A 132,915-nucleotide genomic window follows, 5' to 3' on the forward strand; every position below is an offset into this window, starting at 1 on the left:
CCCCTCCTTTTCCCTTATACCTCCCGGAGACATAAGAGGAAACTGGCAGAATTTTGTATGGAGGGGCAGGGAATACAGCAGGAGGGGGGGGGGGGACTGTGTAAGGAAGGAGCCGCCAGCTGTTTTGTTGGGGGTGGGAGCAGATGGACTGGGGGGTTCAAGTAGGAGATAATGTGGAGAAGAGAGCAGGAAGGGGTGCTGGGTCAAATGGACTGGGGTGGAGGATAGGAAACATACAGGCGAATATCTCTATAGACTGTAATTTTCTACCACTTATAGAACGGCCATGGAAACCGGTAGCGGATCTAAAATAAAATAAAAATAAAGCAGAGGAAGAGGTTAACCTGTTGCCAAACTGAATTAAAAAAACATTAAAAAAAAAATCCAACTAACCGTTTTTCATTAACCCTTTCCAGCTGCGATGAGAAGGTTTATATGACTTGCACACTGCACGGACATTAAAATGGTTTAAAGGTACTGTCTTTATTTCAATGCACAGACGCTAATATTGGGTCCATCTCTGCCCGTGCACAGAACACGGCAAGGTTTTCAGCATTTTTCAACCCCCCCCCCAAATTTAAAAAAAATAAAAAAAAATCAAATTGATTGCCAGTGCGGCCTTGGAACAAGGAAAGGGGGGATGAGCAGGTCTTGGCTTGCTGTGTGAAGAAGGAGTATACCCAGAATGGAAAGCATGCACACACTGAGTGCTTCCTCTTCGCTGGGCTGCCAGTAAGTGCGCTCCTCGCATTAACCCTTACAGCAGTGGACTGTCCTCCTCCCAACACTGCACCAATAATTTAATTTCTGATCCCGCTTCTCCTAATACTGGCTCGTCCAGCAACATGGCAGTGTGCGCGCATGCAGGGAGGGGCGGGGGGGGGGGATAATTGCTGCCCAAACTGCCACCAGGTTAAGCCGAGGGATAGGGATAGAGATCAACGAGGAATTATACACCCCTCACCATCTAATTACCCTCCCCCACACAGGCTTCTACAGTTACAGCAGCGGATTAGGTGTACGGCCTACACATCAGGTAATGTGTGAGCAGGTGGGATCAAAGACGCTGTAAGCACTGCACTTGTAAGCAGGTGTGTGTATAAACATACAGTGTCATTTATATTCTGTATAAATCCATACACACATAATTAATTCGCAAGGTTTCCTATTTTTTTTTTACATTTCTGCTTATAAGCTAGCACTCATTACATACAGTGTTAGTCTGAAGCCCAACCAAAGACAAAATAACGGCCTAGCTGGAGGTGGATGTAAAAGGCCAGGCCCCAATAGCCAGTCACACATGCGCAGTGCACTGCAAGTGGGAAAACTGATGCAAATTTAAAGTGAATTGAACATTTTCCATAAAATTAGGTTTCTGTTTTCATTTCGACCATTTTAAACCGAAATTGGAAATTCAATCTGAATTCACTTTAAAATACAAAACAATTCACACTTAAGTGACTGACATCTGGCGTCCTAAGCAGGATTGCAGATCTGGAGAAAGAAAGTTTTACCAGTGAACATAAATACAAAAAAAACAAGTCCTGCGCTCAGACTCCCATCACTCCTGGGCAGCAGCAATGACCATAGTACACATCAGCCCCAATACATACAGTAAAAACCAAAGAAAAAAAAAAGTTACCGGCACTCTTCCCAAATCCCTATGTATATTTAAACAAATGGAGGTTATTTCGTTTCTCCAAGGGCCATTAAGAGTGGGCTAAAGTCTCTCATGGAGTAATGAGAATTTGAGGGCAGGACTTGTTTTTTTGTATTTGTATTCACTTTTGTATCACACAGCTATGTTACAATGCTGCCGCCCATCCCATGTGTTCCTTATTAGGGGTTAAAGGGACACTCTAGGCACCCAGACCACTTCTGCTCATTGGAGTGGTCTGGGTGCCAACTCCCACTACTCTTAACCCTGCAACTGTAATTATTGCAGTTTTCTATAAACTGCAATAATTCCATTGCAGGGTTAACTCCACCTCTAGTGGCTGTCTACTAGACAGCCACTAGAGGTCACTTCCTGGGTTCTAGCACAGGAAACCTGTGCTAGAGCGTCGCTGGACGTCCTCACGCTGTGTGAGGACCTCCAGCGTCGCTCAAAACCCCATAGGAAAGCATTGAAATGATTTTTCAATGCTTTCCTATGGGGAGACGTAATGCGCATGCGCGGCATTTCCACGCATGCGCATTAGGTCTCCTCGGCCGGCGGGCGAGATCAGTCTCGCCCACCGGCCGACGCAATCACTGGGAGGAGCGTCGCGGAGGCAGCGGCGAGGGACGCTGTCCCAGGTAAGTGACTGAAGGGGATTGGGGGGTGGGAGGGAGAGGGACCCTCCAGTGCCAGAAAAACGGATCGTTTTTCTGGCACTGGAGTTTCCCTTTAATAAGCATGTAGGGGTGTATATAAAAAAATAAATAAAATAAAATTCCCCTTTCTGTCTCATTACCGATATCTTTGCTAGAAGCTCAGGGAAGCAAGGTGAAAGGTTAGTGTAGGACCCACCTGAGAGATTTGCCTTGACGTTGCAGGTGGGCTAAAGTCTCTCATTTCCATTGTAGAAACTTAACTTCCATTTGCTTAAATATGCATAGAGATTTGGGAAGAGCGCAGGTAAACTTTTCCTTTGGTTTTTACCAGTGAACACCTGTAGCAATTTTTATTGTATTTATATACGTTAACGCATTTACGTATAGTGTGTACGTTTATACTTTGTAACAGTAGACACTACTTTGTTTTATGGTAAAATGTAACTTGACAAAAGACAGAGCTAGTGTTTTGTCAGCTCGCGAGCAACGGCCATGGAGGGTCCCGCAAGGACTACTTTGTCTCAGTATCTTTCTTACGCTTGACACCGGGCGAAGCTACTTTTTGTCAAGCTTGTCATTCCCCACCCCCCAGCCATAACTGGTGGAAAGAAAGCTTGGTCTATGGAGGATCCAATGGTGTCGCAGGATCCTCCATAGACCTTATTGCTGTACTAGCTCGCATGTGTGAGAGTACAGCACTGGCGTTGGCTCCCGGTAGCTTAAGTGCCAGGTGCTGAAGACAATGTGGTGGATCAAGATGGCGGAGCCCACGAGGGACAAGTTTTGATGAAGTTAGTACTGGTAAAAACAAGTTTTAAATATCATACATTATATTTTCTGATTTATTTTGCAGGGGCTGATGGAGTGAGTGAAAACTGTGATACTAAATTTGTGTAATGTGATGGCCTTTTTGTCCCAAAAAAAATTCCCCTATGCTCACAACACCCATAGTATTCTTTGTCTGCATCTGGAGTCTGTTAAGGGTTTGGATATTTCGTGATATTAACCGGATTGTAATCATGTGATCAAACAGACACAGGCTGACTAGATTCGTCAATGGTATGGGAGTATGGCCTACAGAGGTCATACGGCACATCAAAACACGCAAAGAAAAAAAAATGGAGACATTACATATCAGTGGTACATATTACTACATAGAAGCCACGACGCAAAGTAATATAAAGCACAAAGATGTCTGTTCCAATGGTCACACACCAATGGATCAAAAAATGGGGTGTGGGTATGATCCAAAATTAGGGCTCCAAAGAACATGGATTTAAGACAACCCCCCCCCCCTCCTCCCTCCCACCCCTGTGTAGCTTTTAGTGCCATATGTTTCACTGTTTAGGAAAGATAAGAAAAACAAAACATACATAAAAAAAAATAATCCCATTTCCCATTTTACTAATAGGCTCCCTAGTGATAATATATATCGTTTCGTCTGAAGAAAAACTATGAAGCTGGGATTATTATGAAAGCCGGCCCCCTCCCCATTTTCTTTGGTTCCTACCCCGAAGCCACAGGGTAAGAAAAATGTTAAATTCGTAGTTCAGAGCAGTCACTATATTAAGATGTGGACTCAGGGTAGGTTTGTGAATCTTACGGATCATACTGCTTATGGTATCGTTACAGACTGTGAACATCTGTCTTTTAAAAAAAAATGTTAAGGATTGTTATACCGCTTGAGTAGCAGTGTGCTTCTTTTTGTATTCGTTAAGAATGTAACATATGCTATCGCACACACGCACACGTTACCTGCCCTGTATACAACAGGGTAAAGGTATAGACTAAATCCAGATGATAATTATCTCTGGCTTTCTTTACTCTCAGCTTTCTGGAAAATTACAGACCTGGCGTGTTCCCTCCCACAGCCCCAGGAATCCACAGAGATCTCTTTAGTCCCTTAGATTCTCTCCCCAGCCTACCTCCCCCTCCAGCTTCCCCACAGCTCCCCACCCAGCAACCTTTATCCCCCAGTCACCCAATGCGCAGGGCAACGATCCTCATAAACCTTCTGTGTGCAAAGCACCTGCCATGAGACGATTCACTGGAAATTAAGACACAACAAGGATAGTGGCCCTAACTCATTAAAACAGAGCTAAATTCAGATACCTTAAAGTCTCAACATTTAGCAAGTCCACGCCAAGACTCTCCTTCATAAACACGAAGGGTAAGCTGAAACTGTAGCACAAACACATGCAAAATAAGAGTATTCGCATTGTGTAACATATTATTTATTGAAATTAAAGAATTTTGGAATAACAAAGTTTTGAGAGAGACCTCCCCAACATGTAAAACGAGTGATATAGACTTGAAAATGGGTCGATGTACCAAAAGCTTATTGTTACTAAATTCTGTTATAACGATAAAAAAAAAATAAAAAAAAGTAATTACAAAATAAAATCGCGTGATACCCTTAGACATAATCTGCATCACTGGACAATCCGTAAAACAGACAGACCCAGCATTATAAAAAAAAGACGCTATACACCAGCTTACAGAAAAATAAAATAACTTCACGGTGGGACCTTACGAGAAATTATAATTTATTATATTCGGAGACTACAATGCTATATGAAGGGGAAAGTAAGGGATTTAATTAAAAGTGGGCTAAATGATCCAAAAGAATTTAATATTAAGTGAAGAAGGTTTTGTTTTAACCTAGAAAGGGAGACGAAGCGGTAGGTATCAGATTGCTGCAATCAAATGGTTAACATAATCAAAAAGAGGATATCACTATATCCAATAGAGATTATGTTCACACACAGCATAGTATCATTTATCCCATCCCCCAGCCATGGCTAGATTGGCATGGCACCACATTACATTTTCCTAAGGCTGGCTAAGCACCATGGGAAATGGAGTCCACTTATAACTTCACAGGCAAGATTAGTCATCGCTTACCTCAATAGCGCTCCTTACCCACCCCAACTGCCTTATTTTTCCTACTCCCCGTTTTATTACCTTCCCATCTACCCTTCATATTATTCCTATCCCCCACCCCAGATAATTAACCTGTACGTGTTATCTTTTCAAGTTCCCCCTTCTCATTCCATTATTTTTTCTCATACTCCCCCCAGCCCAGTGACAGATTTAATTAAAGCTGTCAATTTCTATGTGGAACGGTGCTTAATATGGAAGAACCCTAGTGTCTCTACCGCAGAGCAGCGCTTTAGAATATAACATTAGATTGCAAGTTCTTTTGAGCAGGTCCATCATCATGTACACAAAAAAATATTTTCTCCTCGGAATGTGTATAAAATACCAACAGACAACTGGAAATCCCATTGTTGCTTTAATAAGAATTTGTGAATCATTTGGTATTTTATGTTATGAAAATACATCAAATACATTTTACTAAAACAAAATAATCAATGGATTTGCACATTTTCTTAAATCAACAAAGGGAACACTGGTTGTCTGTGGGTATTCTGTATTATATGTGGGTAAGTCCGGGTATACACTGAATTAAGAGATTTCTATAGTGTTTTTAACTCTTTACATACCACCTGGGTCTATTCACAAATAAACAAATTTGTTAAAGAAGTCCATTTCGTACAGCTCACTAAATCTCAAAAAATTAATCCCCGTTTCACTGTTGATCATATTTAAAATGCGTCGAGCTAAACGGGACACAGCTATATTCACGTGGATTTCAATGGGAGTGGAAAGATTTGTTTAAAAAAAAACAAAAAAACTATTTAAAATAAAAACAGGGGAGGTTACTTATAGACCCCCTTAAGTTTAAAACCGAGACGAGTCCTTACACCTGTTTAAACTACAACTCCCATGATGCTTTCTCACTAAACAAATATTTGTACTGCTCTGCTCAATCTGCAAACGATAGGCCAGGAGTGCTCCAAAAGGTAGATCCCCAGATGTTGTAGAATTGCAACTCCCATGATGCTTTGCATGCGTTTAGAATGCCTTTAAAATGACAAAGCATCATGGAAGCTGTAGTTTTTAAAACATCCGTGGATCTACCTTTTTGGGCACCCCTGCGCTAGGCCATAACTGCGGACCTGAAATAATATTTATTTGACGTTTGTGAAATCAGATTTCAGACCTTTATAGTTTAGTTAATAAACCCTTTGGTTTCCCTAGCTGTAAATGTCGGCCAGGAACGCGGATGTCGAAATGTAGCTGCCTTTTACTGTGTTAAAAGGGCAGGCCCACACCCATATGAGTTTTTGCTACCTCCCTTTGGGAATTTTACAAATCCTGATAATACAGAGATGATATGCCAGGCTTGAATGGAAAATCTCATTTATGGAGCCCAGGCCAATGATGTGGTCACTAAACATGATCTCTGCATTCCTTGTGGACTATATTTTTATAGTTAACGTCTAGGCCAACACTAAACCTTGCACACACACCAGATACAATGACAGAGCCAAGAGAAAATCTTTCCCGAGGATGTATTCATGCCTACCAAACACAGTCTCCTCCCTTGGGGTGATAAAGAAGCCCTAGTCTACTCCAAGCCTTGAAGGAACTTCACAACTGGCCTTGGCTGTCAAACGACCTACAGGACAGCATGGACTATTACCGTGAAAGTGTGTACAGCTCACCCATTCTACTATGCCCAGTGTGTGGTCACCTACGCATCCATGGGAGAAAAATAAGCAGATAAACTCCATGTCCATTCTTCATAAAAAAAAGAAAAGGGATGAACTTTTGGGATTAGTACATAATTAACAAAGGCGAAGGCTTTTAAACAGGACTTCAGGGGGAGTATCGTAAAGCTGTCGTAGATGATGTAGCTAGTCTGTGGCACGGGACTTTGCCCACACAAAGGTCTTCAAGAGACTTTTCTCAGTTGGAGCAGTACTGGAAACCTGTCTGTCTCTTCCTCTGAATTTGTTGTGGTGGTGAAGAGTTCACAGAGTCTATTCTGAGCTATCTTTATGTGGAGTTAGAGGGGAACTGACACTTCCCAGTATTTTAATACTATGTAGACGTATCTGCTAGATTTAAAAAAAAGTGTTTGGGAGGTGTGAAAAACCAAAATTAAATGTAGATAACACAACTTTGTCCTGCAACTGGTCATCTCTACCTTAAAGGGACACTTTAGTCACCAGAACAACTACAGCTTAATGTAGTTGTTCTGGTGAGTATAGTCAGTCCCTGCAGGCATTTTCATGTAAACACTTTATTATTTACATTACTGCCTAGGTACACCTCCAGTGGCAGTCACTCAGACGCCCACTAGAGGTGCTTCCTGGGTCACATTCAGCATCTCCAAGCTCTGCATCGAGGCACTGAACTTTCCCCACTGAGATGTATTAATTCAATGCATCTCTCTGAGGAGATGCTGATTGGTGCAGAGTGGCGGTTTGCCGCGCATGTGCATTACCCTCCCAATGTTTTCTTATGGGACAGCATTGGACTGGCTGAGATTGTCAATTCTGATGATCTCAGCCAGGGGAGGCGAAATGGGGGTGGGGCCAGTGCCGGCGCTGGAATAAAGGCGAGTTTATAGCCAATTTAAAGGGGGCAATGGGGGCTGGTAACAAAAATGATGTTTTTAACACTATAGGGTCAGCAATATGTTTGTATTCCTGACCCTATAGTGTTCCTTTAACTCTCTGTTGATCACTTTTAAAAGCCGTGTCATTTGCAATTGGCAGTCAGGGTAAAGAGAAAAGGAGAAATTAAACAATGTTTCTATTAATTCTCCTCATGTGCAATGTGTGTTCTGGCTGGGGCTGGAGTGAACTGGATTGTACTGTAACTTGGTAATTTTTTTTAATGCAATCTTTTAAAGAACACGGAGCAACTCAAGCAGAGATTTATTCATTACAGGTGATTTTTAATGTTTTATTAAATAGTGCAATAATATCCAGAGAAGGGACTATTCCCCTTTAACTCTGAGGAGCTATATGTCCCAGGACATACTTGAAAATGAGAGAAATCTCAATGTATCTTTCCTGGTAAAATATTTTATAAATAAATATATCCACCAATGTTAGTTGTACTGGTGAAAGTATACGTGTCCTAACAGTGGCCTACTGAAATTAGCAGGTAAAGGGTTACTCCAAGAACCATGACCACTTCATTAGCCACCTCGGAACGAGACTTTGGGGTTGGTTAATGTCAATTCTGTGCATATTCGAAACATAGAGGTATTCACTTTGGTGTCCGGAAATTAGCACCGCCTACTTCTCATGGAAAGAAGAATCATTGGATGCCAGGCTGTGCCTTGTGTTGAATGAAACAAACGTAAAAATGTCCAATTAAGAACAATTTAGTAGTGAAATGGAATACATAGGCAAAGAGGGCACTGGCATCACTAGCAATCAGAAGAAAAATAAATAAAAAAAGAAGTTGGAACAATTAACAACTAGCTTTTAGTTTTAAGACTAAACTGTGCTCTCACTTTTAAAGCAGGGGAAGGCAACCTTCGACACTTCAGATGTTGTGGACTACATCCCCCATAATGCTCTTACACGCATAATGCTGGCAAAGCATCATGGGAGGTGGTAGTCCAAAACATCTGAAGAGCCGAAGGTTGCCTATGCCTGTTCTAAAGTTTTAGTACCTTTATAAAAAGAAAAAATCCTAAGAGACGATTTCTAATGGTTCCCTAAAGTTGCTGCGATTTCTTTTTCGCTCTAAGATATCCATGGTATTTATACATCATTACGGATGCTGCTCTAGCATATCCTCCTATAGAGGACCACCACTAGCCTACATTAGTTAGAAGACCCTAACTTTAATGAAGTCACTTCTCTGGAAATTGCACCTCTGTATAAAACTTTGAAGAACTCCTATAACTTGTGTTAGCGGGTTTTTTTTCCCCATATGATAAATATCGTGAATAAGTGAAGAGAATATTATAAATCCTGGGATGTTAGTTTCTCTTTAACGCAGGTAGTCTATGGAATATAATACATATATTCATGTTATTTTTTTAAACCAATGTGGAATGTAAGTAACATTATGACAAGGCTGTGCAATGCAAGATTAGGTCTCTCAACTTCTTACCCACTTGAGATCCTGACACACATAGTATGGCCTTGATTAAATATATTTGGGTACGCTTTTCAATGGATTTAATATTTTTGGAAAAACTTTTAATGTTATTTCATATTTTGAAAAATATGATATCTAAATATTTAGATTATTTTTCAATATATTTTTATATATGTTTTATTTGAAAAAAATTTTTTTTGTTTTTTTTAACCCCTTAAGGACACATGACATGTGTGACATGTCAGGATTCCCTTTTATTCCAGAAGTTTGGTCCTTAAGGGGTTAAAGGATCACTATAGGGTCAGGAACACAAACATGTATTCCTGACCCTATAGTGTTAAAACCACCATCTAGCCCCCCTGGGCCCCTCATGCCTTCATAAATATATCAAAATCTTGCTGTATTCAAGCCTGAAGCTGTGAGTCTGCATGCTGTTTGCCTCAGAAAAACAAGCACTCTGGTGACATCATCAGAAGTGGTAGTCGGATCCAATCACAATGCTTCCCCATAGGATTGGCTGAGACTGACAAAGAGGCAGATCAGGGCAGACCCAGCATGATTCAAACACAGCCCTGGCCAATCAGCATCCCCTCATAGAGATGAATTGAATCAATGAATCTCTATGAGGAAAGTTCAGTGTCTGCATGCAGAGGGAGGAGATACTGAATGTTTGGATGCATTTTAGGCAGCTGTGACCCAGGAAGGATCTCTAACAGCCATCTGAGGAGTGGCCAGTGAAGTTATCACTAGGCTGTAACGTAAACACTGCATTTTCTCAGAAAATACAGTGTTTACGGCAAAAAGCCTGAAGGTAATGATTCAATAAGCTGTAGTTGTTCTGGTGACTATAGTGTCCCTTTAAAGTTTATGCAAAAATATGAATTCATCAAGAATATTAAATTGAGACCATTTTTTCGCACAGATCAAGGGTGAAACTCTTATGGTCAGATCAAATAGCCTATATCTGGGGCAGATAATGGGGTACGCACACTGTGAAAGGGAACAGATAAGGGGGGCATTAGCTTTAAGGGAGGAGATTAAGAGACACTTGTAAAAGTAACAGTGAATAAAAGAGTGTTAACAGCGAGGAAGGAGATAAAGAGATACGCTGTTAGGGTAATATTTAAGGGTGCATTATATAAAGGGGTACATCTGGAGGGTAAAATTAGTGTACAATCTGACTGTAAGGGAAAAGATACACTGACTAACAGGGAGGAGATAAAGGGGTACACACTGACTGAAAGGGAAAATATAAAGGGGTACACCAGGAGAGTAAAATTAAGAGGTACAATGATTAAAAGGGGGGAGATAAAGGGGTATGCAGATTGAAAGGGAAGAGATATAGGGGTACAGTGACTCAAAGGGACGAGTTTAAGTGTCTCTGACTAGGAGGAGGGAGATCAAATGGTTCACTGGGAGGTTAATATTAAAGGGTTCACTGACTGAAATGGAGGAGGTAAAGGGGCACTGATTATAAGGGGGAGATAAAGGGGTACACTGGCTGGGTAAAATTAGTAACATTGAATAAAAGGGAGGAGATACAGGGGTACACTGGGAGGGTAAAATTAAGGGGTACATTGTAATAAGTGTGGAAGATACGGGGCACTGGTAATGAGGGAGGAGATAAAGAAGTATACTGACTGAAAGGAAGGAGATGTAGGGGTACACTGGGAGAGTAAAATTAAGGGGTACATTGAGGTAGGAGATACTGGGGTGCCCTGTGAAAGAATGGATATTGGGGTTCACTGGCTGTTAAGGGGGATTCTGTGCTGGACAGACTGTAGAATGGTTATGGGAGCCCTGGCAGTGATGAAGGCCAGCTGGGGGTAAAGGGATATTGGGGTTCACTGACTATGATGGACAATGGTTATGGGAGCTCTGGCAGTGATGTGTGCCAGCTGGGGGTGAAGGAATGGTGGGGTTCACTGGCTGTGAAGGGGGATCCTTTGATGGACAGACTGTACAATGGTTATGGCAGTCCTGGCAGGGATGGAGCCCAACTGGCTGTGAAAGGGGAACCTGTGCTGGACAGACCGAGATGCACAGACTGTAGAATGGTTATGGGAGCCCTGGCAGGAATAGAGGCCAGCTGGGGGTGAAGAGATATTGGGGTTCACTGACTGTGAAAGGGGACCTGTGCTGGAAAGACTGTAGAATGGTTACTGTAGCCCTGGCAGTGATGGAGGCCAGCTGGGGGTGAAGAGATATTGGGGTTTACTGGCTGTGATGGACAATGGTTATGGGAACCCTGGTAGTGATGGAGGCCAGCTGGGGGTAAAGGGATGTTGGGGTTCACTGGCTGTGAAGGGGGATCCTTTGATGGACAGACTGTACAATGGTTATGGGAGTCCTGGCAGGGATGGAGCCCAACTGGCTGTGAAAGGGGAACCTGTGCTGGACAGACCGAGATGCACAGACTGTAGAATGGTTATGGGAGCCCTGGCAGGAATGGAGGCCAGCTGGGGGTGAAGAGATATTGGAGTTCACTGACTGTGAAAGGGGACCTGTGCTGGAAAGACTGTAGAATGGTTACTGTAACCCTGGCAGTGATGGAGGCCAGCTGGGGGTGAAGAGATATTGGGGTTTACTGGCTGTGATGGACAATGGTTATGGGAGCCCTGGCAGTGATGAAGGCCAGCTGGGGGTGAAGGGATGTTGGGGTTCACTGACTATGATGGGGGATCCTCTGACTTACAGACTGTAGAATGGTTATGGGAGCCCTGGCAGTGATGAAGGCCAGCTGGGGGTGAAGGGATGTTGGGGTTCACTGACTATGATGGACAATGGTTATGGGAGCCCTGGCAGTGATGGAGGCCAGCTGGGGGGTGAAGGGATGTTGGGGTTCACTGGCTGTGAAGGGGGATCCTTTGATGGACAGACTGTAGAATGGTTATGGGAGCCCTGGCAGGGATGGAGGCCAGCTGGGGGTGAAGGGATATTGCGGTTCACTGGCTGTTAAGGGGGATCCTGTAATGGACAGACTGTAGCATGGTTATGGGAGCCCTAGCAGTGATGGGGGCCAGCTGTGGGTGAAGTGATATTGGGGTTCACTGACTGTGATGGACAATGGTTATGGGAGCCCTGGCAGGGATGGAGGCCAGCTGGGGGTGAAGGGATATTGCGGTTCACTGGCTGTTAAGGGGGATCCTGTAATGGACAGACTGTAGCATGGTTATGGGAGCCCTAGCAGTGATGGGGGCCAGCTGTGGGTGAAGAGATATTGGGGTTCACTGACTGATGGACCATGGTTATGGGAGCCCTAGCAGTGATGGGGGCCAGCTGTGGGTGAAGAGATATTGGGGTTCACTGACTGATGGACCATGGTTATGGGAGCCCTAGCAGTGATGCACAATGGTTATGGGAGCCCTAGCAGTGATGCACAATGGTTATGGGAGCCCTAGCAGTGATGAAGCCCAGCTGGGGGTGAAGTGATATTGGGGTTCACTTGATCTGAAAGGGGATCATGTGATGTACAGACGGTAGAATCGTTATGGGAGACCTAGCAGTGATGCACAACGGTAATGGGAGCCACGGCAGGGATGGAGCCCAGCTGGGGGTGAAGAGATATTGGGGTTCACTGATGTACAGACTGTAGAATGGTTATGGGAGCCCTGGGAGGGATGGAGGCCAGCTGGGGGTGAAGAGATATTGGGGTTCACTGACTGATGGACCATGGTTATGGGAGCCCTAGCAGTTATGGACAATGGTTATGGGAGCTCTGGCAGGGATGGAGGCCAGCTGGGGGTGAAGAGATATTGGGGTTCACTGACTGATGGACCATAGTTATGGGAGCCCTAGCAGGGATGGACAATGGTTATGGGAGCTCTGGCAGTGATGGAGGCCAGCTGGGGGTGAAGAGATATTGGGGTTCACTGACTGATGGACCATGGTTATGGGAGCCCTAGCAGGCATGGACAATGGTTATGGGAGCCCTGGCAGGGATGGACCATGGTTATGGGAGCTCTGGCAGGGATGGCCATGGTTATGGAAGCTCTGGCAGGGATGGCCATGGTTATGGAAGCTCTGGCAGGGATGGCCATGGTTATGGGAGTTCTGGCAGGGATGGCCATGGTTATGGGAGCTCTGGCAGGGATGGGTTATGGAAGCTCTGGCAGGGATGGACCATGGTTATGGGAGCTCTGGCAGGGATGGACCATGGTTATGGGAGCTCTGGGAGTGATGGACCATGGTTATGGGAGCTCTGGGAGTGATGGACCATGGTTATGGGAGCTCTGGGAGTGATGGACCATGTTTATGGGAGCTCTGGCAGGGATGGACCATGGTTATGGGAGCTCTGGGAGTGATGGACCATGGTTATGGGAGCTCTGGGAGTGATGGACCATGTTTATGGGAGCTCTGGCAGGGATGGACCATGGTTATGGGAGCTCTGGCAGGGATGGACCATGGTTATGGGAGCTCTGGCAAGGATGGACCATGGTTATGGGAGCTCTGGCAGGGATGGACCATGGTTATGGGAGCTCTGGGAGGGATGGACCATGGTTATGGGAGCTCTGGGAGGGATGGACCATGGTTATGGGAGCTCTGGGAGTGATGGACCATGGTTATGGGAGCTCTGGCAGGGATGGACCATGGTTATGGGAGCCCTGGCAGGGATGGACCATGGTTGTGGGAGCTCTGACATGGATGGGGGTGGAGTGATGGACACAGCAGTAGTTGCCTCCCTGGGGGTAAAATATTAGATGATACTGACCCTGAATGGCATCCCAGTCACGTGTCCCTGAGCCTCCCACGTGGTTCTGCTCCCATTACAGCCATTGCCCCGCCTTCTCAGTGTCAAGCACGTGGGCGGGACTATCAGGATACTTGGAACCTATAGATCCCGAGAATATGGGCGGGGCTGTGGGGCACCCCGCCTTCTTTGCGCGTGCCCGCCTACTAACACCTGATCCATCCCCAGGAAGGTTGGAACGTGGGGCTGCGGCATTTCTCTCCACCAATAGGAGTGCTCGGTGGGCGGGCCTTCGCTCTGTCTGAGACTCCAGACGCCCCGCCCCGTGCCTGGCTCCGCCCCCCGCGCCGTCTGACAGGATCGGGAGCGCGCATCCCAGACAGACACGGACTGACCGGAGTCCGGACACAGGTACTGACCGCACCGGGCGCCGAACTAGGCGAGTCCGGAGCCACCGGGGCCACCGCCACCACCGAGGGCCGACTCATACATGGCATGCGGGGACGGTGGCCTCGGCTGAGCTGTGAGGGAGAGTCTGCCTGGAGTGAGGGTTTGTGGGCTCTATGGGGATATTATACTGAGTGTATAGGCTGTGTGTTATACTGTGTGTGTGTTATACTGTGTGTGTGTTATACTGTGTGTGTGTTATACTGTGTGTGTGTTATACTGTGTGTGTGTGTTATACTGTGTGTGTGTTATACTGTGTGTGTGTTATACTGTGTGTGTGTGTGTGTTATACTCTGTGTATAGGGTGTGTGTGTGTTGCTGTGTGTGTATGTTATACTGTGTGTATAGGCTGTGTGTGTATGTTATACTGTGTGTATAGGCTGTGTGTGTGTATGTTATACTGTGTGTATAGGCTGTGTGTGTGTATGTTATACTGTGTGTGTATAGGCTGTGTGTGTGTATGTTATACTGTGTGTGTATAGGCTGTGTGTGTGTATGTTATACTGTGTGTGTATAGGCTGTGTGTGTGTATGTTATACTGTGTGTGTATAGGCTGTGTGTGTGTATGTTATACTGTGTGTATAGGCTGTGTGTGTATGTTATACTGTGTGTATAGGCTGTGTGTGTATGTTATACTGTGTGTATAGGCTGTGTGTGTATGTTATACTGTGTGTATAGGCTGTGTGTGTATGTTATACTGTGTGTATAGGCTGTGTGTGTATGTTATACTGTGTGTATAGGCTGTGTGTATGTTATACTGTGTGTATAGGCTGTGTGTGTATGTTATACTGTGTGTATAGGCTGTGTGTGTATGTTATACTGTGTGTATAGGCTGTGTGTGTGTATGTTATACTGTGTGTATAGGCTGTGTGTGTGTATGTTATACTGTGTGTATAGGCTGTGTGTGTGTATGTTATACTGTGTGTATAGGCTGTGTGTGTGTGTGTGTTATACTGTGTGTATGTTATACTGTGTGTGTGTGTGTGTATGTTATACTGTGTGTATAGGCTGTGTGTGTGTGTGTATGTTATACTGTGTGTGTGTGTGTATGTTATACTGTGTGTATAGGCTGTGTGTGTGTGTATAGGCTGTGTGTGTGTATGTTATACTGTGTTTGTATAGGCTGTGTATTATATTGTGTTATACTGTGTGTGTATTATAGTGTGTGTGTTATACTGTGTGTATAGGCTGTGTGTTATACTGTGTGTATAGGGTGTGTGTGTTATGCTGTGTGTATAGGCTGTGTGTATAGGCTGGCTGTGTGTTATACTGTGTGTATAGGCTGTGTATTATACTGTGTGTGTGTGTGTGTGATACTGTGTGTATTATGCTGTGTGTGTGATACTGTGTATAATAAACTGTGGGTATATATTATGTGGGTATATACTGTGTGTGTGTGTGTATAGGCTGTGTATTATACTGTGTGTGTGTGTGTGTGTTTTACTTTGTGTATAGGCTGTGTATTATACTGTGTGTGTATTATACTGTGGGTATATACTGTGTGTGTGTATTATGTGGGTATATAGTGTGTAGGCTGTGTATTATACTGTGTGTATTATCTGGTTATAGACTGTGTGTGTGTGTGTGATATCTGAGGGCTCTGTGTGTATTATACTGTGTGTGTGATACTGTGGATAATAAACTGTGTATATATTGTGTGTGTGTATTATGTGGGTATATACTGTGTGTATTATGTGGGTATATACTGTGTGTGTGTGTGTGTGTATTATGTGGTTATAGACACTGTTATACTGTGTGTATTATACTGTGTGTTTGGATATCTGAGGACTGTGTGTATTATATTGTGTGTTTGTGATATCTGAGGGCTGTGTGTGTACTGTTTATAGACTGTGTACTGTGTGTGTATTGTGTGTATTTTGTATAGACTGTGTGTGTGAGATATTTGAGAGTTGTGTGTACTGTTTATAGACCATGTATTGTGTGTGTGTGACATCCGAAGGCTGCGTATTGTGTGTATATATTGTATGTATAGACACTGTGTATGCATAATGTGTATGAGATAGCTGAGGGCAGTGTGTATGTTGTGTATACACTGTGTATTGTGTAACATCTGAGGGCTGTGTATTGAGTGTGTGTGTGTAGATACTGAGTGTATTGTATTGTGTGTGTAGATACTGAGTGTATTTTGTGTGTGTGTGTGTGTCTAGATACTTAGTTTGTTTTGTGTTTGTATACATTTGTATATGTAGTGCGTGTGTAAAACCTGAGGGATGTGTATATGTAGTGTGTGTGTGATATCTGTGGGTTGTGTAAAAGATATCTGAGGGCTGTATATATGTATGTAGTTAATGAATAATGCTTATTGCAGTATTTACACTTATTTTTTTATGTATTCGCACGCTTCGTAAATATTTTACTGTGAGATCAGAGAGTTGTGTAAGTGAGTTTTGAGGGCTGTGTATGTGTGAGTGAGATCTGGGGGTTGTGTATATTAAATATGACCTTTGATATTTTTTTATGTTTAATATAAAATGTATAATAAAAACGTTTTATAATTTGCGCTGTTCATAAATAATGCCGTATTGGTTAAATGGTTCATTTAGTTTATAGTGTTTAGTGTTGGTAAAGAATATAATCTAAATGAAGGTATCTTGGTAGTGTGGTTTGTAATCAGATGTGAGCGCGAGTTCATTCTAATTATACGTAATAACATTTGTATAGTTTATATGGACTTAATTTCTAAAGGTTTGCTTTTACACCATACATAGTAATTTGGGTTGATTTAACGTTTATTTTAGTGCAATAAGTATTTGTGATCTGTGTTTTTATATTTCTGATGTTTCTCTATAAACTCTGCTTTTAGGTCTGTATGTGCAAGAGAGTGAGACATCTGGCTAAATGAGGCCTGTGTGTTTGAGATCTAATGGCTGTGGATTTAATATCTGAGCATTGTATGTGTGATCCAGGCCTGTGTGTGAGACCCCTGGGGTTGTGTGTCAGAGCCCTGTATGTTGAAGGTGAATTGGATCTCAGTTTGGGGTGAAGGTTGAGGTGGTGGTTTTCAGTATATTTGTTTTTGGGGGTGAGGTAAATGTGGTTTCCATCCTGTGTGTGTGTGTGTGTGTGTGTGTGTATATAAATTGATTTAAGTTTGTTTTTGGGATTGTACATTTTGAAAGAACAATAAGAGGGGAAAAAAGTGTTATGTGAACATGTTTGTCAGTCTCTGTTGTGTGTTTCTTTTTGTCGTTTTTAGTTTTAAGCGTGATTGTAGTTCTATAGCAGCTGGGGATTTATCTTTCTTTTATCTACTTTACAATGTGGTTGTGAAAATTAATGGATATCTCCCCCACCCCAATACGTATTAAATGAGAGTATGGGGGGGGGAGAAAACTAACAATGTTCGCAACCACATTGTAAAGATAGATCCCCACCTGCAATAGAACTACAAGTACAGTCATGCCTTTTCTGCCTTCAAGCTGGCAAAGAATGATGAGATTTGTAGATATCGGAAAGCCAGGGGTATCCTATTGGTTACTTCTTGTTCTAAATATAAGCAATAAAGGTATAATATGTGTTAGTTTACAAGAGTATATAAAGGCACTCTCTCTGAGCACCATACCCACTACAGGAGTACCCAGGCACTGCCAGTAATCTGTTTATTGAACAGATTGACTCTTGCCGGTAATCTTTTCCAGGCTGAGTTCATGCTTGTGCATTAATATACCAACTCATACCAGGTTTAAGCACTATTTATTCACTGCTAACCGTCAGCCAATAAATACTGTTTAAAACTGGTTTGAGAGAGTATATTAACGCGGAAGTGTGAGCCTTCGCTTTATCAGTCTGGTTGGGCCGCAGGCGTCCAATATTCAAGGTAAGATTCATACCGTTTCAAAACCGTTTGACCGGTGCACTGTAGTGGTTATGGTGCCTATCATGTCTTTTTAAATGACTATATCCATCACCTGTGGGGTTGTCATATTTTCAGTTTGTTGTACCCATTTCTTGAGCTCACTTTTTGGCAACCTCACTTGGTAATGCATGCTTCACTGCCAAAGTCTTGTGGAATATCACATCATGCGAAAGGGATCTCACTTCATGCACCTTCCGGTGTAAGATCTTTCATTCAGCATTTTCAAAAAAACTTCGATAGTCATAGTACAGTTTTTTATTTTTTTATTTTTATTGGATATGTAGTTCCATTTTCATGTGATTTTATTGATAAGATAAAAAAAAAAAAAGAAAGAAATTTTGCACGTTAATAGCCTCTTTGGGTTGCTTCCAAGCTTTCGTTTACTTAATCAGTAGCTTCATTTGTTTGTTTTTTTTCCTTTCATGAATGAAGTTACCTTCTGCTGTTGAGAGAAAGGCAAAAAACAACAAATATTTATTTATTTTTTTCTCAAATAAATATAATTTGTAATAATTCCTCAAGTGAGTTATATTATACATATATGATATGTTAGGGCTTCAAAACAAATATAACGAATGTGCTATTATTTGTAGGAACAAGCTTTTTTTTTTTTTTTTTTTTTGAGGTGTTAATGTCAAAATCACACTTCTTTTGAGGAATGTATTAATATATGTACCATAGTGCTATATTTGTAGAAATGTTTGTACCAATGTTGGGTTCTGTTCCTTTAAATGTTGTATGGGTGATTTTCTTTCCCGAAAGAGTTATTGCAAATCGATTGTCTTCAATTAACTATTTTAGGATGTGGGGTATGTAGGTTTGGAGGAGATGTGTATATGTCTCACACTAGCTGGAATGGTATTCTGCAAGATCATTTAACCCTTCCAGTGCTATGGGTGTGCCCAAAGCATGCCATACATTGGGCACACAGAGGGTTACAGTCACTGCTACCACTCCGAATGCATTTTGTATTACTGTCCTTTAATTAAAGGGGCAGCATGGTAATCTGAGCGAGACAGGAACTGGCTGTGGGTATTTAAGTTTGGGGGATGGGGTGACTGACTGTTCAGGGAGGAGATAGGTAGGAGCTTATTTTTCTATCTAGGTTTTGTTCTGCTAAAGGTAGTGTGTGGAGCAGGTTGGATGGCGTCGATTGGGTAAGGGAGGGGCGAAGCTGGGTTAGCCTGTGTTTTTTATTTTGAAGTTTTTGAGGGAGGGGCTGCAAGGGATTAATCTTTGTCAGGTGGATTGGGTAAAGGATATTTGAAGCAATGTCTGTCTGTTTAGGTATCATGGAGAATGTTTGAGGTGAGGCAATAAGTGTGTTTATTATCAGGTGAGTTTGTAGGAGGGGACAAGGAATTTGATTAGGTTGTTGAGATATTGTGGGTAAGCTTCATTGATCACCTGGAGGAGATTGCAAGATATGGCAAGGAGATTTCTGTCTGTTAGGCCAGGTGTGGCAAAATGGCAGATTCACCCATCTCAGAACTACAACACCCATGATGCTTTGCCAGGGGTGTATGTATAGAGCAGCATAGGGTCTTCCATTTAAATCAGGAGGGTACATTTTTTTAAAGGGGAACGGGTTGATCTGCGTCTATGATGTCACAAGGAGACTGAGTTAGGAACTCTGAGGAATCACCCCTGTTACCCTTGTATTTTAGATTAACTCTACAATTGGAGAGCTGTATATTGCAATTAATTAACTGAACTGAGACTTTAGAACGGAAATTGTAGACTTTAGGCCAAACTATAAAAAAAAATATTCTACATGGGTATTTTCTAAATTTGTAGTTACTTTATCAGTTCTCTATGAACTCCTGCTTTGGTGATTAAACACATTGTGTACATGCAATTATAGTGTGTGGTGAAAACCTAGTACAAGAATCAGGGCAGGGCCTTTCAACTCTTCTGATCTCTCACCATCATTATCTGCCCAGTACCCCATTCACATGCCCTTTTTATTTCCAAATCTCCCCACCCCCTTCCTGTCCTCCTTCTCTACCCATTAATTAGTTTTTCCATCTGCCTCACCCAACTTGTTTCCCCCATACCTATCTTCCTTTCCTCCCCCCACTCCTCAGTAACCTCCTGAAGGGAGTTATTTGGCAGGGAGTTTATGCTGAGTCAATAGACCTTTAATTGGGTGGGTGTGAGGTATATTGGTTAATTCCAGAAGCCCAGCTACACCAGGCGGGGAGTCGTACTCTGGTCCTCTCTGTGGTTCTATATTTCATGAGGTACTACATGGAAAAACCTTGGCACGATGTACTAATGATAATAATGGCATTCGACTTAGAATAGGGAAAGCCATTTGTTGTGTGCAACACTATACTGATGATGATCAGCAGGTAGCCGTATAATAATATTTATATTAATTTATAATATTGGGCTCAGTAGTTGCATGGCAGAATCGACCAAGGATGGGCTATAACTGTGTAGGTTAGCGAGGGAGGTGTGGAATATCTAGACATCTTTCATTCCTTGATTCAAGTGGACTTCCTGTGGAGTGATCACTGCATTTTAGCAAATTGTACATCTGAGGCCTGGATGTGACAACCAGAGGCAGTTGGTATCAGTGTGTCTTTCAAGCAGGCTCAGCTACCATTTAATGAGCAGCTGTTACTATCTATAGAGCTTTTATATATATTTATACACATAAATGGACAAACAAACTGTACATTATGTGATCCGTGCCATCTATGTATTGTGTAAACCAGGGGCCTGACATTGTGTTTTGTGTCTTTCTTGTAGTCTTTGTGACTGATGCCATAAAAGGTCACCAAGGGTAGCGGCCTGCGTTGCTGTTGACTTGCCGAATCAGCCAGCACAGGGGAAGCCTGAAGCCCAGCTCGTTTGATGATTGGCAGCCTGTCTGTGTATCTTTACTGATCTTGTAATCAGAGGTCAGTGGTAAAGCTCTGAGAACGGCGGCCAGAAGGAAAGCATAATATAATGGAGTTTGTGTGGTCAATGCACTGTCTGGTGCTTGTTGGGGATTTTGTATTATCATTGTTTAGACCAGTGCCTTAAAAGTTGGCCTGTGTGTTCTTTAATCTTTCTGGTGATTTGGTGTACTGTTCGCATTGTCGCTGTTTCCACTACCCCATTCCATAACAACCTTAGCCCTTTTATAGCTACACCCTTTTCAAGGTTCGTTAATCCACTTGTTACCACTTCCTCAAATTGCGTGGTATTGTTCCAACATTCTCCCGCATTCCGTGTCTTTGTTGGGACTTAAAGGATTCTCCTGTAATGGGACTGTATAACCTCTGCTATGGAATTGGTTTTGTCCTGGAATTTCTTTGTGCTTGGCTCTGTACAGATCTATATTTGCATTATGGTTGACTTCATAAATTAGCTGGATTGTACAGTCTCTGCTTTTATTACAGCGGAATCTGGGCCACTTGCTCGGTAGGGACTATATCTAGGGCACCTTACCTTCTAATGCTTTGTGTCTCTCTGATACCGGTGACATTTTATATATTTTTTAAAGGGGGGGTGGGGGGTGGAGTGTCTGGATTCCCTTATGGGAAAGCCAAAGAAACCACTCAAATCTCTATGTTGGGTGTTATTGTGGAAAAAAAAATATTTTTATTGAGATGTACAGTCTGCTGGGGTCAACTGTATTGGAGGCGATCAGATCAGGACTTTCCAATATTAAGAGATTTTTTTTATTTTTTTTATTATGTACTGATTATTTGGGAAACTGTTACAGTCTCTATTTTTCACTCTCTTTCTAATTTGCTTTCAAAAGTAATTCTGCAGTGCTATACTTTTAGATTGATAGTTGTTTTAGTATTGTATAAAGCAGGGCTCCCAAGTTCCTCTCGCCATTGGCGAGTGAAAATTCCGCCATAGCAAGTATACATTCAGCACTGGTAAGTCTGTGGCAAGTAAATCCTAAGCCCTCTGCCCCCCATCCTCCAAAAAAAAAAAGTTATGAAAATCTTCCAAATGAAAGTAAAGTGTTGACTTCTGACAAAGTTTGGCTTCTGGGAAGTATAGTACTAGTATAGTATAAATACGATTATAGTAGTATAAAACGATATAACTACTTCTTTAACCCCTTAAGGACCAAACTTCTGGAATAAAAGGGAATCATGACATGTTATACATGTCATGTGTCCTTAAGGGGTTAAATAATCACAATTTTTAACACTCGTAGACAATGTTTCATTTTTCCAATCCCATTTTGGTACACACACTGTTTTTGTTGTAGTCTATAAAAAAAGAAGGAAGACTGCGCTGACCAAACTATTAGTTATTAAATGTTAGAAGTTACTTTGGCAGTTTTTACTGTTTTGAAGGGGGGAAATGACAGTCATTGTGTATCACACACTGATCGGGAAATCCTATTTGCAACATACATTTCAGCCAATACTGAAGCTAGTTACTACAGTGACTATAGCAAAATATATTTAGGGCCTCATTTATTGAGGTAACCCAAATTCTTGGTCAAAGCTGCACATTTAGAAGTGTTGCTATAGTGATTGTTTCCTATTGCCTAAAAATTTATCCAGATTTAACTTGATACAGAATTAGCAAAAATAAATTGGAGCCTCTGGGCCTGGTGGCATAGCAAATAAGCAGGTATCAGCTTTTCAAATTGAAGAAAAAGTTTATGCACATGCACAAAATTGTTTAGTGGCACATCAAAATATCTAGGAGTAGGTTTTCAAAGCATTTTTGTCCTTTTATTGTTCCCTTTGAGGCTAACTTGACCTGGCACTGAATTCCTCTGTCTATAAATATGTATAAAAAGTTCAATTTCTGCTTTATTTTATGACCCACATCCGAAAAGATACCATTATCATTTGTTAGCTTTATCTCATCTGGTAGAAAATCCATCATCTCCTTAAGTTTCTTCTCTTTTCTTTGATTTTATACTTGCATAAGTGCTATACTTGTTTATCGCTCTCTCCTTTTGGTACGTTGTTTTATTTTATTTCACATCTATAATCAATATTATTTTCAATGTCTACTGCAGCAAGGTAGGACACAAATATTGCACCCATGTGTGTACTCGTTGTAAAACAAATTTGTTACTTTCAGTATAAAAAATACCGTACTTTAATATTGACCGACTCGTGGATTATACTTCCAATTAGTCCGAATACTTTTCACAGTGCTGTAGAATGTTATATGAATAGAATGTTGGGCAGGCACATCAAAGCTGCTCTCACTTAGTTCTAAAATGCTTTTATGGGGTTTCACAGGTAGTTGTGTGTTTTTTTTGTTTTTTTTTTTAATTATATTTGAAGATGTTGGCGTACATTAATCAGTATTCACATATACCAGGGCTGGAAATTTTGACATGGGATGTGGTTTATTATTTTACGAACTTTAATATTAATCAGGCCTTAACCCCACTCCTGTGTGCGTCTCACCGCCTTGCAGGAAATCCATGTTTGCGGTTTATGTAGCATAGGACCCTGCGCCTCCGCTGCAGAGGTACTTTTACAAATGCTTAACCCCCCACGCCTCCTAAAATAAGATCATACAGAGGAAGCGGGCATTTTTTTTTTTTTTTTTGCCAACTTCCAGATCCAACATCCTCTTTACAGTTTGCATCGAGGTATTACGGTGCTAGCAGCAAAGAGTAAATTCACTGTGTTCCCCAATTTTGCCATTTGCTTGTTGCTGTTGAAATGCAAAAGTGGAACCTAACTATTAAATACACCATGATGGCTGGATAATCCTATCAGAATTATGAAAGCTGATGGAAATATTAAGAATCCAATCGTTTTGTTGTAGCCGGCACAGTTTTGCCTATTGCTAGTAGTTAATCACTTTTTACAGACGCACTTAAAGCACCAGAACTACTATAGTTTATTGTGTATATCGGTGTTATGAGTCTGGTTTTATATGTAGTATTTTCGTATGTCAAAAAAATTACCCCCAAAAAAACAGTGCTCTCATTGGCACGCGTAGCCCACCTCGTATTTAGCCGCATTGATAATATAATAATTACACTCATTATCAAATTTGAATTTGCTATATCTGACAATGATAGATTGATGAGTACTGGGTTAGCCAAGAGCTTTTGTCTCAATTGCACCCTTTTTACATAGATACGGTCTTCTATATAACCTTCATTGTCTTTACGGTAACGCTCTAAGCCACATAACCATATTTTGGGTGTTTCTTTAAACCAGGACAATTCACAGTAGCCATTTAGGTGAAATATTACTATTGGTGACCAATATTTCTTTATTATTTTGGTTTAGTGCTATCAGACAATTCAATCATTTTTTTATATTTTTTAAGCCCTACTGTAGTAAATGGAATGCTTTTATTTTTAGACTTTATCATGTTTTGACCAAAATGCAGTACCGGCCTTAACGCCATGCCCTAAACTATGTCTGAAGTGAGTGCTTTATCTTTGCAGATCTTTTGTGACCAAGCCAACTTTATTGCCCCATGATGGTCTGAGCATGCTTTTGCGCACTTTATACAGCCTTTCTCTGAAAAGGCCAAACAAACGCACCCTCATGCCTTCCTTCCAAAGTGCAGTACAATATGCAAGCACGGCACTTCAAAGTTAAATTAATTTGCATGGTATGCTCTGGCAGTGCCAGGACAGCTATGCATGTCTCCAAGTGGAATAAACTTGGCGTTTTCCACCCACTGCCTTGCTTAGATTTTAGAACCAACTCTGATAATCTCAACATTAAGAAGTGAACTATTTTTGTGCACTAAGTGATCCACTAATCAAGTAAATGTACCAACAAACACTTGAAATCACTTCTGTAGCCTGCAGCTAGTTGGGGTAATTCCTAAAAAGGATCGGGTTAAAAGAGATTGGGGGAGGAATCCTAACCTGTCTCCCAGCCAGTTTCTAAGCATTGTAGGAGAGCTGTTATAGGAAGGGGTGTGAAGCAGTATTTAGAGTGGGAGACAGACTTTCAGTTAGGGTCATTAATGTTGCTATGGAAGTGATTGGGTGTCTATTTTTGGACGAGGCTTATCTGGTTTGAGAAATTCTGCACTTTAGCTCCATTCTCTCATCTTATGAGGGTGTAACTTTGTCTAAAATTAGTGAAAATCTGTCTTTAAATCAGGGACGAGACAACCTCCTCAGCTCTATGTACAGCTTGACAGGAATCACAGCAAGAAACCACAGGGCCTTATTTACTAAACTGGCGTTCTTCATTACTGGCTTCAGTTATTGGGAGTTGACCAAGAAAATGCTAATGGTAAGCCAAGACCACTAAACTGGGGGGAAAAAAAGCTGGGTAGGAGAATTTCACAAGCCTCGTTGCAATTTTAGGACATTCTTGCAACTATATTTTGTCCTAAAATGTTCAAGTAGAATCTTCTCAATTCCCTGTTTTGTAATTAAACCACAGTACCAGAATTTGCCCAAAAATGAGAAATCCACGATGTGCCAGGAAAGCATACTCGTTTTCCTGGCACTAGAGTGCCCTGAGGGTGCCCCCACCCTCAGGGACCCCCTCCCGCCCGGCTCTGGAAAGGGGAAAAGGGGTAAAACGTACCTTTTTCCAGCGCTGGGCGGGGAGCTCTCCTCCTCCTCTCCGCCTCCTCTCTGCCCTGTCGGCTGAATGCGCACGCGCGGCAAGAGCTGCGCGCGCATTCAGCCGGTCGCATAGGAAAGCATTTACAATGCTTTCCTATGGACGCTTGCGTGCTCTCACTGTGATTTTCACAGTGAGAATCACGCAAGCGCCTCTAGCGGCTGTCAGTGAGACAGCCACTAGAGGATTAGGGGGAAGGCTTAACCAATTTATAAACATAGCAGTTTCTCTGAAACTGCTATGTTTATAAAAAAATGGGTTAACCTTAGCTGGACCTGGCACCCAGACCACTTCATTAAGCTGAAGTGGTCTGGGTGCCTAGAGTGGTCCTTTAAGAAGCATTCCCTTCTTTCACAGGGCCAGTTTGCACAAATATAATTTGAGAGAGGCTAGTTTTATCTCTCCATTGTCACGTTCTATTACAACACCGTGTCCTGCTGTGAAATTGGTGAATTAACTGCTGGTGGGGATGTTCTGTTACGGTCTATCTGATAATGATCCAAAGGTCTGTGGTTTTAGACCCCAGAGCACAATATCCTCTTTTACCTCCAATGTTGACACTTGTAACAAAAATGTCCACACATACAGTTATTTATTTATTTATTTATTTATTTTTTACTAAAGTGGAGAATTCACAAGGGGGATGCAAACATTAGGGCAAAAATAGTCAAAATGTAGCAATTCTCAAACATCAGTAACTTTTCAGCTAGTCTATTCTTGCCTAAATTTGTATTTCACTTGTCCGTTATTCACATTTCCCAGTTTAATCAATAAACCATGTGGGTTACAATTCTGTGTAATAGGATGGCGCTAAATATAACTGAATTTCAAATAATTTTCTGTGCTGTTATTTAGGGCTCTATTTTGCAAATAGATTACACATGCGGGGGGGGGGGGGGTACCATCACCACTACCGCTTGCTGCTAGGAATTCCCTGACACCTCCCCATCAAGAAATCTATTTTTTTAAATCAGGGGAGTGGTTTCAGGGCTGATGCCATTCAGCACCCCAGTCTCTAGTTACAGCTCGGCTTTGTTAGCTTACATTTTGCCTTTTGTGTTTAAGTTTGCTACAATTTGAAGTTTAGTGAATACATCTCTTTGAATTGATATATCTGGTTTATGAGTATATCAGATTTATGTTAAGGTCACTCTTGTACACGGCCTATTGTGAGTGCATTGCTGTTTAAACATGGTTAGATCAAGACCCATGTCTCTCCCATTTCCTTTCATTGCAGGTCATAAATGGAATTTGTACATTTTCTTCATCTCTTGAATTCTTTAAAACATACATTTTTCATCATTTTTTAGGGGCTTTTGAGACCTTCCTCCAGGTGATTGACATCATGTCAGTGTTCTGCCTGAATCCCAATTATTGCCTCAACTTCTAAAGAACAACCTAAACCTTTCACTTGGTAAGTGATCATTATGTTTTGTTAGATTAAACATATCCCTGCTGTGTTTTTTATTTTTTGATGTAAATCTATTTTATCTTTACGTTTCACCGGTATGCAGAAAACCAGTTGAAAAACACAATAAATATCAGAATTTATGAATAAATGTAAGACAGGAAGATGGGGAGAACAATGGGCTCTAAAGTATTTTAGATTAGTCAGTTATACCTTAATTGAATTGGCAACTGATTCATTTTTGCCACTATTACCCCTTTTGTGGTACTCATTTGACTGCCCTTAGAAGTATACAGCTGGGGGCCCTGGCCAGATCAGACTTGTGACTTGAGACATATTCTGTAATATTGATATTATCTTGTATAAATACATTCCCAGGATTTCAAAACGTCTCCTGCCAAAATGTTCCCCTTTCTTTGCAGTGTTGACGAGAATAAAACTGAGCGGCATGTTGTCTCGCTACCCTCCAGCTGTAGACTTGCTAACCCCGCTGCATTGTGGAGCTTTGTGAGGCCTTTGCTCTGACTGAACAGCAGAAGAGCACAGGCCTATAATATGCCTTCTGTTGACATGCTAGTACATAGTGCATGTGGGGTCATAGGGGTGGGTACAGGGCTAGGGGGCAGGTTTAGAAGAATGGGTGGAATACATCTGAAGAACTCTCAAGTAAAACCGTACTCTTACCACAAAAATAACAGGGTTTATTTACTAACCAGGCAGTTTTTATTTATCATAAAATTTGGAGTTACCTTCTTAGTCCTCTACAAGTAAGCCTCAGAGTATTTGCCTGACTCTAGATTGAGGAAAATGATTGACTCAATGAATTTCTATACACCCAGCCCGTCTCCCGCATCCTGTCACTTATCTGCAACAGAGGCCTAGCGTTCCAGCACAGATAACAGGGAATGCTGGGTCCGGACTGGCGTATGTAGGATGTCTAGTATATTTTGTATATCAGCACATCTAAACATTTGCTAGCCATCCAGCTTCCATAATGTCTAGATTCAATTATCTGAATATTAAAACAGAGCTGTTCTGGCCATTATACAGCGAGGCGAGGCTGTGTATTGGGCCATCCTTATCTCGGGAGAAATATGGCTTCTCTTGCTCAAGAAGACCAAAGAATGAAGTGCAGATGTTATGGGATCTGGGTATGTTGTCAAACTGTTCTTGAGCAGCTTGGAAAGTTACTCTGGGAGGGTGCCAGGGCACTCCTCTGCGTTCTGTAATGGTTGTGGTACTTGGAGTGTTCCTTTAATTGTTGTGAGTTTTAAAGGATCACTATAGGGTCAGGAACACAAACATGTATTCCTGACCTTATAGTGTTAAAGCCACCATCTAGCCCCCCTGGGCCCCTCATGCCTCCATAAATATAGCAACATCTTACTGTATTCAAGCCTGAGGCTTAAGCTCTGCATGCTGTTTGTCTCAGAAAAACAAGCTGTCTGCTGACATCATCAGAAGATGTGGCCTGATCCAATCACAATGCTTCCCCATAGGATTGGCTGAGACTGACAAGGAGTCAGATCAGGGGCAGTGCCAGCAAGATTCAAACACAGCCCTGACCAATCAGCATCTCCTCATAGAGATACATTGAATCAATGAATCTCTGAGGAAAGTTCAGTATCTGCATGCAGAGGGAGGAAACACTGAATGTTTGGATGCATTTTAGGCAGCCATGGATCTCTAACAGCCATCTGAGGCATGGCCAGTGAAGTTATCACTAGGCTGTAATGTAAACACTGCATTTTCTCAGAAAAGATAGTGTTTACAGCACAGAGCCTGAAGGTAATGATTCTACTCACCAGAACAAATTCAATAAGCTGTAGTTGTTCTGGTGACTATAGTGTCCAAATTGTCAAATCTATGCTAAAATACTAAGCTGTGACAAAATATAGCATTTTCTCTCTCTTTTTTTTTTAATTCAAAAGTTCCATGTACAATGCAGTGTCACAGTTTGTAAATATTGTGATTGATCACTTGGGAAAACACCTTATTTATGGGAATGTTGGCCATCCAGCAAACTCCCAATCCTTTTTACTATTTTGTTTACTTTATGATGTAATTTGGGTGCTTTTTACAAACCCGATTTCTGCCTCCTGCGTGGTTTGTATGTGGTCTTTTCTGTGTACGATATGCCACGTCTACATTAATTATATCTTTGTCTCATGTTCACACTGTCTGTAAAACATTTTTCCACGACTGTCTCACATGCCTGCTTGTGGCTTCCTACACTGATAACGTCACATATTTGTAGGCAGCTCCCATAAGGTGTGAAAGCCACACAACATCTGTGTGTCCTGTGTGTCTCTCCGCTTTGGACAAGGTGATCTCTGAGTGGGCTGTCCCCTCCTTCTCTTCTACTTATCTTTATTTTCTATGTTATGTAAAACCTATATTAGCAAATTAAGGCATGGCTTTTAAAAGAAGCACATACACATAAATGAAAGAACAGAACATCCATTGCAGGGAATTCTATAGCTTCTAATACCAGGTTTGTCCTTTTCCCTAGATGGTGTCCTAAACCCACAGAATTCTCTAGTTCAGTCATGGTCTAGAAACAAACGAGAATGGTTAATGCCCTGCTTCATACTGTATACAGATTTTAGCACTGGTGCCTCCTCTGGTGACAGAGATAGATACATGTTATTTAGTAAACCAGGGGCTGCCAAGATTTTAAAGGGACAGGATAGCAGAGCTGGACATATGTTCTATCTCGACTATTTTCTTGCTCAGGTCGTTTTTGCCTAAAATTTGCAGTTCCTTTGTTGATATTTCACTTTTCTCGGTTTAGTTGATAAGTGTGCCGTGTGCGTGGACCAAAGATGGGACAGAGGTTTTGCTGGATATCTCTATCAGTCCTGCATAAAGCGTAGCAGAGCATGTGTCCAGGATGGCTTTGTATATTGGCCATTACAGGAGGAAGTTCTTCTAGTAAAACCTTGCTGTAAGCACAACCTGTTCACTAAATGCTGACTTCGATTGAGTTGATGACCGATTTGCCACATATAGTCTAAAAGATCTATATTGTAAAAGAATGTAAAATCAAATAGGATGGATCATTTATTATTTTTTCTTTTTTTCAAAATGGTCTTTGTTTTAAAAGTCCATTATCTCCACAATACAGTTTCTTTTTTTGGTTTATTGATTAAGCCAGAGACACTCTTTTTTTTTTTTTTTTTTTTTTTTTTTTTAATTTTTTAATTTTTTCTTTGTTTTAGCCCCGTCTCTACCCCTGTAGTTTTTAACCTTATTTAAAATGAATCCAACTTATCTAGATGGCATTAGCATTGGTGACCTATCCATCAGTAGGAACACAAGCACAGTGACTCATTCTTCAGTTTTTATAGAACAAAATAAATTCAGCAAATCCTTCGTTAGACTTCCCAGTGTTGCACAGATCACACTGGCACTTGAAGCTATAGGATCATATTCATTGTGGGCCTGTTCCTGACAAATCTAATAGTATGCCTGTTGTAGCCCAATGGCCCCTAGAATAATGCTACAGTGATCACTACGTAGCCTGTGATCACTTCGTTCGTGTTTTCAGTGGTTTTTCTCTTGTCTTTTTTCGCACCTTTAATTGTGGTCAACAGACAGATTAACTTTTTCCTGATGCTTCCCAGCAGGAGTCCTGTTACGTTTGCCCATTCAGGGTCTAACAGGTCATACAGTTATGGTGGGAGTGCTGGAATACCTGCTTGGGGGAGTTGTTGGTCTGCTTTGTAGTTTGGGTTTATTGGTGTCTAGCAATTCAGCACTTTCTGACGGCTTCAATTAAAGAGGAACGGTCACATAGGAAATAAATCCCATGATGCCGTGCCCTTGAAATCTAAATGTGCGTGCAAAGCATTATGGAGAGTTGATGTATGCAGTCAAAACTGTTAATCTTGCGCTCAGAGATAAGGGAATTTTATAATCTTTTTTTTTTTTTTTTTTTTTTTTTCATACCTATGACTGGTAAATGTAACGAGCCGTCACCAAGATAACAGTTCCTCTTTCGGGGTGTTTGGTTGTGGCTTACTTAGCAGAATTGGAGGTACATAATGTCTGAGGGTATTTTGTCGTCATTGAACAGATTCCGTTAGGACCCCAGGGGATTCCGCTAGGACCCCAGGGGATGCAAAATGTATGACCAATGTTTACCATTCTCTAATATGGAGATCATCTTCTGTTCCAACTGAGATTAAAAGTTGTTTTGGGTAGTTTTTGTTTGTTTTTTTCTGTAAAAAAAAACAACTACTTTTTAATTTAAGGATCTGTATAAAATATGGTGCCATTTAAATAGCTAAATATTTACCATACAACAGGGTTGTCCAATCTTCATGTTCAGCCACCTTAAAGACTACAATCCTAATAAGACTCTGCAAGTTGTTTGCTCTTTTTAATGTGCTGGGATACTGCTAATCTCTCTTACCCCCCCTCCTGTCTCTCCCCCCCCTCCTGTCTTCCCCCCCCCCCTGTCTTTCCCCCCCCCCCTCCTGTCTTTCCCCCCCCCTCCTGTCTCTCCCCCCCCCCTCCTGTCTCTCCCCCCCCTCCTGTCTCTCCCCCCCCCCTCCTGTCTCTCCCCCCCCCTCCTGTCTCTCCCCCCCCCCCTCCTGTCTCTCCCCCCCCCTCCTGTCTCTCCCCCCCCCTCCTGTCTCTCCCCCCCCTCCTGTCTCTCCCCCTCCCCTCCTGTCTCTCCCCCCCCCCTCCGGTCTCTTTCCCCCCCTCCGGTCTCTTTCCCCCCCTCCGGTCTCTTTCCCCCCCTCCGGTCTCTTTCCCCCCCCCCCTCCGGTCTCTTTCCCCCCCCCCCTCCGGTCTCTTTCCCCACCCTCCGGTCTCTTTCCCCACCCTCCGGTCTCTTTCCCCACCCTCCGGTCTCTTTCCCCACCCTCCGGTCTCTTTCCCCACCCTCCGGTCTCTTTCCCCACCCTCCGGTCTCTTTTCCCCACCCTCCGGTCTCTTTTCCCCACCCTCCGGTCTCTTTTCCCCACCCTCCGGTCTCTTTTCCCCACCCTCCGGTCTCTTTTCCCCACCCTCCGGTCTCTTTTCCCCACCCTCCGGTCTCTTTTCCCCCCCTCCGGTCTCTTTTCCCCCCCTCCGGTCTCTTCCCCCCCCCTCCGGTCTCTTCCCCCCCCCCTCCGGTCTCTTTCCTCCCCCTCTTTCTTTCCCTCTTTCTTTCCCTCTTTCTTTCCCTCTTTCTTTCCCTCTTTCTTTCCCTCTTTCTTTCTTTCCCTCTTTCTTTCTTTCCCTCTTTCTTTCTTTCCCTCTTTCTTTCTTTCCCTCTTTCTTTCTTTCCCTCTTTCTTTCTTTCCCCTCTCTTTCTTTCCCCTCTCTTTCTTTCCCCTCTCTTTCTTTCCCCTCTCTTTCTTTCCCCTCTCTTTCTTTCCCCTCTCTTTCTTTCCCCTCTCTTTCTTTCCCCTCTCTTTCTTTCCCCTCTCTTTCTTTCCCCTCTCTTTCTTTCCCCTCTCTTTCTTTCCCCTCTCTTTCTTTCCCCTCTCTTTCTTTCCCCTCTCTTTCTTTCCCCTCTCTTTCTTTCCCCTCTTTCTTTCTCCCCTCTTTCTTTCCCCTCTCTTTCTTTCCCCTCTCTTTCTTTCCCCTCTCTTTCTTTCCCCTCTCTTTCTTTCCCCTCTCTTTCTTTCCCCTCTCTTTCTTTCCCCTCTCTTTCTTTCCCCTCTCTTTCTTTCCCCTCTCTTTCTTTCCCCTCTCTTTCTTTCCCCTCTCTTTCTTTCCCCTCTCTTTCTTTCCCCTCTCTTTCTTTCCCCTCTCTTTCTTTCCCCTCTCTTTCTTTCCCCTCTCTTTCTTTCCCCTCTCTTTCTTTCCCCTCTCTTTCTTTCCCCTCTCTTTCTTTCCCCTCTCTTTCTTTCCCCTCTCTTTCTTTCCCCTCTCTTTCTTTCCCCTCTCTTTCTTTCCCCTCTCTTTCTTTCCCCTCTCTTTCTTTCCCCTCTCTTTCTTTCCCCTCTCTTTCTTTCCCCTCTCTTTCTTTCCCCTCTCTTTCTTTCCCCTCTCTTTCTTTCCCCTCTCTTTCTTTCCCCTCTCTTTCTTTCCCCTCTCTTTCTTTCCCCTCTCTTTCTTTCCCCTCTCTTTCTTTCCCCTCTCTTTCTTTCCCCTCTCTTTCTTTCCCCTCTCTTTCTTTCCCCTCTCTTTCTTTCCCCTCTCTTTCTTTCCCCTCTCTTTCTTTCCCCTCTCTTTCTTTCCCCTCTCTTTCTTTCCCCTCTCTTTCTTTCCCCTCTCTTTCTTTCCCCTCTCTTTCTTTCCCCTCTCTTTCTTTCCCCTCTCTTTCTTTCCCCTCTCTTTCTTTCCCCTCTCTTTCTTTCCCCTCTCTTTCTTTCCCCTCTCTTTTCTTTCCCCTCTCTTTCCCTCTTTCTTTCCCCTCTCTTTCTTTCCCCTCTCTTTCTTTCCCCTCTCTTTCTTTCCCCTCTCTTTCTTTCCCCTCTCTTTCTTTCCCCTCTCTTTCTTTCCCCTCTCTTTCTTTCCCCTCTCTTTCTTTCCCCTCTCTTTCTTTCCCCTCTCTTTCTTTCCCCTCTCTTTCTTTCCCCTCTCTTTCTTTCCCCTCTCTTTCTTTCCCCTCTCTTTCTTTCCCCTCTCTTTCTTTCCCCTCTCTTTCTTTCCCCTCTCTTTCTTTCCCCTCTCTTTCTTTCCCCTCTCTTTCCCTCTTTCTTTCCCCTCTCTTTCTTTCCCTCTTTCTTTCCCCCCTCTTTCTTTCCCCCCTCTTTCTTTCCCCCCTCTTTCTTTCCCCTCTCTTTCTTTCCCCTCTCTTTCTTTCCCCTCTCTTTCTTTCCCCTCTCTTTCTTTCCCCTCTCTTTCTTTCCCCTCTCTTTCTTTCCCCTCTCTTTCTTTCCCCTCTCTTTCTTTCCCCTCTCTTTCTTTCCCCTCTCTTTCTTTCCCCTCTCTTTCTTTCCCCTCTCTTTCTTTCCCCTCTCTTTCTTTCCCCTCTCTTTCTTTCCCCTCTCTTTCTTTCCCCTCTCTTTCTTTCCCCTCTCTTTCTTTCCCCTCTCTTTTCTTTCCCTCTTTCTTTCCCCTCTCTTTTCTTTCCCTCTTTCTTTCCCCTCTCTTTTCTTTCCCTCTTTCTTTCCCCTCTCTTTTCTTTCCCTCTTTCTTTCCCCTCTCTTTTCTTTCCCCTCTCTTTCCCTCTTTCTTTCCCCTCTCTTTCCCTCTTTCTTTCCCCTCTCTTTCCCTCTTTCTTTCCCCTCTCTTTCCCTCTTTCTTTCCCCTCTCTTTCCCTCTTTCTTTCCCCTCTCTTTCCCTCTTTCTTTCCCCTCTCTTTCCCTCTTTCTTCCCCCTCTCTTTCCCTCTTTCTTCCCCCTCTCTTTCCCTCTTTCTTCCCCCTCTCTTTCCCTCTTTCTTCCCCCTCTCTTTCCCTCTTTCTTCCCCCTCTCTTTCCCTCTTTCTTCCCCCTCTCTTTCCCCCTCTCTTTCCCCCTCTCTTTCCCTCTTTCTTCCCCCTCTCTTTCTTTCCCTCTTTCTTCCCCCTCTCTTTCTTTCCCTCTTTCTTCCCCCTCTTTCCCTCTCGCTTTCTTCCCCCTCTTTCCCTCTCGCTTTCTTCCCCCTCTTTCCCTCTCGCTTTCTCTCTCGCTTTCTTCCCTCTCGCTTTCTCTCTCGCTTTCTTCCCCCTCGCTTTCTCTCTCGCTTTCTTCCCCCTCGCTTTCTCTCTTTCCCCTCTTTTTTTTTCTTCCTTTCTTCTTTGCATGCTGTCTTTCTCCCCTACCACTTCACTCTCCAATTCCCCCTCCTTTTTCTTCTGTTGCACTGTTTTTCTCCCTCCTTTTTTTTTCTCTTCGTTTCTTCTCCTCTATCCTCTTACTCTAATTTTCTTCTCTTGCCCCTTTCTCCTTCTATTCCCTCTCCTTCCTTCATCTTATCCCTCTGTTTTTTTCCTCCTTTTTCTTGCACTCTCTACTCTCTCTCTCTATTCTCCACTTCCCCCTCTCCTTCTATTGCTCTCTCAGGAATTGCCATTAATCTCCTGGGATTTTTTTTTAAACCACCCATACTAAGCACCATTAGGGTGTGGGAAGGAGGGGCATAGGTGGGGGTAGTTTCCCCCTTTGATGCTGTGCTTTGAGGAATGCAGTTCAGAAGTGGGTTCCTGACTCTAAAATATTGTTTGATGTTCAAAAGAAAGGATATCTGAGTAAGAAGGGTCAGTATTCCTCCTTCAACCAAAACCAAAACAAAGCAGGGGTCCTCAAATATATAAAAATAAAAGCAAGGAGGTTAAGGGTTCTAACACACAAATCCCTTGCAGTGAGTTCCTTGGTTTCAGAGTAGTTTTATTTAGAACTAAGAACATAGTTGGGGGATAGATTTGTGCTCTCTGTAACTTAGACATTTGCAGTGCAGGTGTGCAGACAGAATGTATTTTTAGGGGCACTATTTTTTTTTGTTGAAATTATGGAATAACGTAAAATGAGACGTTGGTTTCCCCACACCGGGATTTCCTTTTATTAACATTTGTTTCTTTATTTTTTGGGCCATTATTAAAAAAACCAAAAAAAAAAAAAAAACTTGGAGGTATGATGTTAGACTTTGCCAAAAGGAACCTAGAACCTGCTGCTAAATTCTACCCCAAACACTTTACTGTCTGCTTGTTTTGTATGGTTATTGTTGAAATTAATTCCATTGCTTTTGGTCTACCTCTCTCCTTGCAGCATTTTGTGAGGACGACAAACCAAAGACATCCACAAATGAATAACCGCAAAGAAGACATGGAAATCCCGTCCCACTACCGACACCTCCTGCAGGAATTAAACGAGCAGAGGCAGCACGGGATCCTATGTGACGTGTGCATCGTGGTGGAGGGTAAAATATTCAAGGCGCACAAAAATGTCCTCCTTGGCAGCAGCCGGTACTTCAAGACCCTCTACTGCCAGGTACAGAAATCGTCCGACCAAACCACCGTCACGCAGCTGGACATAGTCACGGCCCAAGGCTTCAAGGCAATCATCGACTTTATGTATTCTGCCCATCTTGCACTGACCAGTAAGAATGTCATTGAGGTAATGTCTGCGGCCAGCTACCTTCAAATGACCGACATCGTCCAGGCCTGCCACAGCTTTATCAAGGCTGCTCTGGAAATCAGCATTAAGTCTGAGACTTCAGACGAACTTGCAGACTATGAAATGGGAGCCCCGTCCAGCAGTGCTGAGGCTCTCCTCTCTGCTGTGGTGGCTGGGCGCAGCATCTCTCCTTGGCTTGCCAGGAGGACGAGTCCTGCCAATTCTTCAGGTGACTCTGCCATTGCCAGTTGTCATGAGGGGGGTAGTAGTTATGGCAAAGAGGACACAGAGCAGAAGGGGGACAGCCAAGATGAAGTGTCCTCAATTTGGGCGGGCGATGTGTGCTATGGATCAATGCGCATCAAAGAGGAGCAGGACTCCCCATCTCATTACATGGGAGGCGCCAAGGGTGACCCCGGCTCTTCGTATGCAGAGCAGGGTGAGGCCTGGTCGCACTCAGGGAGAAGGAAGAACAGAAAGAACAAAGAGACTGTTAGGCATATCACTCAACAGATGGTGGAAAGCTGCAGGACAGGCTCACCGGAACCAGCCTATATATCAAGTACGCAGTGGCAGTACAGCACCCAGGACAACTCCGGTAAGTCATTTTACAGTCTATTATCTCCTCCTCTATATCTTCTAGAATGCTTATAGTTGCTTCTGCAGGGTGTGAGCACATAAAGGGTATATTGATGTGTTTTATTGCTGCTCCCATCCATATACAGCTAGGTGTGGTGTCTGTGTGTGCTGTACCAGTCTTTATAAACCATGTGCCTGTGCCAGTGTCTGTTCCATATCAAACCGGATATGCTGGTGTAGGATATTCTGATCCAGATTGCTTGAAGCTCGGTGTGGTGCCTGTCTTGGTGCTGCCCTGGTCTGTATAAAGCTAGGTGTGGTGCCTGTCATGGTGCTGCCTGGTTTGTATAATGCTAGGTGTGGTGCCTGTCTTGGTGATGCCTGGTTTGTATAACGCTAGGTGTGGTGCCTGTCTTGGTGATGCCTGGTTTGTATAATGCTAGGTGTGGTGCCTGTCTTGGTGATGCCTGGTTTGTATAACGCTAGGTGTGGTGCCTGTCTTGGTGATGCCTGGTTTGTATAATGCTAGGTGTGGTGCCTGTCTTGGTATTGCCTTGGTCTGTATAAAGCGGAGTCTGTCACCTGTTCTTACCGTCTCTCCATTTCCCCATAGTGTGCGTTGGGTCATAATGACCTTGCTGATCACTGGCCTGACTGTTTCCATGGAGATTCAGAAGCTTCTCCTGGATTGTTCAGCCATTAAGAGTAATATGGGCAGAGCTAGTTAGGAAACATCTTCCCCAGGATCTCGTTAAGATAAAGCATTAAAATCCTTGGATTATGCCGTTATCCAGGGCTGCGCAGGGTTTAGTGGGTGTGCAGGATGCCTGGAGTTGGTCGTCTGAGGTCACTACACAGATCCATCTAAATACTCCCCCCTTCTGCTAATTATCTTCCAACTTACTGGAGAGTAAACCAGCCCTGTGTCCTGAGCCTGATCTGTCCCCAATTACCGTTCCTGTCTCCCCAGCTTGCTAATCTCCCACCTGCCAGCAATTCTCGCTGCTGTGCAGTGGGTGCTAGAAACACTAATATTTTATAGTGGGTGTAAACAGATGAACCTTTAAATCCTCAAACTGGTTATTTTACAGCAAAGAAATACATTCTCAAACTGTTGATATAATCTCTCCCATGATGCTTTGCCAGCCCAAGGCACAGGTTTACATTAAATTCATTCTGTCCTCCTGCCTCACTCCATGGTAGATTATCATGTGATATTTAGATTTGATAAGTGTCATTTCCTGACTTCAAACATCACTTCCCAAGTGCTTATTTCACAGCTGAACTTGTTAAAGAGGAACTAACTTGCTTTATATGAAAATGTGTGTGTGTGTGTGTGTGTGTGTACGTACAATAGGATACGTAATGGTGAACTGTGTATAATGGGGAAAATGTCGCTGAAGAAGTTATAAATATTTAATGTTTCCATAACACCGCAATGGTATTATTTAGTGTTGGTTTAGGGTTAGTAGGAAGGCTTATACCAGCACTTGGCTATACATGTCCAAGTGTTGCAGTAATTAAAATGACAGCGGTACAGCTCAGGAGTGCAACTTCCACTAAAACCCGAGATTGCATTATTACCCTTTCACTGCAAGGTATAACTGACCTCACTATCCACGCAGTCCAGTATTCTAAAACATGATCTGCCTATTGACCCCTATTCTAAAGGGAATACATAAAGGGTCTGTAAACATTGCTTGCAGAGGGGCCACATGTATAGAGATTTACGCAACACCCCACATTCGAAAACCTGCTCGGAGTAAACTGACACGGTACAGGCCAAGAGCCCACCTAGTGGCACTGAACCGTGCAAGGAAACTGTGCAAAGTGGGTGAGGATACATGTCACAGCACACACAGCTACAATAAAACAAATTCTGAAACATAATCTGCAAATGTGGTATACGTACCACAAAGGATGCTACATTGGTGAAACCCACTAAAGTGACATTTTAGGATTACTAAACGACCTTCTGATAATGTGCTATCAGAATAAAGCTCATACAGAGTCTTTAATGCAAATCAGCTTTTCCTGTGATCCTCTTGTACAACCGTTGTCATTGCACTTTCTTTGCAAACTTTATATAATCGATTTCACCAATGGAGACCCTGGTGGGGTTAAAGAGGCATTGAACAGTTGTGCTGAACAGTCTATGGTATGCACAAATGCATTGGTTTGTAGGTTTGCAGGAGTTAACCTTTCGAGTGCCAGAGGCAATTCAAGGATTTAAATCCAATTATTATTTTAATGGGAGGATGATATCCTTGGAGATAACACCAGCACTGCCTGTGGGCCACTGAGATTTTTTTTTTTTTATAGAGAAGAGGAAGGAAACAGAAATATAGATCATGTTTGATATTGTCTACTCTGTAGAAAGACTAGATGTTACTGGCATTGGATGGGCCCACGAAAAGGCAGCAGATGAATAGGGTGCACTACTTCTATGATTAGAGTCGTCTATCTGTGTTTCTTAATGTCTATACCTATAATGAGAAAATAAACTTGCCTTAAAGGAACAATATAGTGTTGGGAAAACAAACCTATATTTTTAACGCTGTCCTGTTGCCTATCTAGATGTCACACCCCCAAGTGTGAGACTACGAAAGGTATTATTTACCTCTAAGCCCTCGCCACGCTGCTCTCCTCCACCTCTTTGGTGGAGCTTATTAGTGCTGAGGATCTTAGCCAATCCAATGCTGCCACAAGCATTGGGAGGATGGTGCGTGGCAAAACGCTGCGCCAATCAAATGCTGCTCTAGGAAACGGCATTAGAACTGGAACAGAAGTTTTTTAAATTAATATAACATAGTTTTAGTTATGGAAGAGGAAGAATTTCTTGTGTATGTCAAGAAGTCTAGCACCCGAGGCATGATAAACCTGAAATGTAAACATTGCCGTTCTGAAAGAGGTTTGGCACTACACCCGGACCACGTCATATTGTCCCATATTTATTGAATACATTATATCTTACAAAGGCACATGATGTATTCAATATAGAGATTTTAAGATGTACTCCCCTCCTGCGTTGCCATCTTCAGAGCTTTGTGCGTGTTTCTCTCTGTCCGTCGTCCGCTCTTCCTCCTTTTTGCTCTGATTTACCAAGCTTGGGGACGTCTGACATGCTGACATCTCATACTGATACTGACATGCTGACATCTCAATGCAGAAGGACCGCCTGTGGGAAGGTCTTTTCTGCTCTCCCTTGTCAATCAAATCGTCGGCATAGAATCTGTGCCAAAGATTTGTGACTGAGAAAGACCTTCTTCTGTATAGTTGAAATTTCATTATTATTATTATTGCCATTTATATAGCGCCAACAGATTCCGTAGCGCTTATTTCATGCTCTTTCGAAAGATCATAGGTAGTTTGTGGCACGACCGTACCTTTTTAAGGCCATGTTAGAAGAATTCTTCAACGCCGCTATAGGAAAGCTTGAATATTCCATTTTACAGTTTGCAGTTATGGGGTTTATTCACATAACCCCACACCACAGAGTGACCTTGCTTTACAGTTTGAAGGTTGGCCAACACTAGATGCAACTAACATCCTTAAGATTCGTGTCTGCGTGAGAGATGTCACCGGCCAGAGGTCACATGGATGGTTCGATGGGGAGCCTGCATGGGATGTGCACATGAATTGGCTAGTGACACAGCATGGGATGTGCCCTTGAATTGGCTATTGACACGGCTTGTTTAAAAGAGGTAGAGAAAGTGCTTACACAAAGAATAGTATTAAAACATCTACCAGAGCAGTTACATTTTGTACTGGGACCCTCCTATTCCTAGCTAGAACACACAGTATACAGCAGTAGCAGCAACAGAGGTGATCTGTCAATACCTCTCAGGATTATGGTGGTAGGGGCTGTACCTACTTTATAACTCTCAGGATTATGGTGTCAGGATCTGTACCTACTATATAACTCACAGGATCAGGCTGCTAGGGCTCGCCTGTAAATCCCTACAGTAGAAGACTACCCACCTGTATATAACTCCCAGGAATGTTGGGGTCTTTGCCCATCTCAGTATAATATTTCTCCATGCTATGTATACAGACAGCATGATGTGCTATAGACTCTCTATGTATATTTAAGCTAGTTTGAGCAGGGTCCTCCTCAACCTATTGTTACTATAACATGTTGTAATTGTTTAATTTATTGTTAAATTTCCCCCTTTTTATATTGCAAAATGCTGCGGAATAAATTGGCGCTTTATAAATACCAATAATAATAATATTGGATACAGACAGGGTGTAATGTGCAGATACTGCGTGATATGCTGCAGCTGTTGCCATGCAATATGTACAGACATGACTCGATGTTCTGCAGGCTGTCTCCATGCCATGTGTGCAGACAGTACGGGATGTCACAGACTGTATCCATGCTATGTATACAGATAGTGTGCCATGCTGCAGGCTGTCCTCATGCTGTGTGTACGGACCATGCAATCTGCTGCAGACTGTGTGTATAGGACAGTGTGATGTGCTGCAGACTTTCTCCATTCTGTGTAAATAGGCATGGTGCGATGTGCTGCAGACTTTCCATACCTTATGCACAGAAAGCATGCTGCAAACATTGTCTGTTATGTATACAGACAGCGTGATGTGCTGCAGGTATCTATGCTCTGTACACTGATGGTGCTAAGTGCTGTGTGTCTCCAAGCTATAAGTACATAGAATGCGATGTGCTGCAGACATCTCCCCATAGAAGGTTTGGGTTTAATGCTCAGTGTTGTGTTTTCCCCACCCTGCATTCCTATTTCCCCAGGCAGCTTGCTGCCCTCCTCCCTTTCTCCTCCACCCCCTCTTCTCTTTCCCTATGGTAACAGCAGTGTCTGAGCTTTTTTTTTTTAACCCTTCAATCCTCTGGGATCCGTTACACACCTGAAAGACCTCAAATCCCACTGTTTCATTCCCTTCCTGCAAAACACAGGATTAGATTGCCAGCTCTGGAGCCAAATTATAACCTTTACATCTGTCTGCACCATTCAGGTTTATTCTAGTTAAAGTGACCGTTGGTCTTTTTGGTTCCTGAGAGGGTATTTTCTAAACCCCTAATATAAACAACCTCCACAACCAATAAACTATTCACCTTGCCCCTCTTAAGCATGGCTTTGAGGAGCAGTTTCTGTAATCTGGGTCTGTTAAAACTTTGAACTCTGATCCATTTTTAGTCTTGCATAAAGGAGCACCCTGTGCAGCTGGTGGTTATCCTAAATCTGTCCAGTGCAGAGTCCTCAATAATCTTACCATGGACAGCTGTCGGGCTGTTCCAAATATTGATTCTCACAGGGAACTGATCAGTCAAATCCATGCAGTAAGCAGACGGCTTGGGCTTGATGTATTGATAAACCTGGCAGCGTGACGTGGGCAAGAGTATACACACTAAACACCATGCCCACTGTATTATGGAATTCTAACATATTCTTAGTTATGTGTCTAACTCCTCTGGGTGAGTAACCCTTTCTAAACTCACTTAGCATGGAAACGGTTAAAGAGGCAACACTTGGTTACTGACAATGTGTCAGAACCAGACACACAAGTGAACGTCAGGGACATTTTTGTCTTTTTTTTTTCCTAGGTAAAAGTCTAGTCTGTGGGCCATTCTATGGGGTAACGCACGGGTATAAGTGCGGGTTTATCTATATCTTATCAGGACTGTCTTAAATTACAAAGATCACCGTATTATATATTATCCATTAAAGATTTACATCCCCGATGTGATTTAATAAATCTCTCTTTGCATTGTTGTTTCAAAGTGCCTTAAACCTTTTGAGAGGTTGTGTTCGAACTAGTTAAATGGTCCCGGGCCTCCCCTGCATTTATCCTGTGGCCACCTTTATGTTAATCAGAAGTTTGTACAGGAGATCAATCACAATTTTTATATAGAGAGAAAATAGTACCCAAAGATACAAGTAAGTGTATAGAGCGGTTTACTCACTAAATGATGACTTGGATTACATAAAAATACTAAATTGCAAAGTTTAGACCAAATTAGCTGATTTTCTAAATATTCTGCAACTCTACTGTAGTCACAGCCTGGCTGTTTTATTTCAGTAGTTAGTTCTCCTGAATAAGCGTTAAACGAACAGATCCTGAAGTTCCTTACTGCTATAGTAAAAAATTTACTTAGAAATCACTTTTGTCCTTTTACCTGTTATAAGTTTGTTTTGTAAGTGGGCTTGTCTGAAAGGCTTACAGTCTAATGACTATTAGCTGCAGGTTTTTGAACAGTGACACATAACCATCTTTATCACTATGTCTCGTTTGAATAGAATCTATTCAGGGCAGGTTAGCGATGTATCGTATATCATAACACTAAATTATACGATGTGTTTCTTGGTGAATTCAGCACAGGTTCTATTACGGTTTCCTGGTTTAATTAGCAGTGACACAAGGTTGTGGTTGGTAAAGTTTGAATATGTGGTCTTTTTTTTAATGGCTTTCCCTGTGCTGACAAGAAAGCCCCAATCTGCCCACTTATTTGCAGTATTACCCTGTCTGTGAATATCGACCCCCCCACCCAACCTTCCCCCTTCAGCTTGGTAATTGGCTACAGATAATATCCTTCCTCCCGGCAGTCTCCCAGGTCACAGAATGAGGAGGATTGTGGGTATAAGAGGAAGTCATGGGATCTGCGGCTTGTAATTAGGAGTTAGAACAATCCTATTTGTGAATAATTACCCTAGCTTTCACGCTCAATGCTATGCTTAAAATGAAGCCCTGATACCCCCAGCAGGGAGCACATGTGACTCCATTCCTGCCTGGTCAATATAGCCCATATCTACTATATTTTACAGCCCTTAATATAGCCTCCTTCCTCCTTCACCATCAAAGTAATAATTAATTAAGGTGTGTGTGTGTGTGTGTGTGTATATAAAATATTATATTATACTAATATAGTATATTGCAGGATCTGTCACCAGGATGTACATTGTACTGGGTAGCCTGACATTAATGGGTGTTGCACTCCCAGGCAGTGGCACCTGTCTTTAATATTTTCTCCTCTTGTTGCTCATAGGTCATCTCTTTCCCCTGCTTTTAAATATGTCAGTAAAGAAACCTGGAGAGAATTAATGGGACTCCCATCAATCTAGGGAAGTCAAGCATGCCCCCAATTCTGCGCGACGAAAGAAGTCTGTGTGGTGCTGCATTAAAAGGACACTACAGAGCCCTAAACCACTTTAGCTTGTTTATTGAAGTGCTTTATTTGTGAAGTTTTTTTAATAACAAAAAGTACAGATTTCAATGGCAATTGCCACTTTTCTAAATTAACCTTGTTACACCCCCCTGGCTGTCAATCAGACAACTAGTCCTGTTATTTCCTTGTTTGGTCAGTTCAGTGGAGCTAAACCCAAGAGGCAGCAATTGCCCAGAGCACCTGCCTTGCAAAGACTTCTCATCGAGCTGCATCGGAAGGTTGGGATTGGACAGTCACAGAAAGTCTGGGCGGGGCTAGATGGGGAGGTATTATAAAGGCTGCAGACAAGATTTTAGATGTACCCCCAATTAAAAAATGCATGATGTTTTTTGGGGGGGTATAGCTACTAAGCAATTTTGCAGGGGACTGTTCCTTTAATGGCAGGGGACCACCTCTGGTATTCCACCTATTGTGGGACATCATTCAGTACTATTATTACATGAATTTAATTAGTATTAAATGTAATGCTAATAGACCTTCTGACCTGCAGTCCTTGGGTTTATTAATGCCTTCATAACCCCTTAATGCGTATATAACTCAGATTACTAGCCCATTGCCAGTTAATGTAGGCCCACCCGCCTGTGTCCCAGTGTTTATGCTGCCTTCATACAAAGATGTCACACTGAACAGCATGGGGCTTACTCTATGACACACAGTGGGTTAAATCCTAAGTATCTGCCACTGTCTCCTGTGGCCCTGGGCTTCTGGAAGGGCCGTTGCTTAGCTACAGCCTGTGATGTCACCCTATCTGGAGGGATAGGGGATGTGGAACTAGTCCCCTCTGACCTGGCCTGCCCCTCCCTGGGATAATACCGTCTGTGTGGGTGTGTTAGCTCAGGTGTCTGTCCCAATTACAGCTGGGAAGCAGGGAGAGGATTTAGGGAGGAGGGTTCGGATTTCTATTCCTGTTTTCTTGTTCTGTGGTTTTCCCTTTTTTTTTTTTTTTCTGTACACAGCACCCTGTTATGCAAACCGTCTCGTCCTTCGCAGATTTATACGAGGTTGTAGGGTTTCTTTGCTAAACGGTGGATTATGGTGAATTAAAAGCAAAATTACAAATATGTAGGCCAAATGGTGGATTTGGAAAATAATTCTCTAATTTGGCAATAGTCACAGTTTGGCTAATCTAACCAGAATTTGCAAACCCACTTTCAGCTCACCACATTTCACTGTTTAGTGAATAAACCCTTTATGTTTACCCTCTAGATAGATGTATCAAGACATGTCTAATAGTAACAGATGGGTATTGCTGGAAGAGCCTAAATTGTTTTTTTTCGCTGCCCCTTTCCCTGGAGCGCAGTGGGTTTAATATGACTCATTACTGTCCCTCACTATCAGGGGGGTGGGTGGCAGGTCATAATCTGGTGACTGTCGGATCCTCCTCCCTGGGTCTTATTATTCCTCATGGTAAGGGTTATTTGGTGACCCAAGAACGATAAATAGCCACCACTAGCACAAATGTCCTCCGACTCGTCCATCTCCCACAATAAACAGCATTTGTACTGTTTATTCACACACTCTCATTCTATATCATTGATCAAAATAAGCAGTAATCACCCGCCAAATACTATTTTAAAAATAAAGTCAGATTACCCAGATCTCTCTGCAGAAAAAAAAACTTACAAACTAGATGATTGCCCAGAATGCTTTGTAAGGAACAGTCCTATTGCAGAGGAGAATCATGCTAGCAGATTATGTGAAATGCTTTGCAACAATCAGTTCTGTCGCAAAGGTCATACCCAATAGCAGATTACCCTGAAATCCATCGGCCATTTAGGCCATCACCCATTTGTAGCTAACTTTTTAATTTTTTTTTTGGTGTGTCAAGCCAAAACATTTTAGTGCAGCCCACAAGAACAAGAAGTGTAATGAGGTTTAATATATTATTAAACATTTCTATAGGTTAAGAGTACATCAAGAAAACTACAGTAACATGGTGTTTATTAACATTTATACAGAGGCATCATTTTAGTTCAGGTAGAATCCTCAAATCAAGTGTTTCTTGTAAACCATTATCAACATAGTAACCTCTACATAGCAACTTTTATGATTTTCCTTTTTTTGTTTTATTCTCCCCTATACAAATGTGCTCCACCTGAGTAGGTTGGCAGTGCATCATGGGAGTTTGTTGAACAGCAGCATGTTGGGTACATTAGGTATACTACACGTACAATTCCCAGGTTCTGCTTTCAAGCCATGTTAGTAAAGTCGCTTAATCCACTAATTGGCTTTATTTATTTATTTATTTTTTTATTCTTGGTTAGTGTTACGCCCTGAGTCGTCCTTCCCTCCCCCTTTCCCCCTTCCTATTATTGCTTCACCTCCTTTTGTTCCTGCTCTCGATTGTTCTTCCAGAAAATAGCTTTGAGGCACTCCAGAGGTTATGTTACCTAAATATATACACATATAAACTTAACAAGATCTGGGGCCTCAGAGGGAACCTTCCTCTTTGTGATTATAGTTGTCCTAATTATATTGTCTGACTGGTTAGAATCCTAGAATTCCCATTACAGATCTGAGCCCCATACGACTTGTTAACCCCCTCATCATTTAGAACAAACCATTCTATTGTAATGCCCTGAGGGAAGATCAACTCATTACAGGACTCCTGTAGCTAAGGAAAAAAGTCAATTGCAATTATCTATATAGTGCCAACGTATTCTGCAACGTTGTACTGTAAGTAAACAAGACAAACCTGTTTGAAATACTGGAAGAAAGTCAAAGGAATTATCTACAAGACAGTTTTTTTTTTTTGTTTTTTTTTTAATTGACAATAGGAAGTTGCTTTAAATAAACCTACCTTCTGCCCTTCATATTATTTTTTTTTCATGTATTCTTATCTGCTTCAAAGTAATTGGTTGTGAACTGTTTTGTTTATGGGTGCCTGAAAATGACATACTCACTCCAGTAAAGTGATAGTAGTGTCTGGGATCAGTCACTTTTTTTTTTTTTTTTTGGCAGCAGTCTCCAAACGCTCCTGTGGTAGTATGGCCAACTCACACATAACGTCAGGAGGTCACCATTTCACCTCTCTCAGATTCATCTATACTCCACTTTGTGCGGCCTGTCTGTAAAACCAAAGGTTCCCTGAGTCTTGTTCTTCATGTGATCACTATGAGCTGGATTTAATTTGTGTCTCTGAAACCAACAATGCACTTTTTAATTATTTTTTTTACATTTTGTTTGCTGAGGGCCCTTTAGTGTATACATAAAGAGGCAGAAGTAGGGATTCAGCACATCACACGGAGCACCCTATTGCACATTCTCACTATTATAATATGTTGGGGCTGTGACATCATGTGTGGGCCACAGGGATGGGGCCCAAAATGTTATATATTGCCGCTCATTATATGGCACAAACAATGGGATGAGGAGTGAAGGCCATGTGTCTTTCCTGGTGATAGGCATTCTATGGCCCCTCTGGTTACATGGGGGGGCCTGGGTAACTCCAACAGTCATTTTAATATTAAGTACGGTATGTCTCTCACTGCTGTGCGTTGTCTCACTCTCTGCTGGAGCTCTGAAATGGTTAGTTTAGTCAGTGCTTGACAGGTTACACATGTATCCAAGGGGGTTTGGCCTCATTAAATATGGCTTTAGTGGCTCTCAAAGCATAGAGCATAATCATGCACATCATTTTTTAGTTTTGCGTTCTGGAACTGCTCTCTTTTGCTTGCACTGGGATTTCAAAGTACTGACTACTTTGTCTCACATACACGTCAGATGATAACCGAACATATCGGAACTTTTCTCACAAAGTACGTTATACGCATGCACAAGAACATCTGTGGAGGATCCTGTGGTGCTGCTTGATTTTCCATGCAAGAGGACGATATATAATAAAACTGTAATTGGCTTGAGGCCATACCCTATATATGTTTATTATTGTCAGGATGTTAAGTATATATGTGAGGACAGTGTTTGCTCTTATAGCATTTACTAAAATAAATAAATTTCCCAGTTATTTCATCATCATCGTCTTTCCTCCTTATGATCACATTTTTTCCAGTCTAGCTACATTTATTTAATACATAATGGCTGAGATCCATTTCTAGACTCGGCCCAAGATCCAAATAAATTGCCTCCATGCATGGTGTTTCTTGATTCTTTAAATGGGTCTGTTCTATAATTCATCATGATGTGTTTCTCTCTCTGGACCTAGTGTTATCTACTGGCTCATACCAACATGTACATATTTTCCGTAGCACACGCTATCTTTAGAACTATTCCATGCGTAACACCATTTGTACATGTTTTAGTATACTAACTCTACCTGGGTTGTTTCATGAGACTTTTTGAGCCTCTGAATTCCTCTGAGTGTATCTCTGTTTACATACCCGTATTGTGGCATTCCATAAAGAAGTTTGGGAATCTGCCTCCCCAGCTCTACAAATCTCTGTTCCACTTAACACTTTCTTTCCTTGTCCTCAGGTGATGATGTAACGGTGATCGAGCCAGGCAGTTCTGACAGTCGGGAGGAGCGGGTAGACCTGTATTCACAAGGCGAGGAGTCTTTACAGGGTGGTGAGGCCACTTACATGACTCATACTCTTGGGCTGGAGAAAGATGATACCCACCAGCAAATCACCAGTGTAACCAACCTGCGGAGTGCCCTGCTGAGTAAGAACAGCTTACTCTCCTTAAAAGCCGATGTCCTTGGAGAGGAAAGTTCTCTTCTGTTTGAATACCTGCCCAAAGGTACCCACTCACTCTCTCGTAAGTTCTTCTCTTCTTCCTCTGTCTTTTCCATAACCCACTATGATGAAAACTGCATATCCCTCATGTTTATTATGAAAATTTCTTCCATGCTCCACAACCTTTTTAAAAGACAAACTGTCCACTGACAGAATCCAGATCCTGTAATGGCCTAACCGCACACTTCCAGGATCTGGAACCTGAGTCAGTCTAACCCTGCACTGCCAGGATCTGGAACCCGAGTCAGTCTAACCCTGCACTGCCAGGATCTGGAACCCGAGTCAGTCTAGCCCTGCACTGCCAGGATCTGGAACTTGAGTCAGTCTAACCCTGCACTGCCAGGATCTGGAACCCGAGTCAGTCTAGCCCTGCACTGCCAGGATCTGGAACTTGAGTCAGTCTAGCCCTGCACTGCCAGGATCTGGAACTTGAGTCAGTCTAACCCTGCACTGCCAGGATCTGGAACCAGAGTCAGTCTAACCCTGCACTGCCAGGATCTGGAACCAGAGTCAGTCTAACCCTGCACTGCCAGGATCTGGAACCAGAGTCAGTCTAACCCTGCACTGCCAGTCCAGTAAGGTGACTTAGAAAAGGATTCCTATGCTTGTCCAGCATTTATAAATTAAATGTGTAAATCTAGCTGTGTATTTCAATTCTAGCCGTGTGTCGAGGGAATGGCTAAAGTGTGGAGTCACCATGGATATAATCAGGTTTACTGCTTTTATGTAAATATTAACGGACAATCATTTTTTGTGAAATGCAAGTGTAATAATTATTAGATCTACATTCACTCCGTAACACAGAGCAAATTAAATGTATTATTATTATGTACAACTTGTTTTACTCATAACAATGTAGTATTATTATTATTATTGCCATTTATATAGCGCCAACAGATTCTGTAGTGCTTGTATCATGTACTTTCTATTCATTTATCATTATTATTATTTGAACATACACACTGTATAGCTACTTCAAGCAAATAAATATTTACTAATATAATGTGTTTAAAAAATAGTTGAAGGCATCTCCATGCACTGTCTGGGGCATTTATTCTGCCCTGCTTTTTGTCTGTCTACATTCTTGGAAGAAGAGAAAAAATATTTTTTTTTTCACCCATTTCTTTTGCCTCCTGATCGGGGGTGTGGGACTTTAAGTGTAACTAGGGGGGGGGACTCCTCAGGCATTCCCCACCCATTTCTTCAAACTACATGTGGTGGGATAAAGAGAAATACAAATGTCAAAATCGGGTTATATTTTCAAGTTACTGTAGATATTTTGTTTTCTTTTCTTCAAGGTTAGGGGTTATATTGGTGCTAGCCTGACAAGGCATGTAAGCAAATGAGAGAATTTAGGCTGTAAACTCTTTTGTGACACTCTTAGAACGCTTTAGTGAGTTTAGAGTATGTTCAGCTACTTAGTCCTTATATAACATAGCCCCGTCTCCCCACTATAATACATGGCCCCCTCTCTCCCTTCTCCCCACTATAATACATGGCCCTCTCTCCCTCTCTCTCCCTTCTCCCCACTATAATACATGGCCCACTCTTTCCCTCTCTCTCTCCCTTCTCCCCACTATAATACATGGCCCACTCTCCCTTCTCCCCACTATAATACTTGGCCCACTCTCTCCCTTCTCCCCGCTATAATACATGGCCCTCTCTCCCTCTCTCTCCCTTCTCGCCACTATAATACATGGCCCACTCTCCCTTCTCCCCACTATAATACATGGCCCACTCTCTCTCCCCCTTTTCCCCACTATAATACTTGGCCCACTCTCTCCCTTCTCCCCGCTATAATACATGGCCCTCTCTCACTCTCTCTCCCTTCTCCCCACTATAATACATGGCCCACTCTTTCCCTCTCTCTCTCTCCCTTCTCCCCACTATAATACATGGCCCACTCTCCCTTCTCCCCACTATAATACATGGCCCACTCTCTCTCTCCCTTTTCCCCGCTATAATACTTGGCCCACTCTCTCCCTTCTCCCTGCTATAATACATGGCCCACTCTCTCTCCTGTATAATGTGTGCCTCTTTCACCTATATTACACAGTCTGCTCTCACTCCCCCCATACATGTGTGGTCTGCTCTCACTCTCCTGTATAAATGTGTGGCCTGTCTCTCCCAGTGAGGGTGTTTCTCTGGCTACTAGAGTACAGGCTGTGTAGCAGATGTCTTATTACCTTCTAATGCCTAATAACGCCTGTCTTGGCAGTGGGGCGAAGGGAGGGTGCGGGGCAGGCCGAGTAATTTGTGCAAATGAGAGGTGACTTGGCAAATCACTGAAGGGTTCCTAGGGAGTGGGTATAAAGGAGTCTGCATTCTGCTGTACTCAGCAGGACTACTGTATTACACAGAACAGCAGGCCACACCTTAATCCTGTACCCCCCCTCCTCTGCACCGAACACATTAGCAACTCACTGTCATTTAAGATATACTGACAGGTTTGGACTGTGTCCCCTAAACAGTGCTCTTGTGGAATTTATTTTTAATATTTCATCTTTGAAATATAACAAATCTTGACAGACATGGGTCCAAGTCACTGAATATGGGTCTAAGACCCAAGTTTCTCCCCATTTCTGCCACTCGTAAAGTCTTACTACATTTAGGAATTGGGTTGTGTCTGCCTATTATTGTTTTTCTTAATTGCTGCCGCATGCATTGATTGTGTTTCTCTCTTCCTTCCAGTGAACGAGTTCACCGTAATCCGGAAGAAATTTAAGTGCCCGTATTGCAGTTTCTCTGCCATGCACCAATGCATCTTAAAGCGACACATGAGATCCCACACTGGAGAGAGGCCATACCCCTGCGAGATCTGTGGCAAGAAGTTCACACGTAGAGAGCACATGAAAAGGCACACACTGGTAAGGAGTGCGACTTAACCCTTCGCTTCCACTCCCCACAATTATGCAAACACAGTGTGTGACGGACAGGACTGAAGCACAACAATGATTCTGTTACTGGTCTGTCATCACATCAGGCCTGTGTTGTACCTTGTTTGGCACGAGGTGCAAGGGACCATAACTATTTCCCCCTATTGCTTTATGTACAAAGCATAATTCTAGAGGTAGAGCAGACTCTGCAGGATTACATTGTGTCACAGTAAATGGTTGATGGTTTACCCCCTGCAGTGCAGGCACATCCTCTGTACACAGTTAGGGAGACAGAGTGGGGTCTGGTAATTGGATTCAATGTTTCCCCCCCTCTGTCTGGAATTACCTGATGTCGTCTGTTAATTAGCGTTTGATATTTTTAATAACATTACCTGTTGTCTGGTGTACCTGTAATTGAATTACTGGTTTTTAATGTACCCTGTTATAACTGATTTAATTTCCCCCTGTGCGTCTCATGTCCCTGATTGGTCACTGTTGTTTGTGTTATTTGGAGAACTGCTATATATTCTGTCTGTGAACCATAAGGAATTTTGTGTCTCTTAAAGCATTCAGATGTATTTCTGTTTGTCGTCCACTATAGAGCAGTTACTCATAGAGAATTTTCAGTGGACTCGATAGATATAATATCCTATACGAACCGGAGCTATCAGTGCAGTATATCCTGCATTGGCAGTGGATACACAACTCAAAGCACCCAGTCTTAGTGCTTAGTATAGCGGTTAGCTGTACAGGTTAGCGAAAGTAACCCACATACAATAACATGCCTGAACTGCTACACCTTCTACAGCAGAGACGCCAGGGCTGTATCGTCATACATTGTGTCTGGGCAGCCTGGCAGTCCTTTTAAAGGGACACTGTCTGTCACACTTGCTGGGCAGTTTAATGCATTATTACAAGTAGTCTTACAGCCCCTGCAGACCTGGAGTTCAGGATGACCCTAGATAAGACCAAATAATTTTTTTAGCAAAACAAATCTGGCTCAACCTTTGTCTATGTAAGAGGGCTCTCAAACCCTGCAGCATTACTGAGAGCAGTTTCTATGGCAGGGCATTTATTCTTGGTTGTAGATTGACTTACAGTAGGCTACTGTTCAAATAAAGAGCAATTTTGGAGGAAAATTCTAAAATCGGCAGTCAGCAGAACATTCAAATGGTTTCCATGGTGACTGCTCCAAAATAGCTCTTTTTGTCTCTATTCATTACAGGAATCACGTAGGCTTGGAATGTCAGTGCCCACTAAGCATTGTGTATTTACATAGGTAGGGACTCTACAAAACCTACCCCACATACACATTAAAACACATGGAACACTCACCTCTTATTGTGGGCCCTGATCCTAGTTTTGTTACTCTGGGCTGGAGGTATTAATTGGTAAGCACTGTGCGTATACTGTGGCATGAGTATTTCTGGTTTCACTCATTGATTCTATTAGAAGACACTTATGTTACCACATATACAGTACACTCTCAACTTTATTCCTTTGAAATGAATGGAAACTATATTGGGGTAAATTTAACGGGACACTGTAGGTACTATAACCTTGTGATCTCGCTGTTCTGGTTACAGTACCTGAAGTCCACTGGCACGGTCTCTCCATGCAACTCTTTTTTTAGGCGTTTAACACTGGATTAGAGTCCCCAATGGAGGAGATCACACACTTCCTGCTGGCCATACCAATCCATACCAGCAATCAGCGCTGTGAGAAGCAGTTTACAGTGCCTATAGTGTTCCTTTAAGATGGCCACATGTTGTACACAAAGCATGTGTATGGTACGTGAGTGGAGTGTTGCTTGAAATGTGCGGGAAAAGATGGGATTTATTTATTTTCCCCTGCACAATAGTCCAGGATTGTCTTTATTTTGCTTTTACTTCTTGGGCTAGGGTGTACGTCTGAAGAAGGGGTGTTGATTGCTTTATGGCAGAGCAGTACAAGTGCAGTCCTCCATGAGATCTTGTCAGTGAGGTAAAGGCCCGGCGGGTTTATTTAGAAGAATGGGATGAGGGCTATAAATGGATTAGTTTACAACTCAAATGTAAGCTATGGTTTACATAAAAATGATCTCGCTGCGCTTGCGGTGGAGGGTAGCCCACCTTTGTAAATGTACATGGATGTTGTGTATCACAAGGTTTTAGTTTGGCATGCAAAGGGTTAGTCTCCCAGTGGATCAGATAATTTCCGCCAGCTGACCCAGAATCTGACAATTCAAGCGCATCCCAGAACATGAAATAGGTCAGAAATGGGAGACATGATCGCATGCGGTGATCGAGACCAGCACTCCACGCTCGATATATACCCTGTCCTACTAAGGGGGATCATTCTCTGGACATCGTTCAACCTACAGCGGATGTTATTTAGCCGGCCATAGCAAGCGGTGGAGATGGATATAGTATTAACCCTTATGTTTTAATGTTTGGTTAGAATACATTGATCAGATCTCTGGTACATGGACAAATGAAAACACTGTGGTTCATCCAGTGTGTGGGGCAGCATGCTGCCTGCTGACCGGGTATGTTTTGCTGGTTGTCACAATGCAGTGTATATCAGGGGCTGGGTGTTACTTGCTGGCAGGGTTTGGGATAGAATGTTACCTGTTGACAGTGTGCAAAAGTGCTCCGTGCAGTCAGTGGGAAGGATAAGCATGCCCCCTGCTGGGAGCCTGTGGGCATGAACATAAAGGAATGGTTTAACCCACTGCATAAGGTTTAAAAAAAAAAAAAAAAAACTGTACACTTCGGAAGACTAATGCTTGCCTCTGCAGCATTGAAGGGGTTAAGGAGTGACTGACAGCAAAAGCCCCTTCTAAAGTGCTACCTGGAAGTGTAAACCAGATTTCATTGTTTGCTTTGCTATGCCTGAATTGCTATGGTCAGAGACCCCATCATGTCTCTAGTTACTGTGCAAAGAAAGGCGGGGTGGGCAGGATATCTATTCAGAGCAGGTGTTGGCAAACAAAGAATAGATAAATTGCCCCACTAAGCTTTTGAGTGGCAGATGTGGACAAATTGCTCTGAACACACTGTCACTCAGAGGGTTAATTCTGGTTCGTACCTCCTTGTAGGTGTACATTGGGACATTGGACACTCTGTGGGACAAGTGTGGGGCACTTTCATAGTGTGGAAATTGGGGCAGGGTATGATTGCTGGAGAGCCGGGTGTCACAATGCAGGGTATATTGAGGGCACGGTATGAATGCAGGAGAGCTGGGTGTCTCAGTGCAGGGTATATTGAGGGCACAGTATGAATACTGGAGAGCTGGTGTCACAGTGCAGGGTATATTGAGGGCAGGATATGAATGGCTGGTGTCACCATGCAGGGTATATTGAGGGTAGCATATGAGTGCTGAAGAGCTGATGTCACAGTGCAGGGTATATTGAGGGCACGGTACAAATTCTGGAGAGCTGGGTGTCACAGTGCAGGGTATATTGAGGGCAGGGTATGAGTGCTGGAGAGCTGGGTGTCACAGTGCAGAGTATATCAGGGGCAGGGTATGAGTGCTGGAGAGCTGGGTGTCACAGTGCAGGATATATTGAGGGCACGGTATGAGTGCTGGAGAGCTGGGTGTCACAGTGCAGAGTATATCAGGGGCAGGGTATGAGTGCTGGAGAGCTGGGTGTCACAGTGCAGGGTATATTGAGGGCATGGTATGAGTGCTGGAGAGCTGGGTGTCACAGTGCAGGGTATATTGAGGGCATGGTATGAGTGCTGGAGAGCTGGGTGTCACAGTGCAGGGTATATTGAGGGCATGGTATGAGTGCTGGAGAGCTGGGTGTCACAGTGCAGAGTATATCAGGGGCAGGGTATGAGTGCTGGAGAGCTGGGTGTCACAGTTCAGGATATATTGAGGGCATGGTATGAGTGCTGGAGAGCTGGGTGTAACAGTGCAGGGTATATTGAGGGCATGGTATGAGTGCTGGAGAGCTTGGTGTCACAGTGCAGGGTATATTAAGGGCATGGTATGAGTGCTCGAGAGCTGGGTGTCACAGTGCAGGGTATATTGAGGGCAGGATATGAGTGCTGGAGAGCTGTGTGTCCCAGTGCAGGGTATATTGAGGGCATGGTATGAGTGCTGGAGAGCTGGGTGTCACAGTGCAGAGTATATCAGGGGCAGTGTATGAGTGCTGGAGAGCTGGGTGTCACAGTGCAGGATATATTGAGGGCACGGTATGAGTGCTGGAGAGCTGGGTGTCACAGTGCAGAGTATATCAGGGGCAGGGTATGAGTGCTGGAGAGCTGGGTGTCACAGTGCAGGGTATATTGAGGGCATGGTATGAGTGCTGGAGAGCTGGGTGTCACAGTGCAGGGTATATTAAAGGCATGGTATGAGTGCTGGAGAGCTGGGTGTCACAGTGCAGGGTATATTGAGGGCATGGTATGAGTGCTGGAGAGCTGGGTGTCACAGTGCAGAGTATATCAGGGGCAGGGTATGAGTGCTGGAGAGCTGGGTGTCACAGTTCAGGATATATTGAGGGCATGGTATGAGTGCTGGAGAGCTGGGTGTCACAGTGCAGGGTATATTGAGGGCATGGTATGAGTGCTGGAGAGCTTGGTGTCACAGTGCAGGGTATATTAAGGGCATGGTATGAGTGCTCGAGAGCTGGGTGTCACAGTGCAGGGTATATTAAGGGCATGGTATGAGTGCTTGAGAGCTGGGTGTCACAGTGCAGGGTATATTAAGGGCATGGTATGAGTGCTGGAGAGCTGGGTGTCACAGTGAAGAGTATATCAGGGGCAGGGTATGAGTGCTGGATAGCTGGGTGTCACAGTGCAGAGTATATCAGGGGCAGGGTATGAGTGCTGGAGAGCTGGGTGTCACAGTTCAGGATATATTGAGGGCACGGTATGAGTGCTGGAGAGCTGTGTGTCACAGTGCAGGGTATATTGAGGGCATGGTATGAGTGCTGGAGAGCTGTGTGTCACAGTGCAGGGTATATTGAGGGCATGGTATGAGTGCTGGAGAGCTGGGTGTCACAGTGCAGAGTATATCAGGGGCAGGGTATGAGTGCTGGAGAGCTGGGTGTCACAGTGCAGAGTATATCAGGGGCAGGGTATGAGTGCTGGAGAGCTTGGTGTCACAGTGCAGAGTATATCAGGGGCAGGGTATGAGTGCTGGAGAGCTGGGTGTCACAGTGCAGAGTATATCAGGGGCAGGGTATGAGTGCGGGAGAGCTGGGTGTCACAGTGCAGAGTATATCAGGGGCAGGGTATGAGTGCGGGAGAGCTGGGTGTCACAGTGCAGAGTATATCAGGGGCACGGTATGAGTGCTGGAGAGCTGGGTGTCACAGTGCAGGGTATATTGAGGGCCCGGTATGAGTGCTGGAGAGCTGGGTGTCACAGTGCAGGGTATATTAAGGGCATGGTATGCGTGCTGGAGAGCTGGGTGTCACAGTGCAGAGTATATCAGGGGCAGGGTATGAGTGCTGGAGAGCTTGGTGTCACAGTGCAGAGTATATCAGGGGCAGGGTATGAGTGCTGGAGAGCTGGGTGTCACAGTGCAGAGTATATCAGGGGCAGGGTATGAGTGCTGGAGAGCTGGGTGTCACAGTGCAGGGTATATTGAGGGCACGGTATGAGTGCTGGAGAGCTGGGTGTCACAGTGCAGGGTATATTGAGGGCACGGTATGAGTGCTGGAGAGCTGGGTGTCACAGTGCAGGGTATATTGAGGGCACGGTATGAGTGCTGGAGAGCTGGGTGTCACAGTGCAGGGTATATTGAGGGCACGGTATGAGTGCTGGAGAGTTGGGTGTCACAGTGCAGGGTATATTGAGGGCATGGTATGAGTGCTTGAGAGCTGGGTGTCACAGTGCAGGGTATATTAAGGGCATGGTATGAGTGCTGGAGAGCTGGGTGTCACAGTGCAGAGTATATCAGGGGCAGGGTATGAGTGCTGGGTGTCACAGTGCAGCGTATATCAGGGGCAGGGTATGAGTGCTGGAGAGCTGGGTGTCACAGTGCAGGGTATATTGAGGGCACGGTATGAGTGCTGGAGAGCTGGCTGGTGTCACAGTGCAGGGTATATTGAGGGCACGGTATGAGTGCTGGAGAGCTGGGTGTCACAGTGCAGAGTATATCAGGGGCAGGGTATGAGTGCTGGAGAGCTGGGTGTCACAGTGCAGGGTATATTGAGGGCATGGTATGAGTGCTGGAGAGCTGGGTGTCACAGTGCAGAGTATATCAGGGGCAGGGTATGAGTGCTGGAGAGCTGGGTGTCACAGTGCAGGGTATATTGAGGGCACGGTATGAGTGCTGGAGAGCTGGGTGTCACAGTGCAGGGTATATTGAGGGCACGGTATGAGTGCTGGAGAGCTGGGTGTCACAGTGCAGGGTATATTGAGGGCACGGTATGAGTGCTGGAGAGCTGGGTGTCACAGTGCAGGGTATATTGAGGGCACGGTATGAGTGCTGGAGAGCTGGGTGTCACAGTGCAGGGTATATTGAGGGCACGGTATGAGTGCTGGAGAGCTGGGTGTCACAGTGCAGGGTATATTGAGGGCATGGTATGAGTGCTTGAGAGCTGGGTGTCACAGTGCAGGGTATATTAAGGGCATGGTATGAGTGCTGGAGAGCTGGGTGTCACAGTGCAGAGTATATCAGGGGCAGGGTATGAGTGCTGGGTGTCACAGTGCAGCGTATATCAGGGGCAGGGTATGAGTGCTGGAGAGCTGGGTGTCACAGTGCAGGGTATATTGAGGGCACGGTATGAGTGCTGGAGAGCTGGCTGGTGTCACAGTGCAGGGTATATTGAGGGCACGGTATGAGTGCTGGAGAGCTGGGTGTCACAGTGCAGAGTATATCAGGGGCAGGGTATGAGTGCTGGAGAGCTGGGTGTCACAGTGCAGGGTATATTGAGGGCATGGTATGAGTGCTGGAGAGCTGGGTGTCACAGTGCAGAGTATATCAGGGGCAGGGTATGAGTGCTGGAGAGCTGGGTGTCACAGTGCAGGGTATATTGAGGGCACGGTATGAGTGCTGGAGAGCTGGGTGTCACAGTGCAGGGTATATTGAGGGCACGGTATGAGTGCTGGAGAGCTGGGTGTCACAGTGCAGGGTATATTGAGGGCACGGTATGAGTGCTGGAGAGCTGGATGTCACAGTGCAGGGTATATTGAGGGCACGGTATGAGTGCTGGAGAGCTGGATGTCACAGTGCAGGGTATATTGAGGGCCCGGTATGAGTGCTGGATGTCACAGTGCAGAGTATTTTAGGGGCAGGGTATGAGTGGGTTTGCTTACTTGCTTACTGGGGCCAGTGAGCACACTGTATTATAGTTTGTGGAATGGATATCTGGAAGAACGAGCAAGCTTTCATTTAGCCTCTAAAGTTCTGGCTAAATGAAGGGGTATTGCAACCCCATTTTATAAATGATGTAGCAGACTTGTGCTTCCATTCTGCCAGGAGAGGCCACCAAAATATCTTCAACCTCTTGCCTAACTCAGGGACGGGAAGGGTCCATATCTCCAGCTACCAACTAGCCCCCACGTATTACTGCTAACACTGACCTGCTGCCAGCGTCTCTCTGACAGATCTTCTGCTTCGAGGGGACATGCCTGTCACAAGCTAAGGGACAGTGAGCTTTTGCCACTAAGCAAGCTGATTAAAAAGCTCTTGTATTATAGTTTCCACGGCAACCAAGCCAATTCCTTCCTAGAATGTCCTCTGCCGTCAGATAATTGCCCAGCCATCTGTCCCAGTGTCTAACTGTGCGACATCTTTCTTCTGGAATCAGAGCAGGCCTGGGAGAGCACACCCTCCCACCTCAGAGTAGGCACACCTGTTTAATTAACCAAATGGCACTTGGAAGTATATGTGTGCACATGTATCACACAAAAAAAAATGAAAAAAGGTGTATGCATTAATATGCAATAGATTTTATTTCCTGGGGGTCGTGGCCAATTTTTGATAAATTATAGAAGCTGTGTCAGTGTGACTGTGAGAAACAAGTGGACGATTAGAATGCTGTCCGCGCCATCTTCCTGTACTCTCTAAGGTAACATTTCAGGAATACGCGTCCACAGAAGAATTTGCTTTTAATTTTATATAAACCCTGTACTTTTCAAAGAGAGGCTGGTCTGGAATTGGAGCCTTAAGGATCTCCTCTTGACCTTTTATTTCTCCTCCAAAAATTGAAAACTTTACTATCCCCTTAAACTCACGTTTTAGAGAGCAACAGCGTTTCATCAAACCTGTTAGTAGAGTATATCTGTGTATTGTGTAGCATAATGCAGAAAAAGTAAATTATAAATAATTAAAAATATGTTCCAGTAAAACAAGTGTTCCATTTGTCTGTTGTGACTAGAAAAGGTTGTAATTAATATTTAGTATATAATTTTAATTGCTTCTTACCTCTTTAACAGTGAGTTTCCTGAACATTGACATTTCCCCTTGTCGTCCCTCTCCAGGTGCACAGTAAAGACAAGAAGTACGTATGTAAGGTCTGTAACCGCGTGTTCATGTCGGCCGCAAGTGTGGGCATCAAACATGGCTCTCGTAGGCACGGGGTGTGCATGGACTGTGCAGGCAGAGGAGTTGGTCATGTCGGTGTGGGGCACTCACCAGATGCAATGTACTCAGGAGAGGGTCACTACCTGGAGGATGTAGATGAGCTGAAAGTGGACGAAGAAATGGGTGGGGAAGAGGAAGATGATCTTAAATGGAAGGACGAAGCAGAAACGTCACAGGATGATGTCATACTAGAGGATGATGAAATTGTGGACTGCACTCCTGATGTCAGTGGGGGTCGAATTAAGGAGTTTACTTGGATATCTTAGGAAGGTTGGGCTTACCTTGAAATTGACTGTGCTTGGGGTGGGGGGATGGGAGAATTTTACCTGTCAGTAAATACAATCTCTGGTGGAACCTGACTATCTGCTGTGGTTGTTTCCTGGAACCCGGAACCCCAATTTTTGTAAGGCTGTGTGTGCATCACTCTTGCAGAAGCAGCTTATTTGACTTTTTTTCCCATCTCTGTGGCAGTGAAGAGGATCGTACTTTAGTTGAACCGATAATAACCACACCTGCTGTGGTAGAAAGATAGGGTATTGGTTTGCCCTTCTGCAATTGTGTGTAGTAACAAGTGTTGAGTTAAAGGTACAGGCCACCAAATTCTCTCATAACTGCGTAAGGGTCCCCTACTTGTTGTCTTTAGATTATGTGAGCCCTGCAAGGCTCCTCATCACACTGACCCTAATCTAGCCATTTGATTACTTTACCATCCAAATGCCATCTTTATGTTATTTTAAGCAAAACTATTTTACAACGCAGAGTTTTCTAGTATTTTTAATCCATCTTGAGGAACCTGTAATAACTCCAGTCCTTTTGTGTTCCCCCACAATGCCTTTCTCCTGTGTATTTTGGGCATCCATGTGTGATAAGCTAAGCTTGGCAGAAAACATTCCATGGGGGGGGGGGGGGGGGGGGGTGGATTCTGTGTACAGCGCAAAACCTCTCTTACCTACAGAGATTCTGTCCTGCTGAACCTTTCTTTCACTCACTGTAGGACCAACCTTGACAGAATTCATACCCTCCATTTTACGCAGCAACAATTTAAAATGTATCCTAATACACACTGTGTGCATTATGGCCATAAAGCTAATCTTGTGTGAACGGACTACCTAATTGGTACTGATTGGCAGAAAGGATGGGAATCGACAGCACGGGTTCCGTGCTGGTAATATAGGTTGGTGAAGTCTGAACAGAACTAATTAATTTTAGTTCTCAGTCTACTCTTAGTTATTTGTGTATTAAGATCAGCTTCCCCAGTCAGCTGGGCACGTGTGGCTCTGAGAATGGAATCCCGTCCCCTTTAATTGGATAATTATTACATTTCTAAGTCCCAGGTCCATGCAGCTGGCAGACCCAGCACAGCAGATTATATGCTATTTATACAAAAGAAAAGGGGGGCAGGAAGATCTGATAGATTAAACATTTAACCCTCTGTTGGCCAGAGGGACTAAAAGGATTATGACTGGAGAAAGCACACTGCTATGGCAGGGCGGTGTCATCTTTTCGGTTTCCTATCCCCTTTTGCACAGTTTTCGGTCGGCAAGCACTCCTCCCCACACCTTTCAAATCCAGGCCTGAGGGATGATCAGTGGTTAAAGGGAGACTAGATTTAAGAGGGAGGGGGAATAAGCTATGCATTGCTGACCTGGCAGCTTAACCCTTTTCATGCCGTAGAACATAACCACAAAATGGGTTCAAATGGCTTCGATCTGGAACCAAAACTTCATATTACTTTGGTGTTTTGTATTAATCACAAATTCCAATTCCTGGTATGCTATCCCTCCCCTTATTATTATTGTTATTATTATTATTAGAAAATTAAAAAGTACATATATAATTTATATATATATAATATAAATATATCATTTCATTATAAAATGCAAAAACTGGAATTTTTTGCAATTTTCCGACAGACTCAGATCGTACTCTAAACCATGACACTGATTTCACACGTGTCTTGGAATTTTTAGGCTATTATTTTAAAGGAAGTTTATTTACTACCCGAGTGCTGAGTGTTCGCTTTCATATAGAAATACATCTATTATTTATTCATTTTTTTTTTTTTTTTTCTCAACACATTTCCAGATAATGTCAAGAAAAAAAATATTGCAAGATGGTGCAACATTGATAAAAAAAAAAAAAATTTTTTTTTTGGAATATATTATTATATATTGACTTTAAGAATTACTATAAACTTGTGTTTGTGAGGAAAATGTTTTAATATTTGGGTAGGTGGGAGGGAGATCGGAGAACACCACACTATGTTAATGCATTTTTTTTCTTTTTTTCTGTGACTGTAAAATGCTGCGTGAGTTCTCTGGTCATCTATCAGAGGATTAACTCTGATGGGGGGTAGATTAGAAAAAAAAATCAATCAGTTTCAATAAATCACAAACTGCTGCTAATTGTTCTTGCATTTGTCTTTTTAGAATTTTAGACAGTGGATGTGACAAAGTAATTTTACTTTACAGCAAGTGGTGGGATGTGGAGAGATGAACAGAAAGCTGTAATACAGCATAGATCCCAACTTGACTGCGCACAAATTTGGGGAAGGTAAAAGCAGGAAAGCGTGGCAGAATCAACGAAAACCATGTTTAGGATATTATGCGTGTTTTTCACAGCAGACGAGAGCTGCCACAACTCTTTGCTCAGACTCCAGAATATATATATATACACACACACACTATGGATCCAGGATTTAAACTAATTCTGGCTGTGAGATTTTCATATCCGGTTTAAAAAAAAAAAAAAAAAATTAAAAAAAATCACTTAATTTTGCAAGTGAATTTATACAATTTAGCAATATTTGCAAATAGTAAAAAAACAAAACAAAAGCAGTGTCAGGGTTAACTTGCTATCCAGCCAACGCTGTGAAAAGGAAAACTAAAATGCATACGGGGTCATTATGACCCCAAATAAAATCTTCCCTAATGCCCCCACCCAACATATACTGCACATGAGGATATAACTAAGAAACTCTTAAAGGAACTCTGACATTATCAACACATTTATAACAGACATTCTTGTATCTTTTAGATTTAAGGTCCCCCTTGAATCTGGCTGCCCACCATTTAATGGTTATGTCCCCACCTGCAGGATTGTGGGTTTCTTAATGACCTCGTATGCATTTTGTTTTTCACTTTTAAAAGTCATGGCTTGCTAGCAAGCTGCAAGAAAGCTAACCCTTTCATTGTCAAGGAATTTTCAATGATTTGAAATAGTCCAGAAGCTGGTGACTTCATTGGCAAAAAGCATATTCCAGGGATTAAATCCTCACTATAATTACATGGGGTCATACTGTCCCTCAGAGGCTTTTATTGTTGTCTTTTAACTTTGTGGTGGCTGGCTAGCTGCCATATTACTTAACCCATACACTGCCAAAGATTTTTTTTTATTTGCCTGCTGGCAACTAATTCTGGCAAATATTTCTGATATAATCCACATTTATCTTCTGGTGGCATTCAGCCTGTTTGAAAGCTGAATCAGAGTTCAAAATCTATATTCTTAAATAGTTTGAACTGGGTCTGAAATTTGCAGTCCCAATGACCTGGGCAGAATCTGCATGATTTTTGCAAATCCCGACTATTGGCATTTGTACTTTAGTGGTGACTGAAGTATATCGGTCATTCACTAATGTAGATCTGAGCTTTACAGGCGGTCCGTTTTATTTGTTGAGGACAATGAATCTGCTTACCGTGGCACCCCAGATTAGTTATTAGTTCTGGCTTAAGGAGACTCTGAAAGGTATATATACAAAGTGTCATGTTCACTTTCTGACACTTTTCCCATTTTATTTCCCCGGTTATATTCCTTACTGCACTTTTGCGTTATTTTATTGTCCTGTTCTTTATTGGTTCTCAAAACTGCCACTTTAATGCATTTAAAAAAAAGTACACTCGCCTCCTCCCGCCGTAAATTGAATCTGCCATTTGAACGGGCAGCCACCTGATCTATCTAAATCTCTCTGCAGCAAACTAATATTCTGCTCATTGTTTTACACCATGCCTACTTGTGGATCATTTGCAAGGTCAATTCTAAACACTTACCACTTTTGTCCAACTTGAAAATGTACCATTAATGACAACTCTCTGTACTCTATCTACGCTGTTCTTACTCAGCCGGGCACTCCGCAGAAATATAGTGTTGGCAATACAAACATGTATTCCTAATACTATAGTGCTGGAATAAAAGTTTAGGTTCCTGGCCTTGTTCTCTGTAGAGTTAAAAGGTGTTTACTTGCCCTTTTCTCCCTCTACCTGGCTTAGATCATCAATCTTGATGATCACAGCCAATCCAATGCTTTCCCATAGAAAAAAAGCATAGAGAGCCTATTGCGCATGCAATCCCAGAAATGCAGCTCTATGGGGAGCATGCAAAGCGTGAAGGTGCTGCACGACTACAAATCTCCTCTAGAGGCCAGCTGAGTGACTGCCGTTAGAAGTGTTACTAGGCAGCAATGCAAACACTGCCTTTTCTCTGAAGAAGCAGTATTTGCAGATCTAACCCTGCGGGGACCGCCTATAGTCACTGGAATCACTACATTTAAGCTGTAGTGGTTCTGATGACTATAGTGTCCCTTGACGTGGGCAGCATGATTGGCTAAGGCACTTTCCTGGTTTGGTGAAAAACAAGTGTGTGTGTAAGTTCATGAATTGGAGAAACCTCAAAAAGCAGGAAATAGTATTTGCTCCTCATTGCATGTTCATATTTCATGTTGGTCTGAATTTGGCTCGGTTTTCTTTGTAAATAAGGAGTATGGCATCTAAGCTTGAGAGTTTTAGAGTATTTAAGTGTTAAATTTGCAAAGGCAACTTCCTATAATTAAACAATAAGCTGCAGTGGTTATAATGTGTGGAGTGTAACTATTGTGGTAATGTTTATAGAGAATTTTTGCTAAATGCTGCAACACCTAACAGCCACTAGAGGGAGCTGAAGGAGCAGAAATACTAAACAAAACTGGTCCAAACCTATATGCTTACAAGAATGACAACAGTAAGGGAGTAGGTAAGGTTTATATATCCCCCCCCCCTCTTTTTTAAAGCCTTATTATTGCTTATATGACGTCAGCCTTGAGCTCTCACCAACCCAAGTTGCAACATCCTAAAGTCCTGATGAGCTTATTCCACAAGTCGTGCCTTTATAGGCATAGCAAGATATCGTGCCAGAGTTACTCACTACAGTGAAAATTGTCAGGAATTCCAAAACTAAAAACAGAATTAATTTTGCTATTTGAACCTAAACATTTAAATTCACTTTGAATTTCCAGCAATTCTCACTTTAACCAAATAATCACGTATGCATTCAGTTATCTTAATAAAATTGGTGCGCTAACAGGTCTATTCCCATCACCTGAAGGAATATGGGTGAAACTAATATTACTATTGTTGAAGTTTGGATTTCTGTTGGCAATATGGCAAGCAAGCAGTCTGGGAGTGTTGCTGGATCCCCTGGTTGTTAAACGGTTCAATCAGAACCAGTGAACTGCAACCTCCTACCACCATAATCACTCCATCAGGCTGTATTGGTTGATTATTGTTTAACAGTATTAAGTTTGCTGTTTCTTTTAATATGTGGGAGAAAAAAAACAGGATATACAAAAAGAAACTTTATTTCATCAAGATAATTGACAAAAAAAAATTAGGTCTGTGCTTGGCACAATAGTCTCCATGAGGTGGCGCTCCATACATTGTCCATCACACCTGAACAAATGGAAGAAAGACATAGCGACCCAATATCTTCCAAGGCAAATCAGTCTAACTGCTCCCTCTACTTCCAGTCTCCAGCCATGCCTCCCCCCTAATATACATACCCACCACTCGGCCATTGCAGACTAGCTGGTATCCCCAAAACACTGCCACTCATCCACACAGTTGAAAATATCACCCCTCTCCCTCTTAAGTGCCTGGCCCCAAATAGTGCAAGATTTTACGTTCGCAATTATTAAAATAAAGCTTATATCAATCCCCCACCCAGCAACCTCCCTAGGAAGCCACCACCCTTGGCTGCATTTACAATCATATCTTCTATTGCTGTAAAAGGCAGACACACAATGCATCAACCTGTCTTTAGTCAAGTTTCACCCTTTCCAATATTTCTTGTATGACAGCACTTACAAACACAATGAAATGTATCAAAACGGTCACAAGGTTCAGTAAAATCATAGAGCCACGTTAGCCTGTAACTTCCACCCTCTGACTTGATGACATCATTCTTAGTATGTGAGGGGGAGTGTCCCCTCAGCAGTGCATATAAGGCTGCTGGACATTGATCCAAACAATTGGACAGACCAACTGCTGTGTGTAGAACGCTCGGGGAACACTGTATCACACTGCAGGTAGGGAAATTCATCAGCTACACCAATGTCTGATGTGGATCAGGTTATTTAACGATAATCTTGAGAATTATCTAGTTATTGAAATGTACTAATTTTGATGGGATTGATAAAGTCCTTCCTGTTGACAGCATTTCTATTTATTTATTTTTTGTCCCCTTGTGGTTGGAGACAGCTTGCAGCAACTGCATTTCCTCTTTTAGACCTTGTAGTAATGGTTTAGGATGGGAATAAAGGACTTGCTCACTGCATCATGGACGGAGTCTGATCACACTGCCATTATATCTAGGAAGTCGTTACTCACATTTGGAGTGATAAAGGGGATTAGCTAACATTGAAATGCTAAAATATCTTCTAACTATATATATATGGCCATTCTACATTGTATTAAAAAAATACATATATTTATCATTGGACATTTCCGAATTGAATTACTAAGTGCAAAAATGCATTAACTGCAGCAATGCTAGCCTCTTAAGGTGCAGTGTTCACTGTAGGGCAAGGAAAAACGTATGCACATGCTTTGAAGAAAATAACACATTGGGGAGACAGGAAGAGCAGTGGCAAATGTTACAGGACAGAGAGATGAAACAGCGTGAGATACAGGATTGGTGACTTACTGCTAACTTAGCAGACGGGTGTTCATAGCAGGTTGGGACGTCACACCCCAGAGGCTCACAGTTGCCTGACCAGCAGACACTTGGAGTCTCCTATCAGACGACAACTGAACACCCCCCACTTCTAACATTTTCCATGCCGCTAGCACATTTCACTCAGTCCCATGCAGACAAGATACCCCCAGCCTATGTATTAAAATTCACAGCACAGAGTACAAAATGAGCTTGCACACATTTAAAAAAAAAAAAAAATCCTGTTTGTGCAAAGGCAGCAATAAAACCACACCACACCCTCCAATCAAATACCTGCTGCTGGTCACATGATCAGATGCAAATTAAAGTGTGCGCAGCCACCCCCAGGATGCCTGGCTATAAAAGAAATACTCTTTGGGTATATTTTCCAAACTGGGCAGGCAAAACTGTACAGGTTCTGCATTACCTTGGCAAGACCACTGTACAGTCCAAGAAAGCTGGGATCAGCGTGTGCCTAGGCAAGTGCTTCAAACTCCTAAGCATTTCAACCCTGGATCCCTATGTGCCTTTATTAATGCATACAACAGCTCTAAACCTCTGAATGTCCGGAGCTATGAGTGCAAGAAGAGAAGAATCCTTTAAGTGCTTTAGTCAATGAAAAGGTGCAAGGCTCTCCGGACACTGGTATTAAAGAACCTAGCTGCCTGTGTGTGGAAGATCCTGGTGGCTGAAAGGATCCCCTTGGTCACTGTTTTAGGACATGTCCTCCTGCAATACTTATCCACATGACAAGTGTTGCTCCCCAAGAGAGTGCAAGACTAGTGGGGCAATGAAATGGGTGATACCATTATAGCTTATCTGGAACTGGTTTTGACACTGTAATCTAGGAAGAGTCATGGATCAATGAATCTGCTAGAGTAGGGAAGAAATGCTACTCCAAACAACAATGTCCCTCAGTCACCCATGCAAGAGTAAAGAAAAGTTAATTTCTGCATGTATAAATATATAAATGGGTAGACCATTATCCCTGACCTATTGTTCACAGTTTTACCATCTTCCAAAATACAGATTAAATGCAACACACCTGAGCTAATTAGCAATCCACTCCCCTGAATAGCGCTCAGTGGTGGGTACAATCCTCAAATAAAGGCTAATTTGGATGGTAATTCCTATTGCTAATCCAATAAAACCAATGGGAAATATTTCACTCCAGACAACTGCTAGGACAACAGTGGAAAGGCAGAGGAATATTCTGCTGTGTGGGAGATAGTGATGCTGTGAATAAGGACCGATTCCATACTTACCATGGACAGGATTTTAAGCAGACAGCCTCCACCTACAGAACTAACCACTTTGCCTACAGAATCCACCAAGTGCCAAACTGGTGAATTACACAACAATCTGGCCTTTTAATAAAAGTATGCAAAAATAAGGTGATCTCTAGGGAACTGAAAGGTAAATTGTTTACCTGCGGCACGGTGGTCACTGTTCACTTTATATACCACAGCAGCAATCTAATTTTCTGTCCAGCTCCATTTTACCTTCCAGATATGTACAGTGCTGCTCATCTGATCAGTAATGAGCCACTCTACACAGAAACAAGGTAAAAATGGACAGCGGGTAATGGGCTGAGGATGATATGCAGTTACATAAAAAAAACTATTAAATAGACCACCTTGTAGTGAAGTGCAGAAAAAGTAATACGTTCGCGCATTTCTGAGGACAAATATGCCCCACTTATATGTTAAAAAGCTCTCTTTTGCAGGCCTGGCCCTCAAGGGCAGAACTATAGGATAAAGCTTTGTATTCAGAGGGGAGATGCAGGACAGAACACAAAACCTAATAGAGCATTTCTCTCCTGACACAGGGACACATTTTGGTGCAACACAATCTTCCCTTGTGACATGGGAGTTGTTTGCTCCAAATGTCTTTCAAATCCAAAGGCTTCTTATAAAAGTGCAGAATAATGTGCAAGGGGAATTTTCCCCACCTTTCTTCACCCCCTGACCTTCTCACACAAACTAAATTAATATCTTCATCACTCCCCTCCTATCAATGAGGCACCCCAGGAATCTCACGGAGCACTCCCTGAGATTAGCCCCCTTATGGTCAACCAGACAGGCCCAACCCACAAAAGGCCAGTCTTACAAAAACAAATCCTCGTAGAAAAGGATCATCCCAAGAGCTAGATTGTCCAAGATGCAGCTCTTAAAATAAAAAAAAATCTAAAACTTGACGGTTGTGAGAGCGCAGTTGTACCCCCTAAGGGAGGGGTCGATTAAATTCTCCAAATCAAATTTCAGTCTATAAACCTCTGACATGCTTTCTTCCAGCGACACGCTGTACACCACAAATCTTTTCTCTCCATCCCATACACTTTGCGGCATTTCTTGGCTTCTCCACGGCCTTTCCTGAAGAAAACACAGGACAGGCAAAAATCAGTGGTATATTGTCACTGTCTACCCACACAGTGCACGCATCATAAATCACACATAACACACAGATGATGTAGTGGATCTCAGAACTGCATTTGATAAAGGAAACCGACACTTTGCTCACCGAGTGCCTGCGCCTTGTTTCTGGTTGGGTGCAGCTGCAAAGAGCATCTGTCTACTGTCACCAGCACCTGACGTCGGACAGACCTGCAAACACAACCAGTAACATGAGTTACACATTACTGGCTAATGCTAGGACATATGCCATGTACGTACACAGGTTATGCTCACCGGAGAGGCTTCAACAAGAAAAGAGGGAGGCTGCCAGGACGAGCTAACTTTAGAGGTTAGGGATATAGTGCTGGGAGACTGGGCCTGTGGGAAGAAGTAGATCACAGATGTAATTAAAGGGAACATACAAGGAAAGGGGAAAAGTGTCCATTTCTGACCATTCGTAAAAAAAAAAAAAAAAAAAAAAAAAAATTGATTTCATGAACATTAAAGCCATTAACGGTAAACTGGATCCGTGAACTATTAATTTATCCAGCATTCTATCTAGTAACATTCTGGGTTTACTTACGGTTAGATCTGATTAGCTTTACTTTTTATTGATATTCTCTAGCCATGAGGAAGTGGATATATTTCCAATTAATAAAATACGAGATATCCTGACAGGTATATTCACTAACGTGTAAATTGCTGGGAATTCAAAGCATTTCTAACTGAAGGTCAAAATAACTACATTGGAAAAATTCTCCAAGTTAGCCATGTGTTCAGAGCAGCATCTTCCGCCTAGAACATAAAATTCACGTTGAATTCTCGCCGTAGCGAATAACCTTGAAACATGATGGATGGGACAATCTGCAAGCATCAATATAAAGGGGGCAGGCACAGCAAGCATCAATATAAAGGGGGCAGGCTCAGCAAGCATCAATATAAAGGGGGCAGGCTCAGCAAGCATTAATATAAAGGGGGCAGGTTCAGCAAGCATCGATATAAAGGGAGCAGGCACAGCAAGCATCAATATAAAGGGGGCAGACTCGGCAAGCATCAATATAAAAGGGGCAGGTACAGCAAGCATCAATATAAAGAATAAGCACTCACTTGATAAGGGTGGTCTGTGTATACATGACACAGTGTGCTAGGAGCAGAAACGCTCAGCGGGGATATAATAGGTAGTTCTGGACCTTGCATTGCTCCAAGAGACCCCATTTCAGGGAAAGATGGTGGGCCGGCACTGGTCGGGGAAGTAGGAGTCAGGCTGGACAGTCCGTCACTCAGAGTATCCACATTGACATCCATTTCCGTATAGTAAAAATCCTCTTCCCCATCACTGTGCTCTTTTTCCTTGCAGCGTCTACATTAGGAAAGGTGTAGGATTTGCCAAAATGTCACCTGTAAGACAAGGCAAGCCATCCCCATACGCCCCCCATGCATTCTCCAATCTTTACTTACCCCAGGTGCGCTGATCGGATGTGCTTTTGAATAGCAGATGAAGTGCTGAGGACTTTCCCACAATTCTTCCACAGGCAACGAAACATGAGGCGGGCTGAGTTCTGTAGAGAAATGAGCCTGAGCACCAAGAGTGGAAATCAGGGGGGGAGTTAGCCACGGGAAGTAATCCTCACCTTCCTCTTCCGGGGCACAGGATCACCAAACAGGAAGTGGGTGGTGTCTGAATCCTCAATGCCAACATCCAGTGACGCAGACGAGAGTGTAGGTGGCAAGGGCGGGGACCGCGTTGAACAGACAGATGTGCTGATGTACAGATTGCAGCTGTTGATCCTGCTCGGTGAGACAGCAGCAAAGTTACGGCATGACTCAGTGTTGCACTCTGCTGGAGACAAAAAAAAAACAAACAAAAAAAACAATAAGATATCTTTAACATACCCTGCATAGATCATATTATGAGGGTTCTCAAAAACATAACTAATCTCAAGGGATAATGCTGCTAATGAGTGTAAGACATTAAAGCTCAATGCTAAATATGTGTGAGCAAAAAAGTTATTCAAAGGGACACTATAGTACCCTGAGGGTCCCCCTCCCGCGGCGCTGAAGGGGTTAAAAACCCTTCAGCTACTCACCCTTTTCCCCCGCTGGGCTCCCTTACCTCTCCTCCCCTGTCAATGTCAGCATCCTTGTCTGACGTCACTGCCGCGCGCTCATTCAAAGTGTCCGTAGGAAATATAAACTCACTGTAACCTAACATGTGTGGGAGCCTGGAGTGTCCCTTTAATAATATAAACCCACCCAGTATAATTAACCGTAACCTAACCTACACAGTGCACCTAACGTGTATGGGATCCTGGAGTGGCCCTTTAATAATATAAACCCACCCAGTATAACTAACTGTAACCTAACCTACACAGTGCATCTAACGTGTGTGGGATCCTGGAGTGTCCCTTTAATAATATAAACCCACCCACAGTATCCCTAACTGTAACCTAACCTACACAGTACACCTAACGTGTATGGGATCCTGGAGTGGCCCTTTAATAATATAAACCCACCCAGTATCCCCTACTGTAACCTAACCTACACAGTGCACCTAACGTGTATGGGATCCTGGAGTGGCCCTTTAATAATATAAACCCACCCAGTATCCCTAACTGTAACCTAACCTACACAGTGCACCTAACGTGTATGGGATCCTGGAGTGGCCCTTTAATAATATAAACCCACCCAGTATCCCCTACTGTAACCTAACCTACACAGTGCACCTAACGTGTATGGGATCCTGGAGTGGCCCTTTAATAATATAAACCCACCCAGTATCCCTAACTGTAACCTAACCTACACAGTGCATCTAAAATGTGTGTGGGAGCCTGGAGTGTCCCTTTAATAATATTTATTTATTATTGCTATTTATGAAGCGCCAACAGATTCCGCAGCGCTGTACAATTAGTGGAGAAACGTACAATATACACAGACAAATACAAGAGGTAAGAGAGCCCTGCCCGTAAGCTGATATCTAGCCATTGGAGCTCTTTTATACAAAGCGCTTGGCTAGATGGCCCGTGAGCTTACAATCTAAAGATATAAACCCACCCAGTATATCTAACTGTAACCTAAAGTGTGTCTGAGCCTGGAGTGTCCCTTTAATAATATAAAACCACCCAGTATAACTGTAACCTAACCTACACAGCGCACATGTCTGTATCTTTTTAGTATCCGTAAATGTTTTCAAAACTTGATTAGCAAGTCCATCAGATTTCGTCCTCTTTTAAAGGAAATCAGTAAAAGACAGAAATTCCTCAATTCCGAAAGCCGATTAGCTCAAAGAAATATAATTTTTTAAGGATTAACTACTCCACAACTAGATGCACTACATTCTAGAAGCAGCATTTCTATTTTGACTTTTATATTTATTGTTTGGTTTCAAATGCTCACATTGTGTATTCATAACCTCCTTTTATATGTGGGTACATCCTCCCTTCAAACTTCTCACACTTTGCTGCTAAATGGGACACAGTTCTGCTTTCATGTGATGGTTTGGCACAAGCATGTCAAACTCGCGGCCCACAAGGACCATCTTTGCGGCCTTGCGAGTGCATGCTCAGTGTTATAGCAGAGTAGGCACCTGCTTTCCCCATATTGCAGGTGCCTACTCTGCTAACATTTACCCGGCCAAGGAGGAGGGCCGCGAGGGAGATCAGTGTTCCTGCTCCTCACTGCCCCCTCGCGTGCGCCAACTGAAGTGAAGCCGGGCGCAGGAATATTATGTCATATTCCGGCACCCGGCATCACTAAAGCGCATGCGGGAGCAGTGAGGAGCAGGAAGGACCCCAGGGAGATGCCCCCCATCTGCTCCATAAGGTAGGGAGCAATAAAGAAAAGTATGTGTGTGTAAATGTGTCTGTGTGTGTGTGTCAATGAGTGTATGTGTGTGTGTCAATGAGTGTATGTGTGTGTGTCAATGAGTGTATGTGTGTGTGTCAATGAGTGTATGTGTGTGTGTCAATGAGTGTATGTGTGTGTGTCAATGAGTGTATGTGTGTGTGTCAATGAGTGTATGTGTGTGTGTCAATGAGTGTATGTGTGTGTGTCAATGAGTGTATGTGTGTGTGTCAATGAGTGTATGTGTGTGTGTCAATGAGTGTATGTGTGTGTGTCAATGAGTGTATGTGTGTGTGTCTGTCTGTCAGTGAGTAGGTGTGTGTGCGGCTCACATAAACGTAAACCTTGTTTATGTGGCCCGTGCCACACTGAGTTTGACATGCTTGGTGTAGCACTAATAAAACTGCAATGCATGTCACTGAGCTTTCTGGGTACTATGGCGTGGAATATGTAAAGGCATACCAGTTGTCCATATCGGTATACATTTATCATTTCAATGGTTCTGAGAGCCTCTTGCGAAAGATATTACAGATATTGTAATAGTTTATTGCAATCTTGTCTTGCTGTTTATGCGAACATGAAACTGTTCAAAGCAAATATGAAAGGGAGACGTGAATGCCACTTACTATTTTCCCCACTAGGTGGGGCTGTGTGACAGGACTTCTTTGCATTGTGAATTCAAAGTGTCACAAATGATCTGATGGATCTAGCTTGCAGCGTAATAAAGATAGTCTTGCTTTGCTTTCATTTTGACATACATGCATGTTTAAGGTTTTCAAAAAGTAAAAGAATCCATTCCAAGATGTGCTTCTACCAATCATTGTTCAATATCTGAAGGAGGGGCAACATTCTAATTAAAAACAGCAGGATTGTGGATTAGTCATTTACAGTTCACAATCTTTACTTGTGAGTTTGACATTTGTGCTAATCTGCACAAGGATACCTCTGCAGTAATATAAAATAAACTTCCTTAAAGGAACTCTATAATGTCAGTAATACAAACATGTATTCCTGACACTATAGGTCTAAATACACCGTTTAGGTCTCCTGCCCCCCTTTTCCCCGAGCAACAGGTGATTAACTCTCCTTTTTTTCCAGCACTGCATGGTTCCCCTCGTGGCTGGCCCCACCTCGCCTCCTTGGCTGAGATAATCAAATTTGTGATCTTAGGTTCCCATAGGAAAGCATTGGATTGGCTATGGCGCATGCACAGTAAAAAACGGTGGCAATCAGCATCTCCTCAAAGAGCTGTATCGAATGAATCTCTCTCCATGAGGAACGTTCAGCGCCTTCATGCATAGCACATTGCGCAGAACTGACCCAGGAAGCACCTCTAGTGGCCATCTGAGTGAAAAGGCTGTGTTTACATTAACAAGTCTACAGGGACAGGCAGCAGACACCAGAACAGCTACGTTAAAGGAAATCTCCAGTGCCAGGAAAACAAATCCGATCTCCTGGCACTACAGGAACCTGCAGTGCCCCACTCCCACGTTGATGAAGGGGTTAAAACCCGTTTAGTGACTTACCTGAAATCCAGCGCCGATGTCCCTCAGCGCTGGGTCAGATCAGCCAACGCTCCTGTCTGATAGACAGCCACTAGAGGAGGACCTAACCTTGCAAGGTAATTATTGCAGTTTACAAAAAAACTGCAATAATTACACTTGCATGATTAATGGTGATGGGAGTTGGCACCCAGACCATTTCAATGGGCAGAAGTGGTCTGGGTGCCTGGAGTGTCCCTTTAAGCAGTAGTGTGACTATAGTGTCCGTTCAACTGGGCAAACATAACGTGTCATCTGATATACCTGTTAGAGTGTTCTGAAATGTCTGACACAAAATCAATGTCTAATTTAATAACTCCAAATTGTAGCAATACTAAAATCTGAGTGGCCCTATTAAGGCTAAAATAGCCGATTCGGACAAGCTCATCAAGGTACGCTTAGCTGTGCCAGCTTACATGTTGCCATTCAGATTTCAATTTGATACAATTCAGAGTTAAAGCAAATAAATGTGTGTGACTATACTTCCCAACAATATGGTAATAAAGCTCTTTGGAGTGGCAGTTCAATATACACAATATACAGTCACCTTCCAGGGTTGTTCCAGCTCCCAGCACCAATGGGCCTGAGGACAAGCTGGTGAGAGCAGCAGCAGCAATCGCTTCATCCAACCTGGAGGAAAGAAATAGACACTGTGGTCACAAAGGAAACCTACAATGCTGATCCATCCTAAAGCTTTATCCTGTGTTATATACTTCTAAACATTAGCACTTTCTAATTGAATAGGCAAGATTTTTAATCTGAGAGATCTACTGTACAGCATTCACTGCATTCTTTAGTTTTTGTAATCATTTTTTATTTTCTTTACAGGAAAGCACAGTTTCAATCTTTCATTGTGTGAAGCTTTAAAGGGGCACTACAAGCCATTTTGACCTCGCCAGACTGACTCCCTGTCCTGGTCTTACTGAGGATAAAAAAAACAAACAGGGTTCTTTCCTTGGCTTTACCGAGAAGACCAATGAGTTATAATGCATGCTCACTACCAAGCAATGTATTAAACACAAATACAAACTACAAATCAATTTTAGAATTATCTAGATACTTCCAGTTATTCCTGGGAACATGTTGCAATCACACACAATGTTCTCTGACCTGTGTTTGGGGACGGGGATGACTGATGATGACAGCAGTGAAAGATTGCGGCTTCGGACAGACTGTACTGGTGTGGACTCATTCTGCTGCTTTTGGGAGCGCAAGGTGGTGTGAAGGTGCCCCTGGCATTGCCCAGCCTGTGAGGATTGTACAAGACTTTGTTCTTTCGTAGATCCAGAGTTAGCAGATAATAGGGAAATCTGAATAGCAAAAACAAAGACCAGTTAACTGAACCTTCCCAATGAAAATAATTCCATATACAAAAATACATAAGCAGACACATAGGGCCATACCCTAAAGCAGCTGCGCCCTTAAAGGTTTTAAAACTACAGATTCCATAATGCTTTAATCATTCTAAAAAGCACGCACAGCATCATGGGAGTTGTAGTTATACAACATCTGGTTATCTAACATTTGGACACCCCTGCCCTAAAGTGTGAATTGTTGGGAATTTCACATTTTAGAACAAAATAGCCAAATTGGGAAAATTCTAAATTAAACCATAAAAAATATTAGGCCATTTTAAATTACTGAATGAACTATTTTTGGTGTGGCTGGCAAAGTGTTTAGTTTATTAAATGACTCCTAACTTTGTGACCTGTTAGAATAAAAAAAAAAAAAAAAATCCCATAGTTACTGTAAAATTTTAACTGGGTATTTGAGGTGGTCATTTTTACTGAGATGCACCCGAATATTCTCCAAGTTATCCTTAAAGAAATACTCAAAGCTGTGAGTGATCACCATTTATTTAATAAAGAAACATTTACTTATTTTAAAAACTGCACCGTTGCGAGTTTCCTCATTTGTCTCAAATCTCCAGGTAGTGGCTCAGACTACAAGCAAGCTTCCATTATTTTATATGGAGCTGAGCATATCCAATAAATCCCTGTCACAAGGTGTCTATGGTAGTTAAGTATTTGGCAATTTCATTTATCACACAGAGAAATAAAGGCATTGCTGTCCAAAGCATACGAGGATGCCATCAACTTGCAGTTTTGTGCATAGAGTCATCTGACACTATCACACAAGCACAGCTCGGACGAGGTGGGTATTTGTATAGGGAGTGCACACCATACAAATATTTGGACAAGCAAAGTAGTAGGTATAGGTGTGACTACAGGGCGTTCTAAGTACCATAAACAACCCCTTGTAGTGCTTATGGTGCCAGTGTGCTCCTCCCGCCATACCCCGGTTCTGTGCAAAGCCATTTGACAATAACTGAGGGTGTGTACAAAAAAAAGTGAACGATGCACATGCTGGAAGGTATTACTTCCACCAAGGTGCTCCAGACAGGCACAAACAATGGTTTCTTCAAGAGTCGGTCTTCATTTTGGAACAAAATATAATAACGTCGTTTTGGCTCCTACACGAGCTGCCTATTGAAGAAACCATTGCGTGTGTTTGGACGTCTGTATATATTTCTAAAAACGAAGGGTGGGCTGGCACCTCGCTTGGCATACTGTTACTGCAGAACACGCAGGGCTTAGTGTGTCAGCCGACTCTCCAAAGTGTTTTACAGATGGCTGCAGAAATATTTGAATATACCTCTATCCAGGCTATTTGCCATCACATGCCATCAATGTAAATTTGTCTCAATGCAATAGAAGACTTTATGGCGGAATGTCACTCCATGATTGGTGTTTTGCCTGCTGTGATCTGAGTTGCCTTCCCAGAAAATATTTGCAATATCCCTTGTAAAGCATTTCTCTGAAGAGGACTTGTCGCTGTCACAGCATGTACTTCGGTGCCACACGACTAGGTTCTAAGCATCTACTTCACTGTCTGTAGAACATCAGCAAAATTGCATTGAATGAGAACATAAACCCGGACAGTGTCCTTTGAAGAGACCTAGAGAGAGAAGACCCAGGGCAGGCCAAAGAACTGTGGTTCCTGCACTGCTAGTTTTAATATATGTCAGGTGTGTGTATCTTGATCTGATATAGGAGGACTATGTACTGGTAGTTGTACACCTGCTGCAGATACACAGTGCAGTCTGCAGCCATTAGGCGCAGACAAAGGTATTGTTTTTCAGCAGCAGAAAATGGACTCGAAATAAAACAGTGACTAAGAGGATAGAGCACAAGCTGTCTACTTTAATTTAAGGTTATATACATCCATGAGCGGTGTCGGAATTACAGTCCATTCTACCAGAGTCCGTCTGCTTTAACAGAGCAAGCAAATGGAGAATTGGCTGCTGAGCCATATCATGCCCAAGTGTACACCGCAACATCATCAATTGTTCATGCAATAGAGCACAAATCATCCAAAAGCAATTCTAGGTATGGTATTTACATCTGGAATCAGTTATCATTCAACATTAAATTCATTGCTAAATCAGGCCATCAGGAGGTTGGAAAATGGTAATGAACTGTTCAGCGACTGCATTAAAGGACCACTCTAGTGCAACATACTCGTTTTCCTGGCACTAGAGTGCCCTGAGGGTGCCCCCACCCTCAGGGTCCCCCTCCCGCCCGGCTCTAGAAAGGGGTAAAACTTATCTTTTTCCAGCGCTGGGCGGGGAGATCTCTGCCTCCGATCCTCCTCCGTTCCGCCCCGTCGGCTGAATGCGCGCGCGCGGCAAGAGCTGCGCTCGCATTCAGCCGGTCGCATAGGAAAGCATTTACAATGCTTTCCTATGGACGCTTGCGTGCTCTCACTGTGATTTTCACAGTGAGAATCACGCAAGCGCCTCTAGCGGTTGTCAATGAGACAGCCACTAGAGGATTTGGGGGAAGGCTTAACCCATTAATAAACATAGCAGTTTATCTGAAACTGCTATGTTTATAAAAAAAAATGGGTTAATCCTAGCTGGACCTGGCACCCAGACCACTTCATTAAGCTGAAGTGGTCTGGGTGCCTAGAGTGGTCCTTTAATATTTGGTGTCCAAAAACAAACATGCCAAAAGACTGAACGCTTGAATTCAGCAAAGGTGAATTTAGACCATGAATGACCACCACTGTGGCTGACAGGGCTCTTAATAATAAAGTCTATAGAACTAAACAAGTGTCACTTTCTCTGCAATTATGGACTGATCTGTGGATCTCTAAATTGAAGGTTATCTGTACATGACACAGCTGCCTTTAAATATTAAAACAGCTGTCTGTATGTTCAGGCGGCTGCCTGTAAATCAGTGTGACCATATAGTGAGGATGTATAGTTTGTTTATATTAGTGATTCATATAAAAGGAGTGTCATTACATTGGGCTATATAAGGAGCCTTTCCATTGGTCACAGAGGCATAGTTAGCCTGTAATGAGGAATCATGGTGGAAGGGAGGGAAGCTGAAGTCACTGTATGTTGTATTATATCTACACTCACCGTTTGAGGGCATAATTGTGGTTGCACCCTTTATTGGTGGGGTTCAAATATAACTGGGGAATGTATAAACATTGTGGTGTGTACATATTATTAGGGCTGCTATGTATACATTGGGGAGGTGCACATATAATTGGGGTGATATGAGTACTTGGGGTGTGTAGATATAATTTGGGTGGCTATGTATACATTGGAGAGCGTATGTTTACATTGGGGGGTGTATATGTAATAAGGGTACAGTCTATACATTGGGAGGGTGTATATATAATTAGGGTACAGTTTATACATTAGGGGGTGTATATATAATTAGGTTACAGTCTATACATTGGGAGGTGTATATATAATTAGGTTACAGTCTATACATTGGGGGGTGTATATATAATTAGGTTACAGTCTATACATTGGGGGGTGTATATATAATTAGGTTACAGTCTATACATTGGGGGGTGTATATATAATTAGGTTACAGTCTATACATTGGGAGGTGTATATATAATTAGGGTACAGTCTATACATTAGCGGGGTGTATATATAATTGGGGTGCTATGTTTACATTGAGGGGTGTATATATATAATTGGGGTGTATGTATAATTGGAGTGCTATGTTTACATTAGGGGTGTATATATAATTGGGGTGTATATATAATTAGGGTACAGTCTATACATTAGGGGGTGTATATATAATTAGGGTACAGTCTATACATTAGGGGGTGTATATATAATTAGGGTACAGTTTATACATTAGGGGGTGTATATATAATTAGGGTACAGTCTATACATTAGCGGGGTGTATATATAATTGGGGTGCTATGTTTACATTAGGGGGTGTATATATATATATATGGGGTGCTATGTTTACATTAGGGGGTGTATATATAATCGGGGTGCTATGTTTACATTAGGGGGTGTATATATAATCGGGGTGCTATGTTTACATTAGGGGGTGTATACATAATCGGGGTGCTATGTTTACATTAGGGGGTGTATATATAATCGGGGTGCTATGTTTACATTAGGGGGTGTATATATAATCGGGGTGCTATGTTTACATTAGGGGGTGTATATATAATCGGGGTGCTATGTTTACATTAGGGGGTGTATATATAATCGGGGTGCTATGTTTACATTAGGGGGTGTATATATAATCGGGGTGCTATGTTTACATTAGGGGGTGTATATATAATCGGGGTGCTATGTTTACATTAGGGGGTGTGTATATAATCGGGGTGCTATGTTTACATTAGGGGGTGTATATATAATCAGGGTGCTATGTTTACATTAGGGGGTGTATATATAATCGGGGTGCTATGTTTACATTAGGGGGTGTATATATAATCGGGGTGCTATGTTTACATTAGGGGGTGTATATATAATCGGGGTGCTATGTTTACATTAGGGGGTGTGTATATAATCGGGGTGCTATGTTTACATTAGGGGGTGTATATATAATCAGGGTGCTATGTTTACATTAGGGGGTGTATATATAATCGGGGTGCTATGTTTACATTAGGGGGTGTATATATAATCGGGGTGCTATGTTTACATTAGGGGTGTATATATAATATGGGTGCTATGTTTACATTAGGGGGTGCATATTTATATTAGAGGGGGGTGTATATATATTAGGGGGAGTGTATATTTACATTAGAGGGGGTGTGTGTATATATATATTAGAGGGGGTGTGTGTTTATATATATTAGAGGGGGGTGTGTATATATATATTAGAGGGGGGGGTGTGTATATATATATTAGAGGGGGGGTGTATATATATATATATATATTAGAGGGGGGTGTGTATATATATATATATATTAGAGGGGGGTGTGTATATATATATATATTAGAGGGGGGGGTGTATATATATATATATTAGAGGGGGGTGTGTGTATATATATATATATTAGAGGGGGTGTGTGTATATATATTAGAGGGGGTGTGTGTATATATTAGAGGGGGTGTGTGCATATATATTAGAGGGGGTGTGTGTATATATATTAGAGGGGGTGTGTGTATATATTAGAGGGGGTGTGTGTATATATATTAGAGGGGGTGTGTGTATATATATTAGAGGGGGTGTGTGTATATATATTAGAGGGCGTGTGTGTATATATATTAGAGGGGGTGTGTGTATATATATTAGAGGGGGTGTGTGTATATATATTAGAGGGGGTGTGTGTATATATATTAGAGGGTGTGTGTGTATATATATTAGAGGGGGTGTGTGTATATATATTAGAGGGGGTGTGTGTATATATATTAGAGGGGGTGTGTGTATATATATTAGAGGGGGTGTGTGTGTATATATATTAGAGGGGGTGTGTGTGTATATATATTAGAGGGGGTGTGTGTATATATATATTAGAGGGTGTGTGTATATATATATTAGAGGGGATGTTTGTGTATATATTAGAGGGGGTGTGTGTGTATATATTAGAGGGGGTGTGTGTGTATATATTAGAGGGGGTGTGTGTGTATATATTAGAGGGGGTGTGTGTGTATATATTAGAGGGGGTGTGTGTGTATATATTAGAGGGGGTGTGTGTGTATATATTAGAGGGGGTGTGTGTGTATATATTAGAGGGGGTGTGTGTGTATATATTAGAGGGGGTGTGTGTGTATATATTAGAGGGGGTGTGTGTGTATATATTAGAGGGGGTGTGTATATATATTAGAGGGGGTGTGTATATATATTAGAGGGGGTGTGTATATATATTAGAGGGGGTGTGTATATATATTAGAGGGGGTGTGTATATATATTAGAGGGGGTGTGTATATATATTAGAGGGGGTGTGTATATATATATTAGAGGGGGTGTGTATATATATTAGAGGGGGTGTGTATATATATTAGAGGGGGTGTGTATATATATTAGAGGGGGTGTGTATATATATTAGAGGGGGTGTGTATATATTAGAGGGGGTGTGTATATATTAGAGGGGGTGTGTATATATTAGAGGGGGTGTGTATATATTAGAGGGGGTGTGTATATATATTAGAGGGGGTGTGTATATATATTAGAGGGGGTGTGTATATATATTAGAGGGGGTGTGTATATATATTAGAGGGGGTGTGTATATATATTAGAGGGGGTGTGTATATATATTAGAGGGGGTGTGTGTATATATTAGAGGGGGTGTGTGTATATATTAGAGGGGGTGTGTGTATATATTAGAGGGGGTGTGTGTATATATTAGAGGGGGTGTGTGTATATATTAGAGGGGGTGTGTATATATTAGAGGGGGTGTGTATATATTAGAGGGGGTGTGTATATATTAGAGGGGGTGTGTATATATTAGAGGGGGTGTGTATATATTAGAGGGGGTGTGTATATATTAGAGGGGGTGTGTATATATTAGAGGGGGTGTGTATATATTAGAGGGGGTGTGTATATATTAGAGGGGGTGTGTATATATTAGAGGGGGGGTGTATATATTAGAGGGGGTGTGTGTATATATTAGAGGGGGTGTGTATATATATTAGAGGGGGGTGTATATATATTAGAGGGGGGTGTATATATATTAGAGGGGGGTGTATATATATTGGGGGGGTGTATATATATTAGGGGGGGTGTATATATATTAGAGGGGGGTGTATATATATTAGAGGGGGGTGTATATATATTAGAGGGGGTGTATATATATATTAGAGGGGGTGTGTATATATTAGAGGGGGGGTGTATATATATTAGAGGGGGTGTGTATATATATTAGAGGGTGTGTGTGTATATATATTAGAGGGGGTGTGTATATATATTAGAGGGTGTGTGTATATATATTAGAGGGTGTGTGTGTATATATATTAGAGGGGGTGTGTGTATATATATTAGAGGGGGGGTGTGTATATATATTAGAGGGGGGGTGTATATATTAGAGGGGGTGTGTATATATATTAGAGGGGGGTGTATATATATTAGAGGGGGGTGTATATATATTAGAGGGGGGTGTATATATATTAGAGGGGGGTGTATATATATATATATATATCAGAGGGGGTGTATATATATATCAGAGGGGGTGTATATATATATCAGAGGGGGTGTATATATATATATATATATTAGGGGGTGTATATATATATATATATATTAGGGGGTGTATATATATATATATATATATATTAGGGGGTGTATATATATATATATATATTAGGGGGTGTATATATATATATATATTAGGGGGTGTATATATATATATTAGGGGGTGTATATATATATATATTAGGGGGTGTATATATATTAATATTAGGGGGTGTATATATATTAGAGGGGGGTGTATATATATTAGAGGGGGGTGTATATATATTAGAGGGGGATGTATATATATATTAGAGGGGGTGTATATATATTAGAGGGGGTGTATATATATTAGAGGGGGTGTATATATATTAGAGGGGGGTGTATATATATTAGAGGGGGTGTATATATATTAGAGGGGGGTGTATATATATTAGGGGGGGGTGTATATATATTAGGGGGGTGTATATATATTAGAGGGGGTGTATATATATTAGAGGGGGGTGTATATATATTAGAGGGGGGTGTATATATATTAGAGGGGGGTGTATATATATTAGAGGGGGGTGTATATATATTAGAGGGGGGTGTATATATATTAGAGGGGGGTGTATATATATTAGAGGGGGGTGTATATATATATATATTAGAGGTGTATATATATTAGGGGGGTGTATATATATTAGAGGGGGTGTATATATATTAGAGGGGGGTGTATATATATTGGGGGGGTGTATATATATTAGAGGGGGTGTACATATTAGTATCCGGTTCCCCTCTATATATATATGTGTGTGTGTATGTATATCTCTCTCTCTCTTTGTATCTCGGGGCCCCCGGGATATTCCCGGTTCCGGTACCTCAGGCTGCCCTCCGTTCTGTGGCCCTCGAGCAGTTTCCGGTTTCCTGGGGGTGAATGGCCGTTGGAGGGCCCCCCCGGTGTTCCCCTCCGCCCTGTCACGGTCTCCGGTTGCCGCTGCCGCCATGTTCGGGTTGGGGGGGGCGGGCGGGAGAACCGAGCAGCGGACCGCGCGCGCGCACCGGGGCCCCGCCCACACTGTTGCCTCGCGCTAGCCTCACGCCCACCTCTGCCTCGCGCCCCGGGCACGCCCACCGCACGCTTCCTCCATTTCGTATTGGCCGCCCGAAAACATCAACAAACACCACGCCCACTCCCCGCGCGCTGGCACGTGGCCAGAACCTCCGATCCCATTGGCTGCCGCGGGTTGTTGTGCACCGGCTTGGTCACGTGGTCGGGGGGGGGGCGTCATTAACTCCTTCCAGTCTGAGGGGAAGCAGGCAGACTGTCAGTGTCTCTCGTCCCAGAATCTCCCGCGGCAGTCACGTGGGCGTTATTCACTAAAAACGGGCGAGGAAATGGCGAATTACAGCCAAATCACCCAAATTCAAACAGTTCTCCTACCCAAGCCCTGCCTCAGTGAATAACCCAGGGTCGCTGTGCCCTTACTGCCCCTCCGGGGTAATACAGTACAGCGCTGGCGCTTTATATTGCCAGAAATAAATAAATAAAGTCATTTCTCTGGAAATTAATAAATTGAATAAAACATTGAAAATCACCTATAACCGGACGTTCCGGGAGTCTCCTGCATTTTAATTTTTGACACCCGCCAGTTCTATATAATATCCCGGTAACGGACTGATCCGGGGAGAGCGAGCGTTAAATGGTCGTTTCTAATCAGAAACTACCTCTCAACGCTCTCTTACTAAAATGATTACCGGTGATATTACAGTGTGGCGGCTCCATAAGGGAACAAACACACTATCCCATGAGGGAGCTTCCCCTCGCGTTCTGCGTGGGAGCGCCAGGTGTCATGTGACGACCCGGTGCTTAGTCATGCAGCACGCCGCCAGACAAAGGATTCCCAACCGGTACCAGACTTCAAGGAGCCGGTGAAACCACCTCCCTGAAATTAGTTTTTACATGTTGGGATGTCTGTATAACCCGTGTTAACCGTTTCTCCACGTGAAGCTCCATATTATTTAAAAATGATATAAAAGATTTAACCCCTTAAGGACAGAGCTTCAGAAGCTTGTCTTTCACTTAATGACAACGTCATTTTTTGCATTTTTTGCTATTTGCGTTCAACTGCAATTTGCATTTTACTAATTTATTGCACCGACACATATTATATACCGTTTTTTAAAGGACAGAAAGGGCTTTAATTTGATGTAACACATGTGTATATATAAATGCTTATTTATTATAAAAAAAAATACAGAAATATGCAAAAAAATGAATTTTTGTGTTTTTTTTTTACAGTTTTTGCAATAATAATGTGTACATAATTAGTGCAGGTTAAGGAAAGTAATTAAAAATAAATTCATTTAGTTGTTCTGAATTACAGAATATATAATGTGTCTGGGATTTTCAGTTTTTTTTGGTAGTTACAGGTCACAAAGCACAAGGAGTAAAATAAACTTTTTATGTGGAGCGATTTTAGAATTTGGTATGTTTGTCTTGTAAGCCTAATAGCCATAAAAGAAAACAAAATTGCCACACAAAAGTATATATTTATATAAAGTAGACACCACAGGCTATTTACCTAAGGTTGTTTTGACACTTTCTACGTAGCCATTTTACCGCCAACCTCTGCTAAATATTGGAGTAAAATTGTGTTTTTTGGGGGTTTTCGCACACAAACTTATAACAAAGAACTTCTCATGTGTATTTTGTAAATTTGGTGTGTGCTATTCCTGTACAAAGTTTTATTATGTGTTCAGTTACTTCTGCTGAGTACAACGGTACCCCCATTGTATGTCTTTGGCCCTATTTCGTGAAGCTACAGTGCCATATAGGAGACCTGTCCTTTTCAGTATTCACAGTAGAATTTTGAGAGACGGATTTAATGAGCCTATGCTTCCATTTGGGGTATTATAGTAGTTTGACTGTTCAAAAAAAACCCACAAAGGCCTACCATTTGTAAAAGTAGACACTCCAGGGTATCTCGTAAGGTGCATATTGTGCCTTAACATGCCCCCATTTTTTTACCATTACATGCCAAAGTATGTGGTAAAAAATAATTTTGTGCATATTTTACATACGGATTGCATTTTTGCTGGGCATTTTGTATATTTCATGTGTGCCACTAAGTTCAAACCCCCCAAATTATGCTCAGCTAAGTCTTCTGAGTAAAAGGACACCCCCATTGTATGTCTATGGCACTATTTCGTGAAGCTACAGTGCCATTCAGGAGACCTGTCCTTTTCAGTATTCACAGTAGAATTTTGAGAGACGGATTTAATGAGCCTATGCTTCCATTTGGGGTATTATAATGATACCGGAGAAACTGACGGAAGCCAAGCACAGAGAGATGGACACAGGTTTCTTCAGGAAGGAAGAGATTCTTTATTGGATCACCGATCGGGACTCAGAGGGACTAGCGTCACCAAAATACAGCAAAGTCTGAGCCCCGGACAATAGTGCAGGCTCCTTATATAGGCATATAACTCCTCCCATATTGAGCTCCACCCGCACATTCTCTTAACCAATCAACACAAATAAGAATTAACTTCCTGTTTGACCGCATGGCTTGTCCAGCACAATGGAGGAGGGGGAATACTATATCCTGTATTCTTGCACATGCTCCGTACACTACTGATCGTATCTTGCCTCGTGCAACTAACTGATCGATACGTCAGCATATGCACGTACACATGCCACGTGGTAATCTCGGCCTACTAAATTTATTTTTACTGAGATTCCACCACATTCCCCCCTTTGATGCCTCTTGATATTTTACAATTACTTGAGGCATCACATAACCTTAGTTTTGCTTACACCGCAAGTTACCTTGAACCAGACCAGACTTATCTTATGATGTGAATCTTTTAACACTCATCTTCCTGCATTGGTTCTCCCTGATCTAAAGCCTTATACTTATAAATCGCCATTATCTGTGCAGCAGCCTTCCTCTCTGCTATACTTCCTATCAGGCTTTGCACAGACCTAACTACTAAGGGTATAAGACACGGTAGGAGTAGACACAACAGTAAAATCAGTAGGACTCCACCTACCACTGCCTTAAGCCCTCCAAACCACTCATACCAGCTACCAAACCAACTACTTGGATTGTACCCTTTCCATACCTGAGTAGGCACATGCGCTAGTTTAACCATATGGCTAGTAAGCTCAGCTATTGCTTGCCCTTCATCGTCTATTTGAAGACAGCAATTGCTTAGGTTAAACTTCCCACATACACCTCCCTCTACTGCCAAAAGGTAATCCAAGGCTAATCTATTTTGGTAGACTGCTGTTCTCATCCTGGTGTTATGCTTCGCTAGAAGATTGAGCGCTTGTGATGTCTCATTTGTGATAATCTCAACCACCGCCTGTAATCTTATAATACGGTTGAGCATATAAATAGGGGTTCTATAACCAAAAGTACCATCCTCAGCCCACGTGGCTGGCCCATAATAGTCTATGATACGCTGGGGAGGCCATTCATTATCTTCCCAGGTGCCTATCTCTATGGGTCCCCTTTTCTTCCTATGATTCACATCATACACTTTAACACCTAAAGTCTCGCCTGTTTCAATCGGTAACAAGAAGAAGGATGGTTTGAGCATACCCAACACACATGCCCCTTCCCAGTCCTGTGGCAACTCCGAATAGGCTTTCTTACCACAGATCCAGTACAAATTTGCTGGGGCTCTCCAGGTAGATGTGATGGATAGATCAAACCACACGTCCTTTAAATTGGCGTATCTAGCAAACGGGTTTGATGGTTCCGAGACATTTGAAGCCGACCACCAAGTTGTATTCTTTGTATCATCATCATAAGCTTTTTGCCCTAGACAAGTTAATTCTCCTACAGAAGTATTATACATTATTCCTTTCCTTGCTATGCAAACATAACCTATGATGGAGGTCTTTAATCTCCACTCAGATTTACCTCTAACACTCATATGATAATCGGCTTGTGTAGATATTAATTGGTCAACTGCCTCAGAACCGGACATTACCTCCTTTGCTTCCCAAGGCCATTGGTCTCCCATGTTAGTACCTCCACACACATAGCAGTTGGTAACATTAAGACTACCGGCAATACTTTCAGCTAGATCGATGAACAGGTTTTTAGCATTATGGGGGATCTTATTATCTATACTCATCTCTTCGTAAAAGGAATGGTATACTTGATGAGTCTGGGAGGATACCGTATCAGTCTCTATTCCTATAAACAATAATGTCCCAGGATCTAAACCCGTCCCGTATATCTGAAACCCAAATAAATTTCCATACTTATCTAAGAACTTGTCGGGGTTATTAATGAGTATATGGACTGGGTTGCATTCCATAGACTTACAATAAGGGCTAGTCGGCAACTTAGTCACTATCATGTCTTTGTCTACTGTCTGTCCCCAAGTCGCCCACCCCACACAAGACCAATATGGACAAAAGTTATAGTCTTTATTTGGGCATCTAGGACTCACATATTTGTTTTTGCTACTGGGACAAATGTATTTATCGTTAGACCCATACGTCCTCTCCCATCTAAGATCCCCACATACATTCCACGGCTTTCTACCACTCGATATCGCTTTACACGCATCAAATAGCAGAACACCCGAAGAATGTACGGATTCTAACACCGTCTTATTAATTAGGGTCCCCTGAGGATCTCCATTCCTGAGAGTCAACCAAATTGTACGAGGTTGATACTCTGGACTAAAGCACTTAGGTTCTCCTACTCCTAAATGGCACACACTATAGTCTATATTTAGGTATCTACATCTTGATACCTCTCCTTTACACTCGTATTGTGAATGCCAAATTAGGGTTTGGGAAATATGGTTACCTGTTCTCGTAGTCTTAATGCATACCTCACAGCTAGGAGTGTCGGTACCTCTACCTTCCTGAATATAAAAACACATATAAATAAACACAATCAAAAGCACATCTTTCGCCGTCATCCTCAGTCTTCGTCCGTGCGATGGAACCTCAGCTTCCAGGATGTGAGGGCTGCAGGGAATGGAGTTCTGCTCGTCTTCACAGGTGTCCCTTCGAGACTTTCCTGGCTTATACACTATGTGATGGTAAGCGGACAGGCTTTATTATGGCCTTCTCACTCACACCTGTAACAATAAAATTTGTAATCCACAATAATTCCTCGTTACTCCGACTGAGTAGTGCGATTCAACCGGATCTTGCAGGGATTCTCTGGATCTGCTGTAACTTGCCAAGAATCGACTGCTGCTGGTTTAACCCTGGAGTGATGTATCCACGGAGTCACTTCGGCTACTTTTATCGCTGTAGGGGTAGACAAAAGAACAACATAAGGACCTCTCCACTTGGGCCCTAACGGTACATTATTCCACTCTTTAATCCATACTTGGTCTCCTGGATGATAACTATGAACAGGGGGATAAATATTCACAGGTAATCTATCTTGTACCCATTTCTGTATCTCCTCCACAGTCTTACCCAACTCTACAACCTGCTGCCGGGTAATTCCTTCTCCCAACTGACTCAAATCCCCCCTTAAGTTACCAAGTACGGGAGGTGGTCGCCCATACATAATTTCAAAAGGAGAGAGGCCCATCCTTCTGGTAGGGGTACTGCGGATTCGCAATAGAGCTATAGGTAAGAGAACGTTCCACTTAAGTTGGGTTTCCTGACACATTTTAGCCAACTGGTTCTTTATAGTTCTATTCATTCTCTCTACCTTACCAGAACTCTGGGGTCTATATGCAGTATGAAGCCTCCACTTTATACCAAGCATATGAGTCAGTTGTTGTAGGCACTGGTGAACAAAAGCTGGACCATTGTCCGATCTTATAGAACAGGGTAGTCCATATCGGGGTATTATTTCTCGTAGCAGGAATCTTACAACTTCTCCTGCTTTCTCTGTACGAGTAGGACATGCTTCTACCCAGCCTGAATAGGTGCACACAATTACCAGCAGGTAACGATGTCCACCCGATTTAGGCATCACTATAAAGTCTATTTGTAGATCGGACATGGGGAGTCCCCCCATAAACTGGACTCCTGGTGGTTTTACTGGTCCTTGTCTTGCATTATTTTTAGCACACGTTACACATCTGCGTACAATGGCCTGAGTCAAGTTGGACAATCTTGGTATGTAGAAATGTTTCCTGAGAGATTCTTCAGTACTCACTCTCCCAGAATGTGTCCCGTTATGATAATTTTGGACAATTTCTACCGCTAGCGATGCTGGTATAACTATTCTTCCATCTTCTAGCTGATACCACTTGTTCTCCAAATACTTTCCCGGTTCAGTCTTTAACCACTCCTCTTCTTGAGCTGTATAAACTGGAGTCCATTGGGACAGTGGAGTTGGTATAAGAGCAGCTATATGCCCCACATACTCCTGTCTTCCTGATTCAGCAGCACGCTTAGCTGCACTATCTGCCATCCGATTTCCCTTGGTTACATCACCATCTCCTCTCAGATGCGCTCGACAATGTATAATACCGACTTCTTTCGGCTCCCACACTGCTTCCAATAGTTGTAGGATTTCAGCTGCGTACTTGATTTCTTTGCCTTCTGAATTCAGTAGTCCTCTTTCTTTATACAAAGCTCCGTGGGCATGAGTGGTTAAGAACGCATACTTAGAGTCCGTATAGATATTCACTCTTAAACTTCAGCCAATTGTAACGCTCGTGTTAGTGCTATTAATTCTGCCTTTTGTGCTGATGTTCCTTTTGCCAGTGGCCGAGCTTCTATCACCTTGTCTATTGTTGTCACTGCATATCCTGCATAGCGGATCCCTTCTTTTACATAACTACTGCCGTCGGTATAATATTGAACATCGGGGTTCTGGATGGGAAAATCACGAAGATCTGGTCTACTTGAAAATACTTCATCCATTACTTCCAAACAATCATGTTGACTTTCAGTAGGTTGTGGCAAAAGGGTAGCTGGATTTAAGGTATTTACAGTCTCTAAATGCACTCTTGGATTTTCACACAACATTGCTTGATACTTGGTCATACGGCTGTTACTAAACCAATGATTTCCTTTGTAATCCAACAACGTCTGTACTGCATGTGGGACTCGTACATAAAGTTCTTGACCCAGAGTGAGTTTATCGGCTTCAGCTACTAGCAGGGCGGCTGCAGCTACGGCTCTTAGACAAGGTGGAAGTCCGCTGGCCACTGCATCCAGTTGCTTAGACATGTAGGCAACAGGTCTTTGCCATGATCCCAAGTACTGTGTCAATACTCCCACAGCCATTCTTCTTTGCTCGTGTACATATAAGTAGAATGGTCGTGTGTGATCAGGTAGACCTAATGCTGGGGCACTCATCAAAGCCTTCTTCACATCTTCAAATGCCGTTTGCTGTTCTTGGGTCCATAAGAAGGGGTCGTGCTCTGTACCTTTGATGGCTGCGTACAGAGGTTTTGCCAGTATCGCATAGCTGGGAATCCATATCCTACAGAAGCCTGCTGCCCCCAAGAATTCTCGCACTTGTCTTCTATTCTTGGGTATTGGTATTTGGCAGACAGCTTCTTTTCTCTCTGGCCCCATAATCCTTTGACCTTCAGAGATATGGAATCCTAGATACTTGACAGTTGGCAAACACAACTGAGCCTTCTTTCTAGACACCTTGTATCCTGCCTTCCAGAGAATGTGTAGTAGATCGTGCGTGGCTTGCTGACAGATTTCTTTTGTAACTGCTGCTATCAACAAGTCATCTACATATTGTAACAAGACACACTCTCCTGGGATGGACTCGAAATCCAATAGATCTTGACTTAGGGCTGAACCAAATAGGGTAGGTGAATTTTTAAACCCTTGGGGCAGTCTTGTCCAAGTCATTTGGCGTTTTGAGCCCGTTACAGCGTTCTCCCATTGGAAAGCGAAAATACATTGACTTTCTGCGGCAATTCGGAGACAAAAGAAGGCATCTTTGAGATCTAAGACTGTGAAGTAAGTAGCCCCGCCCGGAATTAAAGCAAGCAGGTTATATGGATTGGGTACAACTGGATGTATACTAACAACCGCATCATTGACTGCTCTTAAGTCCTGCACAGGTCGATACTCATCTGTACCGGGCTTTTGAACAGGCAGCAATGGGGTGTTCCAGGGGGAAGTACAGAATTTTAGGATACCATACCGTATGAATTTATCCAGATAGGATTGGATGTTCTTCTTAGCCTTCTGTGGGATGTGGTATTGTCTTAGGCTCACTGGATAAACCCCAAGTTTCAGTTAAATTTTTATAGGTGGAATATTGCGGGCCAGTCCTGGTGGGTTGTTCTCTGCCCAAACTCCTGGTATGTTAAACAATGTCTCATCACTCCTAGGGTTTTGGCTAGTCAACACTGTATAAAGTCGCCACTCTTCTTCCTTTGGTACGGATAAAGTCATAATACCTGAAGGTCCATTAAACTTTAAAGATGTTGTTCCATTTGGTAGGAACGTAATCTGCGCTTGTAATTTTGATAGCATATCACGTCCCAGCAATTGGACTGGACATTCAGGCATATAAAGGAATTGGTGTTTTACTACGTGGCCTCCCAATGTACAGAGTCGACTTTTAAGAACCGGTCTTTCAGCACTTCTTCCAGTTGCTCCTATCACAGTAATAGTCCTTCCAGATGGAGGAGCAACTAGATTAGTCACCACTGAATGTTCAGCACCAGTGTCGATCATGAACGCACTCCTTTTCCCCCCTATTGATACATCGACCATAGGCTCCGCTCGACCAAGGGGGATGGAGCCCGGTCGGTATCAATAGTCCTCCATGACCGTGTCAGCCAATCCTACGAAGTCCCTACCTTCTCTATCGCGGGACCTTTGCGCTGCTGGAATATACCTGTCTTCCCTAACACTTCCTCTGTTCCCATTACTCCCTCTATAACCATTACTCCCTCCGGGGCCTCCTCTACCTCTCGCTCTGCCTCTAAAGTTTCCGTAACCTGTCCTAGGTCTGTCTCTCTCAGACTGTTCCCTTCGCGGGCACTCATTTCTCCAATGCCCTTCTTCCCTACAGTAAGCGCACTGATTTTTACTTAGAGGTTCCTCATTCCATCTACTATCGCCTCTATCTGGGCCCCGTCTATCTACGCCTGCGATCGCTACCGCTAGCATATCAGCCTTTTTACGCATCTTGCGCTCTTCCTCTTTCTTATTTTCTGTATCCCTGTTCATATAAACCTTATTAGCTACCTCCATTAGTTGGGTGATGGACATACCTGCAAACCCTTCTAACTTTTGTAGCTTGCGCTTAATATCTCCGTATGCTTGGCTGACAAAGGCGGAGTTAACCATTCGGGAATTGTCTGCGTCTTCCGGATTAAAGGGGGTATACAAGCGGTATGCCTCCAATAATCGGTCATAAAAGACACTGGGCGCTTCATCGCTTTTCTGAATCACCTCAACTGTCTTCGACATGTTAATGGCTTTCTTTCCTCCGGCTTTCATGCCAGCAATTATAGCGTCTCTATAGGCTCTGAGTTGAACCATATCAGCACCATTTACGTTCCAATCGGGATCAGTGTTGGGATAATGTGTTGCGGCCCATGCTGCTGGATTAGCTTGGTTCAAAGCACGGGCTCTATCTTCTAATGCTTTAATGGCTGCTTGATTTATTCTTGTCCTTTCCTCATTGTTAAATAAAGTCATTAGTAACTGCTGGCAATCAGCCCATGTCGGATTATGCGTCTGTACTATTGAGGTGAACAGATCAGTCATGGCTTGTGGTTTCTCAGTATACGAGGAATTATGGGTCTTCCAGTTTAAAAGGTCGGTAGTGGTAAATGGGACATATACGAAGACTGGGTCAGCGTGTGCCATTTGACCTGCGGCATCGATATAAGCTGACCCGGGATTTAGGCGAAGAGGCATCTGATAGTGCTTTAATTGTTGGGCACCAGTCAACTGTCGGGTTTGGATAGGGCTACGTAGAGAGGCGTCAGTCATGGGTTCCGGTCGGGGAGAGATAGGGTATGGGGATGTGGGAGGTTGGTTTTGGGAAAAGGTCGTAAATAAAACACTTCGAGCCGAGCTAGATGAAGCTTGACCGGAAGTCTGAAGTGGCGCCAAATCAGGATATTCGTTTTTAATGGGGGTGGGTTCTGGTTCCGGAAGGGGAGATTTAGTACGAGGGGGGGTGGATCCTGTACTGGAGGAGGAAGCGGAAGTGGATGAGGGTAATGAGGGGAGGGGTGCAGGACTTCCTGCGTTTGCGTCACTTCTTCTTAACGGAAAGTAAGGGGGCGGCAAAGGGATCTCGGACTCAGGGGGCGTGTCCAAAATGGGCCTAACACCAGTCCTAGTGGACGAACAAGTCCTAGCTACCATGAGGCGACACTGCTCCTCGTGGCATGTCTGGAGCCATTTTGGCGAGTCATTTACGGCCTGTCTCCAACAGTCAATATAAGGAAACTGGCCGTAAAGTTCAGGCCTACCTGATACAGCCACGTGTAAGCGCTGTACCAGAGTTGGATCCAAACTGCCACGTGGCGGCCATGCCGCAACCAAAGTAGGCCACTCCCTAGTACACAAAGTGACCAAACGTACAGGAGACATCTTTACCCCAAAATCACAAATTTTAAATCCCTTTTTAAAATTCTTCACCATACAACCTAAGGGATCCGGAATCGTTGACTGCGACGCACCCATACTTAACAATGGAACGTCGTCGACAACGAATACTATACACGCGTACTATTCAACAGTCACACCCGTTTCCTCTGGCAACAGCACCACGTGGTACGGTTACCAAGTGAAACGTACACAATAACAATAAACACTCAGGGAATTCCCGTACACACACAGCTGTTACACCAGTCACTATATAATCAATATTATGCCCTTTGGCGTAACTATACAGTCACCCACGCTATAATTCTCTATATATGAATTACCCGTCTATAACACACCCCAGTAACATCGTCTTTTACAAATAGCGGTTACAGTACGGTTAGCATAGGTCAAAGCACAAGTTAAGGTCACAATACAATTATTAGTGGTTATGGTGTTAAACATGCAATGGACGACAATGATTAGTACTTATTATACAATGTCAGTAAATATACAGGGTTATGGTACCGTGCACTATAATACAGCAACACACTATTAACACTCTCGCTAGACGGCTGAGCTCGCGCTATCTAACAAGATATACACTTTACTAAACAATCGCTAACACATTTACAATTCCCAACTAAACTATTGGCCAGTACCTTGAATGGACTACCTAAAAACAATCTACATACGTTTTGGTTAGCCACACTGCCCAATCACCACATATATAGCGAGCTAGAGAACCGAATTTACACAGACGCCTCTTAGTCGCACTATACAACGAGCTAGAGGACCGAATTTACACAGACGCCTCTTAGTCGTACTATCAAAAGTCTAGTGGGTTCCAAATTTACACGCCTTCCCACTTAGCCCAGATAGGATGAGAACTAGCGAACCGGATTTACACAGACGCCGCTTAGTCTCCCGGTCCCTCCGACCTAGCGAACAAAATATACACCCTAGAACGCTAGTCTAGACAAGACACCGGTGTCCGGCTAGGGCTTATTTTACACCAGAGCGCCCCGCCTGACTAACCAAATCAAACGGTCTGACTAAAGAGCGTTCGATCGAGCGGTGCGCCTTCGCTCCTTCCCTCCGACAGAGGGGGCAGATACACAGATTCAAAACCCCTTTGGGCCTACCGCACAATCGGTATACCCCTAGTGGGTCCTGCCGTCTAAAACAGCAGTTGTCTTACCTCCTCGTTCCTGAACCTGAGTTCACACTCATCGACGGGGACACCCCAGCACTTCTCACGTAGAGGCCGATGATCTCCTGGACAACAGACCAGTGGCGCCGAGACGAAGGGAGGTCCACGCAGAAGTTCAGGGGTGCAGCCGTAGAGAACGTGGGCAAAGATAGACCGTCTCACGCCTCTGCCTCTCAGCTACCGTTGAACGATGAGCTTCCCGGCCAATGCACCAAATGATACCGGAGAAACTGACGGAAGCCAAGCACAGAGAGATGGACACAGGTTTCTTCAGGAAGGAAGAGATTCTTTATTGGATCACCGATCGGGACTCAGAGGGACTAGCGTCACCAAAATACAGCAAAGTCTGAGCCCCGGACAATAGTGCAGGCTCCTTATATAGGCATATAACTCCTCCCATATTGAGCTCCACCCGCACATTCTCTTAACCAATCAACACAAATAAGAATTAACTTCCTGTTTGACCGCATGGCTTGTCCAGCACAATGGAGGAGGGGGAATACTATATCCTGTATTCTTGCACATGCTCCGTACACTACTGATCGTATCTTGCCTCGTGCAACTAACTGATCGATACGTCAGCATATGCACGTACACATGCCACGTGGTAATCTCGGCCTACTAAATTTATTTTTACCGAGATTCCACCACAATAACAGTTTTACTGTTCAAAACACCCCACAAAGGCCTACCATTTGTAAAAGAAGACACTCCAGGGTATTTCATAAGGTGCATATTGTGCCTTAACATGCCCCCATTTTTTTACCATTACATGCCAAAGTATGTGGTAAAAAATAATTTTGTGCATTTTTTACATACGGATTGCATTTTTGCTGGGCATTTTGTATATTTCATGTGTGCCACTAAGTTCAAACCCCCCAAATTATGCTCAGCTAAGTCTTCTGAGTAAAAGGACACCCCCATTGTATGTCTATGGCACTATTTTGTGAAGCTACAGTGCCATATAGGAGACCAAGCCATATCAGTTTTGACCGAACTTTGAATTTTGACGCCGGGCCTATGTGCAATTTCCAAGCATCTTTGCAGGTTTTAAATTCAAACTACCCCACAAAGGCCTACCATTTCTTAAAGTAGACACCCCAGGGTATTTCAAAAGGCATATTTTGAACCTTAGCGTGGGATCATTTTTCCGCTAGCTTGTACCAGGTGTAGTGGTAATAAGCGTTTTTTCTGCCTTTTTGACACACAAAGTGAGTTTGCACAGTATATTTTGCAAACCTTATGTGTACTACCACTGTATAATACTTCATATGTTGCTCAGCTATGTCTGCTGAGTACAAAAATACCCCCGTATGTACCTTTGCCAGGTATATGTGGACATCGGAGGGGCACATTTGGGACAGAGCCATTCCATTTTTTTTCAAATTTTGAATTTTTACGCTGTGCCCATGTCCCATTTTAGAGTATTTTACCAGGCTATATAATCCAAATACCCCATAAAGCCATACCATTTCTTAAAGAAGACATCCCAGGGTATTTCAAAAGGCATATTTTGAACCTTAGCGTGGGATAATTTTTCCGCTAGCTTGTACCAGGTGTAGTGGTAATAAGCGTTTTTTCTGCCTTTTTGACACACAAAGTGAGTTTGCACAGTATATTTTGCAAACCTTATGTATACTACCACTGTATAATACTTCATATGTTGCTCAGCTATGTCTGCTGAGTACAAAAATACCCCCGTATGTACCTTTGCCAGGTATATGTGGACATCGGAGGGGCACATTTGGGACACAGCCATTCCATTTTTTTTCAAACTTTAAATTTTTACGCTGTGCCCATGTCCCATTTTAGAGTATTTTACCAGGCTATATAAACCAAATACCCCATAAAGCCATACCATTTCTTAAAGAAGACATCCCAGGGTATTTCAAAAGGCATATTTTGAACCTTAGCGTGGGATCATTTTTCCGCTAGCTTGTACCAGGTGTAGTGGTAATGAGCGTTATTAAATTTATTTTTTTACTTTTTAAAACTTTTTTTACTTTTTAAAACTATTTTTTAAACTTTTGTTTTGATTATTCATTTTTTTAAAGTTTCCTAAACTTTCGTAAAACTTTTTTTTACAGATTTAACATTTTTCTAAGCTTTTTTTTTTACGTTAACCCCTAACTAGCAGTAAGCAGCACTAACAGTAAATTCCCCATTTTCCCATAACTCCCACCCACCCCAGCTAGCAAAATATTTAATTATACAATATTTAAATTAGTTAATTAAATAAATTTAACTCCTGAGGGTTAAAAAATAAATAAAAGTTAATCGTCAGGGGTTAAAAAAAAAAATTAGAACAGTATAATACTGTGATCTGTATTTTGATCACTGTAGGCAGTGATCGACTGGCAGGGAAGGGGTTAATTTTTATTTGGACTGGGTAAAGGGTTTATTTTTTTACATTTTTTACTTAAATGTTATTAAAACTTTTTTTTTAACTTAATTTTTTAACTTTTTAAAGCGTATTTTTAAACTTTTTTTAACGTTAACCCCTAGTTAGCGTAATACTAAATCCCCCAATTCCCCACTAACTTCCACCCTCCCCAGCTAGCTAAATTTATAATTTTAAAATATTTAAATTAATTAATAAAATAAATTGAACCCCTGAGGGTTAAAAAAAAAAAAGAATTAACCCTCAGGGGTTAAAAAAAAATCAGATCTTGGTAAAATGTAATCCCTGCCAATTGATCACTGTAGTCAGTGATCAATTGGCAGGGAATGGGTTAATTTTTTATTAAAATGGGTAAAGGGGGGGGGGATTTTAATTTTACTATATTTTCTTTCCACCAGGGGGCAGGATCACTGAAGATCCGTCTCCCTGCACTTCACACAGAACCAGGAAGTGCAGGGAGGCGGAGGTGAGTATACACAGCACATGTGCCCGCTCTGGCATGCTGTCAGAGCGGGCACATGTACTCTGACAGCCCGATCCGGTGCTCCCGGTCTGCCTCTAATGCAGAGGCAGACCGGAGCACCATTAACCCCGCGATCGCCGCGATTGCGGCGATCTGGGGTTAATTTTAACGGGTGACGGACGAGGTCCGTCACTCGTCGTTAACGCATTCCCCTGAGTGACGGACCTCGTCCGTCACTCGTCGTTAAGGGGTTAAGCATTGACGTCACAGTCCGTTTTTTTTTTTTTGTACATTTATTTTTATTTTTTTTCTCAAAATAACTTGTAACCGACATGCATTGGTGAGACTCACAGGTCCCCAAACAATCTGCGTCACTTTGGGACACGCAGGTCCCTTACATTGTAAACACTTGGTCACAGTCCCGCTTTTACCCTGGCACAGTGAGGGCACACTCACTATGCTGACTGACAGGTGGGAAGGGCAGAGTTTATAACCGTGATTGACAGGTAGCTAAAATGTAGGCTTGAGAGTTCCCAAGATAAGGATGAATACATTTTATTTGAGCAGAAGTTAACATAACATTTTAAAACTCTCACGATGTGTATTTAATATTTTTCTCAGGAAAAAAATAATCTGTAGTGCCGTGAATGGTGGCCTATAGCAATGATCACTTGCCAACCATCAAGTATACTAGCCAACTGTATCTAATTTGGCAGGATAGTACTAATATTTGCACAGCTGTCAAGTTTGTTTTTTTCCTGATTCATTAAAAAACATGAATGAAGCTATGTGTCCGTCTAATAGAAGTTTTAACTCAGTTGCCAAATTACCTTGTGTAGAAATATATGCTTATTGGGCGATGTAGGGCTTTTATCGCTTTTTTTTTTTGTACATTTTTTTTAATTACTACAGCACACATCACCCCTCCATGTATTCACACAGTATCAGAAATCTCGTTACAGCTCATAGTAAAATTCTTTATTTTACCTATATCTCAGACATTTCGTCAGACCCATTCTCGTTTTGGGAGATCCCATATATATTGAGCTCCTCACCCCCTCGCTCTCCAAGTTCAGCAATTATCAACAGTGCAAATATTAGTGTGAAGGCGAGATGGTGCTTAGAACTCTGTAATATCCTGTTCTAGCCCATTAGCATGGCTGCTCATCTCACAGATACTTTCGTATAAGTTTTCCTCGGCTTGCATTGCTAGGACCTTCGGAGGTGAAATATGCTCAGAGCTCCTGGTGTTTTTCCCGGGAACATTCCCTGTACTTCTGCAAACATTTATGTTATCTTCAGATTTCTTTTTCTTGTGTACCTTCGAGTACATATCTTCAATCTGCAAGACCAAGGTCAAAGCGAATTATCGTGGTCGGTGAGCAACTGGCACAATTTAGGTCAAAGTAGCCCAGTTAGGCAACCTAGTTTAATCACCACCTCAAATAAATTCACACTTGTGTTTACTAAAGAGTTATTCCCCAATCCCTTAAAATCAGCCTTTAAATCAGTTTAAAAGAATAATGCAAAAAAGATGAATATTGCCGTCTGAGCACGCTTCAGTATATTTGACTGGAATTACCAATCAAATTACTGTCAATGTTTCAATGTGGAGGCAGCCATCTTGGAATTGTATCAGAAATGTGGTACATTAAAAGTCTTAGTGACACTGAAAAAAAACATTTTTCTTTGTTGTTTATGAAACAAAGTGCTCAACTGAATTAAAAAGTTAAACACAAGGTATAGAGAATTTTTTAAATGTCATATAATGGTTACATAGACAGTTTCTAATGACTGAGACACTTAATCTCAACCAGCACATTTTTAGCATATTGCAGCAAATACCTCCTTATCAAATGGGCTACGTATATGGCCACATTGCCTTTTGGTCGCTATAATTTTGTGGTGACAGTATACGCTGGTATATAAGCTTTGAATTCCCAATTTCCACCCATTGGACACAACATTAAAGTTCCCCTCAAAGTCAAATAGGAACAAACACTAGAGAACTCTAGAAAAATTAGCATTGATACAATCTTATTCTACCCGAGGTTTGCAGGAAGAGTATGTTAATTTACATTAAATGCCCTGCCTGTGCCTTTTTAGAAAGTAGTTGTGATGTAAAAGTGCATGGTGTCCAAGAGCCTAAAATCTGGATGGAAAACTCACCTTTAGCCCATCTGGTCTGTTTATAGGACAGGGGTGAGTAACATGAGGGGGTGCTGAGGTGTCCCCCCCCTTTTTCAGCTTCCTTACACATGCATACTCATCAGTCACTGCATTCTCTGACGGGGGACACCTTGAGCCCTCCAGTTCTGACGGTGTGTTCACTCTTTCATAAAGACCGGTGTGTTGCGGTTTTGTGTTGTACAACAGGTTAGAGTAAGTGGCGTCAGATGGCGTGGCACACGGAGGGCGCTGCCACATCCAGACAGGATCCATACTCACTGGTCTGAGCTCTGGGGGAGAACAAAGGGTTAATATTTATTGGGCGGTCCGTAGACATTATTTCAATACAAAAGGGCACGAACTTCAATACTGTATGATTTCATCATGTTAGTTTTGGTTTATTTCTGGGATTTATATAATTGATTTTATTGTTTTAGACTGTTTGCTTCACACATTTCTATTTAGAGGCTGCCATGGGTGGAACCACGTATTACGTTAACACAGTAAAGTAAACAGAGAATTTGAGAACTCTCAGAACGAACAAAAGTTTAGAGAAACTCAGTAGTTTACCTTTCAGTAAATCCCCGCTCAGTAACATAGTAAAGGAATTGAAGAATGCTCAGGATGTGTATAAGGCTAACACAGTAAATTAATTGAAGAATGCTCAGGATGTGTATAAGGATAACACAGTAAAGGAATTGAAGAATGCTCGGGATGTGTATAAGGCTAACACAGTAAATTAATTGAAGAATGCTCAGGATGTGTATAAGGATAACATAGTAAAGGAATTGAAGAATGCTCGGGATGTGTATAAGGCTAACGCAGTAAAGGAATTTAAGAATTCTCGGGATGTGTATAAGGCTAATTCAGTAAAGGAATTGAAGAATACTCGGGATGTGTATAAGGCTAACACAGTAAAGGAATTGAAGAATGCTTGGGATGTGTATAAGGCTACCGCAGTAAAGGAATTGAAGAATGCTCGGGATGTGTATAAGGCTAACACAGTAAAGGAATTGAAGAATGCTCGGGATGTGTATAAGGCTAACACAGTAAAGGAATTGAAGAATGCTCGGGATAAGGATAAAGGATGATGATAAAGGCTTTAGCAAATAAATAATTCTTGCTAACCTAATAATGCTATCCTGAATAATTAACAAGTAAATCAGCCTGAGATTTGCCGAACTGTCGTTTACAGCAGACGGCAGTTACTTAGTGTCCACTTACGGGGGTTTCCTGGTTGGGTTCTCTGGATCTCATGCAGTTTGGTGTCAGATTTACTGAGTGATCGAAGCTGCGTCTGGCGGAGCAGGGACTGCAAGAGACGGTGGCAGTGATATCACTCAAGGCCAGTTTATACGTGATACAAATGCTACACCATAAATTCTGTCCACTACTGAAACCCCAAAATTGAAAAGAAAAAAAATAAATCTCTCTTTCACCTTAACTGCTATTATACAGACATTTCCCTTCAGTGAGCAAACATTCTGCTTCCCAAAATATAAAACATGGCCAAAACGCAGTCACTAGCTAATGTCGAAGTCCAACTCCCACAATGCTATGCCAGAATGAAGGATAAGAAACACTGTGCGAGTTTGTAACGCTATATCTAGGGGGCTGCTCTATGGCACCCCTACTGTAGCAGAGCTTTGTGCGTCTTCTCTGGGCCAGAATTGGGTATTACTGAAATACTGGCACCTGGATTTGTAAACCCAGCTCTATAGTATAGGAAGCAGAAAATGTATTTACTGAAGTCAACACTCATTCGTCAACCACTTGAGTTTGCATGAATCTGTCCTGCCACGTGGGACAGTTGCAATGTCGTCTGAGCAATAAAATTCATCATCACCTGTGTTAAACGTATTTTAGGTTTGTTTTTTAATGTATTTATTTAATTTTTTTTTTTTATATTTAAAGATGGCATTATAAAGAGAAACTTATTTTTATTTCAAAGAGGTTTGGGGATGTTGGGAAATGCATTAAGGTTTACGGTATTTTAATAAAAGTATATTAAAGCTAGGTTCGGAGAGTTTGTAGAGGCAAGATGTGCTAATTTGTATAATGTGGCAATTCATTTTGATTGGCGCAGCATGCGCATGCCAATGACATCATAATCACCCCTACAAAGGACTCTGGGAATGCTCTACATGCACAGAAAGTATATGTGCATTGAGCGACAGTGTTACTGTTTATCCCCCCCCTGCCCTCCCCATGTGATTGCTTCATGTACCACGTCCACAATGGGTGCTCGGGTGGTGAAAATATTCTGCATCCTCCTCTTCTTCCTGAGGAAGAAAAATAGTTTTTTGAGCAAAATGGATACAGAATTCGAATGAATTTTTAAACATACTGCATTCATTAATATAAATAACAGTTATATTACTCTATCCCCAGCTGTGCCACACACATTAACATAACATTTACACCGCTCCATGCCACTCATTCCCCAGCTACGTCACACACATTAAACTAAGCTTAAAACACATGCCACTTTATCCCTCTTAGTGCTAGCTGATCGACCTACCGCTCCATGAGCTGCCTCACACCTTAATTCAGTCTCTATGTCACTCACATAAATCTGAGCTAAGTAGCACATACCACTCAGTCCCTAACCATGTCACTCACATTAACATGAGCTCAGTTACACATACCACTCAGTCCCTAACCATGTCACTCACATTAACATGAGCTCAGTAACACATACCACTCAGTCCTAACTATATCTCTCTCATTAACGTGAACTCAGTAACACATACCACTCAACCCCTAACTACTTAGCTCATAGTATGCAGTGCTCAGCAACAGAAGGCACTCGTTCTCTAACTACTTCACTCACATTAACCTGAGCTCAGTAAAACATACCATTCACTCTGTAACTAAGCCACTTTTATGAACCTGATCTCGGTAACACATACCAACCAGTTTGTAACAATGTCACTGATAATAACCTTAGCTAAGCAACACAGTCTATTCATATCCATTCTATCCATAGCTACATCACTCACAGTAAACTGAGCTCAGCAACACATAGCACTCAGTCTCTATGTCATTCACATTGTCCTGAGCTTAGTAAAATATACCATTCAGTCCATAATTACATCACTCACATTAACCTAATCTTACTAACACTTATCAATCAGTCACATTAACATAATACCAGTAACACATATTGATGATTTGTTACCATTGAGTGTTCCGGAGACAAATTTAGGCTTTCTTGCAGTAACATACAAGCCTCATAACTCTGACGTAAGTCTTTTCTTACTAGAACTCTTACATAATATTTTAATATTTAAACCTATATTTAGGCGTAATCTTTGCTATAAATATGAAATCTAATACTTGCTAATGCCAATATTCTGTCTTTTTCTTTAAGGATGTGGTTGTATTCCGTGGTTTCAAAGAGAAATTATCTCCAATACATTGCTTAATTACATGAAAATATGCATAGCATATGGCTTTCCGGTTATTGTTGTTTTTTTTGCAAAATAAGGATCTGCTTTTTAATTACAGGGTCAATTTACATCTCAAATTAATACAGACAAGAAATAATTTTGCAGGCCTTATCTATTTATGGAGTTATATAGTAATGTGACACATCCAGGGCCGCCATTGCTCCCGTTGATGTGCACAGTTACAATCTTATCAGAAACAGGAATAAATACAGCCATTTTGAGGGTTTAATAAATGACAACTAAAGCTGTTTGAGGAAAATACCCAAGCTACAAATTAAACAACATTCTAAATAATTAGATATGATTGCTTGTAAAATGTTGTGCTATGAGGAATCACAGTGATATAAATAAAACATCACAACAAATGTAATCAAAAGTCCTTCCTGTTGGGAAATTAGTTGTCCAAACAAGATGGCTGCTCCCGTTAGCCTTTCTTACTTACTCCTGTGATGTTAATTAGCTAACCAAGATGGCAGCTCCCTGTAGGCCTAGCTAGCTCCTTTGGAAATACAGCTCATAAGTAGAGCTCACGACATGGTAAAAAAGACACATAAATGTTAAATAAAAACCCTTGTGGCCAGTCAGGATCCAGTAAATTTCTCCCACGATAACCACTCCTCATCCATCATTGACGGTTTCCAATTTGTAAACACATTGAGGATGGTCTATGAAGATCCATTCCCTGGCAAAAAGTGGAGCAAACCCCAATAGAAGCCATTGGAACGCTTCTGCTAATAGCAACCAATTTAGAACTTTGACACAAAATTCTTACACAAGGCCTAGATTGGCAAGCTACCACCCACAGCTCTGTTGTCTCGCTTCCACATAATCATCATATTGGGTTAGCCACCTACCTCTGTAAGACTTAACCAGACTTACCGTTTCTTGCAGACGGTGCAGAGTGCCCAGAGCAGGAAGAAAAGCCCGATTGCAGCACAGAATCCAGGGAAGGAGAACCCTGAAGAGGCCTTCTGCACACGACCTAAAGCCATGTGCGCAACGTCGAATGAAGATCTGTGCGAGAAGCAGACAAGAAACAGCTCAACAGAATTTGGGTGGAAACCATGTAAAGACGGAATCCTGTGCACACAGCATCAAGGCCTGCTACATTGTATGAGCAACATAGAAAACCTTTTTCTAAGTCTTGGTGCCAGGATGTCTGTTTTAGGGTGCATCTTGCAGTAATACCCTTTGGGACCTGCTGCGTGTGCAGTTATACCGCTTCCTGTCTCTTTGCAGGTGTCTCTATGCAGTACCGAGTGTTGTGTGAGTGTGTGGTTTGACACAGAGAGACAGCACCAAGACAAAATTCTTGCAATCATGGTTTAGGCGGGCTTTAAGGAACATTCCTCCTTTAATTATAGAATCAGTGACTCTTTCCCTCACTACAGAATTTGATCTAAAAATGTTTATATTGCTGTAAAAATAATCAAATTATATCTCAGTGTAAGAGGGAGAACATATCAAAAAACAAAAACAGCCAGAGATAAGAGAGAGGCTTGGTAATAGCAAGGCAAATGAAAGTATGGTTGAATAAATATTACCCTGTGTGAAAGCAGGTGTTGGGAGGAATGATGTATGAACAGCTGTCTGGGGAAGGGACAAAAACTGGGTTGAGATCTTTGCAGAGATAATCTGATAACCCCAAGCGTTGGGGACAGGAGAACCATGACAATCAAAAACTCATCAACAATATACATTACAGCAGAAAGTGTTGAGTGCACATTGCAGCTTAATTTCACGGAAGTGAAGATTTTCAGAAATACTGGATAATAGATACTTAACATCATATCAACATACAAAAAGCCTGTGTTTCAGAATCTACGCATGAATTGCTATTTGTGGCTTTTTATTAACCGATAGAGAATTTGGAGACTTTTACTACATCTTCAAACTCTAAGACACTTTTCCTTGCAGCCTCCCACCAATTTCTCACCTTCAGAGAGGACATCCAGCCATCGCCTTGCTGTGATCCTTCCTAAATCCCCTCTTTAAGAAGGTACCTTCTCTGGGGTAGCTGCCAGTGCAGATGACAGTGACAGGCTGAAAATGTGATTGCGAGATTTCCTACGGAGTACAAGGTGTACCTAGAAGATGAAAGTATGTGAGCGGCAAGGGCCTGTTAGTGTATGGTGAGAATTGGTGGTGTCTGCGTGGAAGACGAGTTTATAAAAAATCCACCATCTCGAAATTGGCTTGGAAATACAAACGGTATCGTAGAAGATGACAGCGATTGCAAATGGAGTGTGATAGCAAGATGAAGGCACGCAGATCTACTCAGTGAGCGCAGTCACAGAGCCCTCACAGGAAGCTGGGTGTGACTCCATCTCAATGCTTTACAAGGGAGGAAGGAGGGGGAGATATACACAGGTGGGCAGCAGAAAAGGCTGAGTAAAAGACAAAAGAGAAATTTATTTTAAAAAAATCCAACATTTATTTACTCAAAACCGATATATTACATAATCCGGGGGACATCAGGTAAATGTACAGTTTTACACAGCAGCATATAGCAAACTGAAGTCTCAATACAGAGAGCGAGTGCGGATATTACACTGTGCACACTCAGAATTCCGTCATCTTCTTATGAGTGTCTGCTTTTTTTTGCTGTCTCTGCAGAGTGCGCTCCTCCTGCTGTAGCCCCGTCAGCTCCGAGCGAGCATTCGATAAGCGTAACTCCAGCTGCGAGCTTACAACGCTCTCCCTGCAAAAGAACAGAAAACACAAAATCTTTTATCAAAGTCTTTTGAATTCGCCTTCGCCACAGAAATGGAGCCTGCAGAATTAGTTTACAGCCTTCACATACCCTAAAATAGCCATTAATTACTAATCCGTGTGCATTAAGATATTTTTTATTTTTCTTGAAAGGCCACTGGTCTCATAATTCTTCAAATCTGTCAGTATGTGGTGTTATTAGACTGAAATAAGGTAAATAGAACAATTTCCAAAGTCAGAGGAAAAAAAAAATGTTACATAAAAAAAAAAAAAAAGACAACCTTCCAGCCTGGAATGTTTCTCTATACTAAGGTATAGGATGTTATGCCTCAATCGAAAGCGCACAGCTAAACTACACTTCCCAGAAACACTGGTGCTGATCCAATCAGCTGTTCTACGGGAAGGTCAGTGAGCATTGTGACTGGGATGAGTTAGTTCTTGATTTTGTGAGAGCTCACACCAGCATTTGAAAAACATAGGGACTGTTGTTTATACAATGCATTAAAAATAATTGAACAAAATAAAAAAACAAAACAAACAAAGGCCAAACATTTACCAGTATCAGTACGGTATGTATATCAATATATAAGTCTATAAAAAAAGAACAGTATTTGAAGATACTATTGCACAGGTTGAATTTAAACAGACACTATAGTCACCAGAACAACTACAGCTTATTGAATTTGTTCTGGTGAGTAGAATCATTACCTTCAGGCTTTTTGATGTAAACACAGTCTTTTCAGAGAAAATGCAGTGTTTACATTACAGCCTAGTGATAACTTCACTGACCACTCCTCAGATGGCTGCTAGAGGTGCTTCCTGGGGCAGAGCAGCACAGTGTGACTGACATTCAGTGTCTCCACTTTCTGCATGGAGACACTGAACTTTCCTCATAGAGATACATGGATTCAATGCATCTCTATGAGGAGATGCTGATTGGCCAGGGCTGTGTTTGCCTTGTGCTGGCTCTGCCCCTGATCTACCTCCTTGACAGTCTCAGCCAATTCTATGGAAAAAGCATTGTGATAGGCTCAGAGAATCACTTCTGATGATGTCAGCCAAGCAGGCAGATCAGGGGCAGAGCCAGCAGCTGCAGACTTCAACAAGATTTTACTTTATTTAGGGGCTCAAGGGGGGCTTGATGGTGGTTTTAACATGATAGGGTCAGGAATACATGACCTTCTAGTGTGGTGTCTATAGCCTACAGGCTTTTCAATGTAAATGTTGCCTTTTCAGAGAAAAGGAAGTGTTTACATTACTGACTAGTAAGGGCTTCCTAGTCTAGTGCAGCACTGGAGTTCTGCTTCCCCACACTGTGAATGGAGATGCTGAACGTTCCACATAGAGAAGCTTGAAATCAATTCATCTCTATAAAGAGATGCCGATTGGTGTAGCATGTTGTTTTGCCGCGCATGTGTAATAGCCTCTCAATGAGAACGGCAGAGCCAGCCGAGGCGAGTGAGAGAAAGTGAGTAAAATTAGCTTTTTACTGCACAGAAAGGGGACCGGCCACATGAACAGCCACTTCAGCACTATAGTGTCAGCAATACATTTTTGTATTCCTTATAACATAGTGTTCCTTTAAGAGAGTTTTCAGAGTTCTGCTTTTTAAAAATAAAATGTAATTTCTACATCATTTTGCAGCAATTTCTAGCACATTTAAGAGATAGAATGGCTTCATTTTCCACTATTCCCTCATTACATGCTAATTTAAAATGAAAACGTTTGCAGAGATGGGTCTTTCAATGTTTTTAACCCACTGGTTTTAATAAGAAGTGCGTTTTTTTTCTTCCATTAACACATCGACATATCTCTCTATCCAACCTCACTCACCGTCCAACGTTTCGCGCCAATGCTTCCGTTAATCGGCCAATCTCCCGCTGTTTTTGCTGAATCCTTTCTGCGGTCTTGGCAACTTGCACATTCAGTGCCCTTTTGCTGTCCTGGCTGGCATTATATAGCTCCTTCCCCTTTCTCTCTGTGATGCTTGTGGTCTTCCCAGCCTGACTGTTAGAGACTCTTCCAACCAGCTTCTCATTGAGAAAGTCAAAAACATTGCGGCGATTATTGTCCGTCTGCCGTTTCTTCCTTTTGACTTTTGGTGGGTTCTGCCCTTTCCCACGTTTCTTCTGCTTAATCCGTTGCTGAATCTGTGCACACTGGTCCAGGGATTTACCTTTCGGCAATACCACAGCCAGGACGGGCTCAACTCGCCCTTCCAAATTCTTTCCGAGACCTAAAACATTATTAAAAGATCCTACATTAGAATATCAACAGCATTGGTCTGCAGATTATTAGCTGTTATGGTTCTTACTTGACCTAACATGCCTGCTGCTGCGTTTTCACACAGAGCAATCACATCCAGAAAAAAAGGTGACATTCTCTTAAAAAAAAACAAAAAAAAATTTACATAATAAAAAAATAAAAAAGTTTAATCGAACGCCATAAACTTAAAATAAATAAATAAAATAGAATTTGATGACAGTTTAAGCTCTACATCATTTTACAGAGTTTTATCAAGCACAGCGGCTTCCCGATTGCCTCGTTGGTGCATTCATCTAATCTGAATCCTAATCAAGGTCAATATGAATATGTTGACGTAAAGTTTACGATTCCATTCTCCCATAACAACAATTACCTGTTTAATAAATGAACCCATAAATGTTCACTATTACAAAAACGTGGGTTTCGCAGTCAAAGAATCACTGTCCATATGATGCTGTGTAATGTAAAAATATTTAACCATCGCTAGATTTTAGGAAGGAATATAGTAGTGCTTTATTGATGATTTTAAAAAAGACTAAATTAAGTTACTGACAATGAGTCCCGTCAGACCCACTCACCTTTTCCAAACTCGTATCCCATTTGAGCTAGAAGCTTGGATCCAATCCCTCGTGTGTGAGCCTCCCATCCCGCAAATGCAGAACTGCATGGTATAGTTTCTCCACTCTCCTCGGTCCCTCCAAGAACTGCAAACAGAGAAAGAGGGTCATACAATGAGCCAATGTTTTAGGTTAAATGGCTACTGCGTTGAAGTATGACAGTAGGAGCATGTAACGCCATTGACTAGCTCAATACAGTGCGTGCGTTTTTGCCTACCTTTGGCAAACCCAGAATCTTCGAGTCCTTCATATTCTTCATCTTCATCGGAGGTTGAACTGTCACTCTCTCGAAGTGGAGGAATGATGGCATCAGCCTCTAAAACGGATTCTTTGAGAAGCAGAGAGTCGAACTTCACAGTGTACAAACCGTCGTTAACATCTAAAGGATACGGAGTGAGAACAAGGCAAATGAGTAAGCATACAAAGAAAAACAAGGGATGTGAACAGGGGATAATGTGGGGTGTGAATGGAAAGAAAATAGTGGAACATATGTAGAAGGAGATCAAGCATAAAATAAAATAAATTTAAAAAAAGGCGAATGTGGGTAAAAAAAAAAAAGCAGACACCGCTCACACCCCAACGCGTCTCAGTGTAAAAAGTCATAAGGCAGCAACTGACAGGAGACCATGTGAGAATCCCTATCAATTGTAAAAACCATGATGCATCTTACCTATAATTCGTCCTGGGTACCAGATGCCATCATCGTGCTTGGCAAGACAAGCAGTATCGATACCAAGACTGCCGAGATCTGGGTCTTCAAATGTTCGGAGTTCGTCAACAGGAACCACTTGGCCATGGGAAAAGCTTAAAAAAGGAAGAGCAAAGACCTGCTTAACTGTCATGTCCAACCCTGGCCCTATATCTATATGATGGACAAAAAGAAGAAGGGAATTGTGGGAAATGTAGTCCAACAGTAGCTGTACACCCAATTTTAGACCACCATGTTCTGCAAAACACTAAGACAAGTCACAACTGCAATTATTTATAAATATCATGCTGGCCTGCACTAGAATGAGGCATATGAGGGTAGAAAGATCATCAACGTGTCTCTACTATATGGGTACACAATGATAATTTAAACACAATAAAAATCTTTGATCGGTTTCCTTTTTGGGAGCATTAAAAGGATGCCGCCTGACCCCCCAAAAAGGGTCTAAGAAGCAAAAAAAAGAAAAAAAAGGTTGAATATTGTCAAAAAATAACAATAATAAAAATAGTGTGTTTATTTTATGAGACCATAGTTGCTAATTTAAGTGTCTCGGGAAAGGAATGCAAATTATCTGGTATCAAACTGAGAAACAAAACCCACAAAATGATTTAGAGAATGCCACAAACCGCATTCTACAAACTACCTACAATATAACTTAAACTAAAATATTAACAAGATACCCCTGGACTAATATGAATCACAATCAGGGCTATGAGCAAAAAGCAGAATTTGCAGAGAATTGAAAAGAAAGCCCTGATAGTAAAACTGGAAAAATCAACCAACTATTTTAGACTAAAATTTGCAATCCCCCTTTTGTGATTGAAGGGTTACTCAAAGTACCATGACCACTTCAGTGATTTGAACAGGTCATGGTGGTAGGAGTATGTATGTGAATGGTTTCGCTAACACATACAGAATTTAATAACTCTGCTAGAGGAGGTGTAACCCCCAACTCCGGGCATCATTAGCCAATACAGGACAAGGGTTCCAAGTGGCTAATGTGGATCCTGCGCAAAATTTGGCATCTAACGCTAACACACACATGCTGGCACGAGACTGCCAATAGATACATGGCACACCATCTGTGGCACCCATTTCCTCCCCTCTGGCTGCTCTCCCTCCGCAGGCCTCAGCACTGGACTTAAATATATATACACACACCGGTATATATTTTTACAGTAAGTGCAAATTTCATTTGTATATATTTCTTTTAGGATAAATTATATAGATTTCAGTGCAGTTCCCTTCTTAATCCTTTTTAAAATTCTTCTCCCAGATCCTTCCCTGGCTAACTGCGTGACCTGATGGCTAGGTGTCATGGTGATTAAGTTCCTTACAGGGAAATTGGGAGTTAGCCATAGTTTCTCTATTCCAAGTGTTGTTTCACAACCTGAATAGACTTGTCTTTACGTTAGATGATGGTATTCTGTTTTTTTTGCTACTCTTTTTCAGTGTGAAAAACTAAAAAACTTTCATTGAAGAGAAAGAGAAATTGCATTTTTTACAATGCACACCTATAGTTGCTGTCATCCAACTCCAAGGTAAGTTTAAAAAAAAAATAAAAATCTCTTTGAATTTATGCAATATAACTATCCGGCAATAGTTACTCACCGGCAACTCTCATTGAAACGACACTTTCCATCCAAGAAGTACGGACATGGCTTCAAGGCTTTATGAGTGGGATAGAGGTATAGAACGCGTACCCCGGGACTTCCATCCTCCATCTGCTCGGAGCCGACAATCATTGCGTTGTGATACTCCAGGGTGCCCCATGTGCTGTAATATGGAGCCTTCACCTTCATCCCACACGTGTCTTCCTCTTCCTCCCCCTCTTCTTCCGAAACATCTGGACTACTAGATGCTGCATTATTGGTCACTGAAGACTGGACGTCCTGGCTCAACTCACCGATGGCTTCTCTGAAAGCTTCATACTCATCATCGGGCGCTGCTGTGGACTGAGGCCCTTCTAGCGCTGACAGAAGGTTACATTTCTGCACAGATAACAAGCTGGATTCGGTTAGTTCTATCAGTTGCTGTAAATCCCCCTGGAGTTGAACGAGATCTGCCTGCTGTGACGGGTCAGCACCAGCACCCAGGGTCAACTCCACCTGCTCAAGCTGAGCCCTGTATGTTTGCAAAGCAGCGGCCAGGCTTTCCTCATCCATTCTGTATAATGCGTTTTTACTCTGTAATGCCCTCCGTGAAGGCACACATCACTGCAGAATGACAAGAACATGGCAAATAGGGATCCATTACAGCAAGACAATATTACAAAGCTAAACCTTTCCCATCACTGCTCAAAAGCACTAGCATTGGAAGGATTTACATTCTCAAATGTGGAAATTGATTTACTGTTAACACAGAAAGAGCAAATGCTCAGTCTCCACTGAGATCACTGACAAAATACACAGAATTCACAGTAACCAAAGACCCCTCCAAGAAATACCCCCTTCCTGGGAGTGCCCTCTAAGAAGACTGCTCTGACAGTGACTGCCTTTTCTGAGGCCCATGCTGCACTCACAATATTAGATGGCCCAGAACAGAGCATTCGGATGACCTGATAGACAGTGTGGTGGGGTCCCTTATAGATGTCTGATTTTCACATGTTGATGCAGTTTAAGCATGAGAGTTAGTGCAGGTAGTCTCTGTACCATCTAATACTTAAACACAATCCAGTCCACTAAAGTATTTCAGTTTGCTGTAGTGCTTTATGTGTGAAGAATGTGTATTTTCTCATTTTACAAAAAGTGCAGATTTCAGGGGCAATTGGCACTTTTATAAATTAGCCTTGTTACACACCGTGTATGTCATCAGACAACAGGTCCTGTTACTTCCTGGTTTGGTTAGCTCAGCAGAGATAAACCCAAGAGGCAGCAATTGCCTAGAGCACCGGCCTTGCAAAGACTTATCATTGAGCTGCATTGGGAAGTCTGTGATTGGACAGCCACAGAAAGTCTGGGCAGGGTTAGAAAGGGAGGGCTTGCAAGGGCTGCAAACAAGATATCGGCAGCTTCTGTAAGTGTTTGTTTTTCTTTTTTTAATATCCTAATGAAAAAAAAAGTATAATTCAATGCAATTTTCTATTTGGAAATATATCTACTAAACTATGATTTTTGGGGTGAATGTCTTGTTAAAGACACTTCCTCAGTGTTCCCCATTGTACATGAAGCCACCCTACCTTGCTGCTCCACCTCTTAGAGACTGCCTTCTGAACTTGCTGATCCCAAAGGAGGGCTGGCAAGGCAGCAATTTCCACCGGCCGTTACAAAAAAATGGGTCTAAGCCTCGAAGCTGCATTCTACTTCTATCAGCAGAGTAAAACAAGAGTGGGGCTGCAGGCAGGACATGTGCAGGCTAAGCTACGATGAATATTTATAAAGTTTAAGGAGATATTCACAGGTGGCTGTGAGGCTAGATGAGGCAATGCTTATCACAGAGAGTTCCATCACAAGTACAGCTCGCCATTGGTTACATGGTGACGTAGATGTTGTGGGAAATAGAGTCTGTGTCTCTGAATGTGCCGCCATGCCTCGCAAGTCATACTGATGGCGGATGCATGGATATTTGACAACACTCGGGACTAGAGAAGCCTCCATGTATCAAATCTATATATTGCATCCTCTGCATAAACCAGACAACGCGCACAGAGATCTGATTTTTGTGCACAAAAAAGAAAGTGCTATGTGTTTCATACTTTCCCTGAGAGGCCAAATTCTGCCAACCATTCCCTGGCAGCAACTCTTGTAGCCACCTGAGCTCAGCATGCCCCCCTACTAGTGAAGGGTCTCTTACTCTAGAACAGTGGTTCCCAACCCAGTCCTCAAGCACCCCCTAACAGTTCAGGATTTAGGGGTTACACTGTTGTGTCTAAGGTGTATTTAGAAAAGAAATAAAAACACCTTGGACACAACAGGGTAATCCCTAAATCCTGGACTGTTGGGGGGTACTTGAGGACGTGGTTGGGAACCCCTGCTCTAGAGCGTAATCTCATTTGAGCAGTGCCCACGACACTCTCTGTTCCTGTGCATCCAGCTTGTCTTGTTGCAAATACGTGTCTGTTAGTCCACCTGTTGTACAGCGCTACGGAATTTGTTGGCGCTCTATAAATAATAATGGAAGTGGACGAGCCTCCCGCCACTATCATAGGTATAAACCTCAGCCACCCACAATAAGGGGCTTATTCAGTAAACTGTAATGAATGCAAAATAGAATTTCACAACTTAGTCAAACAAAGATGATTTGGGGAAGTAAAATCTCCAACTTTAGCCTACATTTTTCCATTCAGATTTTATTTCAATACAATTAGTGAACAAAGCAGTGAATTAGAGGATCTAATTTCTAGTCCATCATGTGAGTGAGTGTCCTCCCATGAGAGGTCTCCTACCCTCCAGTGAGTGCTGCTATAATCTCTCCCTCTCCCCTTCCACCCCCTTATATATATATATACACATATATATTGTTTATATGTGATTATCTTACCCAGCTCACTCCCATCCAGCCGCCATGACACCGGTTTATTGCTGTCACTGATCATAGAGTACCAACAGTGAGACAGACAAGACCGGTGGCCATCTTGGTAGAGGTAACGACATTGGAAGACGGCCATCTTGGAAGAGGCAGGTATTATTTCTAGTATTCAAATAACTGTTGTTTAGTCAAATAGCCCACAATTTGTGGTTATCTTCGTACAAAAAAAAACCAAAAAACAAATACACAGAGAGGCACTGACTTCTCTTTCTCTGCTATCCCAGTCACCTCTTTGGATAGTTAGAAATGCCACAACCAAGATGGCCGCCCAAACCGGACACTGATGGTCAGCCTGACTTCCTAGAATGGCGTTAAGCTGACGTCAGAGGTTTAGGGTTGGCGAAGGTCTGGAGAGAACTGATGGGGTGTTATTAAAAAAAGGAGGTGAGTTTGTTTCCTATAGCCCCGAGGGCATTGTGGGTTAAAATGTGCAACCTCCTGTTTATTGAATAAACCCTGACATCTTCTAAACATGTAAACGACATATAATGTCATGTCTTCTTTAATGGCAGCTTGTGGGACCCATGTTAGGATATTGTACCTGTACCCATAATAGTCTGGAGTTAGATTGTTTTGCTAGTATTCATACAGGAAGTCCTAACATCTGTAAGGATGGCTAAGCATCATGGGAGTGGTGGTTCTGAAAAGGCAGGGGTATTATTTTTGGTCACCCCTAAAATAGATAAGTGTGTGGCTCTATGCTGGGTGAAGTTGCTATGGTAACATGATTTTCTCTGTCTGTTTTTTCTGGACCAGGGCCTCATCATGTACACGCTGCTCTCCGGGCTGTATAAATACATGTTCCAGAAGGATGAGTATTGCATCCTTATCCTGGGTCTGGACAATGCCGGCAAAACGGTAAGATTGAACGGCGGGTGGGAACGGAAGATATATATCAGTGTCCGAGACATGAGAGATCACAGCTAGATATACCGGTGTTAGATACATGAGAGATCACAGCTAGATATACCGGTGTTAGATACATGAGAGATCACAGCTAGATATACCAGTATCAGATACATGAGAGATCACAGCTAGATATACCAGTACCAGATACATGAGAGATCACAGCTGGATATACCGGTGTCAAATACATGAGATCACAGCTAGATATACCTGTGTCAGACACATGAGAGATCACAGCTGGGTATACCGGTGTCAGATACATGAGAGATCACAGCTGGGTATACCGGTATCCGATACATGAGAGATCACAGCTGGATATACCGGTATCAGATACATGAGAGATCACAGCTGGATATACCGGTATCAGATACATGAGAGATCACAGCTGGGTATACCGGTGTCCGAGACATGAGAGATCACAGCTAGATATACCAGTATCAGATACATGAGAGATCACAGCTGGGTATACCGGTGTCAGATATACCGGTATAAGATACGTGAGAGATCATAGCTAGATATACCAGCATAAGATATAGGAAAGGATAGATATAATATATCAGATAAGGAAGAGGGCACAGCTGGATATACCAACCTGAGATATATGAGAGTGCAGAGCTAGGCATTGCAGTAAGACCTACAGTATACCTGAAATTAATCCGGAGACACTGTGCCAGGCTGTGTATTAGTGATTCCTCTGGAGTCAATGTGCCAGGCTGTGTATTAGTGATTTAATCTCTGGAGTCAATGTGCCAGGCTGTGTATTAGTGATTCCTCTGGAGTCAATGTGCCTGGCTGTGTGTTAGTGATTGCTCTTGAGACACTGTGCCAGGCTGTGTATTACTGATTGGTCTCTGGAGTCAATGTGCCAGGCTGTGTATTAGTGATTGCTCTGGAGACACTGTGCCAGGCTGTATATTAGTGATTAATCTCTGGAGTCAATGTGCCAGACTGTGTATTAGTGATTGATCTCTGGAGACACTGTGCCAGACTGTGTGTTAGTGATTGATCTCTGGAGTCAATGTGCCAGGGTGTGTTAGTGATTGCTCTGGAGTCATTGTGCCAGGCTGTGTATTAGTGATTGCTTTGGAGACACTGTGCCAGGCTGTGTGTTAGTGATTGCTCTGGAGACACTGTGCCAGGCTGTGTGTTAGTGATTGCTTTGGAGACACTGTGCCAGGCTGTGTGTTAGTGATTGCTCTGGAGACACTGTGCCAGGCTGTGTGTTAGTTATTGCTCTGGAGTCAATGTGCCAGGCTGTGTGTTAGTGATTGCTCTGGAGTCAATGTGCCAGGCTGTGTATTAGTGATTGATCTCTGGAGTCAATGTGCCAGGCTGTGTCTAAGTGATTGCTCTGGAGTCAATGTGCCAGGCTGTGTATTAGTGATTGATCTCTGGAGTCAATGTGCCAGACTGTGTATTAGTGATTGATCTCTGGAGTCAATGTGCCAGGCTGTATATTCGTGATTGGTCTCTGGAGTCAATGTGCCAGGCTGTGTGTTAGTGATTGATCTCTGGAGTCAATGTGCCAGGCTGTATATTCGTGATTGGTCTCTGGAGTCAATGTGCCAGGCTGTGTATTAGTGATTGCTCTGGAGACACTGTGCCAGGCTGTATATTAGTGATTCATCTCTGGAGTCAATGTGCCAGACTGTGTATTAGTGATTGATCTCTGGAGACACTGTGCCAGACTGTGTGTTAGTGGTTGATCTCTGGAGTCAATGTGCCAGGGTGTGTGTTAGTGATTGCTCTGGAGTCAATGTGCCAGGCTGTGTGTTAGTGATTGCTCTGGAGACAATGTGCCAGGCTGTGTGTTAGTGATTGCTCTGGAGTAATTAATTAAATTTTATTTCTTTCATACAGACATTTTTGGAGCAAACTAAAATCAGATTCAGTCGGAATTACAAGGGGATGAACCTTTCTAAGATCACAACCACTGTGGGACTAAACAGTAAGTGTATCTGGGGTGACTATTGTAAAGGGCAGTAGGAATAAGGAAAATGTATTCATACTTAACCGATCCATGGCAGCATCACTAATAGGTACCTCCTTCCCCCTCTTTTACAGTACAGGAATTAGAAATAAAAACAGACCTCCCCACTCCTAACCCTCAGTCTAGTTACGAGTCTGTGAGGTAGAGAAAAGTGGGGGCAACTGATGCTGCCATGGATCTACCCGGGAAAAACAAAAAATACGGTAAGTAATCCATGGCAGCATCACTAATAGGTAATACTCAAGCCAACCCTTTTCATAAAGGGTGGGACCCAAGATATACCCAAAAACACATTTACAAATGCAGAAATAAATTTACAAACAGAATTGAGGACCTCACAACCAAACTGAGAGTCCTTGGCAGCCCTGACATCAAGACAAATATATTACCGGAACCCAAAGTCGCTGTCTTGCAAATACTCTTGACAGGAATCTTTGCTGCAGCTGCCCACAAAGACGAGCCTTAAATCCAGTCGAATGAGCCTTAAATCCATCCGGGATTTGAACATTTTGAGTCTCATAAGCTTTAATAATTGCAGCCACTATCCACCTGGAATAAGAGAAGTTTAGTCGACTTCCTTCATGGTCCCATGGTCTAATTCTTTCTAAGGAAATGGAAAGACATCTCAGCACATTCAAAGTGTGTCAATGTGCTTCATCTTCTGTGATGGTTTAACCCCAAAAGTTGCCTCCAGCGCCAATCTCCAGGTCCCCCAGAATGTAGGCTATTAAAGTCAGCAGAACCTTGGAGAAAGTGTGAGGTGCCATGCTTAGGCCAAAGGGTAGACTGCATAACTGGAAATGTTCCTGCAGGATGGCGAATCTGAGAAACTTCTGATGTTTTTCCGCAATGGGTAAGTGGAAGTAAGCATCTTGTAGGTGTGTCTGGACAAGCCAATCCGTTTGATAATTTGCTTGTGCAATAGATTGTCCAGTTTTATATATTGTCATTCAACACTTTGCCCATCTCTACGTGGACAATTTTCCAAAATAGTTGGAGTGTCCTGCACTCCAACAGCTATCTGAGTGGTCAGGAGATATTTTGTGTAAGCAGTCAGGTACCATCTGGTCAGTATTTTAAAGCTAGTTTTCCTGAAACGGGTGCTCGGGGAGCCCAGGTGGGTTATGGTGTTTATCTTTGTCTACTGTAAAAGATCTCCCTAATTCTTCTTACCATTTTGCCATGTAGGGTAAGGGCGCTATCTGTGGTCCAGATAGTAATAGTTGGTATAGTTGACAGATGCCCCTATATAGGGACTTCCTTGAACTGGGTGATTGTTCTAGTGAGGTTTTGTTTAGGTGTGATTAAATGATTAAAGTGTGAGAACTGTATAAATCTAAAAATATTTTGAGGGGGGAGAGTTGTTTGTCTGCTAATAAATCCTCCAATGCGCAGCTGCGTTTCTACTTCTGAGCTGCATGTTGGCACGGATAGAGTATGCGACCCAAACGGGCGCAACAAAGTACACGCACATGCGCAAAAAACACTTCCAAACTCTGGGAATATATATATCTGGATGAAGAAAAACACCTATAGCACCAGGCCAGCAGCCATGAGGACTGGAAAAAGACAGATTGATTGGTAGGATAGGTCTCTTTTATAATCTTTATTTCCATTTCCTGTCCTGGTAGCCAAGTAGGGAAGGAGCAGCCCGTTAGTGATGCTGCCATAGATTGTCCAAGAAAGGCTTTTTCCCAGTTCTGTTTAATGTTACCAGATCCTCGCTCTCCTTTCTTGAAAAGTCCTGGCCTGTGGTATGTAGCATTTATATGCGGCACTAAATACATCTGTTAAAGGAATATGTGGACTCCGTTATAGATCATCTACAACAAGAGCTAAATCGCCCCTGGCCTCTCTACCCATTGTCTAGCCTTCACAACATCGGGTGCTCTAAGACCGCACCGTAAAACTGTTCCTGGAGGCCGGGACAGCTGCAAAACCAGACCACACGCTAATTTTGTGTAACTCTGAATCTACCTGGTCCCTAGCGGCTGTCCGGTGAAATGTACAGCCAGACTAACTCAGTGAAATTAAGAGCTACAGGAGAGCTTTTTGGAGAGGAGGTAGAGGGGAGAGAGACGCCCAAAGGCTACCTAAGACCCAGGGGGAGCCCCCTTCTCCATGCCACAATCACCTAATTCCATTAACCGACGCATAGAGCGCTCAACGTTGTTAAGGCAAGGAGGGGGGTAGAGGGGACCAGGGGTGATTTAGTTCTTGTTGTAGATGGTGTATAAAGGAGTCCTGCACTAGTTGTCCTTGTAAATTTGGGAGCCCCCACCACAAAATACTCCAAGCACCATAACCAATACAGCCCACTGAAGTGGTTATGGTGTCAGGAGTGCCTTGGGGCACTCTCAAAGTAAGTAGTCAAACAGTTTGTCAACTAACCTGGATCCAGCTGGCAGGTTTCAAGGGATACTCCAGACCCCTTAAGCACTTCTGCTTGCTGAAGTGCTTTATGTGTGAAGAGTGTCTTACGGTTTCATTTTACAAAAAGGGCAGATTTGCATAGAAATTGGCACTTTTATAAATGAACCATTTTACACCCCCTAACTGTCAATTACCTCTGTTAGTTTATCTCAGTGGAGCAGCAATTGCCCAGAGCACCTTCCTTGTAAAGACTTCTCATTTCCCGTCTCTTTCAGTTGGCACCATCGATGTAGGGAAGGTCCGGCTGATGTTCTGGGATCTTGGCGGACAGGATGAGCTGCAATCTCTGTGGGACAAGGTGAGGAGTTTGGGGTAAATTTTTCTAACGGAACAACTTACCGGTAATACACTTTACATACAAGTTAATCTTTTACAGTGTGGGTTGAAATGTGAGTGAATAGCAAATTACTTTTTTGTGAGGTTATGCTGACGTCCATTAAGTCTTACGGCCTTTTTATTTATTTATTTTATCCATTTTTATTGTTTTCTATTACAAAACACACAATATATTCCATCTAGAAACAATGTTGATAACAGAATACCAATAAAGTTATAGTACTTTCGAAGGCGGTGTGGTACATAAGGTGCTATATTGGATAGTGTGACACAATCAGGTAGTATGTCAGATTACACACAGGTTAGGAGCACAAGAAGGAAACAGGCACCATAAAGACTCATAACCAACTACATTATACTTCAGGATCAGGCACAATAGTAACTCAAAACTATCTACACCAAGTGTTTGAAAAAGGAAGGGGCACCCTCTACAGACTAGGCAACCTTCGGCATTCCAGTTGTTGTGTGTAGCACTTTGGAATATTGCTATTTATAGGGGGCAGAGCTAGCTGCAGACCAGAACAGACGCATCTTGGAAAGCTACGTGCCAATGCAAGCAAAATACCTGAATGACCGGCGGAAATTGGGCACCTACCTCTCCCATACCTTGTCTAACAGTCGGGGAGGTAATGATGGGCAGGAAAAACAAAAAAAACGAGATCAGACAGAAGGCCGCATGGGAGAAAATGGCGCTAGGGGTAGATGGATTTTCCGACTCCTCAGATGAAGCCTACCTGGACTTGGTATAAGGTGCCTCAATGATCCTACCGACAGTGCACAAGACCAGACCAAAACATAACTTAAAGATCAGAGGGGTGCCTGATGCCATAGGACTTTCTCACCTCCCACGTTACGTTAGGCGCTTACTGGCAACACTGCTACAATCTAAACAGGCAAAACTCGTGAAGATAGATGGAATGTTCCGCCTGCCTAAACCGGCAAAAGCACCCACAACCGCTACAGCAGATCTTATATAGGTTTTAATCCCTTCAAGACAAAGCCACACTGTTAGCAGCGGCCCGAGGGAGAACCCCTCTGTCATTCGAGGACTCTCACATCTCGCAGTTCTCTGATTTAACGAGGAGCACACTGAGCTGGTGAAAATCGCTTCAACTGAGCCTACAACACCTGCGATCCAAAAGTATCCCCTATCACTGGGGAGTGCCGCGTCTCATCATCTTTACCTTTCAAGGGACTACCTAGCGGGTGAGGAGCCCACAGGAACCAGACTCACATCTGGGCCGGTTAGGCCTGGCGGCTCCATGAATGGAGACCAGTGCCACTGTGACCCAGCTAGACCCCTCTACAGTAACTGAGTTTATACCCAGATCGTCTCGACGCACTCTGCTAGCGGGTGATACAGCTTACACATCCTTCAGGATGCAACAAACTCCGCCACCACAACTCGCGATTATGCTCACCAAGTTATAAATGTTATTTTGCTTAATGGTTGTTACTTCACTTTTCATTATTAATCTTGCTTAACTTACATATCTAGAAATGTCATAGTTCGATATATATCCCCACTTACAGTTTCACGATATACGACTACAGCATGCGCTTTGGCGAATGGGCCCGCACATCTTACGGTCATACACTAGAGATGTTAACACTAGCACTGGCTCCGATTTCTTCCCTTCCACCCCCTTACTATCCACAATAGAGTTAGGATAACCCATTGATGTAAATCCCTGGAGGGGGCCACCCCCCTGGAACACTTAAGCCTATGCAAGACATACTGTTACTTAATGTACCTTACTAATGTGCCCGAGGGTGCTTGGATCATTATATTGTACCTGTTGATTAACTTGTTATTACTAAAAAAAAAAATCACTCTGCATGTTGATGTGCACAAGCCGATAACTATACCGTGACTACTGTATGTGAACATAATGGGCGACAGCCCACATAATGTATTTTTAACATACTGAGAGGCCAAAAAAAAAGACTATTGCTATATATTGTGATTTGTGTAGTGCATTCATGAATTGGCTACCTGGTAGAGGTGGTATGGCCAATTTCGGCATCAGAAGGATTAATTTAAATGTGTAGCAATGTGATATATTTTAGAAGGTTTACATCATGAATCCCTCTTTGTAAGCTGTGACTCCAAATAGAGCTCCTGCAAGGTGTGAAATGGTACATGAGTTGCCTCTAAGTCTGCATTCAATCTAAACCAAGTGGCTAATCTACCATGTGCCTGTATCCCCTCATAGATAGTGGATTATGTTTATATGCTAAATAACCATTAGCAGTCAGGGGGGCCATTGTCTGCAATAGTCCTATCCAAAAACCCACTAATAACCCACAGATGAATAATCATACCTCCTTTTGTGCAGATTCAGAACGGGAAAGGCGCACCCTACAAAAAGAATTTTGACGTCTCTGGTATTGAGTCATAAGTAGGAATTGTGACATCTCTATGAAATTGATCAAATGCAAAATGATTTTTGCGACAAACGCAAAAGAGAAACTAAAATAAAAACCTCTCTTTGTATTGGTGTTAGTCTGAGACACGGGGGGGTGGGGGGGAAAGTCACTTATTGTTCCTGTAGCCTCCCCTCCACCTATACCACCGCTGGGCCAGCTTGGAAACCTTAGATTGATACAGGAGGTATAAATCTAACCATGGGCGAATGTCTAGTGTGCTTCGTAGTGGTTATGATCTTATTGTGATTAACGTTTTGTGTTAATTTCTCCTTTTTGTTTGTAACTGTTGTTGTTATAAATAATTTATTTGTCATCTGTTTTTTGTGTGCACTGCGACTATTGTTTTGTTCATGATAAATTTTCCTTTCTTATGTTCTGCCTTTGTCTGGTAAAGACTCACATTACCTGATTAGACCAACTTATTTGTAATTGTAAATTACATAGATATTGTGGATTGTACATTTAATTTACCCCATTTATAAATTGTCCTGGTGGTGGCAGCGTTCTGATATTATTTATATTATTAGAATTAAATGTGAGTGATGTTAAGGGGGATTGCTATCATGATTTCCAGTCCAGTGCAGACAAACAGTGAATTTTAACCCTCTCACCGCCAGAACCAAGTCACACGCACGCTTGGAGTAGGGTGTGTTTGTGACATTGTGGACTACATCGCTCATAATGCTCTTACAGCTATGATGTTGGAAAAGCATCAGGGGAGTTGTAGTCCACAACATTTGGAGTGCCGAAGGTTACCTACCCCAGCCCTACAGCAATAAGGCTTGGAAGGCTGCGGATTCAGCAGAGTCAATGCATTAAGTAAGTAGCTTACTGGCATTTTAAATTGGCCCTCCCTGTTTGAATTGACACATTCTTTTAATTAAATATGCTGCATTATTTAAAAATATGTAAAATCATTTATATCAAAATAATAAGAGATTTAAAAAAAAAAAGCATATTACTCTTAAAGTTTTGCTTTTTTGTTTATATCCCCATACATAACTAAGTAGCTTGTCCATTGTAGAGTCCCTCGTTTTGGTCTCTGGAATCTAAACTTTTGGACTAAGTCTAACACAGCACTACAACGGTTATATTACGGTGCTCAGCTGCTTAGCAGATTTCATAGTTCTCTGTGCTCAGCCTAAGTTCTGTTTGGAACAGCAGTTTCTGTGACTTGTAGTTCATGTTTTAGCGTTCTCATTATGAAAGCTGTTTGTTGAACTATAACTCCCAGAAAGCTTTGCTGTACTTACTGATAATGTAAACAACGGTTATTGGACACCGCAGGTTAGGAGGGAAGGACAGAAAGATGTGTGGCGCAGGAACAATGATCTGCAATAAATTATACAAATGGATATATTTCTTTAATTTCAAAACCTGTATAGAATTGTGCATGCAAAATTAAAAAGAGCCACATATAAAGGTAAAAAGATCCAAAAATGCATTATGCTATGTTGGTGAATGAAGTGTCCCTTTTTAGGACATACTTATTACTACTTTTGACTTGTTTTCATTCAGTATTATGCAGAGTCCCACGGAGTCATTTACATGATCGATTCCACGGATGAGACTCGTCTGTCGGAGTCAAAGAGGGCGTTTGGTGAGTTCAAAATGATGATCTGGTTGCTAGTGGACTTAATGGGGGGCCTTGTGTCTTAATGCTGTTCTGTCGTTTGCAGAGAGGATGATTTGCAGTGAAGCTCTGGAGGGGGTTCCCATCCTTGTGTTGGCAAACAAACAAGATGTAGAGGTAAGTTACAGAGGAAAAAGTCAACGTGCAGCTCTCATCTGCCATGTCTTTAGTAGTGAGGATCACCCTTACCAAATCCCACCAGTTATTTCCCGTTCGTAACCGTCTATAGCTTTCCTATTCGTTTTTAATTTGTGCTAGATATAACTAGCAGGTCCTTATCTTACTACACAGTAATAAAATATAGTGTTCTTTTAAAAGCAGAATCAGATTAAAAAATCAGTCTGTGAGGAACGAAGTCGGTAAATACTGAGTGTGATAAGATTTTTGGAGCAGAGTATTTGGGTCTGGTATTTAAAATTAATTCCAGTCACGCGGCAAATAATTCTGCAGCCTAATTTGTAGAATATAGACCCATACGTTTCAAAATATTCCTAGATCGCTTGTATTGACATTGACAGCGACACTTGGGGAGGATATGAGGTGTATCATAATTGGAAATATACATTGGAATCAGGCACTTTAACCAGCAGGGGGAGCCCTGAGTCCATGTGTTCCATGTAAAGGACAAATGTCATCAAATTTCACTTCTCGTTTTAAAAAAATGTTTTGCATTTAATGAAACTTTGTGATATTTTGTAAATTATGTATATTGATTTTTATGTTTTAATTTATAAAAATTCACTGTTTATCTGGCTGAGCAGCCAAGTTGGTTCAGACTGTTCTCTGACCAACTGCTGCTCAATCTAACTTGCCTGCTGCTGCGATTTTGAGTAAGTTAGTTGGGAGGAGTTGGTCAGATATTATTATTATCGTTTTTTCGAAAGCGCCGCCTTATTTCGAAACGCTTTACGATATAGCCAGTAGAGTCAGAGCCAACATGGCCGCTGAGATAAATGGGGGGGGGGGGGGGGGGGGGGGGGGGGAAGGAAAGTGAATTTTTTTAAAAAAACAAACAAAATAATAATCAGTATACATCATTTTAAAAAATGTCATGAATTTTCATAAAGTTTTATAAACATTTAAAAAAGGAAACATTTGTTGACAGCTGTCCTTTAAGAATTCCCCTCACCTTTCCAATAAAATGATCAGCTGTGTTTTTTTTAGTTATTTACTATAACCAGCAAAATGAAACTGCTAGCGATACACTATTACAGCTTGAGTCCTCATGTAGCGAGGTCATGACGTGGCCCATGATTCACTTCACTGCTTTCGTTTTAAATGTCAACAGGTAAATAGCACCAATTATGTTTCTATAGATATCATTCACTTAACAGCAAATCACAGGGAATTGAAACACAAAAGGCCAATTCTAGGCTAAAATGTCAAACTGTGACGATGGTGGATTTGGACAATGTTTCTGGATTTGCTTTTTTTGCATAAATTTAGCAGTTTTGCCGAATTTCTGTTCACTACAGTTTTAATGTTAGCGAATAAACCTAAAAAGTGTGAATTGTTGGGAATTAAAAATTTTAGGTCAAATCGACCAAACAGAAAATCTAGCTGACTTGGAGACTTTTCCCACTTAGCTTCTTTGAAATTCCCTTTAGATTCACTAAATTCCTCGCAGTTCACACTTTTGTGAATAATCTTAAAGGGACACTATATTCACCAGAGTAACTACAGCTTATTGTATTTGTTGTGGTGATTAGAATCATTACCTTCAGGCTTTTTGCAGTAAACACGGCCTTTTCAGAGAAAATGCAGTGTTTACATTACAGCATAGGGACACCTCCACTGGCCACTCCTCAGATGGCTGTTAGAGATGCTTCCTGGGGCAGTGCTGCATACTGTGACTGACATTCGGTGTCTCCACCCTCTGCATGCAAACACTGAACTTTCCTCATAGAGATGCATTAATTCAATATATCTCTATGAGGAGATGCTGATTGGTCAGGGCTGTGTTTGACTTGTGCTGGCTCTGCCCCTGATCTGCCTTCTTGACAGTCTCAGCCAATACTATGGGGAAGCATTGTGATTGGCTCAGACCACCACTTCTGACAGCAGGCAGTTCTAGGGCAGAGGAAGCAACTGCAGACTTGAATACAAGTAGAATTTTACTACCGTATATACTCGAGTATAAGACGAGTTTTTCAGCACATTTTTTGTGCTGAAAAACACTCACTCGTCTTATACTCGAGTCAGTTGTCTGTATTATGGCAATTTACATTGCCATAATACAGACATGGACCGAGGGCTGTCAGGAAGCTGTAACTTACCTTGACAGCAGCTCCTGTCAGCTCCCTTCTCTCTCCTCCGTCCGTGCAGCTCCCAGGTCAGCTCCCTCTGCAACTCTCGCGAGAGCCGCGGGGTCAGAGCGTTGCCACGGGTTACCGTGGCAACGCTCCGCGCGGCCGCGAGAGTTGCAGAGGGAGCTGACCTGGGAGCTGCACGGACGGAGGAGAGAGAAGGGAGCTGACAGGAGCTGCGGTGAAGGTAACAGCTTCCTGACAGCCCCCCTCCTACAGCCCATCCACTGGACCACCAGGGAGTGAGAGCCCCCCTCCCTGGCCAGCTAACAAGCAGGGAGGGGGGACGAAAAAAAAAATAAAAAAAATAATAATAAAATAAAAAAAAAATAATAACATAAAAAATATATATATATTACAATAATAATTAAATAATAATAATAATTAATAAAATGCCCACCCCCACCAATGCTCTGCACTCACACACACACACACACACACACACACACACTGCACTCACACACACTGCATACACACTGCATTCATACATACACACTGCACTCATACATACACACTGCACTGCATTCATTATATACACACTGCACTCATATACACACACTACACTGCATTCATTATATACACACTGCACTCATATACACACACTGCACTCCATTCATTATATACACACTGCATTCATACACACACTGCATTCATACATACACACTGCACTCATACATACACACTGCACTCATACACACACTGCACTGCATTCATTATATACACACTGCACTCACACACTGCACTCATATACACACACTACACTGCATTCATTATATACACACTGCACTCATACAGACACACTGCACTCATATACACACACTGCACTCATATACACACACTGCACTCATATACACACACTGCACTCCATTCATTATATACATACTGCATTCATACACACACTGCATTCATACACACACTGCATACACACTGCATTCATACATACACACTGCACTCATACATACACACTGCACTCATACATACACACTGCACTCATACATACACACTGCATTCACACTGCACTCATACACACACTGCACTGCATTCATTATATACACACTGCACACACTACACTGCATTCATTATATACACACTGCACTCATACACACACACTGCACTCATATACACACACTGCACTCATATACACACACTGCACTCCATTCATTATATACACACTGCATTCATACACACACTGCATTCATACATACACACTGCATTCATACATACACACTGCACTCATACATACACACTGCATTCATTATATACACACTGCACTCACACACTGCATTCATTATATACACACTGCATACACACTGTACTCATACACACACTGCACTGCATTCATTATACACACACTGCACTCATATACACACACTGCACTCCATTCATTATATACACACTGCATTCATACACACACTGCATACACACACAGCATTCATATACACACTGCATTCATACACACACACACACACACACTGCATTCATTATATACACACACTGTAAATAAATATTCAGTTAATATAACTTTTTTAGGATCTAATTTTATTTAGAAATTTACCAGTAGCTGCTGCATTTTCCACCCTAGTCTTATACTCGAGTCAATAAGTTTTCCCAGTTTTTTGGGGTAAAATTAGGGGCCTCGGCTTATATTCGGGTCGGCTTATACTCGAGTATATACGGTATATTTAGTGAGGCAGGGGGCTAGATGGTGTTTTTAACACTATAGGGTCAGGGATACATGTTTGTGTTTCTGACCATATAGTGTTCCTTTAAGAGATTACTCCAAGCATTATAACTACTAAAAACCACTTTAGTGGTATGATACCAGGAGAACACTGGCCTACTTCCCAGTAAAGGGGCATTAGTTTGGACCTGCTGGGCGTCAAGGATCCTCTTTTACTGGGTGTGACGTGCTGATTCTGCCGGCCATTCATTGACTGAGCGCTTCATCTGACCACTCTCAGCCAATGAATACAGCTTTGTACATAAAGTGTGGAAAATTGATATTGGGCACAATGGAAATTTTGTTCCGTGTTGGCTAAAGACGCAATGATATATCCGGTGCTGGAGTTAATCAAATAGACTCCAGGCACCATGACCACTTCAAATCACTTTGGAGGTGTGGGGTTCCTTGAAATATTGAGAGCTAAACCCCGAAGCTTGTGGATCAGGGAACTTCGTGGATTTTAACTGTCGCTTGTTCTAGGGCTGCCTCTCGATTCCGGACATCAAGACGGCTTTCAGCGACTGCATCAACAAGATCGGAAAAAGAGACTGCCTGACTCAGGCCTGCTCGGCGCTGTCTGGGTGAGGCCATGATTTCTATTTATTATAATCCTTTTCAAGCTGAGGGTGTACAAAGACGGTCTTATTCACAGGAGGTGTGAATTATTTAATGCATATAAAATGAAGGGATTTATGGGATACGTAGTCCAGCAGTCACACATAGTTTCATTCATGAAAAGACTTACGTACACCTACCAGCCGGAAAATCTGAATTCATGGTTGATTTTTTTGTTTATTTTGACTGCAGTATTGCCTAGAAAGCTGACATAAACCATACTAGTTATTTAGAATTCATAGGGGTTTCACGAGTTCATGGCTTAAAGATGACCCAGTCATATTTTTTAAGACACGTTTTGTTTAATAAAATTACGCTTTAAATCCCCCCATGATCACTGGGTTCCCTCCAACGTCCTCTGTATTCTCCTCTTCTAATTGTTCTTTATATATATCTGACTCCCGTTTACCACTGTTGCAGGAGAGGTGTCAATGAAGGGGTGGAGTGGATGGTGAAATGCGTGGTGAGGAATATTCATCGCCCTCCTAGGCAGAAAGACATAACATAGAACGTATCGGATCTCAGCAACTGGAAGCAAGTGATTCTAGAGCTCTGGCAAAGAAAAGGGGCTCTGTATGTGGAACAGACTTGATATCTTCATATCTGGACGCAAACACCTTGAATGGGCTGGTTTTAACTTTTGTATCAAAATTGAGTATATAAATGTATTTATGTGATTTATTGGCTGGATGACGTCTGTTCCATATTCCATAGCTCCTCTCCAACTGTTCCTTATGAGCTCCACTTTTTTAGCACTGTCGTCTCTTACCCGCGCAAGCTCCGGTGCTCCTGGGAGATCGAGAGGACGGCCATTGTGGTTCCTCTATGGTGGTTTGTGTGTAATACTGAGCAGTTATTTGTGAGTTAACCTAGCATATACTACTTCTGTCCATGTTTGATCTTAAATTGTGATTTGTCTACTATCCAAATTACTGTGTCTGGAAGGAGGGGGACTGTCGAGTTTGATAATTTGGCATTAAGAGAATTTCTAGGTCACTGGTATTTGATTTGAATTTGGCTTAATCTTTAACTAACGTGGTTGGCTTGCTCTGTATTTCAAAACACTCCTATCAGAATATACTCACCTGCTGGGCAGAAGAGACACTACTAATAAAATTGTCACCCTAATGGTGTGTGTGTGTCCCGTATTTCTTGCAGAGGTCTCTTACACATGCCCAAAATGCTTATTGCATTGCACCTGAAAATATAGCAGTACGTTGTTCTTATTACCTGGTACAGAGTTAAAGGGACAATATACACTGTGTGCAGAATTATTAGGCAAATGAGTTTTTTGACCACATCATCCTCTTTATGCATGTTGTCTTACTCCAAGCTGTATAGGCTCGAAAGCCTACTACCAATTAAGCATATTAGGTGATGTGCATCTCTGTAATGAGAAGGGGTGTGGTCTAATGACATCAACACCCTATATCAGGTGTGCATAATTATTAGGCAACTTCCTTTCCTTTGGCAAAATGGGTCAAAAGAAGGACTTGACAGGCTCAGAAAAGTCAAAAATAGTGAGATATCTTGCAGAGGGATGCAGCACTCTTAAAATTGCAAAGCTTCTGAAGCGTGATCATCGAACAATCAAGCGTTTCATTCAAAATAGTCAACAGGGTCGCAAGAAGCGTGTGGAGAAACCAAGGCGCAAAATAACTGCCCATGAACTGAGAAAAGTCAAGCGTGCAGCTGCCAAGATGCCACTTGCCACCAGTTTGGCCATATTTCAGAGCTGCAACATCACTGGAGTGCCCGAAAGCACAAGGTGTGCAATACTCAGAGACATGGCCAAGGTAAGAAAGGCTGAAAGACGACCACCACTGAACAAGACACACAAGCTGTAACGTCAAGACTGGGCCAAGAAATATCTCAAGACTGATTTTTCTAAGGTTTTATGGACTGATGAAATGAGAGTGAGTCTTGATGGGCCAGATGGATGGATTGGTAAAGGGCAGAGAGCTCCAGTCCGACTCAGACGCCAGCAAGGTGGAGGTGGAGTACTGGTTTGGGCTGGTATCATCAAAGATGAGCTTGTGGGGCCTTTTCGGGTTGAGGATGGAGTCAAGCTCAACTCCCAGTTTCTGGAAGACACCTTCTTCAAGCAGTGGTACAGGAAGAAGTCTGCATCCTTCAAGAAAAACATGATTTTCATGCAGGGCAATGCTCCATCACACGCGTCCAAGTACTCCACAGCGTGGCTGGCAAGAAAGGGTATAAAAGAAGAAAATCTAATGACATGGCCTCCTTGTTCACCTGATCTGAACCCCATTGAGAACCTGTGGTCCATCATCAAATGTGAGATTTACAAGGAGGGAAAACAGTACACCTCTCTGAACAGTGTCTGGGAGGCTGTGGTTGCTGCTGCACGCAATGTTGATGGTGAACAGATCAAAACACTGACAGAATCCATGGATGGCAGGCTTTTGAGTGTCCTTGCAAAGAAAGGTGCCAATATTGGTCACTGATTTGTTTTTGTTATGTTTTTGAATGTCAGAAATGTATATTTGTGAATGTTGAGATGTTATATTGGTGTCACTGGTAAAAATAAATAATTGAAATGGGTATATATTTGTTTTTTGTTAAGTTGCCTAATAATTATGCACAGTAATAGTCACCTGCACACACAGATATCCCCCTAAAATAGCTATAACTAAAAACAAACTAAAAACTACTTCCAAAAATATTCAGCTTTGATATTAATGAGTTTTTTGGGTTCATTGAGAACATGGTTGTTGTTCAATAATAAAATTAATCCTCAAAAATACAACTTGCCTAATAATTCTGCACTCCCTGTAGTCACCAAAACAACTACAGCATATTGTATTTGTTCTGGTGAGTAGAATCATTCCCTTCAGACTTTTTGCTGTAGACACGGTCTTTTCAGAGAAAATGCTGTGTTTATGTTACAGCCTAGTGATACCTCCACTGGCCACTTCTTAGATGACTGCTAGAGTTGCTTCCTCGGACAGTTCTGCACACTGTGCAGCACTGTCATTCAGTGTCTCCTCCCTCTGCATGCAGACACTGAACTTTCCTCATAGTGATGCATTGATTCAGTGCATCTCTATAAGGAGATGCTGATTGGCCAGGGCTGTGTTTGGCTTGTGCTGGCTCTGCCACTGATCTGCCTCTTTGTCAGTCTCTGCTAATCCTATGGGAAAACACTGTGATTGGCTCAGATAATCACTTCTGATGATGTCGGCCAAGCAGGCAGAGCCAGCAGAAGCAG

The 132,915-nt window shown here is 42.5% G+C and overlaps 5 protein-coding genes across 10 annotated transcripts; 2 read left to right on the plus strand and 3 right to left on the minus strand.

Annotated features, from left to right (window-relative positions):
- Positions 1-14,313: 14,313 nt before the first annotated feature.
- On the plus strand, positions 14,314-62,386 carry ZBTB46 (zinc finger and BTB domain containing 46). Of its 3 annotated transcripts, XM_063459480.1 has the most exons (7): positions 14,314-14,392; positions 21,063-21,214; positions 27,157-27,260; positions 35,887-36,832; positions 48,443-48,727; positions 51,397-51,572; positions 60,000-62,386. In XM_063459480.1, the coding sequence occupies exons 4-7, from the start codon at positions 35,923-35,925 to the stop codon at positions 60,366-60,368; spliced, it is 1,740 nt and encodes a 579-aa protein (XP_063315550.1). In that variant the 5' UTR covers positions 14,314-14,392; positions 21,063-21,214; positions 27,157-27,260; positions 35,887-35,922; the 3' UTR covers positions 60,369-62,386. The 3 variants fall into 3 exon arrangements, with proteins under 3 accessions (XP_063315550.1, XP_063315551.1, XP_063315552.1); XM_063459481.1 differs by lacking the exon at positions 21,063-21,214 and having other exon boundaries at positions 14,327-14,392; XM_063459482.1 differs by lacking the exons at positions 21,063-21,214; positions 27,157-27,260 and having other exon boundaries at positions 14,368-14,392.
- Positions 62,387-65,692: 3,306 nt separating this feature from the next.
- SLC2A4RG (SLC2A4 regulator) lies at positions 65,693-84,343 on the minus strand. 2 transcript variants are annotated; one of them, XM_063459483.1, is made up of 9 exons: positions 84,135-84,343; positions 75,947-76,146; positions 75,384-75,466; positions 71,087-71,295; positions 70,914-71,014; positions 70,563-70,815; positions 69,750-69,833; positions 69,583-69,665; positions 65,693-69,434 (listed from the first exon to the last, which is right to left on the minus strand). In XM_063459483.1, exons 1-9 carry the CDS (start codon positions 84,258-84,260, stop codon positions 69,323-69,325), a joined length of 1,251 nt encoding a protein of 416 aa, XP_063315553.1. In that variant the 5' UTR covers positions 84,261-84,343; the 3' UTR covers positions 65,693-69,322. The 2 variants fall into 2 exon arrangements, with proteins under 2 accessions (XP_063315553.1, XP_063315554.1); XM_063459484.1 differs by having other exon boundaries at positions 71,087-71,292; positions 84,135-84,341.
- Positions 84,344-99,176: 14,833 nt separating this feature from the next.
- Positions 99,177-106,752, minus strand: LIME1 (Lck interacting transmembrane adaptor 1). 2 transcript variants are annotated; one of them, XM_063425617.1, is made up of 6 exons: positions 106,418-106,752; positions 105,361-105,495; positions 103,257-103,311; positions 102,254-102,341; positions 101,030-101,319; positions 99,177-100,202 (listed from the first exon to the last, which is right to left on the minus strand). In XM_063425617.1, exons 2-6 carry the CDS (start codon positions 105,471-105,473, stop codon positions 99,981-99,983), a joined length of 768 nt encoding a protein of 255 aa, XP_063281687.1. In that variant the 5' UTR covers positions 105,474-105,495; positions 106,418-106,752; the 3' UTR covers positions 99,177-99,980. The 2 variants fall into 2 exon arrangements, with proteins under 2 accessions (XP_063281687.1, XP_063281688.1); XM_063425618.1 differs by lacking the exons at positions 99,177-100,202; positions 106,418-106,752 and adding an exon at positions 100,413-100,529 and having other exon boundaries at positions 105,361-105,638.
- A 139-nt stretch (positions 106,753-106,891) lies between these two features.
- On the minus strand, positions 106,892-120,862 carry ZGPAT (zinc finger CCCH-type and G-patch domain containing). Of its 2 annotated transcripts, none has more exons than XM_063459486.1 (7): positions 120,775-120,862; positions 112,396-113,000; positions 110,746-110,879; positions 110,293-110,454; positions 110,037-110,162; positions 109,027-109,429; positions 106,892-107,182 (listed from the first exon to the last, which is right to left on the minus strand). In XM_063459486.1, the coding sequence occupies exons 2-7, from the start codon at positions 112,947-112,949 to the stop codon at positions 107,044-107,046; spliced, it is 1,518 nt and encodes a 505-aa protein (XP_063315556.1). In that variant the 5' UTR covers positions 112,950-113,000; positions 120,775-120,862; the 3' UTR covers positions 106,892-107,043. The 2 variants fall into 2 exon arrangements, with proteins under 2 accessions (XP_063315556.1, XP_063315555.1); XM_063459485.1 differs by lacking the exon at positions 120,775-120,862 and adding an exon at positions 115,264-115,379.
- ARFRP1 (ADP ribosylation factor related protein 1) lies at positions 115,600-130,811 on the plus strand. Its single transcript, XM_063459487.1, has 8 exons — positions 115,600-115,695; positions 116,068-116,169; positions 118,078-118,165; positions 120,856-120,938; positions 124,925-125,006; positions 125,086-125,156; positions 129,549-129,649; positions 130,104-130,811. The coding sequence occupies exons 2-8, from the start codon at positions 116,077-116,079 to the stop codon at positions 130,189-130,191; spliced, it is 606 nt and encodes a 201-aa protein (XP_063315557.1). The 5' UTR covers positions 115,600-115,695; positions 116,068-116,076; the 3' UTR covers positions 130,192-130,811.
- The last annotated feature ends 2,104 nt before the right edge of the window (positions 130,812-132,915 follow it).

The sequence above is a fragment of the Pelobates fuscus genome, chromosome 6, assembly GCF_036172605.1.
Source record: "Pelobates fuscus isolate aPelFus1 chromosome 6, aPelFus1.pri, whole genome shotgun sequence".
Taxonomy (NCBI): domain Eukaryota; kingdom Metazoa; phylum Chordata; class Amphibia; order Anura; family Pelobatidae; genus Pelobates; species Pelobates fuscus.

Bases quoted from the DNA above. Each gene is read 5' to 3' on its own strand.
- ZBTB46 (XM_063459480.1), top strand. From the start codon at position 35,923: ATGAATAACCGCAAAGAAGACATGGAAATCCCGTCCCACTACCGACAC. The intron at 36,833-48,442 runs GTAAGTCATTTT...CCTTGTCCTCAG, and splicing joins CAGCACCCAGGACAACTCCG to GTGATGATGTAACGGTGATC. The intron at 51,573-59,999 runs GTAAGGAGTGCG...GTCCCTCTCCAG, and splicing joins ACATGAAAAGGCACACACTG to GTGCACAGTAAAGACAAGAA.
- SLC2A4RG (XM_063459483.1), bottom strand. From the start codon at position 84,260: ATGGCGGCAGCGGCAACCGGAGACCGTGACAGGGCGGAGGGGAACACC. The intron at 71,296-75,383 runs GTGACTGTATAT...TTTTGTCTCCAG, and splicing joins AGCTGGAACAACCCTGGAAG to CAGAGTGCAACACTGAGTCA. The intron at 69,666-69,749 runs GTGAGCATAACC...TTGTGTTTGCAG, and splicing joins TTCTTGTTGAAGCCTCTCCG to GTCTGTCCGACGTCAGGTGC.
- LIME1 (XM_063425617.1), bottom strand. From the start codon at position 105,473: ATGGCTTTAGGTCGTGTGCAGAAGGCCTCTTCAGGGTTCTCCTTCCCT. The intron at 102,342-103,256 runs GTACATGAAGCA...CGTCTCTTGCAG, and splicing joins GAGCACCCATTGTGGACGTG to TCCCTGCTCCGCCAGACGCA. The intron at 101,320-102,253 runs GTAAGTGGACAC...GTTCTCCCCCAG, and splicing joins AACCCAACCAGGAAACCCCC to AGCTCAGACCAGTGAGTATG.
- ZGPAT (XM_063459486.1), bottom strand. From the start codon at position 112,949: ATGGATGAGGAAAGCCTGGCCGCTGCTTTGCAAACATACAGGGCTCAG. The intron at 110,455-110,745 runs GTAAGATGCATC...CGTATCCTTTAG, and splicing joins GTACCCAGGACGAATTATAG to ATGTTAACGACGGTTTGTAC. The intron at 107,183-109,026 runs GTGAGTGAGGTT...GTTCTTTTGCAG, and splicing joins TTGGCGCGAAACGTTGGACG to GGAGAGCGTTGTAAGCTCGC.
- ARFRP1 (XM_063459487.1), top strand. From the start codon at position 116,077: ATGTACACGCTGCTCTCCGGGCTGTATAAATACATGTTCCAGAAGGAT. The intron at 118,166-120,855 runs GTAAGTGTATCT...CGTCTCTTTCAG, and splicing joins AACCACTGTGGGACTAAACA to TTGGCACCATCGATGTAGGG. The intron at 129,650-130,103 runs GTGAGGCCATGA...CCACTGTTGCAG, and splicing joins GCCTGCTCGGCGCTGTCTGG to GAGAGGTGTCAATGAAGGGG.